This window comes from Macrosteles quadrilineatus, unplaced genomic scaffold (assembly GCF_028750875.1).
Source record: "Macrosteles quadrilineatus isolate MER2022 unplaced genomic scaffold, UCM_ALF_1.0 Scaffold_9__3_contigs__length_116548681, whole genome shotgun sequence".
Classification (NCBI taxonomy): domain Eukaryota; kingdom Metazoa; phylum Arthropoda; class Insecta; order Hemiptera; family Cicadellidae; genus Macrosteles; species Macrosteles quadrilineatus.
This window is the reverse complement of record NW_026542602.1, coordinates 58,871,699-58,997,206: the sequence shown is the minus strand read 5'-3', so window position 1 is coordinate 58,997,206 and position 125,508 is coordinate 58,871,699. Positions and strand designations below refer to the sequence as shown.

The 125,508-nt window shown below is 35.0% G+C and overlaps 3 protein-coding genes across 11 annotated transcripts; 2 read left to right on the top strand and 1 right to left on the bottom strand.

The window, feature by feature from the left end:
• Positions 1–5,902: 5,902 nt before the first annotated feature.
• LOC129003148 (casein kinase I) lies at positions 5,903–100,106 on the bottom strand. Of its 8 annotated transcripts, XM_054431396.1 has the most exons (15): positions 99,394–100,106; positions 56,793–56,833; positions 45,479–45,548; positions 42,461–42,654; positions 37,296–37,410; positions 35,829–35,948; positions 34,067–34,237; positions 33,225–33,373; positions 31,593–31,667; positions 30,005–30,085; positions 24,079–24,129; positions 20,677–20,775; positions 17,776–17,882; positions 13,215–13,314; positions 5,903–9,262 (listed from the first exon to the last, which is right to left on the bottom strand). In XM_054431396.1, the coding sequence occupies exons 1-14, from the start codon at positions 99,599–99,601 to the stop codon at positions 13,218–13,220; spliced, it is 1,578 nt and encodes a 525-aa protein (XP_054287371.1). In that variant the 5' UTR covers positions 99,602–100,106; the 3' UTR covers positions 5,903–9,262; positions 13,215–13,217. The 8 variants fall into 8 exon arrangements, with proteins under 8 accessions (XP_054287371.1, XP_054287372.1, XP_054287378.1 ...); XM_054431397.1 differs by lacking the exons at positions 13,215–13,314; positions 24,079–24,129 and having other exon boundaries at positions 5,903–9,247; positions 99,394–100,103; XM_054431403.1 differs by lacking the exons at positions 13,215–13,314; positions 31,593–31,667; positions 42,461–42,654 and adding an exon at positions 38,576–38,724 and having other exon boundaries at positions 99,394–100,100.
• Positions 100,107–100,965: 859 nt separating this feature from the next.
• LOC129003481 (centrosomal protein of 120 kDa-like) lies at positions 100,966–111,008 on the top strand. Its single transcript, XM_054431776.1, has 8 exons — positions 100,966–101,247; positions 105,790–105,937; positions 107,341–107,464; positions 108,625–108,741; positions 109,608–109,739; positions 110,235–110,488; positions 110,632–110,822; positions 110,899–111,008. Exons 1-8 carry the CDS (start codon positions 101,193–101,195, stop codon positions 111,006–111,008), a joined length of 1,131 nt encoding a protein of 376 aa, XP_054287751.1. The 5' UTR covers positions 100,966–101,192.
• On the top strand, positions 110,983–125,217 carry LOC129004419 (uncharacterized). 2 transcript variants are annotated; one of them, XM_054432999.1, is made up of 12 exons: positions 110,983–111,123; positions 111,874–112,072; positions 112,534–112,747; positions 113,341–113,548; positions 114,546–114,705; positions 115,199–115,305; positions 116,561–116,722; positions 117,740–117,838; positions 118,485–118,634; positions 119,620–119,780; positions 124,187–124,287; positions 124,852–125,217. In XM_054432999.1, exons 1-12 carry the CDS (start codon positions 111,034–111,036, stop codon positions 124,917–124,919), a joined length of 1,719 nt encoding a protein of 572 aa, XP_054288974.1. In that variant the 5' UTR covers positions 110,983–111,033; the 3' UTR covers positions 124,920–125,217. The 2 variants fall into 2 exon arrangements, with proteins under 2 accessions (XP_054288974.1, XP_054288973.1); XM_054432998.1 differs by having other exon boundaries at positions 112,531–112,747.
• Positions 125,218–125,508: the final 291 nt, after the last annotated feature.

Below are 125,508 nucleotides of genomic sequence, written 5' to 3'. Positions count from 1 at the left end.
ATCTAGTGAAATAAAAGAGCAAAATATTATAAAATGTAGCATTTTTCGTCTCATCAACCATAGTGTCAAAAACAAAGAGAGAAAATATAATTTTCATAGTAACTTTAGCCTGTTACAACTTCCAATATTTTCAATGTTCTAGCTCATTGTGAAAAAGGTTCACTCTAATGTGTTCTTAATGAATAGATGACTTGGCTACAGTTGGTCCGTATCATTTCCAGTGTATCCACGCAATAAAAACTCAACAACAATTTAGAGTTATGACGAGCACTTATTTACAACTAAATAAAGGTATTTTATGACAAAATTCCTAAGGGCCAAAAGAGTTTAGCCCTTTGGGAGGTTTTTTTACTAGGTCGGTCTGAAAAGTGCCAGGCTTTCCGTGGGGGCGAAGTGTAGTGCGCAAGAATAAAAATCAGTAAAAGTATAAATTTTCATCCCAAAAGTGCCATGGAACGATATATCGTGCCTCGATCGTACGAGAAATCAATTGAAATCATTGTTGTTTTATAATAAAAATCGAGTCAACCGATATATCCATTAAAACACACATTATCGAAAATCGCGCCGGCCCGATATATTGTTGCAATGTATTTTTCGGTAAGACTACCGACGGCGATATATCGTTGTGAAGTATTTTTCAAATGTGTTGTGCAAAACAATATCGTTGAGTGGCATTCAAAGGGTTAAGGGTAGTCAGACACATATGAATCTTTAGGCATGAAATCTAGAGATATGGTAACATTGGTAACAAGAACATAGCAGGGACAGGACATCAACTGATAGGTTAGGTTTTAGCAGTAATGAACTAGAAAAAATACTAACCTTACCAAACAGAAAGAATTTGGAGCTTCCTTAAATATAATTACTGATGGGTTGTTAGGGCTCGCCTAATCTTAGTCCCAGGTTGATACCTATCTAACAAAAGGCAAAAATTAGATAGTAAGAAAACCAAGGTGTTAGGTTCTTTTAGCACACATGGGCAAAATGCTAACTTAAAATAAATGGTATAAAGACCCTAATTCTACTTTTTCCTCACAAAAAACTTAAGTAATTATGTTATTATTTTTGTTTGTATATGATATATTCTAGGCCAGACAATCAAGTATTTGTGATTTGAATTGATATAAAACAATGCATGAACTACTTAAATATTAATCAAGCATACAGATAAATTGAATAGCTGAATTCTCCATTGCCAATGCATAAACATATGAGTATTTGTTATGTCATTTCAAAGAACTTTGAAAAGTCTAAAATCATATTTGAACTCAAAACAAAGCGTTGATAAAACCACAGTTACCAGAGAATCGCTAAATGTCTGACCGGAGCAAAATATTCTTAAGAGCAGAGTTACAAAACAAACACCGTGGTCAGTGGTGTTTGCTATTCATTGAACAAAATGTTTGCGCTGTTGGGAATTAAAGGCAAACAGAACGATTTCACCTGACCCTGACAAACAAAGCATTGAACAAATAAACGTAGCGGAATGAGAGCAGAATAAATATTTGGCTACCTAATAATAACAGCTGGAATATAAACTGGCTTGGGAGTGAAAAACAGCAACTGGTTAAACAAAGAAAATTGGTAAATACTGCTATGAAGCTATGTTTATCCTTATTATTGGGGTTTTTAATTATTCCATTATTACTGGGTGTACAATGGCTGTTTTCTGATACAGTAAAAAGTTAGCGATTGAAAAATGTTTACTGTGAATCTATAATATTGAGGTAAAATGTAAATGAGGGTTTTATTTTTATATTATTTAAAAGTTACTTTTAACTAGATTTTTATGCATAATTCAGTATATAAATTTGACTATCCTATAGTATGACATCTTGCATATCCATTTTTAATAATACAGTGTTTATGGGGCAATGAGAGCTATACACAAAACCAAAACCTATAATTTTTACCCTACAGATATAAAAAACACATCAAAACAAAAGGTAATCTTATACTATTTTGTCCTAAATAAGCCATTATATCTTGAAAACAACATCTTGAAATGTTAACGTTAACATTCTTCGAGTCGCCTTCGTAGACACTGAGCATTTCTTGAGGAATCGCTTGAACCTTTTTGGCGATTATGCTGAGTTTGAGCAGGCATCTTGTATCTTGTAGGGGTGGAAATGGAGATCTCCAAGAAATTTGAAGTGTCCAAGACTGCTTCCTGGCGGACCTCCACTGACTTTGGATCTCTCACCACATTGACTGGTTTGCAAACAGTTAAATGGCTTCCAACAAACTTTCTCTGTGTTGACCGTACTTCTAAATAAAGATGCCCAGTTCTCTATAGTCAACCGACTTGGAACAGCCCCATTTCGATCAATATTGAAATGCTTCCTAAAAAATCTCTGTGTTTTTATAAAAGAATCATTACTCCAAAAATACATTTCCACAGCAAAAGCACGGTGTTCAGGATTTCAAAATACCATGTTTACTAAAATGATTTTGTTCAATTTGGTTTATGAGCACAGCTGTTCTCTCATTGTTGCAATAGTTATCATCTGGTGGGTAAAATAAATTGTATAGTTCTCATTGCCCCACCAGCCAGTATGATATTTATTGTAACATGTTTACTTGGACATATTAAATATACCATATGTTCTAGACAGCTAGAGCAATTACTTACTCTTGATTTAGAGCTAGGTTTACACGGCAAGAAATTGCAAGATTTTTTCTGATAGACGCTACTTCTTTGATATCACGACACGAGCAATCTGTTGCAATGTTCGGCTCTTGAACTTAATCAACATTAATCTCAGCACTAAGAATGTCTCGCTCTTACCCTGTCGTCCGATCAGTCAGTAAAAGATATTTCCCGACACTGTTGTGCAAGATGGCGTATCGAGTGTGTCTTGGCAGCCTATAAAATACGAGTAATGCTTTTAAAGAAAGTAGACTGTATTTCTTTTAGGATAATCTGGCGCATCCACCACCTGTAACGGTAGGTCCCTCTACTTGAGGTACCCGCTGAATTTGGGCGACACAACTCAGAAATGAAACTCAGCACTCGCTTCTAAACCCAACTTTATTATAACCCAAAATGATACAAAGATCACTAAGATTAAAATCAAACAAAAAGGCAAAGTAATGCTTTTAAAGAAAGTGGACTGTATTTCTTTTAGGATACTAAATTTTATTATGTACAAAAATTATATTAGTTTTTACTACACAGTTCTTCCTCACTTTTACATTAATGTAAAATACAAAGAGTGTTAGTGGCAGATCTTGGCAACATATTCTGGCCCTGAATGTACCCTGCATTTCCTTTGAGGAACCACATTGTTTTCAATTTTAGACAGTTTTGTTGGTTTGTGAGCTTAAGATCATTTTTGTCAGGGTGCAGAGATAACTTTCTTGCGCTTAATCATTATTTGAGTGGGGGTGAACCCACCCTAATCCTTTTTGCAGAATGTCTTTTCGGACGGGTCGAGTCCCTGTCTTGCTGAGCACACACTACGAGGGTCATCCTTTCCCCCAGGCTCTCCTGGCTGAGACTATATTTTATTAGATCTTGTTTTGGGGTCTTCGACCTCCTCTTCCACATCTTGCAGTACTACCATGAGGCAGTTGATACTACCCTTGTTGTACCATCCTGTTCTAACATGAAGCGAGGTACCCTATCTAGAAGTCAAACCGAGCAGAAAGGATGCAGAATGAGGTAGCCTGGTATCTTGCAGGTACTGTTTGAACACCACTCAAAAAAACTATTCTTAAGGTGCCTTCCACTTCTCAGCACAGTCTACATGACACCTTGAGTTGACCTATAACAGAAATAGAGAGGAGGGGGACAGAAAGGTGGATGAAATATTATGAGATTGATAGGTGAAGACAGTTATTCCAGTGTTTGGAAGCTGAAGAATTTTGTGTTAACAGGACAGTCCCTGAGCAGATGAAGGATCAGTCTATGTCTGATGGAAATCCCACCGGGCGATAGGATCGCCGACCCTTACGATAACTGCAGTGTTAGCAAAACGGGAGTGCCGATGGAGACCAGGTCAAGTCCCTTCAAACGCACACACCCCCACTGACAGGTCTCCATCGGCACTCCCGTTTTGCTAACACTATAAAAATACTATTTAACTAACTTATCTTAAATTTAAAACTTTAATTTAAACTTACTTACTTGATACTTGATGTCTTTGTCTTTGACGCAGCTTGTGGGATTGACTGTGTCAGGGTGGGTTAACTAACATAACATAACTTAAATACTATTTTACCAAAATCCTATTTTCAATCTATTGCTCGTTCTCTGCTTCACAACCAGAAAAAACACACATCCCAATAACTACCCTGAAAAAAGAGACAAACATTTAGTTGACGTAAGCAAACTTAAACGTTACCAAAATGAAACTCACATAAAACAGGTACAGTAGACTCGCTGATTCGGCATGTTCGAGACATTGCCAGGGCCAGATTATTGAATGCCTTGTTAAAACATCCGTTCCAGATGTCTGCCGATCGATTCCACATAGATTTATTACATGTTAAAAATATTTTACTGTAGTAAAAATATACAAAAATATATTAAATATAGTAAAAATATACTAACATTATTTAAAAAACACCCTCCCTCCTTTAATCCCATACAACAGTGCAAGTGAAAGAGTTACACAATGATTAAACAATACCAATTTAATCCCGTGGAATAAATAACTAGAATGCAATGCAGGATTGTTCAAATACTGGTAAGCTAGCAACATGGGAAAAGGCTTCCAGTAATCCGACCAATCCTCACATAATAATGGTCGTTGTGTTTTGTTTACTGTCAAACAATTGTAACGTTATTCTGTGTTTTACTGTTTGGTTATGTTGCAACTGCATCACTGGCTGTTTACTCTATAGAGTGTTTTCATTTGCTATTCCCTTTCAGGGTTTCGCTTATCCTTCATTCGGTTTTAATTTGTTCACTTAATTTGTTTTTAGTTTGGCTTCGTTGTAGCCTCAGTTAATGAACTGCATTTGTTGCTTTTGATTTGTTGGAACCTGACGATTGGTTTTTATCAATTCGGTCCATGCTGGGATACCATTTGTACAAATGAAACATGAGGAAAACCTATAAATATAATAACATTTACAAAAAGACTATCATGATTGATTCTACCATCTATTGTATAAATGAACAATGAGCTAAAATCAAAACATCATGACTACACTCTCGTTTGAGAGAATATTCTAATCAAAGATTAAATACAGTATGTTGATCAAGGACACAATAGTAATGGTAGAATCTATACACAAGAGGAATATTTATATTGATGACGATTGTTTGTGAGGATAGCAGGCTTACCTGAATGGGAAAGAGTCGAAACTGGCACAGGAAACACAAAACTTTACAACTATATACACAAAACATTAGAATATTTCACTGTCACTGACAGCATTTTGAACGAAAGAAAAGAGAGTTTTACCTCTTGTACAGAGAGGATTTACAGAGAGTTTTACAGGGAAAAACACTCTCTTCCTTAGTTGAAAATGCTGTCAGTGACAGTGAAATTTTCTAATGTTTTGTGTATATAGTTGTAAAGTTTTGTGTTTCCTGTGCCAGTTTGGACTCTTTCCCATTTAGTTAAGCCTGCCATCCTCTCAAACAATCCTAAAAACCTGGCCCTTGTGCTCTATGCTACACCCTTGTATTGATAAAGAGTTTTCAAACCAACTAGAAAACCCTCACTTGAATCAATATCAACCCATTGAACTTCTAGGATTAAACCTTTTCATCCTCTGACAAATGATCAGTTTTCGTCCCTAAGCTGAAAAATACCCGAGACTTGGCTATGTTAGTTCAGATACAACTTAATTGGGATTTTGGTGCGCTGCAAGGTTACGACATAAATGTAATGAGCTGGAAAAGAATTTGCTTGAATGTTAACAGGAGAGTAAAGAAACAACCAGATACAGCAGTAAATAAATTTATTCCGCCAGAATGAACGTATGCAAGAACTTATATAAAATAGTTACAATTATGAAACACGATAGAGTACGGATCATCCGATATAAATATTTGGTTTTCTAAAAGAAAATTTACTTAAAACATAAACTGTTTGGTAAATAAAAGAAAAACCCTACAACACTTTTCAGTTCTGAGTTACGAAACAATCAGCAGATAATCGATTAACTAGCGAATAATTACAAGTTTGTTATCCGGGATCACACCCCGGGAACAGCTGATCCGTGTCAGTATATACAACTGTGTCGTCTGCACACAGCAGACAGCTGATTTGCTGGAAAAATAAATTTCAGTGAAGTTAAGCAACAAATTTTCATTCAATTTCAAGCGATATTTTGCAAATCAAGCCTCATATATTCCGAAGCTCCTAAATTCATGCATAGAAAAAAATCTTAATGCAACAGTTCAATTAAATATTTCACAAAATTGTAATTATTTATTAATACTAAGTCATTGGGATACAGGATAGTGAATAGTATTTGTATTTTACAAAATGTATCCGCATCGGACTTACATAGTAACACGAATACGTATGAAATATACAGTAAAATAAATACCACGCGGATTACAACTATGAAAACTCTGAACTGAAAACTCTTCACAGAAGTTTATTTTTGCACCAAACACGAGACGTTTTGATTCGTTAAAACCTATCACATAAAGCTTATCCTGTAGTGGATGCGGGTTAACAGGAAAATAAAAATTCTTAATTTAGGACTAAACGATAGTTACAAATATATATATAAATAACCTAACAAATAGTTTTAAATTTACATAATTTACAAATCACTACTCGATTCAAAGGCGAAATAGGGAACGCACATACAGAGATCACCTAATGGAACCAAAGTACGAACGTTGTTCCGTTAATTAAATTATATCTAATAAGTATAAGTGTATAACTGAGCCGTAAGACTTCTCATTTACCATTTCCTTTGATGACAAACGTCACTAGTCCACTGCCACCTTGTAAACGATATGTCCTGGTACAACACATGTGTAAATCCTTAACGTATAAGAAACTTTAATTACAAAAATAGTCTGTTATATACAACTACACAATCACTCTTTTACCTATTGATGAGAACTGCAAAACTAAGTCTTAAAAACAAATCTATGACAGTTCAAAAGGTGAGAGAAATGGTAAATGAGCCAATTCATCCTCGGGATGAGCCACTAAGATTGAAAAGGTTTGCAAAACAAATCTTAGGATATTAACTATAACTTATCTTTAACTCTGTAAAGAAATTTTGACAATTTGTAAATTTAAAATGCAAGAAAAATTAGTTTGAAGTATTAACTAAAATTATGTTTGTTCACCTGTCTGAAATTAACTCATCAATTTTAAAACTTGATTCAACAAATTCAGTTTTAACTGATTTCAGGAAACATACGTGAACTTTATTTAAAAAATGTCGGTAATAAATTAAATTTCACTACTAATGTTGTAGAATATACAAACGTTTTATCAAAAACATTTAAACTTTGATTTTTGAAAGCAACCAACATTGTTTTAAGTCTTACTGCTGTTTTGATCAAGTGATTGATTAGACACCAAAGAGAAAGAAATTAATTTGCCACAATTCAATGCCTTAGATCCCAAGCTATCTACCTTTAAATGAGTGAAAAACAAGTTACTTTTCTACACGAAAATGGTCCAGTGTATATTTATTTAATAATTCCAAATCAATCTAAGGGTAGAAATAAATTTACAAAACAATATATATATACAAGATAAATATATATGTACATAGAGTAGCCAATTTATCGACCAATGTTTAACAGACTATACAAAACAATGACAATTCATCCACTTTAAAATGGGCTATGACAGAAATAAAATACATAAATATCGTGACAAAAATTATCAGATAATTTGGTAAATTATTTTATTAAAATTCACGTATTATACACAAACATGTCTCAGTATTTTTAGGTAAACTAATTTATTTAATGAAAGAGGAGAACAATATTGGTAATAATTATCTTAATTAAATAAGTAGGGGGAACCAGTTAAATTTCATAATTTCAAATGTAAAAATATAACAAATACAACCAACTTTTAATTGAAACACAAAAATGTTACAAAAGAAAGCTCTCAAAAGAATTTCAAAGGTATTAAAAAATATATAGGAGAATCCATTCAACAAGTCGCCCACTTTTGCCAATTCTGGACATCAGTAAAAATAAAATCTTTTTAAGATATAAAGAGTATATTCAAAAACTAAACATATCGAAACACTATTTTTATAAATTTTCTTTGTGTCTGAATTATTTAAACCAAACATGACTTATTTTTTTCTCATATTAACTTTTAGGCTACATAGATAGACAATCACATATTTCAAAAATAATATTCCGTAAAATTAAGATTTGCAAACAAACAGACACACCTAATCAATAGCAATCAAGTTGTTGGTTGAGGTGTCAACATAATTTAATTGTGATTGCCTTAACTGGCAAAATACTTATGGACACTTGCTGTAAGAGTATTTCATTGAAAAAAATAAAAATAAAAATATGCAACATAGTAATAACCAGTATAGGTTGCTAAAACTCACAACACAAAATTTATGAACACAGATGAATTGGGCAAAAAAATGTGATATAAGTAACATCATCCAACTAAATTATGTTTAACATGAATTAGGTTCTTGTCAGGTTATGCAATAGGAGACAACCCTGAAAAATCCAGCCTGAATTTAGGGTGCAACTAATATCAAGTATGAAATAAGCTCTTTATAGTAAAATTCATTTAATTACTAAAATTTACAAAATTTTTTTTCAAACATAAAATGTAACAGAGTTTTATAAAACTACTTAGAACTACTGTAAAGCAAACGTGGACCAAATAGTACCAAAAAGTTAAAAAAAATAAATATTCAAATACATAATCCATTTTCAAAATTTCCAACCAATTTGCACAGCAAAAGTATTCATACAAGTTATTTAAATTATTGAACACAATAATTAGACAGATAAAATACTCATAAAGGCTCCGATTAGATTAATACACATTTTCTTCTTCATTTTCGCTAACAATAATTTGGTTTAACCTAGATACTTTAATGACTTGTTCAAACATGTGGCAATTTAAAACACCGATGACACTCGTTCGATGTGGACGAGGCTCATGTTACCGCAGGGTTGAGTACGCTGTCGCGCGAGTTACTCTGGCTGGTCGCGCGGAGTAGAGTGACGGCCTCGCGTTCGGGGCTGCATTGCACCACTGCGGCTAGTCACTTTCCTCGGACGCCTTTCTTTTTCTTACGCTTGAAGAAACAACAGCACCTGCAAAACCAACACCTACGCCTTTACTTCACTGAACACACCCAAGTTAACACAGATGACATTGTGAGCATTTCCCTAACAATGTGATAAACGTGCGTTCGCCATGGAACCTACAAGCCATATATGTTTATTTTATCTGTATAGATGGAGAGTAAATCATGTTTGGTTAGTAGTTCTATTCAGGGTTTCCACAATTTATCATTTTTTATTCTCTAGTATTCCCTGACCACAACATATTTATCACTGAGCAAGTTTTTCAGTTCTTTCACATAATATTTATTTTGGGTTAAAACTTGCAATGTTTGTTTAAATAATGCGTCCTCCAATATTTCCATAGCCACCTTACATCTGGTTAAAATTTTAAAAAAATTAAAGGAACAGGAACAGGATTGACTGAGAAATAGGAAGAACTATTCATAGCTACAGCTGTAATAAAATTCCTTATTCCTACGTGATAACAAAATTAATAGCATGATAGTAAAGTTAACAGATGAAAATTGAAAAAACTATAACTCGAAAACTGAAACTGCTTTTGATCATAGGTACAGAAAAACAGCGGAGCAACTTTTTATTTCAATTTGCATGCATTTCTAATCTTTTCATGATCATCACCAACTTTCCCGGATCTTATAAATCTGTGGAAACCCTGTTTTTGAAATGCAATACCATGTAAGAACAAAGTGTTTTTGTGCATCAGTTTTGTTGCTTTCCATTAATGTTATAGACCAACATCGATGCTACAATAGGGCAATCAAATGGTAGATTTTGCGAATACAAGTATTTTGGAGCAAAAATTAATATGCAGCGTCTCAAATTATTCAATATATATCAATATTTAGTCAATATCTATGATCAAATTATATCAAACTAAGGAATCTAATATGATAATGTGTTGCGTTTGGTCCAAATAACAAATTGCAGTGTCACTAAATCCTAAACTATGATTTTTACACTGCTTTGTGTCTAAACACAGTTTGTGTGCAAAGTAAAGAATTGTTATCTAATCTAAAAGATTTTGACACAATGCCACAGCAAAGAAATGTCTTTGCTATGCCGTGGCGAAAACAGCTGATTTCAACATATGGGTGTAGTTCTTTTTACTCCTGGGGCAAAAAAAGAATCAGCTGTCCATTTATCTCATTTGTACACTATGATTGCAAAATAGTTGCAGATTGCTATTATATCTTCTTTATTGCAAAGCTATCGGCTGTAATTTTACTACTTAAATTCCTACAAGATGAGTGATCCTGCAATAATACAAAGGTGAAAGAGGAAATAGTTGAATACCTCAGTAACAGCTATTACGTTTATGATAGCAGAAAAAATGTTTTGGAGAAATCTTATTAAGGGAGTCTACCCCTTCCCTTAGCCCTAAGGCAGGTACTTCCCCCCCCAGCTGTGAATTATTTTAGTTCCAAGGTGATTACTACACTGATATTGGAATAACATTTAATTCAAAACTTTTCGAGTGTTCCGCATGTTTTTATGAAGGCCAATATCAATAGCACTCTGAGTGCCTACCTAGGACAACGGATTTAAGTACAGCTGGCCTCCGATTGATACAACCTAAATCAAGTCTTTCTGATTGCAAATGGTTAACACAATTGAGATTAGACTCAGTCGGAAAACAAAACACTTGTCCTCTTAATGAAGTAATATACTATTTTGGGCCACGTGGCACTATTTGTTCTTTGGACCTGACGCAACACATCCAAATAACGCAAAATGTGGAAAGATCAATGATACGAGGTTCTACGATACTTTGTATAATAACTCTCAGGTTTTACCAATGGGTGATCTACTTCATGTAATAGTAACCCCCCACTGTTGATATTGTATACAGACACAATCCCCTGATGCAGCATGCTGCATGCTCCATGACAACTATCCTAACTCAACAGATCTCGTACAAATCCAAACAAACTTCTCCCACTCGCAGCCACTGTTAGCTTGCGTTGCTTTGCTTTAGTTATGTTTGCTATAATTTAGCACAAATTTAAAACCCTACTTGTGTTTCCAACAGTAATTAACCGTTTTAAATATTGTTCCTGAATACCATTTTCTCGGCAGATATTTTTTGTCGCAGCAGGCTTGAGGCATGTGTTACTAAGCGAGGCAAGACAATTGGCAAAATATTTTAGAGCAAGCTTAAAATTTAAGCTGCAAAAATTGTTTCCAATCGTTTCACTTGAAAATAACATTTAACGTTGGTTATTTATGTTTATTTTTAAACCTCTAAATTTGTATTGTTAATTTTGTCAACTGTCTATTCAATTATATGAGAATAACTATTTGAATTGTTATAAAAATAAATCTGTTCAAATACAATGGAACCTCAGTTAATTAAACCTTTTTATTAGAACCTTAAGAGATAACAAAAAAGTTAATAATGGACAAAATTATTTGCAATTCAAAATAATTTTATTAAAAATACCTCGTGTAATAACACACTATACAGAAATAAGATCATGACGGACAGTTTTAAGTTTTTATAACATGTATACAAAAATAAAATATTCAGACAATATGACTCCAGTAATGAAGAGGATCGTTCTTTACAACTTGGTATTCAGTTTGATAATGGACCTTTGGATTCAAAACCAATGGGCGCCTGTCAAAAAAGAAAAAAAAAGAATCACTTGACAGTACAAGTATTTTTACCTACGACCGTTTTTTAAAGTAGCCATTTCAGTCCAGTTCTTAGAATTGAAAAGTTTCACTTTAGAGCTGTTTACTTTCATATCCGCATAGTTTCATTTCATATCCGCATAGTTTTCTCATATCCACACAGGTAACGGACCAATGAGGTTCAAGTATTGAGAGAAAAGAATTAAAATTGTAATGCTTCAAACGTCAACTAATCAGCTGATCAGCTGATCAGTTGACCAATTTAATTGTTGATCCGACTTGTTCATGTTGATACTCGCGTATTCTTAATTAAGTTGGTGGAAGTCCAAAAATAAATGAAATATTTGCAGAATTGTACCTGATACAATATTATTTATGGTAAGAATGCTGCTAGCAATGTAATATTTAACGAAGTTTAACAAACACGTAATTACAGGAAATCAGCTGATTATACAACAAGTCGTTGCATCACTTTCAGTGGCAATGACAATACACGAAAACATAACCTCTCTAAAAAGTTATCAGTAGTGATTGTTAGTAATTAAATCCAGATTGATAGTAATTAAAAAACGGTCGTAGGTAAAGTAGTGTACGCAACTCGCGTTAATAGTCTTTACGACACTCGTAGAAGTTTTTAAGGCACTCGCCAAGGCTCGTGCCTTACATTTTCTACTCGTGTCGTAAAGACTCACTTAACGCAATCGTTGCGTAAACTACTATTAACCTTCTTATCTGTGTTATTCAGATGCTAAAAATAATTTAACTGCAGAGGTAATTTTTTGTGAATATTTCGTTTGGTTTAACATCTTTTTTTTTAGACTGTGGATTATTTTAAAAATCAAAATTGGTTTAAATACCTACTTCAACCACTTTTGCGTATTCCAAATGTTGCTTGTGCAACTAGTTTCAACTTGTCAAGAAGTAGTATTCATGTTTTTGTTTTAGGATGTCATGAACGCTTCATCAGAAGGTAATCCAGTCACATACAGTATACTCAATACGTAAACACACTCACACGAAACAAACTTTAAACCACGGAATCGTGGAATTATGTACCGATTATTCGTTTAAATGTCCGGGGTTTTAATATTCATGTACGTGTGTCTCTTTACGTGTTAAAATGTGTACATAGATTGACGACTTTCTGATGAAGCGATCACGACACCCTTCAATGTATGAAGACGATTCCATGACAAGTCTTAAACTAGTTGCGGCACAAGCAGCATTTGGTTCAGGTATTTAAACAAATGTCATTTATCTTAACCTTCAACCCTACTTCACTCGGACTGACACAATTGCTCTACTCTAGGCTCAGCCCATGCCAGCTGTCTCCGCTTACTACTCAGGGCAAAACACGCAGGAACAGAGACCAACAACTGCCCGTCCCTGCCACGCTGGACTCTGGTGTCTCCGTCTCACTACTCTCATTGTCATCGTCACTGATCAACAACACCAAACCAAGTGAAACAAAACAATCATTTCAATTGGTAGGAATTTGCAACCAGATTTTGATGGACTCTCGCTTATCCAAACCATCTATTGTTGATCTAGCTAAATAAATGAGTTATTGTATTTAGAGTCTAACAGTTCCTTGATAAAAAACAATGCCTTGATTTTTAGCCTTCGTTTTGTTTTAAATCCTAAAATTGATGTAGGCCTATACACCGTAAAATTTCAACAGTCTAAGTTATATATATTTTTTTGTCTATTTATAGCCATTTTCATGTCACTGAGTATTTAGGTGCCCAGACCAGTTGCATCTTAGGGCTGTAAAATTGTGTTTTTAACGCTGATGTTTGCAATTTTTGCAATTTTTGCAATGTTGCAACTTTTAAAAGAAAATTTGATAAACCTGGTTTCAGTGTAAAAAATGAGAAAACCATTGAGAATTCTTTTCCTTCAAAAGAATAAAAATTTTCCCTCGTAGCAGTTTTCTAACCACAAGTGAGATCCACCTGGAATTATTGTTTGTGAAGACAACCTACAAATTAAGTGACAAGACATTGAATAGGACCCGAAGATGACTATTTAATATAGTATGAAAACATGAGTATGAAAATTATCGCTGCAATCCAGGGAGTGTGTCTTAATTTTACTGCGAATAAACAAAGTATCGAGTATAAAATGTTCCCTCAATACTAAAAAACATCTAAAGTTTTGTAAAATTGAGGATCACAAACAACCCATCTCTATTTGAAATGTTTTGCTCCAATATTTTCAGTAGTTTTATCATATTTTACAAAATTCATGACTCATTCACGGATTAGTTCTTTGAGTGGGTACAATGTTGAAGTTGCCCTAGAACAATATTGTATATTGTGTATTACAGGTCTTTAAGTAAATTAAGTGACTTTTCAGTGACCTTTTGCAGTAAAGAATTATCTGTGACCGTTGTTATCCGTAGTAAGCTTACATCTATATATTTCCTCCCGTTGTTGCTTCTAATTTCGGATAAAAAATCTACATTCTGTATAACTGTGGCCCTCATTAAAATCTGTGACTTAGAACACCTTAAAATTAAAATTTAAGATCCCTTGATAAAACTGGATAAACAAGACGTTTGGATTAGCGCAAAATTTTTCTGTGAATGTTATTTTACAGCATTATCACAGCCACTGGACTGTTGGGATTTGAATCTGGGACGCCAGGGCAAAATTCCCTCGCTCTACCACTAGTCCAGCTGCACCCCAATAATAACACAGTTTATAAATATGTCATACAAACCGAACAAAATACTGAGATTTTGACGAACATTTATCTACTTTCAGACGTATAAACCGTAATTTATATTTTCAGCATAGCACACAATCTATTCCGATGCTACTTGTGGACATTAATTGATTTTAAAGCTAATAATATCCATAAAACGTTTGTTTTTTCTATATTTCAAACGTGCTCCAAACCAAATCCACAATAGACATACTGTACTTACCAAATTAATTACTAGCTGGCAAATACAAATTCTTTTCCCTGGTAGATAAATGTTTCTATTTGGGTTGAAAAAAGCAAAAGAGAAGGAAAAAGAAGAGAAAACCTACAAAATCACCTAAAATAGTCACTGGCAAAGATCATATACGTAATACTGTAGAACATTCTAAACTAGCAAACCTGGCTAGAACAAGATAATTGATGATAATTCATGGATTTCTAAAAACACTAAGCTATTTTTGGCCTCTGGTATAAAATAACAATAATTCAGGGGTATTTCAAAGGGAGGCTACATGGACAAAAGCCCCCCCTGGACCCTGTAAAAATAAATTTCATCAAATATTTTGTTCTAAAAATGTAACAAAGGGTGTTGTATACAGTTCTAGGCGGAAAAAACGTCTTTAGAGAGCCACCAAACGGTTTTAAAAATACTTAAATTTCTGGAGATAGACACCCGGAATACCCACGTTTTCTTCTACACCCTCCTTGACAAGGTCCTAAAACCTCCACTGCAATAATTAATAATAATAATATTACTATTATTTTAAGTAGATTTTAGACATTAAAATTTCTTATCATGAAATTCCCACATTTCAGGAAACATCAGTGATATGTCCATCTAAAGCCAAGGTTTATAAACCGTGCAATTAAATGAGCTGACAAATCATTTAATTATAAGCGTTTCAAAATCATTTCAACAGCAAACTGAGGGCTGAAATATTTTGTTTCGCCGCTTAAATTGCACAGACAATGGAACACCAAATTTCAGTGGACTAAGCCCCCGTGTTTTTCTACTGCTAGGATGTGACGTTTTGTTTTTCTACTCCAAGTATGTAATGTTTTAGTGGACTAAGCCCCCATGTTTTTCTACTGCTAGGATGTGACGTTTTGTTTTTCTACTCCAAGTATGTAATGTTTTAGTGGACCATGTTCCCATGTTTTTTACTCTGAGTATGTGACGTTTTTGTGTCTCTACGTTTTTACACTCTAAAATGTGATGTGTTAGTGGACAATGTCCCCATGTTTCTCTACTCTGGGTATGTGATGTTTTGTTTTTCTACTCCAAGTATGTAATGTTTTAGTGGACCATGTTCTCATGTATTTTACTCTGAGTATGTGACGTTTTAGTGTCTCTAAGTTTTTATACTCTAAAATGTGATGTGTTAGTGGACAATGTCACCATGTTTCTCTACTCTGGGAATGTGGTGTTTTGTTTTTCTACTCAAAGTATGTAATGTTTTAGTGGACCATGTTCCCATGTTTTTTACTCTGAGTATGTGACGTTTTAGTGTCTCTACGTTTTTATACTCTAAAATGTGATGTGTTAGTGGACAATGTCACCATGTTTCTCTACCCTGGGAATGTGGTGTTTTGTTTTTCTACTCAAAGTATGTAATGTTTTAGTGGACCATGTTCCCATGTTTTTTACTCAGAGTATGTGACGTTTTAGTGTCTCTACGTTTTTATACTCTAAAATGTGATGTGTTAGTGGACAATGTCACCATGTTTCTCTACTCTGGGAATGTGGTGTTTTGTTTTTCTACTCAAAGTATGTAATGTTTTAGTGGACCATGTTACCATGTATTTTACTCTGAGTATGTGACGTTTTAGTGTCTCTATGTTTTTATACTCTAAAATGTGATGTGTTAGTGGACAATGTCCCTATGTTTCTCTACTTTGGGTATGTGATGTTTTGTTTTTCTACTCCAAGTATGTAATGTTTTAGTGGACCATGTTACCATGTATTTTACTCTGAGTATGTGACGTTTTAGTGTCTCTACGTTTTTATACTCTAAAATGTGATGTGTTAGTGGACAATGTCCCCATGTTTCTCTACTCTGGGTATGTGTTGTTTTGTTTTTCTACTCCAAGTATGTAATGTTTTAGTGGACCATGTTACCATGTATTTTACTCTGAGTATGTGACGTTTTAGTGTATCTACGTTTTTATACTCTAAAATGTGATGTGTTAGTGGACAATGTCCCCATGTTTCTCTACTCTGGGTATGTGTTGTTTTGTTTTTCTACTCCAAGTATGTAATGTTTTAGTGGACCATGTTACCATGTATTTTACTCTGAGTATGTGACGTTTTAGTGTCTCTACGTTTTTATACTCTAAAATGTGATGTGTTAGTGGACAATGTCACCATGTTTCTCTACTCTGGGTATGTGTTGTTTTGTTTTTCTACTCGAAGTACGTAATGTTTTAGTGGACCATGTTCCCATGTTTTTTACTCTGAGTATGTGAGGTTTTAGTGTCTCTACGTTTTTTATACTCTAAAATGTGATGTGTTAGTGGACAATGTCCCCATGTTTCTCTACTCTGGGTATGTGATGTTTTGTTTTTCTACTCCAAGTATGTAATGTTTTAGTGGACCATGTTCTCATGTATTTTACTCTGAGTATGTGACGTTTTAGTGTCTCTACGTTTTTATACTCTAAAATGTGATGTGTTAGTGGACAATGTCCCCATGTTTCTCTACTCTGGGTATGTGATGTTTTGTTTTTCTACTCCAAGTATGTAATGTTTTAGTGGACCATGTTACCATGTATTTTACTCTGAGTATGTGACATTTTAGTGTCTCTACGTTTTTATACTCTAAAATGTGATGTGTTAGTGGACAATGTCCCTATGTTTCTCTACTTTGGGTATGTGGTGTTTTCTTTTACTACTCCAAGTATGTAATGTTTTAGTGGACCATGTTCCCATGTTTTTTACTCTGAGTATGTGACATTTTAGTGTCTCTACGTTTTTATACTCTGAAATGTGATGTGTTAGTGGATAATGTCCCCATGTTTCTCTAGTCTGAGTAAATGATGTTTTGTTTTTTTACTCCAAGTATGTCATGTTTTAGTGTAATGTGTCCCCAAGTTGATCTTCTCCAAGTATGTGATGTTTTAGTGGACAATGTCCCCATGTTTATCTATTCCCAGTTTGTGAGGTTTCAGTAGAGTATGTGATGGTTCACTTACTTGGTCTCATCCACTATCTCGACCTCCGCCTGTGCCGTGATAGGGGTGTTGGAGTGTCCGGCCGTAGGGTCGTCGTTGGCAAGTTCTCCATTGGTTGACGACACCACCTGGGCAATACAACGATTTTATAGACATCGCATTTTATATTCACAAGTAAAAAATAGACACATAGATTCCAATTTGGAAACCTGGTCCTAGAAGATTTTTGGATTAGATCAAAAATACTTAGAAGTGCATACATCTAGTACGCTGCAAAACTTACGACAGCTAGTCTGGCCAATACTACTACACCGAATTACACACGGTTGGTACAAAGTGAAAGATATTTTCCTGTAGATGTCTAACCCTTTATAAATTAAAATAGGCTCAAAAATAAGCACGAAAAATTAATTTGAATTTAAAAAAAATTAACCTGGGCCTAATGGGACGCTGGTGACAAAATTACAACAAAATATAAACAGAAAATCCAAACAATTTCCAATCACATGTTTTATTTACAGTGTGGGGTGAAAATAGAGAAGTCTGTACATTACATATTTTTGGTCGAGTTTTCAACCACTGGACGATTTCTATTTTACTATATTAACTATTGTACGGAGTAGTGCATTAATTTCTTTGTATATCATCTTGTTGGATTTACTATTGAGAAATTCTTCTTATTAGAAAATTCCCTAATGGAAAGTAGCTCTATTGTAACTACATGATAAAAACTCCCCAGAAGCTGAAATAAGTTTATTTCAAATTGTTATATAATTACCAATGTTTCTGTAGGTAAGATAACTGTTGTAAACATTTTTCATTTTTAATGAAGTTGGGATTAATTGTATAACCTAATCCAAATACGTGGAATCGAACTATGAGAAGTGGGTATTTAAGAATTTGTTTGTCCCAAAAACAGAACTAACACCTTACTACAGTTAAAAAATGATTATGCGAACTATATCAAAATATAAAATAGCAAATCACTCAAAACACTGCTACAAATCTTTTTCAATTTGTAAAAAACTTACTTATTACTGTTAGTTTTACTCTATTAGACATAGTTATGATCAACAACATGCGAATGCAAATGGCCTGATGATAGTTATGAAGAGACAATCGTAACAAATGCAACACAACGCATGCATTACAATTAAAACACTATAGATGCTATCATTGTAGAATGACACAAAATACAATATTTTAAAACTAATATAAATCAAAAATATTTTTAAAAATCAGTATAAGGCATTAGATTTTGAAAAACAACTTAATTCCTTCGCATAAAAGCTGCTTAAAAATAAAAACAATCAAGCTCAAAAAGTCTTTAATAAAACTTAACCCAAACTTATAACTATAATTTATATCCAGTATAGGTACATAAGTAGAAATGACTTCAGACAAATTGTGTGAGTGACTCTCTTTAATATTCATGTACATCGATGTATTCTTTCAAATAAAGTGTAGACTTTAAAATTTTAAACTTGTGTAACAACATCAATAATAAAAACATATATAAGAAAACATCAAGTGGTTTAGTAACCAGGGGAGCAGAAACATGTTTGGATTCCTAAAACTAGTTTGTCTTTGTCTAAACGAGAAGACTTAGTGTCTATCACTCAGCAAATACCAGCTATTCTGAAAGATGATAAAATCATTTTAGTTCACACACATACACGTAAGACAAGCTACATTTCATAAGTTATGAATAAAAGCCAAATTTATTTTGTCTAAGCACAACATGATTTACTGACCATATGGGACAACACAAACAAAACAAAACAATTGGCATAGCAATAAAGCCCACATAGTAACAACACACTCCGTCATGATCTCAGCACTAGTCCTGAAAAATTTGAGGGCTACTCACGCTCTTCAAGGTAAAATATTAGAAATTCAAATCATTTATGTAACAAATTAACATGAGGACAATATTTTTGTCATCTTAAACATTCAAATCTGCTCATTATCAGAGTAAAAGTGTCAACTAAAAGTAGTTTGTGGCTAGAATACCAGGGGGCAGCACCGGTAGATTCTCATTAGTAGGGCTCTACAATTTGTGAGCAGGAACGGAAACTTAGGGCCAAACTGAAAAGCTTCCGTTCGGTAGAAGATTACTGATGTGGAAAACCACTCAACATGGCCTAAATTGATTATCCGTACTATGAGGAAAACTTAAGAGAAATGGAAGAATACTTGAGAAGCCCTGGGAAAAAATAAGCTTTCTGAGAAACAAGGAATCAGTAGTCAGATTTTCTCATGCTTGCAGGAGAATTGGAAGTAGGAAGCTATGAATGAATCTAAAGAAGGATTAAAAGAACAGATGAAAGATAAATGGAAAATAGGAAGTAAAAAATTGATTCCCAATGATCTTAGTGATATGTGTGTGGTATTTCAAGAGAGATGTGTTGGTATGTCCATAGAAGAATGCCCGGTTAGGATGGAGAGAAATAAACATAAACAAGAACCAAGAAGATTATTAGGAAAGAGGCCTGAAGAATAACTGTATGGATAACCAAGTGGTCATAGTGCTAGTCTTTGAATCTGAAGGTTGCTGGTTAGATCAATTCTGACGCGTAATTTATCATTGGGCAATCAATTAATGTAGCTATCCAACAAAAGGTAAATGTTAAATAGTAACTAAAACTGCAAATAAAAGTTTAAAGGTCCACAACATTAAAAAAAAACAAAAAAAAACGCTCTAACGTAAACTAGGGTTGTAGAAGGAACTGCGGTTTCAGAAAAAAAATTATTACACCCGTGTCGCTTAAATTATTCATAGACAAACTCATTGTATACATCTACAGTGGGAGCAAGCGTTCGTCGGTTTCTACCAATCGCCAATCCATATTAAGTGATACTGCGGCCGCGCTAGAGCCTACATGTTCTGCTCCCCAGCAGGTTGTGTGCTGTGTAGTGTACCTGTACAGATCCGTGCCTATCAGCTGGAGTGAGGTTACCCAGGGTGTGAGAGGGTTGTTTGGAGACATCCGGCCAAGCAGCCACTCCCTTGCCTCCACCCTGTAACATAGACACACTCGTACCTCTCACACACCAACACACACTGCATCACAGATGGAACATTGGTATTGACTCTCATCCAGTACGCCCCAAAGCAGAACCATAGGCGACAGTGCGACATTGTCGTAGAAAGACGAGGAGGGCTGCAGAAAGCCCAGCCTGCCCCACTGTTTTTCTTATTTATTTTTTTTATTCTTATGATTTTTAGACCTATTTTTTATTATTTAGTTATGGCCACATAGCCCTTTCTTACACTTAACTTGTATAAATTCCTGTGGAAAAGGCTACATAACAAGTTAATAACATTGTTATTTTGCAGAAAATATTTCTGTAGAAAATTGATAACTTTATCTTCTACAGAAAAATTCTCCGTTCATGCATTACATCATCGAAAGCTTCATAAGTCAAATTTCAGTGCTCTGATTGTGAGGAAGAACGTATAGAATAACCGAATTACCAAAACAATTTAATGTAAAACAGTAAGCATTTTTGAATCGAAGAGTGTTTGAAAACTTATTTATTTCCGAATATTAATTAAAACTATCACACACACGGTTCATTTACACTCAACTTCCACCGTGTAACAATACAGAAAGTTTTGGGATTTTCTCAAGTCTGTTGCAGAAAGTTTAAATCATTCTGCTTTGATGTTTCAGCAAATTTCCGTCAATATAAGACACAATTAGCTTTATTTCCCTCTGTCATTCTAACAGTCCAGACTTTACAAAATTATCAGGGTATTCTCAGTAATCTATTTCAAAGGCGATACGTGGTACTTCAGCAGCAACGGTATTTGTTATCAATTTCTAAAATGATCACTGAATTGTTGAATTGAAAGCTTGTACTAGGTGCAATTAAGCTGTGTTGTAAGGTCCAAAAACAACTGGTTTTGCATACTTCCAACCACACGATGATCGTAAAAGACTGCGGAAGTTGTTCAAGATTTTCCACGATCTTGAAAAACAATGATTAAGTTTCCGTGATCGCTTGAGATGATGATGAAGTCTACACGATCAAAGCATTTTGCTGCAAGACAATGATGTTTCTGTGATGGAAAGAGATGATGATATTAACATGACCACTGGAGATGTTCAAGATTTTACCACGATCACGGCTTCCGCTTTCTTTAACAACAACTCTTATTACTGTGGTTCTGGGTTTAAAAATACTTATATCTGTATGTGATTTGGATAATCAGCAATTTGGATAGGCCTACTTGGAGTTCTGAAAATTTGAGTTCTTCTGTACTTGAAAGGCCCACACCTTTTTTTTAGGATTTCAACTATCTAATTTAAGGGTACCTTCTTCAAAATAACAACTAGATGGCCTTAGATGGTGTTCAGTAAACGAGCATTCTTGAAAATCCAGTACAGTACTGCTGAAGTCCTGTACATGCTTTTAGTCTTTGTCTTTATATATGCTTTGACATGATGGTACTTTAGACCTGATGGAACAGGCCTTTTTACGTTAGGAATACTAACAGAATTGTTCTCTTCAACCTTCTCTATGAAGAAGTCATGTTTTGTGACTTTTTATTGTGCAACTTTTTATTTTTTCCCCTTCAAGATTTCCTGTCCCCATTATATTGACTGTTGTGGCCCTATTTTGAATACCCTATAAAGAAAGGTTACGACAAAAAACTTTTATCTTAATATCCACTTCTAGGTTAGCTCTTCTAGGTAGTCTAGATAACAATTCTTATTAGATCATTTGATTGTTTTCCCTGTTTTACCTATCTAAATAAATAGTTTTGGATATCATACTGGGTGAGTTAAGCATGTTTGAATAGTACAAGAAGACTGTAATATATTTACATGAAAAAAGTTAAACAATATATCTTCACATAAGGTCCTTTTAAGTCTGAGGCAATGTGTAGAATCACTTTTATGCCAGTGCTACTAACTAACAGTTACTGAATAAGTACAAATTATTCCTTACAAATAGGTATTTGATAAATACTATATAAATATTTCATGATCACAAAAAAAAAGAAACAAAAGAGTTTATATCAGCGAATAAATCAAGCAAAATAAACTGTTTACGGCGAGAGATGAACAAAAATTACAAAACTACGCAATGAAGCAGTCCATAAAAGATTAAAATTGGACGTAAAATAATAAATGTTTATAGTCTGTATGATAGAACCTGTCTCCAGGCCCTGTCTACCAGGGGACTGACCAATGGTTTCAGGCTCGGGACCAGTCCTAGGTCTGTGATAATACTGTTTTTTTTTTTTTTACCAAACACAATTAATTGTTCAATTTCTTTACTGATGTAACTCAATAACTGATTTACCAAGAGACTATATTTATTATTCAAAAATATTTTAGAACTAAAAATTCATTTATTTTAAACTTTCCAAAATTGAATTGGTTTTGAACTATTCGTAATATTTTTTTATCACAAAGTAATAATATGCAGGTGATTATACAAAAGATAAAAAAATTACAAATATTTCCTAAAACACAAAATAAATATAAAAATAGTATTTAGATGGCAGTTAATCTTGTAAAAATCACTATAAAACCAATACAAAAGTCCTTTGATTAGTTGAAAGCTACACAAAGTAATATTAATATTATTATAAAATAAAACAAGTCCTACAAAATTTATTAACACAAAAAATTTACATCAACGACAACCAAAACCAAATTTAAATGGCAGAGTTATTACGCATGATACGGTTAGAACATCAAAACACAAAAAAGAACAAAAATACTTAAGTGAAATCTGCGACATACTTTCTGAAACTAAGGACAATAATTATAAAACTATTGTTTGAAACAAAAAATTACACACTTTTTACATTACAGTTTAACATTAAAACTTGGAACAGGACTAGATTGTAAAAAAATGTTCTTAAAAAAAATTACAAAAATGTTCCAATGCAAAACTAATTTATTAGTTGTATTAAAAATCAAATAATTCTACTTGAAAATTGTCTATAGATTTTTTAAAGGAAAATTTAAGTGTAACAGAAACTTAAAAAAATGTAAATATAAATAATCATTACAAAATGCATTGTCTACAAATAATGGGCCTGGACAAATTTAATAAGGCACAAAAACCAAAGATTTATTTTTAAAAGCTTCAACTAAAAAGAAAGGGTTGAAGAGAGAATTTGGAATTCAATATTTACAATATTTCAAGGGAATCTTTGATACATTTTCTATACAATGAAAATAAACTGAAAGGGCAATACAATATAGAATTCAAAATGGGGTGGATTTTTACAAGTAAATATTGTACCTATAAAATTTGGAAATCTACAGATAAGTTAGGGGAAAACAGGTTCAATCTGACCTCGAAAATCAGCATAGTTTCATCGTCAAAGTCAAAATCAATATCATCGTCCTAAAATAACGCAAGCATGGAAAGAAACATGAGTAAATTAACACATTTCTATTAAAAACTTTTTTGATACCCAGAATAACCATATGAATAAACCAACTAAAATGTACACCAATATTTTGACAGACTTAAAGTAAAATAAAAAAAATAACAATAAAATAAATAAATAACCATATCGGAACTAGATAGTAGAGAACGAGTATAAAACAAATGAGCAATATCTGAATTTTATATCCAAAGATAAAACGGGTAAACTAAATTCTAGAAAAAATGCTGCTTCAATCTTTGTAAAGTTTGTAAGTTTACTAAATACAATTTTAAAGCATAAGCGTAGCTAGCAGTAGGCCTATAAATAATCTAGAATACCCTTATCGTATATACGGCACTTAAGTTGTATTAAACTAGCAGCACACACTGGACTTTGATAAATGTAAAACAGTTCTTACGCAAAATACTCTCTACGGGCCTAAAATGCCATTTGTAGCTCATTCCATTCAACAGAAAAATGTAATCACATACATTCCCCTGGTGAGATAAAGAATAGTTTGTTCCATAAGATGGTTGGTGATTGAGCTATTTAATAATTGAAACACCAGACCGTTTTGTACTGTAACAATAGTCGCAGTTACTAATGGTTAATAATGAGTGATCGTGGATAATCTAAATCGCGGATAATACTTTTTGTAATCTGCGCTATAATAACGCAATATGACATTTTATTGGTACCACTTAAGTTTTTATATTAAGACTAGAATTTTAATAACTGCTGAAATGGTCCCTGCATATGCATATTATAATGGATTATGTAAAATATGCAGTATTAGAATGTGAAGCTAAGTGTACAAAAGGGTGATTAGCTCTTTGGACACACTTTGCACATGGAAAAAAAAACAATGCAGATAGAAATGAACTCATATTCAAGTTATAGAAAACAGTCATAATTATTTTCGACAAAAAAGTATCAAATTTAATAACATTTATGATATAAAAACTTGTTTCCTAGAAGCATAGCTTGCAGTTTGATAATACAGTCCAACCTCAGTATAACGAATCTGAAGGGACCGAACTGAATATTCGTTATATCAAGGATTTCGTAAAAACGAGGTTCGTTATATAGAGGTTATGTTTGCAGGAATTTCGCTAAGACGAGGTTCAGAACCAGCGTCGGTCAATATAGGTCGGGATTAGTCATCATTAAAACACAATTAAAGTAGCATAGGCTACTATACTTTACAGTACAGTGTTTACATTGTACAGAAGAACCTAAATTATCCGGCATAATAAAGTGGAGGGATCTTGAATATTGCGCAATCATGACAATGGCATTGACCTTGGTACAGGTTAAGAAACTGTAAGTTTAAAATCACAGCTTGTTCTAACCCTCCTAAAACCTAGCCAAACACTGTATTGCGTAGTCATGTCATAGTCATAAATCATGTAAAGAATAAAACAAAACAGTAGTATGTAGAAAGTTTTGTAAGCTACTGCTCGTGATAGGCCAGTAGGCTACTTACAGTACAGTACCGGTACTGATTTATCACAACAGATGACAGGAATGTCAATAATAATCATTAACTATAGCATTGGTGTTGCTAGTTGAAACAAATCGTATTGAAAACAATACAGTAAATTATTAGATAAGTCATTATAAATGTGTATAATCAATAGCCAACTTAAAGATAATAAAAACACTCGAAAAAGGAATGTTAAAATAACGATGTTGCTATTCTTTCTCTTTGGTTTTGTTTTTATATTCTTTCTTAGGTTTCTCTTTATCCAAAAATTGTACAATTCACCATAGTTACTTATCGCCCGATCACAGCTTACTAAAACATTACGTCGTCATCAGTCCTCAGTGAATGAAATCAGTTTTCAGTTGCAACATAGCGCGCGCAGCGACAGCAGACAGCGATGTGTAAAACGGAGCAGACGAATGTTAGCGCAAGCAATGACGTCACCTTTCCATTGCATTTGATAAAGAAACAGATTTTTCAAAAACAATAATGGGGTGGGGGATTTGTTATATCGAGGGAAAGACGTAGACAATTCGTTATGCAGAGGTGAAATTCGCAATGTAGAGGTTCTGACAATGATAAATTCGCTATATTGAGGTGTCTTATTTTAGCCGAAATCACGAAAAATTCGTTAAATCAAGGTCGTTGTTATGGTTTGTTCGTTATGTAGAGGTAAAATATACATTGTGTCTTATGGAGAGTTCTAGGGGATTTAAAAAAATTCGTTATATCAAGGAATTCGTTGTATCGAGGTTCGTTATATCAAGGTTAGACTGTACTCTGAAAAGTCCGACAGACTCGATAATCTAATTTTGTACTAAATTATTCATTGACCGATGTTTGTGCAGTTTTGGAATTTCATTCGTGTTACGAAGAGAATATCAGATTTTTCTGTTTCTCCATTTTGATTCCACGGACCTAATCAAGAGAGGATACGATTTCTAACATTGAAGACGACAAGAATGCTGTGGAAACTATGCTTACCATCAGCTGTGACAAATCATTGTCTGCAACTACACTGATTTGTGGGTATAAAAGGTTTTAGCTTGACTGCAATAGCGGTTTGATATACATTTAATAATAAGTTATATGGGAAAAGGTCTTGCCAGACAGTTTGAAAAAGAGAAACAAAAGACAATCACAGACTTTACGCTATTTATTCTTTTCCCCCCTTTAGTTTACCATGTTGTTGTACTAATTGTCAAAGAGTACATGATAAGGCCTTTAAATTTTACCTACATTTAGTTTTTTTGCTAGATTTATTAGTCCAAGTTTTTCAGTAATCCATCAACCCTTTTGCCCCATATGTGTCGGGTCATACACAGTCTACTGTATTGTGTTTATTAACTAGTATTTTTGATAATAACTTAAGCAATGAAGTGATAGAAAACAAAACATCAAGAATAAAGAATTTATTACAACAGTATGTACAATATGTTGACGTCATTAGGCCTTGCTAAAAAATAAACAGCCAGACGTCATCAGGCTTGTAATACTAATAGGCCTAACCCATAACCTAAACAGCTTTGGTTTGTGACAGAAAAGTAAAAGTTTCAAATAAAAAAAAAAATACTTTGTACAGAGTGGCCACAGAACTCATGAAAAAAAATTGAGCATTTTTCCCGGCAGCAAAACCTGGTTTTCACGGTTGGCAAGTTTACTATTTTACTAGGCGTCTTCAGGTCCCTGACGTTTTTGAATAGGCTCAAGCCCACAGTTGCCTAACCTGAACCACATTCATGGTTTAGGTTAGAAATGATATTGAACCAAGCTCGGGTCAAATCAACCCGTATTTTTCCGTGATTGCCAGAAGCTTTTGCAGAGATGCGCGAAAACTGAAAATTTGGTAGTGATTTAGGATGATTTTTACAATCCTGCCACGTCCGTGGGAGACGATGATTGTTGTGTCATAGAAGATGATTACAATTTTGCCGTGCAATTTTGGGAAGATGTTCTCAATTTTATTGTGACCGCAGACAATGTCACAGTCGGGTTTTCCATGCCCTAAGGGAGTTTATTGACTTTTTACGAAAGCAAATACATTATGTTGCTGCATGTTAAACTCGACAAAATTAATCCTAAATCCATACAACAAAAATTCATGTATAACTCTGAACTGATTTCCCGGAATTCCTGGTCTGTGGTCACCCTGTTTATAATAATTAATCTAAGAGTACTTTAACAGTCAAATTAAAGATAAACGTTTCATTGTCTAATGAAAAATCAAAAATATCTTCCAAGTTTTGATGATACAACAGATGTCAAAACAGATGACAGAACCGACCAACACAACCAACCTGAAAAAATAAAGTTACTAGTCTTGAAAAAACTTCACGACTGAATCAGAGCACAGTATGAAATGAAATGAGACATTATTCACTTTCACAATAAGCGCTTACCAAGTTTATTGAAATATAACTACAATACAGTGGACATAAGGTTGGTTTGGAGTTGGATTTTACAAATAAAACTAGTTTATATTATCTTGAACAGTTATGTTAGTGTACAGAAGAGTAGTTAGTTTGTGTGAACTTTTTTGTAACATAAAAAGTAACATAAAAAATATTTATGTTACTTTAATCTGTTATACATTCACAACAGAATATTGGTGACTCTTTTGTTTACTATTATCGTTATCTCCTCGGCAGGAGATTAATTAAAATTAAAATAAAATTAATTCCTTCCCCAATAACCTCAAGTAAAACCAAAGTGTGTCCAAAGAGGTGTGTTATTGTGTTGCCACTCAAATGTAATTTCTCTGTGATTAACCAAAGCTTCAACATTTGACGACATTTCAGAGCACACGTTTAGTGAACAAACACTATTCTAAAAATCACATGCCAAACCAAACATAAAAACATGCAAGAAAATTCAACACAAACAGATTTCCAATCAAGATCAAAAGAAAGTTTCTTTTCAATGTGGAAAAAATTACTCAACTTATAAACCAAACTAAATGAAACTATAACGAAGGAAAAGTGATTTTGGGTTTAACACAACAAAACAAATATTTTTGCAATCTTTTCCACTTTTTACCAAAAGATCTAAATTAACTTGGCGTTGTACAAGGTCGATTCCCGAAATGTTGAAAAACATTACTCCTACATTATAAAATGAATATAGGGTGTCAAAAAGTCATCAATAGCAGTTAATTGTTTTGAATCTCGTTTCTGAAATATTACAAGTAATTTTATATGAAACAAAATTGACGACTTCATCTAGACTTTATTTATATAGATATTTTCAGTTACGTTAGCAATTGTTATGACACTGGTTGTGTTAACGTTTTGTAACCATTGAAACATATACTATCTTATCTTAATTGAATGTCGTTAAAACACACAGACTGGCCCCCAAAGCTAGAACACATAATAACCCCAATCATGCTATTAAATCAGTTCATATCAACCCTCGAGTTTTGAAAACTATGGTTGACTTTAGATATTGCAACTTTTCTCATCATATAGATGTATTTGAAGCCAGTATCAATGTGCGTTTCATGTCCGGTCATGTTTGATTGGGCTTTCTAGTTTAAGTAGCACGGACAAGCTTAAGTTTGCAAATAGAATGATTTATTTAGTTTAAACAGTTCTAAAAGTTGGGCAAATGACAAGAAATATTTAACATTAGAACGCTCTCTGAATCAACAAGACAGAAATACATCAAACTGTCTTCAGCTGATTCCTTTGGATGATAAAAGTAAGGGTCAAAACACAGTGGCACCGAAAAGGGTGCTACGTTACCAGAGTACAACAACCGCTTATTGAAGCGATAAAATTGGAACCAACATTGTAATTTATTCCCACAATTTCACAGTGGTGTTGGGTGGAATTCTGCACCGTTAGCTAGAAGTAAGTGATCTAGGTGGCTAGGACAAAAAATTGAATTTCCAATTGTTTCAAAGCGGAGAGCTGAGATAAACTTATTTCTTAGTTTTTATTAACTTTTACTAATAGTGTATACAAAAATGGTACCAATATTAATTTTATTTAATCTTATATAAAAAAGTAATGTTTGGGTTTAACAGAATCACTACCTAAAGACACATTTAATGTACACACGAGTGAGTTGCGTAATAGAAAACATGTTAAATGTCTTCACTTTTGTAATGATATTCAATCGTTTTGTTTGCATACGCTTAAAACAAAATTTTATTCCAAATTTAACGCACTAAGGTCCTTTGTAGTCGCGCCGACTAGCGACCAACTAGTTGGAATTCTAGGTATGAACCCGAGCTTATCTGCTAGTAATCAGGGAAAACATTCATCACGGTAATTTGCTAAAGTTAATGGTGCCACAGTGTTTTTACCCTCAGAATGTTCAGGTTGTAAGGTGCAATAAACTCTTCTATGGCAGACACTAACCTTGCTTGCGGTGGGATGCCTATCTCTGTTGGGTGAGACGACGATTTCATGGCCAGTCTGCAAAGATCCAACAGGGGTTGACTGCAACACAAAGCATGGATACAGTAAAGAAAATCCGGACCACCAAGGCATGCTGCAACATTTCTTTTGAAATATATTTCACTTGAAACTGAGTTTCAGTCCTGATTCATCGATGAGTTATGTAACAGACTCCATTCTTTAACATGAAAGCCAAATGGTGAACAAAGTTTCAAACAAAGTTGAAACCTGTAATGGAGACTTGCCTTTGAATCTGAAGTCTTCTAGTTCGTATTGAGGGGTCAATGCAATAAGTTACTTATTGCCAAATGCTTACAAAAAACTACAAATTAATGCTTTCCAATAAAGGTGAGTGAGAATAACAGGGTTTCTCATTGGTCTTAGACATAACATTTATAAAATATACCACTGGAAAGAAACTTTAAAATGAAAGAGACTTGTACGAGAGAGAATGTTTACGTTTTGTAAAACAAAATGGTTTTAACAACCTTTGAACAAGTTAGTTTTAGCCTTAAAATACATCTTTGTAAATTCCCTCATATCCTCTCAAAATAACTTTGGATAACACAATTAATATGTTTAAAATTTTCATTGCCTAATTGATTTTTACATTTTTTAACTTTAGCGTGCAAAAGACCTGGTTTATGACCAAACCATCATTAAAACTTTAAAAATGCTTCTCTCATGTTGGAAAAATAACCAAACTCATTACACATTTAATCTATGTATTAAACCATGGTTTTTAAATTACAATCATAATAAATACCATTATGGAAACTACAACAAAACTCAAAACAACAAAATTAAACCCCATATTCTAAATAAGAATACTAAAAAATAGAGCAATAAAACTTAAAACAAAGTCACTGGACATTAAAATCATTTTAAAACATTATACAGTGATACACTACCTTCTCAGGTCCACTAGGAGTAAGAAAATAAATCTTTTAGGCAAGTATAAGTTAATATGCACATCAATTTAAAGGTCTTTATTAGTAAAATACAATGTTGCAAACCCAAACTTATACGCAAACAGCGTCAAAAATGACCTTTTGAAATTTTCTATTTTGGGGCACCCGCTAGAATCACTAGAAAATAAAAAATGTAAGCTTAGCTTGATATGCATGTCAAATTAAAGATCTTTATTACCGGAATACAATAACCACAAACCCGGACTGAAACAATAAACTGAGTCAAAAATGGGAGCTGTTCAAAGATTCAAAATTGCTTATCCAAGAAGTCTTTCAAAGGTTGTATTTTAGATTCGGTTGTACGTTTGAGTTAGGTGCAGATACACTTATACATATACAGCCAAAGGCAAGGAGAAACTTGCTTAATCCAAGGTTGGTTATGGAGAAAGGAGAGGGTTTCTACTGTAATGAAAATAAATCACATCCATTCAACACAAACTGTACAGTCACAATACTTACATAACACCCTTACTGTGTGTCAGGGTATAAGGGCTTCTTAGCTAATGTATTTAAAACAATAGCTAAAGTAGTCTACCAATAGTCTGCAAAAGTTACTCAATCACTTACTTACTACTTACCTTGTCAGATTTTGTTTTGCCTACATTAGACGGAGGTGCGTTGCGCATGAGGCGTAAATCGTCCATATTAGATGGCTACATGCAACATACAACAAGCTCATGCCACAACAACCCAACAACTGATAACAGGGTATCCAGCGTCCCATCAAAATAAAATTCAAGGCCATATCCAGGTTTTTCAGGTTAAAAATTCAAATTTTATGAACAAAAATTGAGCCACTCAAAATGAGCTTAACTTAGTTTCAGTCCCCAACCATGTTACCGTATCATACAATCGCAACAATATCCAAGATCATCTCCAGCACACCGATTATTTTTTGTGATCGCAGCAACATCTGAGATCATATTGCCATCGTGGCGAAATGCGTAATGACTTCCGTGATTGTGGTAACAGCCGTGATCATTTCATGGGATCGCAGAAACGTTAGTTATTTGTGATGGTGATTTTTAACTTCACAAATTGAGAAAATTCAGTAATTATTCAAGCATTAAAATTTCCTCGTTCTTTAAACAATTCACGAATAATTCACAGATTTTTTCCGGTCATCAGAAAGCTCATACAATTCCCGGTTTTCAGGTCGGCTGGACAACCACCAGATATATCATGCAAACATGCAACACATCAGCGTTGAAACAAATCACCACACCATTAATCTAGGTTAGAGATATTGTTACTTTACAATAATAGTAAGCAATAGTAGTTCAATCTTTCCATCATTTACCATCTTGTGAGTCAACAGTGTAAGTGTAAATATATTATTACAAGTGTTAGAGATATATCTTTTTGTTTTTGCAGGTAATAATAGTCAAGAACTCTCAATTTTTTGGTAATAGGTGAAATAATACTATTATTTTTGTCACATGTTACTTCCACGCCAAGTATGTTTCAGCTGGTCGCTGTTAATGGAAATACACAATCAGTTTTATTTATTATTTCATCCTCGCTCATTCTAAAAGTTGATAAAAAATATTATGGTATTCTCAATAACGTAATCCATTACACTAGATTTCATACAGATTTTTAATATCCTATACACAGATTAAATCTTGTGGAAAGGACACCTTCTTATATGGGTAAAAGATTTTTTAACAATTTGCCTGGGTACTACAAATCTATAATAGGATTAGTATCTTTTAAAGATAAAAAAATTTTGAATTTTTGTTGGAAAAGAATTATTATAGTATTGATCAGTTTCTCGAAGACAAATCAATGTGAATTGTTTGTATTGTTACCTACTATGTATTCATTTTTACCAATATAAGCTAGTTTATTTTAGTATAGTTTGACAATGTCACCTGTTTTGTCTGGCTGTGCCAGAACATTAAAAAAAAACGTTTTGTGACAATAAAGATGACTTTGACTTTGACATTACCAGGCCATAGTCTGGGTATATTTAATTTATAATATTTAATATTTTATTTCTGAATAAATTTAAAATTTTTACAACTTGTTGCTATACATTTCCTAATTTTTAAGCTTACAGTCAAAATATAAAATAGCTCAAACAACCTTAGTAAAAAAAAACTAACATGCAGTCATGAAAACAGAATTTACTATGATCGTGAGTTGTGATACATGCTTCTATCAGAGACTTGTAAGGCCCAGCCACATCATGATTCCAGTGTATTTACCATGGTTTTTCCCGTCCAATCAAACTCAGAATCGTCGACGAAGCCTCTCCGCTCGAACAGGTCCTGGAACAGCTTGCGTAGGTACTCGTAGTCTGGTGTCTCGAAAAAGTCCAGCCTTCGGACATATCTCAGGTACGTGGCCATCTCCTCTGCAAGGCAAACATATAGTGTGAGAAATAGGAAACATAAGTGTAAGGCTAAGGAAACATAACATGTAAGACAGCAGAAACATAATTCGAGACATCTGAAACATCAAAGAAGATTTTAAAGAGAAAATTGTATGAAGATTGAAGAGATATAAAATTGCTCACCTACGGTTGTTATTCAGTTCCATTTCAGACAGTTAAAAGATTTTTTTTTATTTATCACGGATTGTTGTGTGACTTGCGAAAGATTGCCAAACTGAAAAGAGGTTTCTCAAAGACTCCCATGGTAGTATTAAAAACACCGATCTGCTAGCAAAATTCCCTCAACTTTTCTCGATTTTTAAAAGAAACTGATCGAAGCGAGCAGCTGACCTGAATAAATGTGCAATGTAATTCAAACTCCCTCAAAACACCTTATTTACTATACACTTCAATGGATATAAGTTTCTAATTGCAAAATGCAATTCATACATGACAGTATTAGCGGGAGCAATGATTTTCCCTTTCATTGTAATCAACTAAGAAAAATCTTTACACAGCTAGAATTGTGTTGGGAGAAGTAAAGAATACACTTCTCACTTGGTCGCAGCTGGAGCTTCATTGACAAGCCTTGTGTCATGAAATATGTTTAGCCAATAAAAGGATTAGCTGATTGACATGAATTGAAAGTATCTAGCATAGTGACGAGTGTTGTACCTGGGTGTCCCTCACACAACACCTCTATAGGTGTTGCTCGCTTGGTGTCCCCGATCTTCTGGTACCTCTCCTTGAGAGTGTCCGCCTTGAGGCCCTGCCAGGGGAGTGATCCTCGGAGGAAGTACATGAACATGTGACCTAGAGCCTCCAGGTCATCTCTCCGACTTTGTTCTGAAACATCACTTCGTCTCAATACTTGGCCACCATGTACCTTCCATTGTAATGTATAGGTGAAATGTTACTCCAATGATGGCGAGATTCATTACGGTAAATTCTTGACTATCCTACCTTCCCTGAACGGAGAGATTAAATACAGGGTGTCCCGGAACTCTCTACCAATATTTTAGGGCATTGTTCCTGGGTAAGAAACATATCTAAATATCATATTTAAATTGTCCGGAAGTCCTTATTTACTGAGATAGCCGCCATTTTGTTTTTTTCACTTATTAATTTTTTTCTGAAAATTGGTTAAACATACGAAGTTGAAACTTTGCACAAACATTTATAACAACTAGACAAAGCTACAAAAAAATTATGACGATTTTTCAAATTCATAAAACAAAATGGCGGCTGTTTAAAATTTTGTTTCTTAAATTACTCGAAAACCCTTGATTTTACAAAAGTTTTGCAAGAATAACCTTTTTAAGGCAATTTTATTACAAATCGATTGACACCTTAATCTTTAAGATCGGACGAGTATTAACTGAGATATGGCAGTTTTAGTGATACGTGACCGCTTTCAGCATGCGCTGCAACTAATATCCGGCGGTCACGTATCACTAAAACTGCCATATCTCAGTTAATACTCGTCCGATCTTAAAGATTAAGGTGTCGATCGATTTGTAATAAAATTGCCTTAAAAAAGTTATTCCTGTAAAACTTTTGTAAAATCAACGGTTTTCGAGTAATTTAAGAAACAAAATTTTAAACAGCCGCCATTTTGTTTTATGAATTTGAAAAATCGTCATATTTTTTTTGTAGCTTTGTCTAGTTGTCATAAATGTTGTTGCAAAGTTTCAACTTCGTATGTTTAACCAATTTTCAGAAAAAAATTAATAAGTGAAAAAAACAAAATGGCGACTATCTGAGTAACTAAGGACTTCCGGACAATTTAAATATGATATTTAGATATGTTTCTTACCCAGGAACAATGCCCTAAAATATTGGTAGAGAGTTCCGGGACACCCTGTATAGTTGTCCTGTGGCTGTCCTGTGACATTACACTGAAGTAGGTGTAACAAGATAATACCTTTCGCTTTGCAAAATACATGCTTGTCTATAGATTTCTGCACTTGACAGTACTTTCACATTTTTCAAATGCTGTATAAAAATACAACACATATCTTGAATTGCAGACACCAGCATATGTACATATTACACCTAATGTATAAAATTGTCAGTGTGAGAGTGAATGTATATTGCTTTATCTTAAATTCCTTTATTGTAGTAGTGGAGATTTTAAAATGTGGTAAGGGTTAACAAACATAAATGCTTTTTTGAATTTTAAGTTTGCTGATTACAGTGCATAAAGTAACTAATATCCATTCTGAAGGATTGAAAGGTGAAATTATTGTTTTCAGTCACATTAAATCTTTCTGCTTATCCGATCTTACCGTCCCCAGTTTAGGTAAAATAACAGGACTTATCTGAGTTGGGATGGAAAACTGATTAAGGGAACTTACCAATAAACTGTGCCTTAGACGAACAACACTATGGAATTAAGTAATATTGTAGACTACAAGAGTAGAAGTTTTCCACTTACCTTTCCCTAAATGTGTGTTGATGCTCATATACCTTGCTGTGCCAGTCAGACTTTTGTGTTCCCGGTATGGTATGTGTTTATTGGTCTCTAAATCTATGTATTCTTTAGCTAATCCAAAGTCTGGAACAAACATAAGTCTTAAGTCACATATATGGTAATCACTTATTAAATGGTACTGAGACATATCAAAAAAATAACTCAAATAAATATTTTAGTAATTTTCCCAGCATTAAAAAACATTTTGAATTACGAGTTTTTCCAAGCAATTTTAATATTGTTAAGCCCTGTTTACTTAAAGCCAGCAGGCAGGCCTCTAGTGTATTTCTAGTTAACTGAGGCAGATAACCTGCTCGCCAACTGGCTTCTTATAAGCGGCTTAGGCAAGCACTCTTTTAACTACTGGTACCTGGATTTTTACCAACATAAGCTCCAGACTAAAAAATAACTAACCAATAATTAAAGAGGGAAAATTATGATCATTAAAGTTATATTTATAGACCCTCGGAAAACACAGAAATGATAAGAAGAAAAACAAAGTGTGTCTAAAATTGCACGAGTTATCTACATGACCTTAGAGATAAAGAATGACACTCAATAGTTTGTGATACCCTCAATGAAAACGTTTGAAAAACAACTCTTCATCACAACGAGCCTATTCATTTTTATAATGGCAGTCAATGGTTGAATTGGAGCAATTGGAATTTAATTGGGTCACTAATTGGATTAGAAAGATTCAACAGTCCAAATCGTACAAACTTTGTTTACAATACACCTCATTAGGTTATGTTAGCGGTTAAATTGACATTACAGAAGACGTTTTCACCTCAGAACCTGAACCTAACTATTGAAACAATAGTTAACAAAAGTTAATAACAAAATACAATTCCGTCTGAAACCAAAGAACACATTCCAGAACCACTCTACAGTATTCCGGACAACCCAGGCAGTGTTTAAAAATGTCAGTCTACAAATTAGGAATTTAATTTTAAACTAAACATTTAGGTTAAAGCCCGTGGCGGCACAGACCAATCAATACCTCGCGTTACACAAAATAACGGTAGAACTTAAACTAGTTTAGTGAAAGAAATGTCAGTTCATAGGTACATAGGGTGTTCGTAAGTAAACAGCCGGGATACTTTTAATCCTTTCATACCGTCAATCTACTGTTCTTTTTCTCTTGATCACAATTTAAATTAATAAATTGTACCAATGAGCGACAAACAGTTTCAACCCAGCAATGGTGACATGATCACATTGACGGATTAAGGTATTTTAGTATTATCACGATGACCAGACCTAACAATACCTGTAAACCCAAAGCCAAAAATACAGTTCTAAACTTGACTACTATGGTATAACTTTAAAATACACTTGTTGAGTTCTAAGTAAATGATTGGATACATTACTTGTCATTACTTGAGGCAACAAAAGCTGAAAGTCAAGTGCATTAAGCTACAATTCACTCACCTATAATATGAATTATTCTGTCCTTTTTCGTACTGGTTCGACCTATTAAAAAGTTTTCAGGTTTGACATCTCGATAAATAAGATGCCTCCCGTGGACGTATTCTATTCTGTGTAACTGTAGAAAGACAAAAAACAATTTAGTAAACTTCACGACTCCGAAAGATTAAAATTTTATACATTAAAAAATTGTTCTAGATTTCCAAAGTTAACAAATACACAGTTAAAATACATAAAAGGGAGCTTTTTAATTAGATCCTAACTGTTGGAAAGTAATAAGAGTGAAATTATCCTTGGTTTCGGTAACAAACTTAAGCCATTCTAGAAATACTTATTATGAATGTTAATGGTAGCATCGCATGATCCTAATACTTAACACCTTGCCTAAACGTGTTGCATATTCATTACTACATTCAGCAAACTGTAACGAGCTTTGAACCTTTCACTACCTTAACTTTGTAATAACATTTTTTGCAACAATTAATTTGTTGTTTATAGATGTTGTTCAGAAACATACAATTTTTTCAGTTCGTTATGTATCCCTGTCACTGAATTTTAATCCATGAGGGGTGCTAAATGAGGGGTGTCAACTTTTGAACTTAGATGTGTACACTAATCACAAAAACTTTTCAGGAACTAGAATGCAATGATTGTTATCTACAGAAAAAAAATCTAAAGGTTATTAGATCTAATTAGCTAAAGATTATTTAATCATTGTGGAAATGTGTGTATAATTTTTTGACAACTATAAGCAATGCAATTAAAATTTCAAAAAATCTACGAGTTCTGAGGTAGCCTACATGGACCGACAACTTTAAGAATTCAGTATTTACGAACATATCTTGAAATTAACACATTTTAGGATTCTTAAGTAAAAACCAATTACTAACGATAAAATTTAAAATTATGCATTCAGAAAAAAAAACTGATAAGATGTAATGTTAATGATTAACATTCGGCCAAAAGACGTTGCTGATATTAAAATAACAATACATATACGAGATATTATTCTGAGAGTTACGAACCATACACTAAAATCAAGTACAACCAAGTGTAGTTTACCTATGGTACAGCAAATGTGGCTGTGAAATCTTTTAACAATCATATCTGAAAATAGTTAATCTAACACTATAAACGATTTCACAAATGATAAAGCCAAAAAGATCGTGGTTTATCCATAGTTCTTTACCCATACAACAACCAAACCTGTACACAGCTGAACCACATTCGGAAAATGAAAAAATCACAGTACAAGGAGAAAAAAACAGTGTAAACAAACTCACAAGCTGTGTGGCAATCATGAGGACAGTCTTGAGGGAAAAACGGCGACCGCAGACGTCAAACAGATCCTCCAAGCTGGGGCCGAGCAGCTCCATGACCAGGGCGTTGTACTTGCCACACGGGCCGAAGTAGAACACATCGGGGATACCGTCTGACAACAACACCATAGAGTCAACAACATACAGCATGGGACTGGGAGAGATAGGTGGGATACTGGGACGGGAACCAGGAGAGAAATTATATGGAAAAACAATCTGGATTATCAGAAACTTAACAAATATAAATTAACCCGTACAGCAGAGGTCTTATAGGTAGTTACAGCAGAGGTAGTTGTGAAAAATGTTACTGGAAACATCATGCTTATACCATCCTTTCGATTTAAATTTCAGTACATTTCACTTTTTTATGTCCCTTTCTGCTTTTTACTAAGATGGATTAATATTTTGACATAATTTTAATGAATTTGGTAAAGTCACACTAGTAACAAAAACTAGTGTGAGAATAAATTAAAAACTAATGAAGCAGGTATGGGTTTTAGCTGGTATCACTGAAACTGTCATTTGAAATAAGTGGTGGTGCCATTTGACACACTTAATGCTGAATGGTGAACGTGGACAGAGTATAGGTCACTTTGAAAGAAATTACTACTGTCGTATGTTGTCATCGAGGAAGACAACCAAACAAGGAATAGATCAGGAGGAAAGATGAGTAGAGGTTGACAACATTAGATTCATACAATATAGACACAACTCTAATTTAATATGAGTGAAGGAGGTTGAATTATTAAGCTTTGTTAATCACTAACACCTGGTTTCTTGGTCAGGACCATATTTACTACAAACCCTGTAGGATATGTCAAGTACAAGTTTAAAAACAATTATAAATCTTCTGACATTTTACAATATTGAACCAGCGACCTGTTGATTACCGAACGAGCACTAAATCCACTTAGTAGGATGTGTAAGGTAGTGATGTCATAAGTATTATTGGGAATGGATAAAATTAAGGTAGTTCGGTTTTCGTCTGTATGTTATATTTTGCATCCCTCCCCTCACAAAGAGAATCTGCGTAGCTCTGAAAGATCTTATTACAAAAACTTCTCAATTACTAAAAGCAGTGTTCTTTTGACGAAATCAACTTTTCTCCCTCACAAAAATCTGCATCAGCCTCATCTTGGTCAACTTGTTTGTCTGGACTGATTGAGACACAAAGGACATTTCAAATATTTCTTTCACACTGAAACAACTGAACAGATTCCCATGAGATATTATCTAAGTGTGTTGAACAATAGTGTGACTTTCCTCTGCTAAACTAGACTTGGTCAAAATAAAAATATAACATCACACACAACCAAACAAGGAAAAAGCCAGGAGTAGGCGGTTAGATGTGCAAGCTGAAAACTAAAGTAATCAGTGGTAAAGCAAGATTTTTCTATGTCTATCAGTGGCTTCAATTAGTGAGATATTTTGTTGTAAACAAATTTCCTACACAAATTAAAGTAAACCTTATCTTAGTGCCAATTTCAAACCTTTTCCACACCAAAAATTTTCCCATAAAAATAAACCCAACGATTAAAGAATAGTGCAATGTAGCTAAATATACTCTACAGCAGACTGTTACACTTTTTTGTATTATGATTCAGTAACGTAAACAACATTTATGTTTCTCTTTCTATTTTCAACAAGTAGTGCATATTTACGTTGTTATAAAATAGTTGTAAGTTTGAAGACCAAACGTATCTTCATTCATGAGCAAATTTCCTGTTGTGGGAAGGATCCATCATAACCTGAATAATGTTTAAAAACCTTCATTGTAAAATACACTTCCATAACATTAGTAATTGATTTTGTTTTACCCACAGTCAAACATTAATATCCTTCCACAACATTTTTCATCTAATTATACACGATACAACTGTTTCGCATTTTATATTCCTTATCCGGATGAATACAGTGAAGAAAAAAGTATTAAACCATTGAATAGAAACTGCCTGGCTCAACAATATTACACACTTTATTAAAAAGGGGATTACTCGTTACTCAAATAATGTCTTAACAAATTATTTTAATGAAAAGACGTTCAGCTAAGTAAAAAATTGTATAGAGGGTCCAAGTAAAGAACTTTGGGGAAGAACATTCCAGATGGGAAAACGAAAAGAGGAGTGGAGATGGTTAAGAATAAACTGAGATTTCAAAATAAAAATGTTTACTAGAAAAAAACCCCAAAAATGCATCTATGACCATACAAATGTGTAAATATAGATTGTGACTACCAGGCATATAAGAAATAATAACACAAATATTATCCTTGTATGATCAATATGATGAAATTGGAAAATGATCTTGTTAATCTACGTCGGTTGTCGAGCCAACACGAACTGCAACTAATCCTTTGTTTTGCTTAACGCTTATCTCATGTAGGCTTAAATTTTACACTAAATGATCAAGTAAATTAAACTTTAAAACAATTTTTCAGCAATTGAGATTTGCTGCGATGGGAGTATTATATTACAACATTCATATAATTCATGTTTTCCCTGTGATAAGAATGTAAATATTGTTGGACAATATTGCAATTTTAATTTACTTCATTTGAATGTAATTAATTACAATTATTGTTGGTGTTTTGTAACCAAAATATTTTATTCGGCCTATGCCTGCCAATAACAATTACTCAACGTAACAAACGAGAACATCTATCCAAGAGTTTAAGAGAAGGCCAACCTGTCACAGCGAGCTGAGGTTTATTTATTTTAAGAGTGGATTACACAACTGACTCATCACCGATTGGCCGATCACAAGACCGAGTTAACGCATTCATGACCACGCCTGGACTTGCTACATATTCAACTTCACGGACCTACAACAAGCCTATTGCAAACTCAAAATGTCCATCAGATTGATCTAAACGTAACGTTTGAATAATTGAAACATGGATATAAAACAGTTTAGTATTAAGAAAACAAATTAAAGGAGATTTTTACAAAGTAAAAAAGAAAAAGAAAATCAAGAAATAAGTTTTAATTTGTTATAAAATAAACTATAAAGTGTAATAAAATAAAGAATTATGCATCACTAACTTTATGATAAAATCTAGAAATTAATTATCTGTGTTTGAATGGATATGGATCTCTCATAAATATCTCAAACTAATGTAGTACTTAATGAAATAACACCAATTTTCAACACAAATGTTCATGTAGTACACAACCACTTAAATTCTTCAAACCGATAGATTAAATAAGACAGGTTGGATTGATTTGTAAAAAATGTTTGTTATCATCAGCAATCCAATTAAATAAAAATAAAAATGTAAATAATTTACTCATTATAGTTGGCAAAACCTAATAAAACGTGGCCAGCAAATAAATTAGATGTAAGAATGGCTATTGGTGTTTATTCTTCAAAAACATCATGTACCGGCAAGCCAATTACTGGAGCTGTGCCATAATCTTGCCATAATCATTCTAATCATTTTGCCTATTCTTATTTTTATTTAAAATAACAAACAATCAGTTAGTTTCAGTCATCTGTGTTTGAATGTTTCTTGCCAAATCTCCTGTCACTCTTGTTAATGTATTTGTTTTTAAATAAATAAATTATAGTAATTAAATTCAGCTAAAAAAAACATATGCGAGTTAAAAACTAAATGAAAAAATAACTAATAAACAAAACTACAAAACATTAAAAAATTTAAAGTTGAATGGAAATCAACTAAACCAAATTTAAGTAGGCTACAGATTTAAAACACGTTTTTACCAACTACATTGAAAGTTTATTTTAATAATTCACTATAAATTATAGTTAAAAAATAATTTAAATAAATACATACAGTACTAACAAACAACGTACGGATCGTAGGAGAGAGAGAGTGGATGTAGGACTTACGAGTTGGATGGCAATCATAAGGATGGTTTTAAGGGAGAATGTTCGTTTACAGACATTAAACAGATCTTCCAGACTCGGACCAAGCAGTTCGAGGACTAGAGCGTTATATTGGTTATCACTTGTTTTTCCGTACGTGTAAACCGCTGCCATTCCTTCTGGGAAGTTGGCTGACCTGTTTCCACCAGAACGTCCAACTGTACACATAAAACTTGACTAATTTGTTGACTTTAAAACTGAGATTTAAAAACTGTCAAAAAATATTAATAACTCGATAACCAACAATAACCCTGCATACAGGATTTTTTTATAAGTTCCTTAAAACCTACATCTGTGTTAACTACGCTCCTGCGAGTGACACTGGTGATTGCACAGTTCATGTTTGCCATTTATTTTGACTTTGCGCTACTTGCAACCATCATCAAGAGTCATACACATCTGGAGACCTGATAACTAGACAGCACTGAATTGAATTCTATGTGATTGCGTAATACATTTCTTTGTATCCACAATATCTTACTAATATTATAAATGTGAAAGTTTGTGTGTTTGTTTGTTTGTTTGTTTGAAGTTCAATCACGCATCAACGACGTTTGCGGATTGTGCTGAAATTTGGCATGATGATACCTCACATTCCCGATTAACATATAGGCATATTCTTTTCTCAAGAATCCTTTCGGGCTCCGCCCCAGTGGCTCTGCAGTTCCCCATGTTAACCTTACGAGTATTCATATTTAAAAGGAATTAAAGAATTTAGTCAGCTGTTTCAATTAAAACGTTGGTTCTATGATATGCAAAAGCATTAAAAAGTTATAAGATTTACCAACAGGGTGCAGCGCTATTATTTTTTTTTGCATTTATGATAACAGCTTATTTGAACTATAAGCAGCAACAAAAAACTGAGATAAATGGTAGTTGTGTAATACTATGGTATACCGTAAATTTTAAGAAGCAAATTTTATCAAACTGTGTCCTCCCCCATTGCAAATGCAAAGCTCGAGTATGCAATAGGTAGGCGTTTTATACTTATATGCCAACCCCGTACGAAGGACGGGTGCTCTGCTAGTTTTTTTATAAAAGTTTTGGAAAAATAAAACAAGTTGATGAATTATGCACTTCAAAATTTAAATCCCCCTATTCGCACAATATCTCAAATTAAATTCAACACATTTGGGAAATACAGCAGGAAGGGGTGGGGAAGATATTTTAATTGCTCCAACAAAAAATCCTAAAACCAGAGTTTACACCTGGCCTTATACTACTGCTAAATAAGAGTTTAAAAACAAACTTTTGAACTTTAGCTGAATTACATTCTTCAACACTAAATGTCCAAATGATGGCCTTCTACAACACAGAGCTGGGATTCTTCTCAGACAGTTGGGAACAACAAATCATCAATACAGAGTACAGTCCAGTCATTTACTCTTATCTGTAAGTCATTAACAGTTGCTTATGTAACAGTCTGGCTGATGTTGGCAATATCACATTCCCATCTTCCTCATTCAATATAGATTACCATCTTTATGATCTCAAACACCAGAAGTTGGCTGACGGTATTTTGTTGTTTGACAGACCCATAAGAACTAAAAATCATTCATTCATTCATTCAATCATTCATTCATCATTCAAAAACTTTTAGTTCACCCTCTCCTCAGTAATCTGGACTTGTTAACACGTTCACTGCGGGCGTATCCGATCGGATACGGGCCGAGCGCTGTTCAGGTGCTGCCGTAACCGATCGGATACACTCGGCAATGCCTTTCGTATATCATAGTTTTTGCTCTAGCGTCAGTCGAAGTCAGACCTATTCCACGTTAGCGTGTAGTGGGTGACTTGCTTTTTGTTGTGTTGTAGGTTGGTAGTAAAATTTCCCCATAAAATTCCCGTCTGGCAAACTTAAAAATCAACTTGTTGTCCCGTCTTTCTCCCTCCAATTGGCAATACGATGGGACCGGCTACGTTCCAGGCAGTGCTGCTATCTGTGAGTGTTTAGCGAACTACGTCGACTCTTGTTACAAAACAGGACATCACCGCACGTTATTTGCTGTTCGTCATACCGAAATATGAGAGCCAATCACCCGGCAATTGGGTTTGATCGACGCTGCGGGCTGCGCCGCACTGGGGCCATTTGATGGCCCGCAGCGAACGGGTTAATCAGTAAAGACAGGAGTTAGGACTCTTATAGGAGTTAACCCAAGAATGTGCTAATGCAATGTGTCACACAGTTTTGTTGGGCAGCATGTTATTCAGTAATATAAATTTGTTACTCATATGAAAATTAATGTGGCACACTTTCAAACTGTTGTTGCAATGTGGCTGTAGGTATAACTCTTTGAATTTCAGACCACAGAATAAGGGTTTAAGCCATTGTGATTGGACAAAGGTTTGGACTAACAGTGGGGTGAAAATGATCAATCTTTGGCCTAGGTGTGCATCAGGCTGGCAAAGTAGTCTGGACTGCTTTCATATCATCGTTAAAGGTGATAATAATTGTAGACTATGTGTGTTTAAGTGTGCTGACATTTAATGATCCCAGTAGGTGAAAACTTAAGACATTCAAGTTCTACCCTCATCACTTGGTAATGATCACTTACATTCACGACAGTCCTGGAATAGCACATCCTTTGTATTAAAGTTATAAGTATTTTCATCCGGACAATTTTGAACTTTACTTCGATTAGTCCAGATTAATGAAGGTTTCTGTGTTTCAAGAAATTACAAAAATTGGGAACCCACACCTCTCACTGCTTACACCTACCCAAAAATGTTTCTTGACATAGAGAAAAGGATAATTATGGCGTGAGTCATCAACAAATTGAGTCACAATGTTTTACAGTTTTGTAAAATTAAACTCACTTTAACGTGTAGTTTACACTAACATAGAAAATTGACGATGTTGACAAAAAAATGCATTGCTTATATAAACTTAAGTCTTGATTATAAAAGACGGTTACTAACAAAAATTACAAAAATTTCAATAAGATTTACAGAAACAGAATTAAAATAGTGATTTGGCATTACCATGTGTTCCTAGTAGTTTGTAGAACCTGTACTCCAGATGTAACTGAGGGGCTTTGGACTTCATTGGTTCCTGCAACAACACAACATCGTTACCATGGTAACGTAATTACAGAAAATCACACAAACTCGAGAAATTACAAGTATACAACAAAATTGACACTCAAGAACACCAACAAACAGTAAGGTGAATTATCTTAGGTAGCTAATAAACAGTTTTAGCATATATAATTCTAATGTAGGTAAGGGGTTTTTTTTATTGGATATCCTGCCACTTTGATGTCAATTATAATAACTGGGTGTCGTCTAAAATGTTTCATTATTATCACGGTGGTTCTGTTCATAGTGCAATAGACAAGAAATTGAAAACAGCAATCTCCCATTGTTGGCACTAATTATTATGCAGTCAATTTTGTGCTATATTAATTATTTTGCTATGTTTTACACATACATTTAGCCAAATAGTTATACATTGGAATCTTTATAACACATTTTTCAAACAAATAACCTTTGGTCAAGAGATATTTGATTCAATTTTACCCTTAATCAGATGTTATAGGCCTAGCAAACCTCTAATTATAAGTTCTAAGCTTGCAAGGGTAATTTGTCTTATAATTAAACTAATACACTGTACGGATCAAAATTATATTATAACAGCCTACTTTGCTTATTATCAATCCATTTTTAGATACAATACTATCGTTAATTGCAATTGCAGTAGGATAGAGGAAATGTCTTACAAAAGAAGTTGGTTAGAATTATATCTTATGAACCCCTACAGGAACACTGTAAACCTCTGTTCATTCAGCTACATATTCCAACAGTGATTAACATTTATTTATTTGATGACTCTATGTAGTGTATTCTAAAAAGTCCCAGCTTAATAAAAAAAATTCTAATGTTCATAATACAAGGAATACAAACGTTGCTACCATAGATTTTTTTAGACTGTCTAAAACTCTTAAAAGCCACATTGTAATCTAACTAAAAATATACAACAAGCTAATAAATTTCAAATTCAAATTCAAATATATTTATTTAGGATATTACAAACATGGCCTCGCCAAGTTTACAAAACTTGTCGGCGAGGACCAATAGATTCAAAAAAAATTACAAACAAAGTTTACAGATTTTTCTCTTTTTCTTTTGTTTTGTTTTCTAGGTACAATGAATTATGAAAACTAGTTCTAAGGCGGTTCGTGGCAGGCACTTATTAATAACAAGAGTGTTTTGGCAGCTAAACTTAATTCTAAATGTGTTAAAAAGAAGTGTAACGAATAAACAATAAATAAAAGGTAGGCTAATGAAAGGAAAGCTCATATAACCAACAGCATTCACCTAGATTGCAATCTTTTGTTGTCTTTGGATTTGTGAGTTTATGTCGTGTGGTGGTGGTAGTGGAGCGAGTGAGTGTCGAGAGAAAAAAAGAGTCGCTTGACAAGCTTGAGTCTTGTTTGTTCGTTTGTTGGCTGAACATTTAGTACGAAAATCCTGAAAATACTTTTAAATCTAAATTCTACGGATAGCTTTCTATTCTCTATATGATTTTTTTTTTAATGCCTGGTATTATTTTTTAAGTAGAGTAAGCAAATTGGACAAAGTAGGGCATGCTGTTGGATTTTGTTGGTTATGGAGTTTAATCACTTCAATTATTAATTTCATTTCCAAACAAAGTCAAACTTGATTTGAAGTCTTATTTGTTCCATATGAGAGACCTGTTATCAAGGTTGTACAGTATTAACAGCAATCAATATTAGGCCCTACCCAAAAATAAATGGCGAACTAAAAAATATTTACAAAACTGTTAATGAGCTGTTCTTGCCAATTTTAAGACATAATTTAGTCAAATAATTACATTAACGCCAACAAGGTACCAAAGGAAGTGATAATTCAGTCAGTGACACCACAGTATTTGCCCAGAACCAACAACCAGTCGTAAACACTTCCAAGTGACAAATTACGCTTCATGTCTTACATAATGTTAACTGTTCAGTTGGAGCACACTGTTGTACCATTCAACACATTTTCATATAAAAAAAAATTCATCTTTACCTTAGCCTATCTCTAGCCTATTAACTTAGATTTTGAGGCCTAATTAAAATCTAGATTTTGATCTGTTTTGAAACCAAACTACTGTATCATTAATAAACATGTTAAGTCATAGTTTACTGTCTGATTGTGTCAATTAACTATACCAAACAACAAAAGTGTAGCAAGATTTAAACATTATCAGAAGTTAAATCAAATAAAGCTTCAAAGTGTGGGTTCAATTTTTAATTTAAATATTTCTAAGAAGCAAAAGATTTTAATAAAGTGTAATATACATTTTAAATATTTAAAACTCTTGGAATCTTGGCAATGCAGTCTAGGTCGCAAATATAAATCTTCTACTATTTTCCAAACATTTTATACTGAATTCTTGGTCTATTTTACTTAGATATAGAACGTTTTCCTGGTTCTATTTATTTGATTTACCTTTGGTTTATTGTTTAAAGAACAATAATTTGAATGTGAACAAAAAATAAGAGAATATAAGTTAGTTATTTACAACCATACAGTTTGGTTTGAAGCTCTAGTTTTTTTGTCATTGTAAAATAATACAATTTCTACTAGTACAAAAGGGTAATACACAGTAAAACAACATTAACTATACACATTTAACTCATTCAAAAAAAAAAAAAAAAAAATAGAAATTTTTAAAACTAGCTCAGCCTAGTAGCTGAAGATATACAGAGAATCAACCAGTATGCTTACACTATTTTCACTTTAGTGTGAGATACACCCATGTGTTTTAAATTTACCAACAGCTGGGTTAGACCTTAGAAATGAGAAAATTGACTAAAAACCGTAGGTTATAACAATCAAGGCCCTCTAAGAGGGTCAAGGTAGAGGAAGTAGAAGGAGTTAAGAGTGGTGGGCTCAAGGTCGGCCACCAGCTTCAAAATAACTCATCCTGATGTTGTAGAACAGTCCCAATCTTGTTATTATTTCAAACTAAGCCAGTTTGAATGAAAAGAATCATAGAATCTGATGATAATAACAAATCAATGTGACCAAAGTTGTGGAAAGTATATTCACTAAAATATTCTAATATTGCAGTCCTCTATGGTAATCTAATCAATATCCACCTAGAGAATATGATAAGCGTAGCTGTCCTAGTAAGACCTAGACCCAGGACCAATATTTTTCTTTGTTTTGATGTACTCAAAAAACAAAACCACCATCTGTTTAAATTGAGTAAAAGTTATCTGTAATTTTGTCTCAACCATTTTGTAGAGCATAAAAAAGAAATAGGCTAGTTTAGTATTTGAAGATCGGTTACTAACTATCATAACTATGAGATGGAAATCTATATACAGTAATAAGCTTGTAATCTTTGTTGTATACTTACACAATTAGCACTTTTAATGGTCTTTGTAAAAATAATAAAATTGTAATGGAATCGAGTGGTCTTAGCACGAACAACTTGTTTCTAGGTTTGTGTATACCCTACAATGTGACTACAGAAATTGTTCATGTTCGAATAAACAATTATAAAACCGATCCTCTAATAAAAAGTTGAGAAACATGAGTCGAGATAGGCTGAGAACGACAGCTGACTACTTATTAAGGAAAAGTTTGATAAAGTCAGAGCAGTGACAGCTGCTGAACGCTTAGTCATGCCTCTCATTCACCACTTGACCAGCGCCACACAGCCGCTCTAATTGGCTACCAAACAATGTGCTTACCATGGCAAACACACAACTTTGTCTAATCTAATCTATAAATTCACAAACACTGGATAATCTATAAATTCACCGTCAACTGTCTGTCGGTAATAGCTATGAAGCTTGGTTTTTATTAGAAAAAAAACCTAGATAGAGCCGATTTCACTGATGTTATGTTATAATTTCTCCATTTACACGTTAAATTCAAGATGCAAACTGTATGCTGTATTTTTATATGATTTTTTAGCATTAAATACAGTATTACTAATTATGTAATTTAGTGATTCCGATCCAAGCTTTTATTATTAGATGAGATGGTGTGGATTTACACAGTTTAGAATAATTTTAACAAAGCCTAGTTATTCTAGTTATTTTTTTTTATAGGCTTAAAAGTTATTTTTGCATTTTTAATATTTTATTAATGTTAACTTACACTTTTACAACTAAAATATTATCAAATCTAGGACAGATTCTGTACCCTGTTGCGACTATTGCTAAAACCACAGATCATTGCTAGGTTTGGACCAGGCCCTTAAACAATGATGGCATAGAATAGTAATCACATATAGTTATTCTTTGACCAACTGTTACAGAACATATTAGTGTATGAATCACTGTTGTTTCAGCCATGGCCTATCCCCAAGAACGCAGAGGTACACCACTGGCCAATGTACCAGGAGGTCCTCCAGCAGGTCAGAGACTGGCAAACCAGACAATCCCTCACCAACAGCCAGCAGGACCAGCACCACCACAGCCACAGGTATGAAAGGCCATCAAACAACTCAGGTCCAGCCAGGATCTTTGTCTAAATTCTAAAACTCTTTCAGTGGCAACCTGCTCTTTCCACAGGGGTGTTCGAATTATCCACTCTTATTTCCTTGCCCATGGTTCCCCTCAAGGTCTGCTTTTCCTTCTTCATTCCTGAGGGATCCCTGCAGCATATAGTTGATGTGTTTCTTGTGCCAGGATAGATGCATTCTTTCCCATCCAGCTTATCCTGCCATTCTAATAAAAATCCATTAAACCAAGGATCTGTTCAAATTTTTTTTAAGACTGATCTATATACTAGACAGTAATTGAAGTGAAGAATGCCTGCTCTAGTTTATGAAACATATAAACAAACTTGTTAGAAATGTACGTATCTGTATGCGATTACATTAACCCACAAGCATATACGATGGTGGTTGTGACCCTCCAATAAGTGGTGCAGATATACTTATCATTGTTAAAGAATAAGAATAAGACATTTGTACATTTTACTACACAAAATTTTAAAAACTTCACTTATTACCAACTCTTCTAATGACAGTTAAAGCCTTTAGACAATACTGATATGTAGTATGTTGTAGGTTCAGGTTCCCCCGGAGAAAACCTACCCATGTGGCTGTGCCTGGCCAGGAACCCACAAACCAGACTGTATGTGGAGCCTCTGGGAGCAGATGAGGGACAACTACCTGCAGTGAGTACACAACACAACTCTACACTCCATTCCACACTTACCATGCAGTACAGTGGGGTGTTGTAATGGGAGATAGTAGTACTAATAACATTATTGTCAAGTGGGTAGTGTTCAATTGTCCTCACCACCCTTGTGAAGGCTCTTAAGTACATTTCACTTATTTCTGTAACTTGATATCCTTGTATATAGATTGCAATATTGTGACCATATATCTAAGATTTCCACTTTGGTAAAGTTAAAATTAGTATAGTAGTAAGTGTCCAGGACAAACAAAATTAGACCTTTCATGGGTCCTCTCCTGCCGTTATGGCAACATTGAACTCATTTCTTGTGAACACAGTGACGTCGTGGTCATCTTCTGTGAACGTGACGATGTGAAAAGATAATTAACGGAAATGTTTGGCGATTGTATTGGTTATCATCAGAAACATTATTCACAGACTTTTTCCTGGTAATTAAAATTATTATTTTCCCAGTTGGCTTGAATTCTTGTCAAATTGTAGGCAGTACAAAGTTTGATTGGATTTGATTTTGGTGAGTCGGTGGCAGACTGACTGTAGCGTCATGGACTTCAGGCCCAAGGCGGCGATGTTGTGGGTTCGTATCCTGGTCACTGCCCCAGACATTTTATCAGTACAGTTCACCTTCGTACAGTACTGGCTCACCCCTTGATTTGATGAGTACGTTACTCGTGCTGGCCCTTAGCTTATGTGGACAGGCAGATGCAAAGTTAAAAGAGGCCGCCAACCTCATGAAAAAAGATTTTTATATATTCTATTACTATGATGTCTCTAACTGGCAACATTTTTTCAAATTGAAAAAAATACATAATTTGTTATAGTAAGTTATTAGATAACAATTTTTAGAAAAATTAAACGTTACAAAAAAATAGACAAAACTCCAAACCTCAAACTGAATTTTAAGATTTTTAAACGAAACAGTCACCACAGTTTGCATGGAATGGACAAATTGAAAATTACAGTTTTAGTAAATAAGGCAGTAACTTGTATGATTTTCTCTTGATGTATAAAGCAACTCGCTTGCTTACTTCACTGTTAGCCAGGGATGGAATAAGGCCAGATTCCAACCCACTGATTTAATTCGCTTTGAAAAGAAGCAGACATGACATAATTGACTTTATCCTTTCCTTATCCTCTCATACTCTATAGAATGTCCACATTTAAGGAATATAGTATTGTGCCAACACATTTTTGAGAGCATTTACATATTTATATTCTTTTGTCCTAATATGATGATTAAATAGTCCTGCAGACTGAGCGAATTTAGATTTGTTTAGTTGGATTTTTACGAAACTAATTTTAACAAGTCAGATTTATTCCTTATATCAGCCATTAGATTTAACGAGTGCTTAGGTTTTCTGGTCCAGGGAATGTAATTAAGTTAGTTTTTTTATTAAAATGTAAACAGCTTATAATAAAAAAATTAATTTGCAAAATTCCATCGAAACATTCATAAACGAGCAAACGTTTATTTACTCTCCATAAAAATAATGTTGAAATTTTAAACTAACAGTTTTTTGGAATTTTTTGTAATCATTGGACAACAGCGCTTCAATATACTGAATTATTTTTTATCTCTACAAAATGGTTGAGAAAAAAAATTATATCTTTTTATATTTTAGGGTCGAAAATGAAAAAAAATGTTTACACCAAAACTTTAATTTTATATCATTGTGGCATTAATCAATGTAACTTGCAAGTGGATTATGTAAGTGAAATAATAATCTTCACACAACAATTCATTGTTTTTCCAGTACAAACAATACTTACTAAAATAAGCAACAAATTGTTTTACACAGAAATTTCCAATTATCTAGGTCAAAAAATCTAAGGCTCAAAATGTAAAATACTATTAGTCTCTACAACGTCACAAGTCACAGTTAAACATCCAATGATTTTAATTTAAACATAATAACATGGCTGACAGTAGGTCTGAGAAAGATAAGATTGATCCTTTCCACGACTTCACAACTCTACAACACAATTGTCTGGGTGCTGAGTGTGGTTATTGTCATCACCTTCAAATCTGTATGTCACTGGTTACTAGCCCAGATGTCATTGTTATTAACATAAGGTAGTAACAAGACCAGGGTTTGAACCGTTCGGCTCCCTTACAAAAAACGTTGATGGAATCGTAGCACAAATAAACAAACTCTTTTATTGCTCCAGAACGAGAGAGCTGATGAGCAAATTCATGAGCCAAGCATCCACGATGCAAGGGGACGCTATGGGGCTGCAAGGGATGACAGAACAACAACAGCCGACAGGGGTGACGTTACCTTGGGGCTTCCCACAACAACAACAACAGCCACAGCCGCAGCCGCAGCCGCAGTCATACTCCGTGGAGAGCGAAGCTAGGAGACAAATGGAAGAGCAGAGGAGGATCAAGAACACCTGGGTTCAGTTCCTCACCATATTCGACATGGCGCTGGACATGGCCAACGATGTGTCCAAGGACCGCTGGGAGCAGAATCGCCGTAGAAAGGTCAGTGTCCATTATGTTCCAAGCTGTAGCCAATGTTTTATACAAAATGAACACAGTTGGATGAGCCTGTCACAGAGTGCGCTAATAAATAACTTCCTCTAAATCTTGATAAAACAAAACTTGATGTGACTTAAAGGCTACTACAGTATTAGCCTAGACGTAGTCCTTCCAGATTCGCTTGGTTGAAAAGTGGTTATATATTCCAGAAATTAGTGATTTTTATCAGCAAACTATCTGTCACTGTTATGTTAAGTAAAAAAACTGGCAACAAAGGAATGCAATGCCTAACTCTATCCATCTATAGTCTATGGCGCTTGACATTTAAAATATCGTCTGGGTTTAGAGACTTGGACTGTTACATTATATTTTCACTTTTCAGCCTTAGTTTGTTACTGTCATAATTTGTTGCTGACATAAAAGATGCTGTAAATTATATAGTAGGGGAGATCTAAATCAGTGAGTGGCAATAAATACTCTGTACTCAATGATCTGTAAGTGGCAATAAATTTTATTCTAAAACTGGCAACAGATTTAAACGTGGGAATGGAATGTCTACTTCTATGAATTCTCAATGTTAATGTGCTAGGCAGCATTTCAAATGCAAATTTTTAAGAGGACGGAGATACTATAAACAGCTCTGACATCCCTATCGGTACCACAACTAGGACCAATACGTTCTCCGAGCATTCTATTGAAAGTGTTCTCTTCTCCTTTATTTTCAAAGGGAATCCATTTCTAAATAATAACCATTGATTGATTTTTAACACCAAAAATCTGTCTTTAATTCATTATAAGGAAGAGAATTTTGAGCTTGTTGCAAAAATTTAAAATGTAATTCCCTCGAACAATATAATTCTTTTAGCATACAAAAAAGTGCCTCTAAGGACTGTACAAGCTTATTCATATCACATCTAACCTCGTACCCTCGTAACCTCTTGTTCGTAGTCTGAGTAACCTTAATTTGAAACAAAAACTTCATAAGTAATTTTATTGTACTTTTATTTTAGAATGTTCATAATATTCCTGTCTTAGAGAGATTCTTTAGCTAAAAATATGACAGTTCCACACAGAAGGCAAAAAATATTAGAAAATTATAACATAGCTAAAATGTATCCAACAATTGTTGAACATCAACAAAAGACACTTTGCAACCGAAAATAATCTGTCACACAGGAGAGGCAGCGGCTAGAACGAGAGCAGCGGCTGGAGGAGTTGCGGAAGGAACGACTAGAAAGGCAGAGAGGCTCCAAACCTGAGCCAAGGCCTGACAAAGGGAAAACAGCGGACAAAAAAGATGTAAAACCAAAAGAAAATAAAGTTGAAGAGGTAAGAAAGGACGAAAATACAAAAGAAACACCTAAAGCTCTGACGGATAAGTCAAAAACTCCAGCAGAAAACAAACCGAGCACTCCAGTAAAAGATAAACCAAAGACTTTGGAAGAAGAAAACCCAAAGCCTCCAGAAAATGAAACCCGACCAATACCAGAGGAATCGGTCAGAGTTGAGCCTAAAGATGAACCAGTCGCTCAAGATGTACCAGCTGCTCAAGATGAGCCTACACCTGACCCAACAGTCAATCCTACCGAGAATACTAAAGAAGAAGAGGCCTAAGAGAGAAAGGGGAAGTAATGAAACCATTCAGAGATATATTTAAGACCAATGTTATAAGATGGAGAAAACATTATTATTTAACATAAACACCCATTTTCACTATGATAAAAAATTGATTCTTTATTTTGTGTACTTCAGAGCTAATTTGGTATCTTTCTAAGGACTTCTCAGCTTCATTATACGACTGCCAAAGGAAGAAACAGGAATGAAGATTCCAAAAAAGCATGGGTATGTGTAATTATGACAGTCGATGAGCCATTTACCATTAGTGGAAGTTACAGACAGAATCTCTCGGATAGCGAAGTATCACCTTTGATGGCTCTCCCCTAAGGCCTCTCGCCCACTATACGATTTCGGTCGTACGACACTGTGTCGTACGATATTCTTATCATATGTGTGGTCCTCGCCCACTTTACGACACTTTGTCGGATAAATGGCCAGTTGCTCGGTAGCCCTGGAAGAGTGAGGTGTGGGTGTGTTGCGCAATATCTTAAAACAGTGGTTCTGTATCAAATAGTAAAACAATGATTCCGTTACGTGTTGTTGCAATGTGGATGCTGTGGCGTAGATTAAGCGATAGTGGCCAATGTAGGCCTACAGCATTAAAGAAACATTTATTTTTATGTGTAAATTATTTTTTAGTTAATGTATTGAAAGAAATTTTCAAATTATATTAGTCCATGCATTTTACAAGTTTTTAAATTTACCATAACTATCATAGGGTTTTGGGATAGTCTGGTAAAAAGTATGTATGTTAATTGTTTTTGGATTAGTTTTTAAATGGATTTAATTTTATCAATATAATCTACAAAAATATATATTTATATGTTTTAGTGAAACTTTTTTACACAATATAATTAATAATTAAGATTATACAATAATAATAGCCAAACTCGCATTTTTCAATAATTATTTTGGTATATTTACTCATAAGTGATGCAGTATTTAAACATAATATAAGGAAAAATATAAACAAATTGTAAAAAATAAATAGGAAGATCAAAATTACGCAAAATAATGGTTGGAAAATAAGACCAAGTGATATATCAAACATTATAATAAAAAAGTATGAATGAATTGTAAAAAATATTTATTCACGATAAAAAATACGCAAAGTGATATAACAACTATAATAATGACTAAGTATGAGTTAATTGCAAAAAGTATATATAAGACTACTGGGGAGAACGCACGACATACGATAAAAATCGTATAGTGGGCGAGCGCCCATTTGATTGTGTACGCCACTGCGAGTGAAACAGTCGTACGACAGTCGTGGATCACAGTGGCAGTGGACGACTGCTTCACGACAGTTTGTCGTAGTCGTGAGATTATCGTACAGTGGGCGAGCTCTCATAAGATCCAATGGTTCACTGTGGAAATGTTGTCGTTCCGACACAGTGTCGTACGACCGAAATCGTATAGTGGGCGAGGGGCCTAATGGAACTCAACTCCCAATTGTTCAAGTATCAGCCAAGTTACAATTAAATTACTAAACCTTTATCTCTAGGCTTAAGCCTCAGCTTTGCTACTGAGGATGCCTTATCGTAGATGGGGCAAAGCATCGGGTTACGTATATATTTTGAATAATAACGACTTGACAAGGCTCTCACTGGAAGACCGAGAATTCACTTACTAACCCTATTTAACAGGTTTAGCCTAATAGAGCAGAAATTATTTTCATTTCAGACTTTTTTTGTAATTGACGAATCAACGCAATTGTATTATATTGGGTGTTTTACAACTAAAATTATTTCTAGCGACAGGCCAAAGAAGCCACACTTATTTTAATAAGGATCAATCATAAAAGAGGATTAGTGTATGATTATTCCCAAAAATTTGTTCTATATTCATGGGATTAAAAATAGAAAACACAAAACAAAACTAAACTGTTGATCTTGAAACAAACTTGGTTTACATGCTATGTTTTTATCATAACTTTTTGGACCATAACATGAACATATAAGCCATAAACAAATACACATAGCCACTCAACATATAAACCGTAACTTTACACATGAAGATATCTACTTACCATTTTGATGGCAACATGCTCGTTGTTGTATAAATTTTTTCCTGAAACAAAAGACAGTGTGTTACTACAAACAATTTAGTGTTTGCATTGTTGATGTCAACAGTAGTTTTTCCATTGCCAGTGATGTATTGTAAATTGAGATGCATTGTGTAAAGTGCAGAGTTATCAATCATTGTTGGTAAACTGGCCTCTGTTCCCCTCATATCAACGGGTCAACAAACAAATGGCTACAACATAGCCTAAAACTGGACTCAGCTATACTAAAAACATATATATCGGCCTAAGCCACAAAAAACCTGCATGCTATGCTAATTTACAATTGATTTATTCAATTTGCATCCAAATACCAATGTTCATAAGAAGGCTTATGAAGTCGTTAAAAACATAAATTAATTAGTTATATAATATTGATTTAACTTTTATTTTAATCAAATTATGTGAAAACTTTTTATATGTTGTTTTATACACTCTATATTAATTACTTACTATGAATATTTTTTATGCAAGCAATGAGCAAAAACCAGGGAACTTGCCATGAAGACTACAGTAGTAGTAACTATACCCCTTTGTAAGTTGTTGCTGAATGAAATCTAAACTGTAAATAATAACAGTCTAATGGTAAAACATAACAACGTACTATAAAGTTGTCTCTAGCAACAAGATAATTTGTCTGTTACAGCTGCCACTTTTAGATTGGATGTTATTGACAAAACAATCCAAGACTTCCTTTTCTACAATTCAGTATTTATTTTAAATCCAAACCATTCGTCATTTTCAAAGTATAAACACTTTCGATTCTAATTCTTGGAGTGTACAGCTATGTTACGTTAAATTTTATGGACTTAAAAATAGATTTTGTGAACATGTTAAAGGATTGATCTGCAGTCACAACTATTGACTTAGATGTTGATGTTTTTACAATATGCGATGTCTTAATAATTGTGGTATAGATACAAAATCATGCCAAAAATACATTATCAAGAAGATTTAATGCATTTTGAGTGGTGTGCTTTAACTCAAATATCCACTCCACTACTCAGTGTGTACTCATCTCAGTGTAAAGATGTTCTAATTCAAGTTCCCTGGCACTTGTCTCATACCTCTGATTGACATTGGCACAGTTGTGCTTTACCTCATCATTTCATCATCTAATTACCTACTCTACTATAACAGCTCTAGAGCTAGTTAACTGCTTTAAATTGTCTTCCCACACAGAATGCCTGCAAATATTGTCTGGCCTACTTCTTTATTCACACAACAGTATACTTATGAACTTGTTCTATCCTTCACGGATACATTTTTCATTTTTTAAAGCAAAAGCACATTTTACTGGTATATATATAAACTTTGGTGCTCTTTTTATCTATTGCTGACCAATTTCTTTTATAAATTTTATAACAGTATGGATCACATATTATTTTTTTGTTTATTTTATTTAAAGCATTATTATTTCTAATTGACATTATTATTATATGTTCTAGCTCTGCAACAGTATCAAAACTACTTGATATTACAACTATTCAAATGAAAATACCGTAGGTTACTAAAATTGTAAAGAAATAGTTATTTCCCTACAGTTACCTAACAATGTACATGTTCTCTCACTGATTTGAGAAAGCAAAGTGGTCAATTCGCTCACCAGTGAGACAATGTTAACATTGTCTCACTCCAGATTTGCAACGTGAATGCACGAAATAGTGAGCGCGTAACATGCAGGCAACGTCGTATGCGCGCGAAATACGTTGGCAGCACTGGCTGTAAATCAGCTGGTCAGCTGTTGTACTGTTGTATTTGTCACTTCACATTAAATGTTATATTAAAAGTTCACTTCTGTGTAAAAATAGCTTATGTTTCTTCACAAATTTATTTGCTTTATGGTAACTGTAGGAAAAGTATAATGTGCAACTCGAGTTCAATGTACAATTGCCTCACTCGAGAGAAATACTTACTCGTAGGCATCGAAGTTGGCCGTAGGCGAGTGAGGAATGGTTTCTCGAGTGAGGCAATTGCACTTCGCACTCGAGTTGCACATTATATTTTTCCTACAGTTACCATAAAACAAATAAATTGGTAAAGAAACGTGACATATTTCTACACAGAAGTGAACTTTTAATATGACATTTAATGTGAAGTGACAAATACAACAATACAACAGCTGATTTAAGCGGCCCACACACTACACGTGCAAGCACGTCGTGCCAAAAACAGACGAAACGTGCCAGTGTATGGTGAACACCGTGCGAGCACGGCGTGCACTGGCACGGCACGGTGGAAATCAAAACGAGTTTGATTTTTGGCGTGCCGTGCCAAAGCACGCCAGTCTGACGTGCTAGTGTGTAGGCGGTCCCCGTGCCACGTGCTAGTAGTTCAACCACTTTTGACAGGATTTGACCATATTTAGTCCTTTCTTATTGGTGAATCGACGGCATTTTGTCTTTAGCACGACCATCGAGATTATAACACAATGGAACACGCGCTGTATGCAACAAGTAAGCCAAGACGCAGTTATTGATCTCTATATAATATATAATAAAGCATAAATCCTCCACCATAGTACAGTATTGTGAACCAAGTGCCCTGCCGGCGTATATCTAAACGGCAGCGAGGTGCAAGGTCTGGACCAACCTTAGGCGGCTTAGTGCTGTATAGTTTCTATTTTTAATGATTAATTTATTATGTCCTTAAAACATGCCATGTGTGTGTGTGTTCTGCATTTAATTTGTACGAACAGACGATGATATTTAAGCATGTTGCAGGCTACACTGAAGATCAAGTGTGTGGGCAACAACGTGCCATGCCAGAGCACGGCGTGCCAATAAAAAAAATGGCACGGCGTGCAATGCACGTGTAGTGTGTAGGCAGCTTTACAGCCAGTGCTGCCAACGTATTTCGCGCGCATACAACCTTGTCTGCATGTTATGCGCTCACTATTTCGTGCCTTCATGTTGCAAATCTGGAGTGAGACAAAGTAATTAGAGTGAGACAATGTTAACATTGTCTCACTGATGAGCGAATTGGCCACTTTGCTTTCTCAAATCAGTGAGAGAACATGATGTACATTGTTAGGTAACTGTAGGAAAAATTATATTTTTAACAGTTTTAAAGCAATTAACAAGAACAAGATTGATTGAATTTGACCTTTCTACCACGACTCTACACTGTACAAACCAGGCCTAATATACAAATACCTAACCAACTGTAGGACCCCTAATTCCCCTTTTCAATCTGAGGAACGCAACAGTCAGTTAGTGACCACAATACCACGGTCAGTGACAATCAATAGCTGAGTGCGAAGATTGACCACATTATGTACTGTGTTGTGTATGTGATAAACACGACAGTGTCTGATTTCACGCGTGAGCGGCTGAGGCTGACACGACAGGACGGGTCCGCGGAATTGGCTAACTCTGGAACTCGCTAACCCCATGTTAAATGTCCTATCTTAAAATTTGGTCGATGAGAGGAACTCGCTAACTTGTTCGGTTTCGGAATTGGCTAACTCCGGAACCCGCTAACCCGCTCTAGAGCCGGGTTAGTGACTTCCGTACTAGGACAGAATTCGCTAACTCGGTCCCTCGGCGGAACTCGCTAACTTCCAATCAGAAGCGTCGCGCGCCGGCCAATAGGAGCAAAGCACGAAGATTGTTGGCCAGTGTTGCCGAAAGTGTAGAACCTACGATCCTATCGGTACCATAATATCGTATCCAATGAATAATTCGCAGTAAAAGCAATGGGGTTGATGTTAAATAAAAGTATATTGAGAAGTAGGCTATGTTTATTATTATTGTTATGATTATTATTAGCGTGTAAAATGCGTTATTATATTCTAATTTAATTGTTGTTTATTCGTTTGTAAAAAGATAGTTCGTTCGGTTCTTTTGTTGATGAAATATTTATTTTCATAGGCCGTAATTTGCTCCTTTTTCAAATAAATAGCATTAAATATATGAAATGCTGTAAATAAAATTATCAAGTTCGTATTTGGTAGACCGGGTTTGTAGACGTGAATGATTTTCCTTGATAGGCTATAATATGACTATTTAAAGGTCTATTTTATGTCTGTCGTGCGGGTTATGATTTTTATTAATTCGAATAACTTATCATTTTGTTTCAATGTTCTTATATTCATTAATCTGGCACTCCCCTCATGAAGCAGAACAAGACAGTCCGTTCTGTTTACACCCACAGTTGCACAATGGGTCATAAAAAAAGAATGGACCATTTTCAATAATCACTCTAGGGTTGGCAGTATAGGCCTATCAGATACTGTACGGTAGTAGGTTTTCACCAAGAAGAACATTATTCTCAGACGTTTGAACAAATATGTGAAAAAAACTATTATAGGAAACAGTAAACATGAATACTATAGTATGAAATAGTAAACATATCAAAACAGGCAATGTAAAAAGACTACAAAACAAAAAAGTCGTACCCCCATACATTTCTTATGGACGTTTCGTAGTTTGAACATGTTTGTAGACAATTTTTCTTTATCTCCAGTTTTTACAGCTTGCAGTTTGTTCTAGCCTTAAAATATTCTGTGATAAAAGGGTTTACATTTGAGCTATTGATCATTATAATGGTATGATTTAGAAACGAGCTACCAACCCTGTCACATTAATAATGTGACACCCTGAAGGTGCGGGGTTCGCATCCCGCTGGTAGTACTAATTTTTTGGCCTTGCAAACTAACAACACGTCTCCTCAATCATTTTCTGTCACCTGCCTCTTCTAATGCACATTATTCATTAAATTACCAAGATCATATTATAAATTGTGTTTCTTTCTATAGTCTAATGCTAATGTGTTGAAATGCATTGTATATTTATTTAATTTTACTAGGGTTTTACCATTATTTACATGCATTAGGTTCTCACATTATTGTTTTTGAAACGTCACAATTTTTATTTGACAAACATAAAATGGAAGCATAACAAAGAATCGGCTGATAGCTTCAAGGTCAATGAGTAAAACTTGCGGTAGTTGTTATTTTAAACGTTACAGTTTTTATTACTGAACTAAGATGTTAATGACAAACTAATATTATTGAGCAATAATACTGTAGTTGTAACTTACTTTGACTATGCGAAAAGCAAATTAATAATCACAATAATGTACATTTATACAGTTAGGACTATTATGAGGTTTTATGATCTTTTATGGGCAAAATCCTTTCGTCAAGGGGGGGGGGTGACCCCAAACCCCACCCCTTGCCACTGCAGCAGAATATTTAAGACGGTTGTAGAGCAATTTGATCTATAATAAATGTAAACAGATGATGTTGTGATAGTTGTACTAGATGATTGAGTACTAGCGTTGACTAGATATAGTTGAACACCTGCTTACCCTTTGTCGACCGACGGGACTATTAAGTCCCAGCATTGCTTTTTCAGAACAGCTGCTGCCAATTAGGCCATTCTAGGGTTGCTATTGGTTGTAGCTGTTGCCTAGCAACAGTTTCAACATGTCCTTGTAGTTCAAACTTAGTCCACCAGGCTGCAGCACATACTGGACTCCATAGGGTACTAGCCCTTTGTCGACCGACGGGACTCTTAAGTCCCCCAAACGGGACCCTCAAGTCCCAAATAATATTTTTTTTCTGTTACAAGTAACCATGGAGATATTTAATAACTTAATTTGATCCATAAAAACATCTTCCAGCAAATATTGTCTTATTTTTCCAATTTTTCAGTGGTTGGGCAACAACGGGTTAACATAATAATAATAAATGCAAATAATTGCATTAATTAATGTTTGTTAATTTATTTAAGCAAATATTTAGTAGTTGAACATTTTTAGGGGAAAAATTAATTAATTAGGCATTTACAAATGTATCATACAGTAATAACATTACTAATTGTAATTAATGAATCTATATTAAAATAATAGTCTCCTCTCCAACTCCAGAAAAACAATTCAACTACTTGATGTCATAACGGAATCATAGTATCAAAAATATTTTAAGTATTGCGACCATTGCAACTGTCGGCTGTTATTTGACCGCTTGAAAACACATTGTGTCAATAAACAAATAGTTTAGAGGTAAGGTAAGAGGCTCACGACACGTAGATATCAGGTTCGAAACCCATTTGGAGAAGATTTGTTTTTCATCATTTGATTTCATATAAATAGATAGGCATACTTTTGTAAACAACTTGTAAAGTTGACATTTTTGCGACACTTAGAAACCCACTGTAAACCACATGAAAAGTTACTCAAAATAATAACGACGGATACTATTTAAAAAAATACACAGTTGTTGACATCTACAAAACTGAAACCCTAAACTAAAATGACCTTGACTTTACCTTTCTTAAATCTATCCTTCTTCCAACACCAAATCATATAAAACAATTAATAATAAATTAAACAAATCTTAGGATTAGGCTAAAAAAAAACTAGCTTTTTGCATGTAGGTCTAGGTTTACATTGCTTTAGTTGTCAATTGCCTAGGTTTAGCCTACAATTATTCTATTAACTGTTATGAAACGTATGTAATATTTTTACACATAAGTTTGACGAGTCAACAACGAACCTTTAATTTGAAGAATTACTTATAAAACACGGTTAAAGGCTTTATTAGACAAGGGTCAATTACATCACGATTAAATTGTGTATCCGTGTTTGAGAGCTCACTTACATTTACAATCTCTTCGTGGTTTAGTTGGTAGGTCTACTATTCTCACTAATTTTCATGTATTGCTATTTTCCTATAACACTGGCATTCATTTTAGATATAAATCATATAACACAATTTCATTGGACTTGTAACAGCAAAATACAAAACCATATAACCCCTTAGAATTTATGTGGCATTCCCAGTTTCAAGAACAAAGGATTTATTATGTTGGTTTACCTTATGATTGCCATGTTCTTGGATAAAACTTTCAATAAAACTCTACAATCATCAAGAAACAATCACAAGGTGAACCAACATTTTTACGACTGCAGTCTAGTATTAATTGTATCATGGATTGGTGTAGAACAAACAATATGAAACTAAACTTTTCTAAGTGCTCTGTAATGACCTTCGGCCGTCTACGCTGTCCTCTGCTATTCCAGTACACATTGGAAGGACAACCATTAGAAAGGGTGTTTTCCATCAAGGATTTGGGTGTTACCTTTAGTGCTGATCTATCCTTTCATGAACATGTTTATGATCTCTGCAAACGATCTCACAGGCTATTGGGATACATCTTTAGATCTACTCGTGGAATGACAAGCCCTGTTGTTTTAAAAACACTTTATTCGTCCTTTGTACGCCAACTCCTAGAGTATGCCAGCCCAGTTTGGTCCCCTTACCAAGTTGGTTTGACTGACGAGCTTGATGCTGTGCAGAGGAAATTCCTAAGGTTGGTGGGAGTACGACAGGGGCTTCGTTGGACGGAGGTTCCACTTGCTGATCTCCAGGCTGACCTCCATCTCCATGATCTTCAAGTCAGACGTGAAGTGGTAGATGTAGTATTTCTCGCCAAGCTGATCAATGGCCTGTTGGACTGCCCAATGCTTCTCACTCAGGTGGACTTCCGCACTCCATCAGTGACCCGATCTCTGGATCTGTTCGGCAGGAGGCATCATGCACGTGGTTACGACTTTCACAGCCCACTTGCAAGAATGATGAGGCTTGGGAATCGATTCTGCCACACAGTCGACTTTTTCCACGAGAATACTTCCTCTGTTCGTAGAAGAGTTCTCGAAGCCCGTCACACCATTGAACACCATTGAAAAGTCTTATTGTTGCTGTTGTTGTCAATGTCATTTGTTGTTATTGTTATATTTATTTATATTGTTTGTTATATTTATTATATTGTTTGTTATATTTATTTATATTGTTTGTTATATTTATTTATATTGTTTGTTATATTTATTTATACTATCTAGTAAGGAACTTCCATGTGTGCCTGATAGCTTTCTAGAAATTCTTCTTTGTGGTATGTCAATAGTTTATTAATTAGCCACAGTGTTGTTGTTGTTGCATCGTTTGTTATTACTACTATTTATTTGCTTGTATGTTATGTATTTGTTAGCACTCAGTATCCATTATTTTTTTTTAGTATGTAAATAGTACCTAGCCATCTTTCTTGTATTGAAATGTATAATGGTTTTGCCGTTGGAATGAAATAAAATAAAATAAAATAAAATAAACATAATAAATAACTTCTTAATGATGTTATAATTGCATTTTAATTGCTTTGAGCTACGTAGCTATTATATTCCCCCTAATGGATTTGATATTAGAAACCAATACCGAAACAATTATCTTTATTGACACTGACGTTTTGAATTACGGCAGATTACGACTATTTCGTCGTGCAAGGTTGGCAACGCTCCGTGCAGTGGGCGCGGCCGGGTTAGCGACTTCCAGAGTTAGCGAATTCCGCCGCGGGACAAAATCGAGTTAGCGGGTTCCGGAGTTAGCCAATTCCTGACTGGGACGGTTAGCCAGTTCCAGAGTTAGCCAGTTCCGACACACGACCGAGTTAGCGAGTTCCAGAGTTAGCCAATTCCTACGTCTCGACAGGACAGCTGTGCGAGGACGAGGGGAGGGGGGTAACTAGAGTTCATAGCCCCCCCCCTCCCCTCCCAACGTCAACTGTCAAACATCAAACCGCCACTGGTAGCCATCGCATCAGATCAGTAATTCATGCAGTTACCACAGTAACCGCCGACTGTACCAGTGTTCATCAAGTAGCAATCTGCGGAAGTCTTGGAGATATTTTATGTTTCGAACTTGGGTTCGAAAGGCACGGATTCGATACCCAGCGTTCCACACAATAATTAGAGGTTTGGACCTTTTCCGAAGCGTTTGTGATGCCGCCATACAAAAATACACTGTCTTGGACACTAAAAAGACACACGTTTACTTTCAGAAAATGGGCAGTTCAACAATACCTAATGTACTGCCGGGTGATGCAGGTGAGACTAAAAATTAGTTTTTAGAAAAACTATTGTCTAAATTATCTATTTTGAATAAACATAATATACAGAACACTTTATCACTGGGTCTTAAGTGAAAAGAACTATATTCAAACGGTCGAGGCGAGGCCGATGGGGGGAAATGAGAAGAGTTGAAAGGCCATTCAAACCCTTGTGAACAATATTTTTCGTCAAACTGCATAATTCTTTAAGCTGATTAACCAACTAAAGAAAATTATGTACGATCTTGAAAAAAAAAAAACATTAAATTAAATTGCTGAAAATTGCATTTCTGAATGAAAAAATGTATTCCACAACAGCCAACAGATTCTAGATCATCGGCAAACCAATTTTAAAGTTGTGCTAAAGAAGGTTCTCACAATGACTATTGAACTTAAACTTCACTTGAGTCTTTGTATCCAAACTATGACGTGATTGAGGTGATTTGTGGTAGGTAAAACAGGTAGTTGGCCGCAGAGAAGCTGCTAAAGTGACGCGACAAACGTGGCCGAGAAGCCAAATCTACAAACGACTGTTGCCTACTCAAAGCCGCACGTGCTTTACTATCAATCCCACCGTCTATGACAAGTGTACTGTACAACCGCTGTCACAGCGAATTGTGTAAACAGATTGACTCGTCAAACTTTCCCAATTGTTCTGGACTACGGTTCTTATGGTGAATCCGCGTACCTTTGACGAGATAAATCTAGTTATTTATAATGTTATAGAAAATTATCAGTCGTCAATTGGCTTCCTAGCGGCAGTAAAAAAGGACCGGCCGCACCGCTACAATACCCATCAGAACGCGGACCCAAACCTTGATTCACAAAAAAAGCTATCTAGAACTTAGCTATAGAGTAAAACACCAAATACACTTTATGCAAAGCCACAAACGAGTCCTTAAATGTGTACAATTGGTCTGCGATGAATCTATCAGGGTAGGTAGGCTCACCTACATTTGGAATATGTAGTAAACCAAAACTTCTAACACCAACACTCGTACTTAGTAAGCAAACAAGGTATTTTGGATTGAAGTATTAGAACGAAATCTACCACCTCACCGAAGGTTACACGACTGGTATTCTCAATTTGTATTAAGTGTGAATATAATTTATAGAATAATACTGATTGAAGTTCGTCTAGAGAATACTACGTGTAACATTTATTGACAGCAAATCTGACAAAGATTCAAAGTAAAATTTAACACAATATTTATAAAATAAATACAGCTTTGTAACGTGTTAAAAAATAACTATTATTTCATGGATACATTGTATGTACTGTCAAAATAATCAATTGAATGAAAGAAAAATTTGTAAGACGTATTTTTTTCCTGTAGTCAGTAAAAATTGTTCAAAAAATATATGTCTGATATATTTTTGGCGCGAACGATTGGGAGCTAACGGCTTACTACATACAGTTATCATCGAGTCAATCATTGTAATCCCGATATAACCATTGTCTATTTGACGGTGCAGCGGCGCGATGTAGGAGCTTGCTTTCATCCGTTATTTTCAACTCGCGAACATCTATATAAATAGTACCCCTGTCACAACAACCTGCAAACTCAGCAAATTTCTATTTGCCTCTTCCTTCAACACGCCAAATTGGTTCCCTATTTAAATAAGATCATATCTAATGGGTATTTAGGTTGGCTACACTAAAGTGAGTTTTAGTCAAATGTTGGTAGCTTCTTAGTAATAAATAAATAAACCAAGTTGGACCAAAATACTGTATATTCACAAGTAAACTACAGCCGTTTACTTATCCTCCATAAGAATATAGTGAGAATTTCAAATTTTGGGCTCTGAAGAAATGAAAACGAAACAAATCGGCTCAAGCAGTCTTACCATGAGAGCTACATTACCTTATTTTTTATATGGTAAATTCGCTAAAATACAGTTTTATCTGCATACTGATCGCGAAGAATAAACATGTTTTTTGGTTACTTTTTCCGTTTTATAACATAAGATAGCTGAGTCGGTAAATTTGTATCCGTGTATGTGTCTACGACCGTGTATGCGACGCCCAAAATATTAAAACTAAAGATAAAATGTGTCCATCGCCCGAAGTCACTCAATTCAAATATTTATCTTCACTGTCCGGTTTCCGAAGTGAAAATAGCGGTACACTCATTGGTATAACTGTGTATCAAAATGTTGATTAATTATCACTGTTTGTTTCGCTGAACCAATACAACAGTTGATACTACAAAGAAAATACACTGTAATCTTGTGAGTTAGTTGACCCTTACATGGAATATCTTTGCCCAGTTTTATCAACGAATTGCCAGCAATCATGGATATGGACTTTGGGTACTGAAGTATCACTTGAATGGACCACCCATAACCATTCCTTCCTCACATACAGTACTTGGGTTGAACTCTCGCATGGTTACGATTGAAAATGCATTTGAACTATTAAATTTGAATACCATGACAGTTCCAAAGGTTCACAGCTACGTTCATGTACACTAATGCAACAGCAGCACAATTTCGGTTGCTCGAGTTTCTAAATCATACTAAAACTGTAACATTATAGTATCCATAGTTAACGGGCTTATTCCATAGCCTTAACATACTCCGGATACCGATTGCAGATGTAGTGCAAGTTACCCAATCATAGACAATCTCGCATGCAATATCTTGCTCAATTAACAGCAATTCTTCAATTAAAGCGACGATGCATCGGTGCACCACTTGTTGTGTTGCCTAACAAGCATTAATAGTTTTATGTTGTAATTATTACTAATAATAAAATAAACGGTATCAGCAATCTGACACATACTTTCTCCTATTAGCTTGTCAACAATAAACAACAATAACACTCATATTAAACCAATTTCAGCAAATTTTACAACTTCCAAATTATAGATTGCATAAGTTTTTAAAGATATTGTTAAGTTAATAAAACAATGTGAAATAAATAGTGAATCATCAAACGCCCTTATAAACCAGTCATAAACGTACAGTAATTAAATAGACCTAACTAATGCGGACTTTGCTTATGAGTTTGGACTAAAGATTCAGGTAATGAAATGTCATCATAACAGGAGTCGAAGGGCTATTACAACAGATTGACTTTGTATAATCCGTCAGCCATTTCATAGCAGTTTATAACAATTCCATGTAACTAAGTTAGAAAATCCATCACTGTAAATTGCCCTGTATTGCTATCCACCCCCGAAAGCAAAGGCGTGGGCAGAGATGGTTGGACGTAGGCTTACGTGCCGTTGTCATGGTTACCGACAGCCAAAAAATAGCTCAGACTGTACACATTTTCACCATATAACTATTTTTTTATTTGGAAATTCGTAACATATTATTCAATGATTCTGTGAACGAGGTTTTATTGATCAAACAACAATAGTGAGACAGAATGCTTGGATTTAAATATTTAATTTTGTCTTGCTATTTTTTGCTGTGATTAAACACAAGGTTTGCCCGAACGATTCAGGAATACAGTTGTATTCCTTAGTTTTAAGAATGATTATATTTTTTCTATTTTAATCAGGACTTTAATGGATTGGGACGTAGAGGGGTCATTTATTATGGTTTATTGAAATGCAGAGGATAAAGAAACGTTGGCAAAAAGATCGTTATATTTATCTAAATTGTAAAATACTATGAATAGCAAAACATTTAAAGTGAAGAAAAACACATTCTACATAACCGAACATAGAAATACATAGAAATTATCTCCAGCTAATTCCACAGGGGTGATCATACTGTAATATTTTACTCTACGTTCTCGATTATTTGTCATCAATATGGATAGGCCTAATGTAAGGACCATGTCATGAAGATTTTCAAGTCCAGCCAGAGAAGCACTACAGAATACTCCGTTTAGCTTCACCTACACAAACATCCACTGTCCAAATAGGCTTAACTAAACCCGTAATCTGGCATGTAGGGGGAGGAGGGGGGGGAGAGTTTTGACTTTGAAACCACTACTTTGGTCATCCTGTCATACGGTGATTACATACTCAAAGGAAACTCCTCCACAGACTTGTATATCTGACTACGGCTACTAGAGCTCATCTCAACTGGCTGTTTGACATCTGGCGTTTATGGTACAGAGTAAAGCCAAATTGTACTAGCGTTGTTTGGGGAGGGGGGTTGGGGGGGGGGGGGGGATAAACACTATCAGTAAACTGACACATACTTTCTCCTATTAGCTTGTCAACAACAATTATACGGTGGGAGTAAAATGTTGTTTTATGGGCATAGTCAATGGCAAAACTCACCAAAGTTGAAATAACTTTTGAACCGTAATTGACAGCATTGGGGGTTGTACCATTTTGTTTAAAGTTTAATGTAACACAACATGGTATTGGTCAAAAGCGTAGAGCCTTTTTTGTGAAAATCCGGGTTTTCACTAAGTTCAGGATTTCACATTTGTAAGAGTTTCAGTGATTAAAATGGAAGAAACCTACAATGAGCAAACCTAGTTACCTTCGCCGTATATACCAGCGCCTAGTGTCATTCGTGTTTAATAACAGTTAATAAACCATCGTTGACACCAGAATCTCCACAGAGAGCGAGATATAAATAGATACTGGTGACACCGTGGCGGGCGGGGGTGAGCCACTGACCTATACTGTTGAATTGTGGCGGCTTGGTGGCTGTCGCTGGGCAGAACGAGCGTAACTGGAGGACATACGGATTAAGAAATCAAGTTTAGAACAATAACCAACTTTGTCCAAGCTAATAGCTAACCGATCTTCTCATAGTGTAAATGATGTGCTAACAATCATCATATAGATTTATGTGGTAGATCTGCGAGAAGTAAGATAAAGATTTATGTTGCCTAACCGACCTAATATTGGTATTGTAGTACAGAGGACAGTTTTACCTCAAATTTCAGGTAGGCCCAAAACAATCACGCCATCATGTTATGAAGATAAATTTGACGTTTGAGCCTCAACGGCCAAGACAAGCATGGATCATCTAGGTCGTCTAGGAACCAAACAGCTTCTTCATCCTTTGTTTAACTTTTATTACCTTTACTATTAATAGCTGAAATGTTTAATAATAAGTTATCCCTTGTTGTAAGAACTTTGTGAAACTCTTGTTCTCCAAGAACTTTCATATGAAATGAGTTCTCTAAGTTAAATACATGCACAACTTTGTCAACAAACAATTTCAACCATTGCTCATCCTTCACACTACACGTACTTTTAGCTACATACAAATAAGTGTAGATTCAATAATTACGTCATATATAATTCCTTTTCCAAACAAAACAGTCAGCTAAATCCACATAAATGGAAATTAAAAAATCACCAGTGTTGAATGGAAACATAACATATTCAATAAACAAAAATAGGTGCCATAGTTTATGAACACTATTATTCCAATAGTCCAACACAACGTCGATGATGAGTCTCATTACTCGCGGGATCCGTTCTACGGTTCTCCCATTGGTCCGTGACGTGCAGGGACATAATCATCGCGTTATCACTATCTCTACTACAGTCCCACGTGACCTGTGACGTTATCACGTGTCACACTGATAACTAATTGTCAAGTACCCACACTTCCACGGCCTACATCAAATTACGATCAACTGAACCAACCGTTGTACTCGATCGATCAATAATATCACACAAATGTAATATTCAAACAGTCGAAGGTAATGGCAAATGGAAAGTACTTACCCAATTTAAAATAATCAAAATACGAAATTTAATTTAGTACGAGTGGTAAATGTAAATTTTGTACAGACGACATAGAATTTAAATCAATGTTGTGTCTTTTGCAGATAAATCTAACATTTTTTCAAAATATTTTCAAACTACGGGATGTCAGAAAATTAACAATTAGTAGAATTTTAAGCATTACCTAACTAAACTAATAGATTAAGAAATGCACCATAAATAATTGAGGAACTAGTCATATAACCTTAATAATTATAGCTAACCTAAGAAAAGAAAATGACAGATAATAGTTGAATATTTTTCTCGATTTAATAATAAGAAACGTTTTAATTAATCAGCAAGTCTAGTCGAAATATCATTTTGTTACCTTTAAAATCGAGCGTTATAACAATTACAGGTTGTAGATAGTTTTAGGTAAGTAGGAGGATATTTTGCGAGGGTATATTGGGTACGCTGTAAACTCTTGTTGAGGGAGGTATTTAATGGCTCTAGCTGTCACAGTTTTCACATGTAAAGTTGTGTACAACAAAACCACCTCGAGTATGTGACCTATTAAGTGGACTTGTGTCTCACAAAAAAAATTGTTTTAAATTAAATAATCGGTAAAAAGCTAAACACCCTTATAGATTGAAGGGTGTTTATTCGGCGACCTGTGCAGTTGTATTTGTGAAGAACCAATACAAATACATTGCATATTTTTGAGATAAAAGGTAACAAGTTCATGACAATTACAACAAAACTAACCAAATATTTGCAACACAAAGAGACTTTACAAAATCAGAAAGGTTCGGTTAATTGACCAGCGATGTAATCCACTTAAATAAATGATGATATAACACAAAATGCTCGGTAAAAACAATAGTATAGATAGTAGACACGTTTTTAACAGTCTGTTTATTTGTTGATTTAACCTTTGTATTGTCGACAAAAGATGCGATTACATGTTCTAGCTCAGAGTGAGGTGGAGGCAACAGTTTGGTCGATACAAATCACACCTCCACACTAGGCTCGCTACTGTACGCTCCACATCTAGCTCTGTCACTGTACCAAGTGAGAGAGAGGTGTCTTGATCCAATGCTAAACGACTCATCCTAATATTAAAATTATCATTATACGTTATATCTATAGACTATTGTTTTGTATTGTATTTTTATGGCAAATCTTGGGCAAGCTTGGTTATGGGATTAACTTAACCAACCCAAAATTACAAGCGGAAAAACTAGCTGGGTCTTATCTAGTATTACACAAAATAGACAACTATTTTGGGTAAATTCACTTAGTTTTGGTTAGGTAATGGACGAGTATCCTAACTTAACTTCAACCAACCTAATATTACAAGTGAGAGAATACTAAGAATATACACGGCAACTACACACTGGTTGTATGACTCAATTATGAGTCTGTTAACGATCTGTGGATGCGGATCTAAATCTAACACCACCCAAAAATTGATTTACTAAAAGTTTTAACAGTATGATTTAGGGCAAATTTAATCATCTTTGGTTGATTCATGACTGAATTGCCTTGACAAACCTAACGTGAAATGTTTTGTCTTCAAACGTCCCATTACAATATCTCAGCATTGCTATCAAGTAGCTGAGTGTGTGTGTGTGTACAGTAGGTGTAGGACAGCAGTAATTATAGCAGATAGTTGGCAGACCGAGGCGAGATACGGTAATCGACCTTGACCGAAAGTCACCACTCGCGACCGCGACTCGCACCAGGAAACACGACTTATGACAGAGGTTGTGATTCAAATTTGATACACCAATAGGAAAATGTAAAAAAATTTACAAAATTACATGGGGGTTCGAATATTTACCCATCGAAATACAAAATTGATTTAAGGAAATTGAATTTTTTCAGTCTACAGATTTTTACATAGGAAACATAAATTTTACCCTTTTCAATCACAGAAACCTATAATATTCCAACCATTTACCCAACAGCAAACTCGCTCGATCAGCGGTCAGCGCTGTTGCTGCGGCTTAGTTAACGATTGCCACAATGACATTTCAAGTACAATTACATTGGCAGAATCAAATATAGAAACGTATCGTGTGTGATATGACGACAACGGAAGCTATAGCCTAAGCCTGTTAGCAAAGCCGTACAACTCCCCAACACTCCGCCCCGAGGATAATTCAATTTCTACCCTTCACCGCCGCACCAACACACTGCCCACTCCCGCTGTTTTTGAAGATTTTGACTACTCTTTTACACCCGCAACACTATTACGCGTCTATAGTCTGTATGAGGGAACTTGTCTCCATCTACCTGGAGACTGTCCCGGGCCTTGTATTGGCCAGTTCCCATGTAGACAGGTTCCATCATACTGACTATAGGTCTTCTCTGTTGACTTTCCACCCACAAAACATTGCCCTATCCATCAACAAACATCCAAGGTATTCTCTGTTCTCATATATGTCTTAAACATCTTAATCTTGCTTTACCTACTCTCTCTCTCTCTATGAAGCTAAATTTCCAAATACCTTTCTCATCAAATTTCTACCATATTAATGTTAATTAAAAGCGGAAGCCGTGGCCAAGGTCGCCGCACAATCGCACCGCACCGCGTGGCCAACTGATTATGACAGCTACAATACACGGTTAGTCAGACGTCCTTGGTTACGAGACTGGCTTGGTTTGTGAGGTCATTGTCGTCCAACAAAGTATCGACGTGGCCAGCCGATCGTGAAACGTACAGTGGTGGACAGTGGCCGATACATCGATGTAAGCCAACTGATTGTGGAAGGAACAGTAGACAGTGCAAGAGGTCGTTACACCGCAGACATCTACATTGGCACCATATACAACAAACTGATTGTGGAACCTACAGTAATAATTTATAAGTCTCCGTGAGTATGAATGCTTTGAGGATGACGTCGCGTAACACCAACACGGGTCAATACACTTGGATGATTTACTCTAGTTGTTCTACAAACTGTTATAACTGCAGACATTGCAACAACACTGAACAATTCTCTTAGGGAAAACATGGAAAAACAAGCCAATTGTTACACTCCCTGATTTCAAGTCTCGAATAGTAAGAGCCTACAAAACTTATTGTAAGTGTAAGTTACCGATCACAACTAGTTCTTAACTCTCATGGTGGTCACGCAACGCTCACGACTCGATACATTCAAAACTGCAACAATTAATCAGTTCTCATTATGAAGACACGTCCTCCGAGGCCGGTTTATGAGTCGATTAGTTCAGAGACCTGAGTCATCCAGTCCAGCGACACAACTGACTCTCGTCTCTTGCGACACGACGTGGCGTCTTTGTTTGGATTTAGTTTATGATGTAAACAGCTCACGACAAATGGCAAACAACACTGGTCATTGTGTTGCAAGTGCTGAGTGTAGTGCGTACAACTTGCTATTCCGGGCGTATCAATAAAATAAAGTAAAAAAAGAGAAGAGAAACAAAACTGTTTACTGTATGAAGATCTGGTGTAGACACTAGAGACGGTAGACGAAAGGCGGCGATAGTATCAAGGAAGAGGATACTTCAATCATCATAACATAACTACCACTACTACCGACATTAGCGACCCAGGCGGCTGGCTTTGTTAAGAAACATTCCACTATACCAGCAAACACACAACAACTAACGTATATAAGTAGCTTCTCTAAAAAGCACTACCGGTACTGTTCTTTACAAATTTGTATTTCCACATACAACTCCATAACAAAATCAATTAAAACGCATGAAAGTCACCGTTCTTGTTCGTCAATTATAATCAAAAACTTAATTTGTATATAAAAACTGAAATAAAATATAAAGCAGAGTCTGATATCCACGAATCCATCATATTGGAAACTTGGTAAGGTAAGACAAACACCGCCTCCGACTGCTCTGCCGGGGCAAGGAACAATCTGCACAAGTTTAATAACCATCAGATTAGTTATCAGGCCGGGGGAAATTTCGTGTTGCCGAGCTGAGGTACATTTATGGCGCCAAATACATCCGCTACACCCATCTGACCTCCTTATCAGACAACACACTTTGTACAAACTCCGTGCTTATAATTTACCCTTCGCTCATCCACTACTATCAATCAATCCACTCTTTGTCTATCCTACCATCAAATACGTTAATCCATCCGCTCTTTGTCTATCTCCTACCATCAAATACGTTAATCCATCCGCTCTTTGTCTATCTCCTACCATCAAATACGTTAATCCATACGCTCTTTGTCTATCTCCTACCATCAAATACGTTAATCCATCCGCTCTTTGTCTATCTCCTACCATCAAATACGTTAATCCATCCGCTCTTTGTCTATCTCCTACCATCAAATACGTTAATCCATCCGCTCTTTGTCTATCTCCTACTATCAAAAATACGTTAATCCATCCGCTCTTTGTCTATCTCCTACTATCAAAAATACGTTAATCCATCCGCTCTTTGTCTATCTCCTACTATCAAAAATACGTTAATCCATACGCTCTTTGTCTATCTCCTACCATCAAATACGTTAATCCATCCGCTCTTTGTCTATCTCCTACCATCAAATACGTTAATCCATCCGCTCTTTGTCTATCTCCTACCATCAAATACGTTAATCCATCCGCTCTTTGTCTATCTCCTACTATCAAAAATACGTTAATCCATCCGCTCTTTGTCTATCTCCTACTATCAAAAATACGTTAATCCATCCGCTCTTTGTCTATCTCCTACTATCAAAAATACGTTAATCCATCCGCTCTTTGTCTATCTCCTACTATAAAAAAATGTTTAATCTATCCGCTCTTTGTCTATCTCCTACTATCAAATACGTCAATCAATACTCACATTGCCTATCTCCTACTATCAAATACGCAATACACAATTTGTTTTTTTCTTCTGTACTATCAAAGACATTAATCAATACACACTTTGTTTATCTCCTGTACTATCAAAGACATTAATCAATATACACGTTTTCCAATCTCACTGTCTAATGCGTTAATCAATACGCACTTTTCTCATCTCCTACAATCTAATGAGTTAATCAATGTGCATTTTGCTTACCTCCTACTGTTAAGTAGGATGGTATATAATAATACACACTTTTTCTTATTTATACCGTAACTAATGACTATAAATTAATTTATAAATACTATACACACTTCTCGAACACTGCTATCTCAGGTGCTTGTAAATTTATGAATTTACATTTTCCAGCTATCTTGGATAATACTTAATTTATAAATACACACTCTGCTTATCCACTTCTGTATAGGTTCTTATAAATTTCTCGATAGACATTAGGGATTATTCATTTACTCCAATAACTGCTTATCGGATTAGTGACTTTGTTCAATAACCGCTGTTTAAATACACACTTCGGTTATCTTATCTGTTGCACACTGCTCAACAAACCTAGCCATACTTTGTACAGTCCAAAACCGATCTTATTAAAAACTTTTTTTTACCATCTCGAACCAGTTTACCGCGCCTTCAGAAACCTTGGTGTGGTTGTGATTTTCTTTTAAACTATTTCACCCCTCGTTATTCAAACGAATCGCTGAAACAAGAATGGATCGATACAAAGTTTAACTGAACTACTGTCTCAGTTTTATACATCTGATTTATTTTACTAGTTTACACAGTACGTGACTTTCAGTTGTAACTTGCCAGGTTTACCTTGTGATGGCGTGATTCTATGGTTCTCGACAAAATAATTTACAAATTAAAATCAAAACTAAATTACCAATTAATTCGATAAGTTGTGATTGCCATTTAGAACAAACAGACTCATTAAGGGCTTTACGTGATGTGATACAATGTTTAATGACAACACACGATATACAACATAATCCGGGGTGATTAGAAAGTGACAAATAAACCAATTTGCCGTCGTGCGTCGCGTATAAAATCCACCTGTATGGCAAGGTTTTCATTTATTTGATATTTTACATCAACAAGTTATAGTAAGTGTATTATTCCTCATTTAACTGTACACTGAATTGAGAGGAGAACGGCATGTTTATATACTCACAAACCTTTTAACTTCTACGGAATTGTATACCTCATTCCTTATGTTAAATTCTTCACTTTTCAGCGATCTTCGACTATAACAACTTTCTGTAATGTGAGTAGTTTGTAAGAGTATAATATGGAATTTTCCACAAATTTCAAAAACGACAAGTTGGTCACTATTCAAATTACAAGAGTATATTGATACATCGTACTAGTTATTTTTGTATTGACTTAACACCCAATTTATATTGCAAACTATATCACTTTCTCATGTTTGTTTCTAATGGCAATCCAAGTATTGGAAACTATTTTTATTATTGGCCCTAATAATCATTTGTTCAAAACAACTTTCGTTGGAGTATCAAACGCTCATTAGTATGCTATCTAAGGTCGGCGTTAGATAGTAAATAGAGTAGTATTTGAATAATTCCCATAAACATATCATTAAAATGCCAAAGGCGTAGATATACACACAATAAAAAAATAACTTTCAACATAAAATGACAACCCTTTAAAATTAAACTGAGACTAGGGATTTCAGTCACCATAAGACGCCTTGGATAAGAGCCTCGATGTGTTTTTTTTGCTTATTCATTACACAATGCAAGAGCACATTTAGCCAATATTATAGGCAAACATTACAATCATTGGTTTTGTGATTCCAGCAAAACAACGTTTACAAACTCACCAACTGACGAATACAGCATACAAGAACTCACCTAGAACAAAACAAACGCCATTGTAATATATTGTTATATTAATTCCTAACGAGAATTCGTTATGCTATTTCATCCTAACATAAAATCACCAAGCAAATAAAAATGTAATGATATTGAGCATACGGTTTCACTAGTGAGCTTATACAGTACAACATTGCATAATGAAACGGCGTAGTGTAGTGTATATCGACAGGCTACGATTAAGGTTTAAGATTTACGTGTTATTTTATACTCGACAGAGTTCAACCCTTGCAAAGTGCTGTGCTATTATTACGATTACGGACTACTGCAGAAAGAGATAAAAGAGAGAAAGAGGAAGTTATAAAATTAAGAGATATAGGCCTAGAAAACAAACTTAACACATTTGCATCTATAGCCTAATCCCTTGAACTTTGGGTGAATTAAATACTCCGGCGCTAACTGCAAGGGTGCGTAGGTAAAATTTCAATAAACTAGAAGGATCCTAAGTACACTACACATTCAGTATTTAAAATGTTAACTGATCACAAATTGTGTAGTACATAATAACCTCAATATTTTATATCCTGATATTAAAACATAGTTTCCACCAAGAACCAACAAAAGCAAACTTGAGTTGAACACGTGGACTGGCGATGCATAGAATCTATAATCAGTGTTTTATTTCAAAACACTCTCTAAAATGTATTCGTGGCGTTTCTTTGAATATTCAAACAATACAGACGATTTCAAAGCCTCTTAGCACGTGCTCATGTGGACTGATTGAATGAACCGAATCACAATGCATTTCGCGTTGAGAGGAAATGTTCATAGAAATATCGCTAAAAAAATACAGCTTTGTCTGAAGGCTAATACTTATTTCAGAAAATAATACGGAATTAAAATGGGGATATTTCATACAAGTTCGACGCGCCATCCATGGTTGGAAAACCCATAAACGATTAATTTAATGTCATTCGTCAACATTACCACTTACAACCCGTACATCATTACTTTTGTCAATAAGATATCAGTGGAAATCGACAAACAATTTATTTCTATCAGTTAAATGATTATGAACAGCGATCTATAGTAGGTGGTACGAGTATGGTTACAAATAACCCACCCTACCATCATTTCTCGGAATTGTTTACAAGCTATCCGGTTGTGTTGCGTTGGACGTAATGCAAGGAGAGTGTAGAATGTTTTTCACATTCAGCATCCTCTCTCTACTTGGATATAAACTTACTCTATCCAACCAAGAGAATTACATCCAGACGATTTAAACTTGACTTTACAAACATATTTGTTATATTATATCCAACAAAATCTTAATTTTTTATGTGCTAGAGTATATTAAAAACCAACGTTAGTACATTTTCAGAATTATATAACAAATGATTTAAAACTAGAAAAAAACCCGTTAGAAATGTGGTCCTTTGAAGTATCTAAAGGAAAGAGTATATATTTTATGGTCAATAAATATCTGTGAATTTGGTAGTATTTTCGGGTGGTCCGACATCCTCCCCACAGCAGGGCAGTCGTTAATCAACCGTACACATTCGTGATCCATGAGTATGAATCGTGCTCGATTTCGACCAACAGGTACGCTGGCATTATTGAAATGACGACAGTAAACGTTCCGTGCAAACCTTCACGTCCCCTAGGCTCCAACTGTCAAACAGACCGAGGGGAAAGGTCATTACCCCCGTCACCCCTCCCGCGGTACTGCAAGGGTAGTAGAGGTTACTGGTGACACAGTGGCACTGAACAGTTTTAGTGCAGAGTCTTGCTCCTGTCCGCCTGATTAGGCAGGAGACGAGCTGGACGTTCAGGGATCCCAAACAGAAACGCAATCGGTTTCTCCTTCTGCTTCAACTTCTGGAGATTCAATGAAGACCCCCCCCCCCTTTGATGATGGTGTGAAACTCATACAATGAATATAGTGAACTGCCCTTTGCGAGCTTTACCAATCAATATGTGCCAGAAACACGTAACACGCGTTCATGGAAATAGTGGCGATATACCTCAGATCAGTCATGTCAATGCTAGGATGAAGCCCAGAAAATAATACAACTTAGTAAACAATTGCCTTTTTCTAGCAATAATCAATAGGTGCGGAAACGCGGCATTTTACTGCTCTTATAACTTCTGGAACAATGGAACGTCGTATCGCAGGGCAGGATGCAAATACAGAATGTTTTACTAGACTTATTCCACCATTTCCAAGTAAATGTGGTTGGTTATCGGGTAGAATGCGTTACCAATTAAGGCCATTAAGGACCAGATAGCAACCTACAAACGCAAAAACAAAGTTGTCAATGTCTGCTGATTTCACAGACCAATTACTAATTAATGAAACCGCTACAAAAGTTTTATTTATGTGTGTTTTAGCGAATTTCCCATATGAGGAAAAGCTATTACCGTAGCTCTCATAGTAAGACCTGAGGGATACAGAGGGTTACCTCTGTTATAGTATTGAGTTATAAAACATATAAAGACATTTATTAATCTTAAAAAATACACGCTTGTGTGTAGGTGATCTTGTCATCGTAAACTTGAAATAATATTCCACGAACAAAAGTCAAAAATACAAAATTCAACAATAATAACACGCTACACTAAATTAGAGCAGCTATTGTTACTTTATGTTTATAAAAACTAAAAGTTGTAAGCCTTTGCAACATGTGGCAAACTTTTCTGGAATCATAAATTCTTTGATCAGTTTAAAATAAACCCCAAGAAACCAATTACTCTTACTATACGGAGAAAACAACGCCAGAACAGTTCTTAATTAATTGATAAATTAAATCATCAGTTACTGATGATTTAATTTATCAAGTAATTAACACTTCTGAGGTATCCGGCCTCATCTAGTGTTTGTAATAATTTGTATGAAGTGACACGTTGTGTGTTGTTGGAAGAAACAGTAGAAAAACAACGCCAATCCACGGTGAGCATACAGGTGATTGCCGAATCGATACAGGCGCCTTCAGTACAGAGTGAACGCCTACAAGCAACGCTTCCAGATATCTTGACATACTTTTAATCGTTCCGATATAGCCTACTGTATCGTATTGGAAATGCTAATTTTATTTACTTTTCAAACCTATCTAGGCCTACTTTACATAAGTGTTTATATTTGGGTTTAATAGTATTTTAATAGTACTTTGCGATGGATCCGCAATTAGAAAAGTTAGAACTGTAAACTGCGCAGCTTTTATTTCAAACCGATTATCAAGGTGCCAAAAAGAATTGACAGTATCGCACTGTAAGCGGCTCGATCAACTACGTACTATTTAAATAAAAGATGTGCCGTAGCTGGTTACAACTAGTTGGAAAGACCATTGCCCACCTCGAATAGCACGATGATATAAAATCCCATAAATTAGCAAATGTGTCCTAAAATCAATCGTTATCAGATCTCAGGATTGATTTGGGAAAATGAAATCCAACAAATAATCACTGTACTTCAATTGGAATTAAACAGAGCTTCAAGCCAAAGAACTTTGCATTTAATTACACAGTTGGGTTCAATCCAACTTTTCACTTCCCAGGTAATATAATACGATAATAGTTTGGTTTTGCTGTTTTCTTCTGATTGTTTACAGTGTCGACTGATGGTTGACTGTTAAGTTGACAGTTGTTTTGTGCGTTTATGAGTGTACGTGCCTGCTGCGAGGAAGGGTATGGGGGAGACTACGCCCGCATAACTCGCACCGCACCACACCACACTCGCCGACGCGACGACACTCACAAACATGACGCAATTCTCATTATAGAAACACACCAGTCAATATAGTTGATAAAAATTATCGTTATCACGATTGGTAACGATCGATTTCCAATGATAGCGAATATAAATTTATTTATCAACGAATACACCATTTCCAAAATGTTTTAGGCACAAGAGCAGAAAGCAATTATCTAATTGCACAGCTAAATTTATAACGAGGCCTAATTGAAATGCAATGCAGGAAAGCTGGGGTTTTGTGTAAATTTAGTAAGATTAAGGATTATTATCAGCATTATCTTAAAAAATTAAGGATTATTATCAGCCAAGTGAAATTAAAGTGACTAATTGAAAGTCCAATAAGGCTAGACCACACAGTAGTAGTCACAAATAACCGACTTTAGTTTAGTTTAGCATTATTTAATGCTCCTGAGTCGACAACCACTGGCGTTGTCCCAACAATGAGGGAAACTAGTGACGAAGTGTGAAGTGTGAGTGAGTCAGTGTTGGCGAGTGTGTGTTGACGACTCAGTGACTCACTAACCGCCGGCACCGACACTACAGCGCATGCGCACCGCGCTAACGGTGACACAAAACAAAACACTAGGCTGCATGGCGCCATACCACGACCACGTCACAACACTACAATAACCGGAGAAACTATCCTGCCTATACACAACATTGTATACATGTGACATCCAATCTAACCTACATCGACCAATCGATAATTGGAGACTCTCAGGTCCGCCTACACCGTGCTCTTTACACCCTCAGTCGATCAATCTCGTCCTTAGTTATTGAGGGGCGAACGTGACATCCAGGGTCCAACAAACCGGCAAAACTCGCCCTTTTCAAGTCCAGATATTTTATTTCAAATATGAATTTGACCAAAAATAGTGCCTCACAATAAACTTGTTATGAATTGTGTTGCAAGGTGTTAAAATTACAAACATTACTACGAGCCTTTTCGTTGACCGTCGGGCGTCGAAAGACTAGTAATGATTAATGAGCTAAACACATTTTGAAAAACTTTTTGCCAGTTTTGTTCCTCGTATTGGTAATCTTTTTTAAATATCACCTACGTCTTAAATTCTTCCCACAACCTTAATTACACAAACGAAACAAACATCGGCTGCCAATATATCAATAAACCACCAACCAAAAAACCTGACGTAATTTTATGGTAAATCCTTGACTCACAATACCAACCTGTCACAATAATCGCCATGAACAACCCTAGCAAAAACAGAACCTTCATCCAAGAATCCGTTAAGTACTTTGGAGATCGGCTTTTGCGCACCTGTCGGGCAGATGTGTGTTGTCGGGTCAACTATTTCAACACATTATCGCTGGACTGTGGACAGTAGGAACGCATCATCAGGTGTCCTTCGGTCGGATCTATTTGTGGCGCATCTCCAGCGGCTGTACCGAAACTGCCACGACGTTTTATGATCATAATCCATACCGAAACTGCCACGCCAATTAGTGAGGATTATAAGGGTGTTTTTGAGAATGCTAGAAACACTGAAACTGCCACGGCGGATTCCTCAGGAAGGGGAGGTTGGTTTGGCAACGTGCAGGGAGAAACGGGAATGAGAATATCCCTCACTCATCACAGTGACGATTTTGAAACACAACACTTTCTACTTTGCTCATAACTTAATTAAATGCTTTTCATGTCGCTACTTAAAAGAGGCCATACTAACATTGTACTTATTTAAATCAAGTATCAATAGAAAAAGTCATTTAACCTCCGATGAAGTCAAAAATAATTAAATAATATGTTCTAAAGGATTAAGATTGCAATGGAATGTAAAATGTTTCTTACTAAATGTATTATATGAATGCTCTTAACCCGTTATAGTGAATTACTGGCGTTAAATAACTCGATAAACACATATTTTATCATTAGATTTGAAGTTTTAAGTTTATAAATATACCAAGGTGTAGGTAGGCATCGTCAAAATTGCACAAGCAGAAACATAATCTAATGCAAATAATAGCACAACAGGATACGTGTCCTGAAGTATAAATAAAACACAATTGTTGGCGAATTTATTGATTTCATCCTATACTATTCATATTTTGCAAAAAAAAACTTTTTAACGTCGCCGTAGCAGTAAACCCTAGGTATTTGTTAAATCTAATGTTATTTAAATGGGGAATACATATGTCTTGTTTATGGACAATTTTAGTAAGAATCCAATCAAACAAATTGAAATTCACTTAGTGTGCAGGTTTGCTGCGGGCTGCGGTGGAGGTAATGTATTTAGAAATAAGCCGGGAATACCATGAAAACATGCTTTTCAGCAATGAGTTGGAAATACTGCGCGCACTGCGTTCCAATTGTCTTAGGAATTGGCGTCGAAGTATGAGATCCTTTGTGATGACTAGAATACACAGAATTTAGTTCGAGTCTGACCAGATTTTGTTTAGTACGAAATACAAATAAAATACAAGACTAGGCCAAGAAATATACAGATACAATTATACTTGTATACATAAGACGAATAATGTGCAGGTTTATATTAATAATACCAGATAAAACTTCATTATTGATAAGTATACATTTTAGACACGGTTGATAAAAAATAAATCTTAATTAGCCTAGGCTACTTGTAGTGATAATTCAGGGTCACCTAATTCTGCCAACCTAGAAACCGGGAATAGCCATCGATCTCTATTATTATTACAAAAGCACGTGAATTTTAACTATCAGGAAAAAGTCCATGAGTTGTAATTGAATTTAGTAAGAAACCGGGAAATAAAAATGGTCAAATATTTGCCGTAAAACCCACCCAAAAACACAGAGCTTACACGTTTTGCGTAATCGAAAAACGCCATTGCGAGGAACTACTGTAGAAATTACCACGGATATTGCCGCAATATCGATAAATCATCACACACTAAGCCGCAAATGCAAGATGATCATTAATTTTTCGTCGATCGCGAAAAATAGTTACGGGTGTTAAAATAATCGCTGGAGATGAATAAGAATGTTGCCGCAATTGTGAAATCATCACCGGTCATTATCATTGCGGTCGTAGTTTACCATCACAGTTATTTCTGCGTTTTATCGCGAGAAATTATCACGGATTTTGCCACGATCGTAACATACGATCACGGATGTTCGTTAAAGTTTCTTACGACGATTCTCCATTTTTAGGCGTTTCCGTGATCGCAAGTAATAATCTCGGTCGTTTCTATGATCACAGAAAATTGTCACGGATGTTACGCCTGGTGGGAAATCAACACGAATTTGCTTCCCATTTTCTCATGTTTAATTAGAATGGAATGAGACTCGGTGTATGTCTTTGCATATATTTATTTAGTAATATACCTCAATTATAAATTTTTTTATTCACATATACAGGGCTGGGAAAAAGTATGGACATCACCAGTTAACATTTTAATGGGTTACGCCAAGAAAACAAAACTCTGTACACGTCTCTATGGCACGCAAGTGAACTTTTTGTTGTATTCAAATTTTGTTCTTAAACCCAAAATGGGTTATTTTGGTGACCCAATCGAGTGACACCTCATATTAATAGGCCATTAGACGAAGAAAGATATATCGAAGAAAGAATATCGACAAAAGCTAGAGGTCTCTATCTAAACTCAACCCACTACAGTGGCTGAAGAATGGTTGCCATTTATATTTTTCACCCTGAGAGACCCCAAGTAAAAATATACATCAATATCCCTTGTTAACAATTTTATGAGTTGCAGCATGATAAAAACTGTACCTTTTTATATACGCGTTAAAATCGTTTCAGTTACTGCTACTCGTTGTTATATTTAATCTGTGAAGCATTTTGCTCGATATCCTCACAGAGTTTTTCTCTAGCAAAACCACTTATTAACACCACACTTTGTATAACAAACGGTAGCCGTCTACTAACAACGCCGCACCCCTTCTCTTCGTTTCAAATATCTTATCCTCCATCTAAAGACTATCAATCTGTTAATCTGGTGCCGCTCAAATCTAAAATGTTTACCTCTTGACTGTGAGGCTTTCTGTGAAGAAAGAGAGTGTGAGCTATCAGCAATTACCTTCGAAGTTAGCAAAAAGGAGAAATTACTAGTTGTTGCCGGCTATAGACCACCCTCAGGGCGCAATGAAGTTTTCTTAGAACTCTTGGGTGATTGCTTGAACAAGTTTGAGAAAACTCACACGAAAACTGTAGTATTAGGTGATTTTAACATAGACCTTTCCATTGAAAGCTTCACCAGTCACAGACTTACATCAGAAATGTCATCATATGGATTGTTTAATGTAATCTCATCCTACACAAGAGAAGCATTAGGTTCAAAAAGTCTAATTGACCACATTTTCACTGATCCCCAAACCAAAAGTGAAGTAGTAAAGTCCACATTGTCCGATCACTACGCTGTAATAGCAACCACTAAAATGAAAATGACAATTTCCAATACTGAGGCACAGTTTAAATACGATAGGACCTTTAGTATATCAAATATAAACACATTTAAGATCCTAGTTCAGAGAGAAAAATGGAATGAAGTGTTTAGTGCGCATGGAGTAGATGCGAAGTATGAAGAGTTCAGCTCCCAGCTTCAGTATTACTTTAATGTGGCATTCCCAAAGAAATGCAAAAAAATCAAAAGTAAAGGCAGGGAAAAGATTGTATTTCCAGAAGAACTCTTTAATCTAAAAAACGAATGCTTCGCTCTATACGAGAAAACCAAACACCTCTCCTCTGACCATTTCCTAAAACAGTATTACCTCAGATTAAAATATAAATACCGGGACATGATTCGAATGTATAAGAGCAAATTAATATTGGAAAATATAGAAAATTCTGAAAACAAAAGTAAAACCATCTGGAAGATTATCAATGACAATAGACGAAAGCATGGAAAAGAGTGGAAACCCATCTCTCTGGTAAATAGAGAAGGAGAGGGAGTGAGAGAGCCGGTAAAAGTCTGTGAGGCACTCAATAATCATTTTACCAGTATAGGGGATCATTTATCAAGCGAAGTTAAACATTATTTAATAAAAAACGACACACATAAAGCCCAGTCAATGTTTCTTGCCCCCGTCACAGAGAGTGAAATAAAATGTATTATAAATTCAATGAAAAATAAAACATCGGCAGGACTTGATGAAATCTCTCCTAAAATGCTAAAGACGATTGGCGAATACGTAGCTAGACCGTTATGCCACCTAATAAATCATTCGTTTATCGAGGGGACATTTCCATCAGCCCTGAAAGTGGCAAAGGTTATACCGGTTTTTAAGAAAGGAGATGAAACACTTTGCGACAGCTATCGGCCAATCAGTCTGCTTTCTACAATGTCAAAGATTTTCGAAAAAGCTGTTTTGAATAGATTATATGACTTCCTTGAAACTCATAAACTACTTGTCCCTAACCAACATGGCTTCTTAAAAAATAAATCAACTACAAGTGCCATCCTTAGCTTGGTAAACAAGATAGTGAAAGACTTGGACAACAGGCAGTATGTAGCAGGCATATTTGTTGACCTAAGCAAGGCATTCGACATGGTCAACCATGACTTACTTTTAAAAAGAATGTGTGACTTGGGAGTCAGGGGAGTGGCACTAGATTGGTTTGCTTCATATTTAGGAGGAAGGCAACAGTTGGTTTCCATATCTAATGTTGATGGAGCTGGTTATCTGAGACAAAGTGCTTCTCAAAAATCCTTGATCAAGAGAGGAGTGCCCCAAGGGTCCGTCCTGGGGCCAACACTGTTCCTTATTTTCATTAACAGCCTTCCTAAGTGTGTCAGCTCGTCAACAACTTGCCTATTTGCCGATGATACGTCCCTTATCCTTTCCAGTCCATCTATGGAATCATTGGAGCTAATGGCATTTCTAGAATCGAACAGTCTTCTGCAATGGTGCTATGAAAACCAGCTGATTTTGAACGCGGAAAAAACTCAAATGTTAAACTTCCACATGTCTAATAGGTCTTCGTCAGCAAACAGCTGTGGCCTTAATGTTCTTCTAGAAGATAAAGTAGTGACCTCGTCCCAGAGTGTAAAGTTTCTTGGTGTGATACTGGACGAAAATCTGAAATTTCATCATCATATTAAAAGTGTAACCAGTAAAGTTTCCACCGGGATTTTTGTTCTACGAACTCTGAAACAAAAGGCTGGTAATGAGGTGCTTCTGTCCGCATACTATGGCATAGTTTTCCCATATCTATCATATGCTGTATCCGTCTGGGGAAGTGAAAACCAAAGAACTTTGCTATTGTTTCGTTTCCAAAAAAAGGCCCTAAGAGTAATCTTCTCCCTTTCAAAAAAACAATCGTGTAGAGAAATCTTTAGGCAGTACAACATTCTAACATTTCCTTCTTTGTACATATTGGAGACACTATCGTTAGTTAAAAAGAATCTTGACATGTTTGATGTTGCTTCCTGTCACAGTTATTCACTCCGAAATACTCACAACATTCCCATACCCAAACACTCCACTTCATTCTTTCAACATCATTTCCAGTACAACGCTACACAGCTGTACAACAGCCTCCCTCTGGCGTTGAAGACCGAGCAGGATCACCAGACTTTTAAGAGGGCGGTGAAGAGATTGCTCTTAAATAAAGTATTTTACAGTGTCCGGGATTTTTTGGCTGGTAGTCACAACTTGTAAATAGTCTTAAACATTTTAAATACCTAAGAAGTTGTGTATTTTAGTTTTACTCCAGTTCATTTTAGTTTATTTTGACATAGCTAACACTAATTGTAATTGGTTGATTTGGCTAAATAAATGACTTATGACTTATGACTTATCAACTAATAACACACCAACACCCTTACTACTAACTCTCTGAAGGATGGCACAAAACTGTTGAGAAATACCGAATTTGAAAAGTATTACATGAGTCAAGCTAATAGGAGGGCATTCCACTGAGATTCCGCGTGACCAACCCTCTGCAGGGCATGGTGGTTGGTACAGTATTTGTAGTTCTGCAACCTAGCGTCTTGGGCGAATAAAACTTTTTTTTAATATTACAGTTTTACAGTATTATATTAGTATTTGATCACCTCTAGTGTAATTAAAAGCGTCGAACAGATCATATACAATGCAGTGTTATATAAGTGGTAAATGAACATAAAACTTGTTTCTTAGTGGTAAATAATTATTCATTAAAGTAAATATATTCTCAAGAAGAGACGGAATAAATACTTATAAAGGAAATACTCTAACAGTCGCAACACTAAAAACTTAAATTAACATAAAAATAACTCATAAAATATAAATACGAAAGGGCAAATCAATCACTTATTTTTCCAATCAACGTATTATTGTGAAAGAAATTAAAAGGTTAAGACAGAAATGGGAATTTTAAGTCTCCCGTTTCTCCCTGTCTATCTGAGGAATCCGCCGTGGCAGTTTCAGTGTTTCTAGCCCTCTCAAAAACACCCTTATAATCCTCACTAATTGCCGTGGCAGTTTCAGTATGGAGCATGATCGTAAAACGTCGTGGCAGTTTCGATGTCCCCTCTCCAGCTACAAATAGCGGCAAGTGGACGCGCGCTCGCCCGCACCGCCTATACAGGGCGGAGTAATCTGCAACGAAGGACTCTTCAAAATTGGCCTGATATTAACATTAACGTCTCATCAGTTGAGTTTAGACCATTTTTAAACAATCCGTATTTCGATCAAAGGTATTTCCAGCTCTTCGCCTTAATTTGTTTGCCAATTCGTCATCTGAGTGGATTTAGTTCCCGTCTTGTTTTAAGGTTGTCGGTTCGATTCGATTCAAGTCAGTTGTTCTAATGAGCTTTTTGATGGGTCCAAAATGGACCAAGCTTGATCATTGGGCTTGCTTTTGACTACAGAACCATGATACGATCGCCAGAAACAAAGCTCTCACCTATACTCCGTTCAAACAGCCGTGGCACCTGACGGATTAGGACACCCCATGAAAACCCTTGGGGCCTCATAATCCCTCAGGTGCCATGGCTGTTTGAACGCACTATAGCCATTATCCACGCCAAAATGTGCACCCTGGTATCGTATGCATCAAATTACACGTTTTATTATTTATTGTTTCTGATTCCAGGGGGAGGGGGGTTTGGAGCCAAAAGCAAACAACACACAACTACGATGGGGGGAAATAGCGACGAGTATCTGTCAGAAGATTGTTTTTGTTTGGTTCACAGAAGATTTGGCATCCTCTCAAAATCTGAAATGTCCTTACTTTAACAACCAATTTCACTAAAATGACTTAATACGTTTTGTACAGTATAATTTTGTCTTTATAGGTAATTACAAGATTAACAATAAATACACCTGGATGTTATTTTATTTATGCTGAATGATTGGTTAATCATATAGCTTACTAAAGATCAAACTACCATGCTTAGTCTTAAAATAAAAGCAAATAAAACAAGAAAACTCGACGATATACAGTAATACCACGGTGTTAACCAAAGTATTTCAAACAGACACGCTAATTATTGTATAAATATAACGTTTGTAAAATTTTAAATCGTAATTCTTTACTATCAAACGACGGAACGTTTTAAGATATATTCTAACGGTTAGTGCATTCAAGCCACAGATAGAAAACATCAATTAGCCTATTCAAATTTCCCCGATTACAACATAAAAAAATTCCTCGAACTGAACTGATATCCGGTTTATCTTTGGACCCAAACATTTGTTTTTGCGACACTGCAACAAAAAAGACTAGTTTGTGTTGATCATCGATGTATTGCTTAAAATAATAATGCATAAATTCTGATTCTGTTGACTCTAAATTTCTACCTATAATCTGAAGCTTTTATTCCTGATTCATTGACACGAAGATAGAGAGATACAGGAATCTATTTACTCCAATAACGAATTGCGTCCAGTCCAACTGCAGAAGAAAAGATAACAAGTTTACTGTGCGGCATTGCCACTGGCTGGGTGGAGGGGGGGAGGTGCGAAGGATGACTCAGGTTAAAAGGAGAGAGAAGATATTCCCCTCCCCTCCCCGCAACAATGCAACAGAACCAGGATAGACAGGTCCCAACGTGTTCAGAGTTCAGATCCTGATTCGATGCAATTTATAAAAATAGTTAGCAGAACCACAGAGGACATTCTCCTTATGTCCTTGGGAGTTTTTGGATTTCTTTCGTTAATACACTACAATTAGGAGGCTTTATATCAACAATACACAATTTAAGTTACTTGTTTGCTATTTGTGTGTAATCCTAAAAAGGGATTGTGGATCATTATAGCAATGCATCAAAAACCCGTCTAATGAATTAACTGATAAGGACCCGATTTTTAAGCTGGTTCCGTCCAGTTCATATATAGCCAAGGAATAGGGCGTTGTTTTGAGCGAATTTCCCATATAGGGAATAAGCTGTTACCGTAGTAGGCCTACTCATGGTAAGACCTGAACCCGGGCCCGATTTAATTTTTCATTTTGAGGTCCCTAGAGACCAAAAACACCATCCGTTCAAATTAATATACCATATTGTAATACATGTTTATTTGAACGAGTTCGCGATCCAGCATAATCGGACCATGGGAACAGGGGTTTATGGGGGGGGTTTTATGTGGTAAAAATGGGGTTTTCCCATTTTTGACCCTAAAAACAAAAAAAATTCAATTTCTTTCCAAACCGTTTTGCAGAGCTTAAAAAAAATAATTTAATATATTGAAGCACTGTTGTATAATGTCTAACAGTCACAGAGAAAATTCAAAAATAGTGTAATTTAAAATTCTCATGTTATTCTTATGGAGAAATCCTTGTATCGTAAATATGTGTAATTATACTTCATCTGACAGATTTTTTTAATTTCTTTGGATCCAATTAAGACTCTCATTTAGGCTACTAATTAAAAAATGGTGTGAATTTTAAGACTTTTATCAGGTTTACATGGTTTTTCTTCTTTTTGATTTTATTGAAACATGAATAAAATCGTTTCTTTTTTTATCATTGATTTGTTCAAAAATTTCTCCAACTAAAATTAGAAAAAACTATTTAAACTTACGCTATACAAATTAGAATCCTATGCGGTAAAAATTTCAATAAGTTTTAGTTATTGTTCATTATGGTAACGTTCATAAAATATATTTTGTTTTTGATTCAATAACGTAGGTTGTACAGTAGGCTAGTTACATTAATTAAACATCAATAAAAAACATAAACAGATCATAAATCAATTTGATGTTTAAACTTACACCTGGGAAAATATTTTAGAATATAGGTTTTCGCTATGTATCGATATTAAATATTGCAGGTTCTCTATCGGGAAACTCTACCCAACCCCCCACCCTGCTAATTATTGTAGCCCAGTTAGCCTAACTTAATGCTTTTTAAGGCCGGCCACACACAGAACCAGGCAAGGCGGGGCGCGACAGGGCATTTTGCCCCGGGGCGTCTTGTGCGACGGGAATTGCACGGGTGCTTATGGAGCTCCACACACAGGACCAGGCGAGGCAGGGCAAAATGCGAAGGTCTCCAAAATTATCTGCGCATGCGCGGTGATGTAATTTATTAACCTTACGTGATAATTTTTGTATGGATTATTTTACAACCGATACAATTTACATTTATGACTGAAACAATTTATACGACCAAAGATTACACATTTGATACGACTATACAGTGTTATTAATACAGTGGTTGAATAACTAATACTTAAATCTTGGTATTGATACTGAGGAAAGAGAGGGCCAACATACATATTATTATTAAGGGTTTCAAAAATCACTCCTCTGGAGGTATGACTTTGAATTTTGTTTTCTATTCTGCTCCCAAGTATAAAGTCAAATTAAAAAGTTGGCTAAATCGGCTCAAAGCTCAGAAATAAAAAATCCTATATGAATTTTCTGGTTTACGTGGGCTAAACCTTTTACTTGACGTGCCCTGCCTCGTTCTGTGTGTGACAGCAGCAGGACAGGGCAAGTCAGGTGTCTCGTCGTGCCCTGCCCTGCCCGGTTCTGTGTGTGGCCGGCCTAACCATTTAAGGTCAAAATTTTTCCCATTTTTTGCCTTTCGAGCAGTCGGGAAAATGGTGCCCGGTGACTTATACTCTCGCCATTTGACCGCAAAGATATTTTTCTTTATAGTATAGGTTGCCATTTTTTAGCAGTCGGGAAAATGGCGGGCGGAGACCTATACTAGCCGTTCGACCTTAAAGGGTTAATAATGAGGTTGGATTAACTTCCACAGTAAATTTGTACACTACGGACACATAGGATATTGAAGTAATGTTGACAATAATACTTAAAAGACCTGAAATGTTATTCCGAAAGGTGGAAATTTGGTTTTTTTTTAGTGGAGGAAACGATTTTTGGGAAGTCATTTAAAGGGGAAAGGGCCTAAAAAAGGCGGTGCACTCACCTAAAAACGCCGTGCAAATCTGATAAAATTTAACCTAACTAAACCTAACCTAACGAAACTTCTAACCGTTAGAAAATTCCTTTTTGTGTCAGAATAGGTATGTAAGGTAGGTACAAGGGTGTTCTTAATTTGAATTTGTGACTGCATTTAAGTATTTAGAAGGTGGGCCTAGTAGGTCGGATTAGGTACCGGTAAGGTAAAGTTTAGGTTGGACAATGAGAGTTGTTAGTTTATGTTATCTCTTAAAATCTCCAGATTTTTTTCCAATTAAAATTGGCAAAAACATTGCAAAATACTATTTCAATAATGCAAGCAACGTGATGTCCTTTTCAATTGACAGATCTACAAAAATGAATAATTGATCAGCTAGTAAATACTGTATGCATTTACGTTTAAAACGATGGTTAGAATTGAGGAGGTAAATATAACTGTAAAATAGGATATAAAAATTCCCACTAAAACTCGCCACTAAGGTAACTTACTTTACCTAGATATTCAATCAATAATTTGTAGGCTTCTGTTTTCTGTTTCTTCAGATGAATGCTCTCACGATTGGCCGGAAATATAACGTTTCCTAATTGAGTAAACTCTTCTACCCACACTTCACTACATTGCCAAGAATACCATGTTCTACCTCGTACCTTTTTATTCCGTCTCCAGTCCTTAATATAGGCAAGGGTGACTAGTGTCAGGTCAGAAATGACTCATTTTCAAACCCATGTCATGAAATTGATTGGTCCATATATCGGACAGAAGTCTTCGTTATAAGATACAAATACAGACATTTTCAACATAAAAGACATTCAATGAAGGTAGTCGGCCATATTTATGAGGGACACACTGACGCAGGTAGCACGGCGGACACAACCTTTATGTGTCGACATGTATTTGTATCTTATAACGAAGACTTCTGTCGGATTTATGGACCAATCAATTTGATGACATGGGTTTGAAAATGGGTCATTTCTGACCTGAAACTAGTCGACCCTTGACTATATTAAGGACTGGAGACGGAATAAAAAGGTACGTAGCCTATCATATCATTCGTACAACATCAGTCTTGGTGGCAATAATGTTTAAACAAATTTATAAGATTAAACGTAGTGATCATCACGACACTGAGCCGCTGTTCTGTTGTCAATCATCATTCCCCCCTATCTGAGAGCAATAGTACCTATCAAGTGAGAAATTTAGGCAGAATTAATTTTATCGAAAACTTGCAAGACACACTCAGTTTTAGGTACTTTAACAGATGAAGCTGAAGGTAGGCCTACTTTATGAAAATCAGTCGGGTAGAAGAGCCAAACCGACTCGACAAAGAAAACCCAATAATTTTAAATATAGGGTGCGGCATATTTAAGGTGTTTTTGTTTTAAACATTATTAAATTATCTTACAGATAATTGCAACGGAACCTCTCCATGTCTACCTTGTTGAACGTATGCATGGAACGGCCGCTGAGTTGCAGTGATTTTTTAAAAACGACTTTAGTGACAAAAGCACGCTGCTCAGATCACCACAGGATAGGCTAATGGCATTGTGTAAGCTTTCCAACTAGCCTACCCCTAAAGAGGCCTACCGCCCTCAGACGACCTGTCGCTGAACAGTGCACTGCAGAAAGATATGATAAGTTAACCGATGATATCGGTTTTTTGGCCACACTCTGTATAAGCCTATGAGTTTACTAATAAAAGGTTAAAAACCTGTAGGTTTCGAACCTGGGTCGCTGACTTAAACCAGGCTCACAGACAGTACTACGAGGTATTTTAAAACCTTTTATTAGTAAAATAGGCCTAACTTAAGTGATCCAGAAGCTAAAAATGTTAAAATATAAGTTTACATCCCACTGTACCAACCTAAAATTTGTATTGCATTCCAAAACTAAAAGTACCTTCCTAGCCTAAGTTTAAGATCTAAGTTATGTGGTAAAACATTAACAAACATTTTTCCACTACTAGGCCTAACTACGGTACGTGTTATCCACCCAAACTCGTCCAGCTCTATCTGTCTATAAAACTAGTTGTCAAACATAACCCTATAGGGCCTACTTGTGAAACGGACGGCCTGGACCAAAAAATTGAACCTGCAATAATCACATTTCCAGAGCTTTCTATATTTTGTCGTACCTAAACACATTATCTCAACACAGGTTAAAGACCTTAGATAAAGATTGGTAGGCTAGGCCTATTTGCATTTCGAGATAAAATAATTATGCATAGTTTTCCGCTTAAGAAAGTAACTTCAAAAGCCTAATTGACAAGGGGGTTGAATGTGAAGATGAGTGCAAACATTTGTTTAATACATACTGTGGAAACTATCTAGGCCTAATAAGTTAAGGATCCATTTCAAGAAAATCGCAAGATCGCTTTTTTTTTCAGACCACTCAAAATTTAAAAGATGCATAAAAAAACTGTTAGTTATTTCCTGTTATACAGCATAAAGAGTTCTTGGACCACAAGATTCGGAATGCTGTAAAGCCTGGTGTAGGCTATAGATAGCAACAGTTGAGATTTGTTTAAATTACTGTTGTCTAGCCATAGTTTGTAAATACCTTACTGTAAGTTATCTTAGATAGATTAATAAGAATAAGGAAAACTGACTTTAGAGTCTAAACCTACACCTTGAACCCGCACCATGATTATTAGTGTTATGTATGGCCATTATTTGTTAAAAGTTTTGTTCGTGTATCGTGTTTATCTTTTGAAGACTTCTTGACGACCTCCTAGGAGCGACAACACATCTTAAAGGCTTGACAATGACACCTTGAGTGTCGAAACCGGTTGCTATTCAGACGACCAATAGATTACGTTGGCAACAAAAAGGTATGTAGGCCTAACCTCTAGAATACATTGTTAAAAAAGGGCCTAGGTAATCCGGAAGGCAAAACCTCAAAAATGAAAATGTTATAGGCTAGCCTACTTATGTTAATTATACCATAACTTTGATAAATGCAATATTTAGGCCTATTGTCAATTTTAGCTCAATAAAATGATTTGATTTGATCACTAAAAGAAACTTTGAAATGCAAAAGAATTGACTGCCAGCTCTTCAGAAACCAAATGATAAATTGAATTAGATCATTTTAAAGTTCGATCAGTTAAGTTAGGTCACATTGGTTTAAACGAGGACGAAATTCAAGTCGCTACGAGTAATATCAAAAGCAAACTAGAACCTCTTGCTGCTAAAATAAGTTAGATACCGTAACTTTGAACATTGTAGTTAACTTATTGTTTCAGTCTTAGAAAGCAAGTTGGTAAATCTAGTTGATGTTGCTGACAGAGTCGATTGCTTGGAATCTAAATTAAGCTTTACGTCGGCTGTTGTTGATACAACTTGGAAAAAATCTGGAGTGAAATTGGAAATAGAGAATCCTGATTCTGAAAGTTAACATTCATAGTTCATGGGACCGAGGAAAAGAATACTGCCCCGAAGTACCTATTTAAGCAAAAATCAGACGTGATAACGACCTAGTCTGCATATTGATCATTTATTGTAAACCTGATAAATGTTATTGGATAATAATCTGAAAGTTTTCATTAGCCAGAGTTCTTCAGGAAAGAAACCTAAAACCTCTCAAAGAGTGCATCAAGGATCGTTCTAACATGAGAGAGTTTAATAAAACTGCTCTCGTTGAGATCGATCAAAGTCTTGAGAATGTCAGTGTTACAAGAGACAATACTAATGAGGAAAGAAAGCGCCTGTAAGAACTATGAGACATAGCCTACTAAGTTAATTGTTCCATCTAGGCTAGGCTACATTAAGTTATCATTTAATCTTAGGCTAAGCTTATCACAAATACCCCCGCCGCAGCAAATCTGCCGACTAAGCGAATTTCCATTATCTCTAAATGATTTTCAATTGAATCTATTTAGGTTTAACGAGTAACTAGGTTTGCTGCCACAAGGAAACTGAAACTAATTAAGTGTGTTTTAGTAAAATATTAATAGCTTAGTATAAAATAAATAAATTTGCCTAGTTTGATCAAAATATATCCATAAACAAACAAACTACAACATTTTCAATATTCTCCATAAGAAAAACATGGGAATTTTCTCCGTTACCAATAACCGTAAAAAAACACTTTGATATAGGCCTACTAAATTATTTGTTTTTTAAGCTCTTTAATATGGTCTAGAGATAAATTGGGAAATTTTGTGTTTGGGGGTCAAAAATGAGAAAAACCAATTTTTTCCCCATAAAACCCACCGGGAAACCCCGTTCCCATGGTCCGATCATGCTGGTTCCGCAAACTCATTCAATTTTATCTCGCCTTACACCTTTAAACCAAATTTCATCAAAATCAGACAAAACTTACTCAAGTTATCGCGTTCACGGACACATATATATATAAATCTAGGCCTATACATATATACAGAGTGTTTCATTAAAGCGTAGCGGGCTATGCAGATTCAGATTCTACATGCAAAAATAAGTCGAAAATGAAGAATAACTTTTTTTCGATTTCGGCTTAGTTTGGCCGTAATCCGCCATTTTGTTTTTTTTTTTTAATAATTAATTACTCAAAAACACTTGGAGATATTTTTATGAAACTTGGTATAAACTTTAAGTCTACAGGTATAAACATTCTCCAAAAATATCTTCGATCAGGCTCATCTAGTTTCAAAATGGCGACCATTTAATTTTTTTTTTTTTGTAATGGCCGCTTTTCAGTGAGTTTTACTTAAAAGAATTTAAATGGCCGCCATTTTGAAATTTGATGAGCCTGATCAAAGATATTTTCAGAGAATCTTTATACCTGTAGACTTAAAGTTTATACCAAGTTTCATAAAAATATCTCCAAGGGTTTTTGAGTAATTAATTATTTTCAAAAAAATACAAAATGGCGGATTACGGCCAAACTAAGCTGAAATCGAAAAAAAGTTATTCTTCATTTTCGACTTATTTTTGCATGTAGAATCTGAATCTCTATAGCCCGGTACGCTTTACTGAAACACCCTGTATAGCTACAAATTTGAACGAATGGTGTTTTTGGCCTCTGGGGACATCACAATGAAAAAGTAAATCGGTCCCGGGCCTAGGTTTTACCGTGCCACCTACAGTAAGAGCTACTTCCCTATAGGGAAATTCGCTAAAAGAGCCCTAACTTAACTTAAGTTTCCTCAGTGTAGGTAAGTTAGGTACCGGTAGGATATCATAAAAAAAATATGGTACGGTATTAAGTTAAGATACGGTACAGTACTCGTAGGCCCAGGCTATGTTAAGTATTTACTCTAGTAATATGGTACCGGTACTTAGATATTAAATTACCAGTAAGTTAAGAGGCTACGTTACGTTATCTTGCCATTTAATAAGCTATTTCTTGGATTACGCCTAAGTAATATAACTGTAATTTTCATTTTATTCAATCCGAGGCAATGCCGTTCACAATCATTGTCATTTTAAGGCATGTCATCATGGTTAAGTTATTTATTATAAAAATTGGTGGACTGGACAGTTTATAAGCTATGAATAAATAAATATTAAAGAGACCTAGATACAATTGACAGAGGATACACACAACTAGGGTAGGCTAGGTAGGTCCAGGCCTGTTCAAGCTAAACTTACTATCTGTCTTTCGTACAAATAATATGCTGACCTTCCCATCAATTTTCATTTTTGAATCTTTGACCTTCTTAAAAAAAATCAGACAATGTTTCATATTAGAGGGTCATCTCACCACAGCTACAATCTAAGGAGGAACTTTAACCTACATATTCCACTAGCCTATCTCGTAAGTTACCACTTTCCATAAAAACCAATCATTCTCCATGTGTATCCGTCTTTTTAATTCTCTGCCTAACACAATCAAGGGCAAACATGATTTAAAAAAATTTAAGCGTGGTCTGAGGGAATATTTAGTTGATAAGGAATTTTACAGAGTTTCCTCGTTTTTAAATTGTAAATAGTTTGTAGCCTACCTTTTGAAGTTCGTATCTTTATTTTGATGGGTCTGATTTTACTTGTTTAGTTTTAGTGACTTTTGTCCTGTACATTTATGTAATATTATGGCAATAAAACATTCTGATTCTGATACTAAGGGAGTGGAAACTCTAGGCCCACAGCCTAGGGTCTTCCTAACTTAAAAGATGGACTAGGCCTACGCCTAGTTTGGTATCACTACCGAAAATTAAATAGGCCCCCAGAGTTCCCAGAATTAAAATGAATATACAGTAGGCCTAGCCTTCAAACATTCTCACTGCTAGACTAGGTATTCTAATTAAGTTCTAGTTCTAGGCCTAGGCTGTTAATCAAAGCAAAGGCCTAAGCTAGCCAACTAGGCCTATTATAGAGGAAATCATCAATATTTAACTCACCTAATCTCAGTTCTCCAAAGTTTCCACATCCGATTTTCTTTCCTACTCTAAAATTAGGTCCAACCATAAGAACTCCTGCAGAGCTGGAGACACTGTGCCGACTGGAATGCATGGCGGTTCTTGTCGCTGCTAGACTAGGTCTCCTTTTAGCATTCACGTCACTCGATTCTTTTTCTTTGTTATTTTCTCTAGGATCGCGTTTCTGCATAATGCGAAAACTACTAATAAAACTGGTCAGCACTCCAAATGGCTGCTTATGGTAAAGGTAGGACCCGGGCCCATTCCACTCGATAATTTAGAAACCATATCACTTCACTGATTTCAATACAACTCACGATTAACTTGACACAACGTTTTTGCTTTCCAAAATTTCAACACTTTCACATCACAAAAACTTCACACAAAAGAACACTCCATCCTAATTTACAAATTACAAGTGAATTTTATGAACGAAACAATAAACTAACACCAACCCTCCATCATTATGTTCTTGTTCTTAACTTCAGTTCACATCAATTCTTACCACCCCTCTCATATGGTCGCGGAGGAATACAGAAATTCTACACACAAAATACTTGTAATTTTGATCAAAAACCACTACTGCTGTCCAAAAATATGCAAAATTAAATAAAGATAAAGGCTCAAAACTAGCCAAATTATTAAACTAAAGGTAAAATTGCACAGTAAATTTCACGGGACTATTTCCTTGCAGATAATATCAAGCAGCTGAGCTCACGCATGAGCTGACTTTTTACCCAGACATTAACAGTTGGCCAACCTAACGCAAAAATTAATTTGATTTTGTATGACAACTAAGTAATATTTAATATTAAACTGCATGGGTTTCTATCATATATTACAAAATTATTGCTGTATTATCACTGTTTTTTTGTTTACGCATCTTATTCCTTTTCACTTGGACCACCTCTTTTATTTGAATCTCACAGACTTTTGTCTAGGTAGTTCGTATAATATTCTACTTTGATCCTTTGAGTTGATTATTATATTAAAGTAGTTAAATACCTTTTTTATTACCTGTGTTCTTGAGTAGATTTTTATTATTTTTAAATATTATCAAGCCATTGCTAATCAATGTTTATCCAAATTTCTTGATTGAAAAATTCCTTCTATTTATTAAGACTTAGACCTACTTTTATGTTATAACCATTTTGTTAAAAAGTTACACAGATTGTCTAACTTAAGTCATTGATTAAATACCCTCCCTTGGTCTAAGCATTGACTTTATATCTACACTGTGTAGATATAAAGTCAATGAACTTAGTCTATGTTTGAGCCAAATAGAGGACAAATATACAATCGATGTATGATTCAAGCAATCCATGCTGCTTAAATATCGGTTACATTATAAATGATTGTTTTTGGAAATGTTTACACTATTTTTAATTTAACATATATCTATAGTCAATCAAATTGATTAAAATCAATGAGAAAGAAACCAGGATTCTTGTGCTTCATGGTTCCCCACAATAGCCAACTTTTTCGCTGTAGAAAAAAAACACACTGAAGTTCTGAAGTTCATCTTTTTTAATGGCTTTTTAAACGTCTAAACAAACAAAACAATCAGATTAATAATAAAATACGGTAAACACAATAATGTACCTAAAGTAAAATGTAAATAAAACGTTATTGTTGATTTTGTTGACAAGTTTTCCACCTGTGGATATTATTTTAAAATATTCATCTAAAATAAAAAGTTTATAACTTAACAAAATAAATGTTAAAAAAGCCATCACATTAACTTAAGTGCTTTGATTCTAATCATTTTATTTTAAATTATCATGAGTCTTAGAGATTTGAAAGATGAGATTTATCTCATACTTCAAATAAAAGAAGGTAAGCAGAGACTAAGCTAACTTACAGTAAAACTTTTGTGTGGTTGTACTCGCAGTTTTGCTAGCTGTAAAGTCAAGCATTTAGGCCTATGTTAATGACACTTAGGCCTAACTTTATAGTGGCTAAGGGTTGCACTTAAGTTTATGTCCTACATTTACTAACTTATTATACATTAACTACCAGCTGTTTATAAAATGAAACTGATCCAAACTAAACCTAACCTTAATCAAACTGCAGTATGTGGGTAAATGTAGGACATAAATTTGAGTGCAGCCGTGGCGAAGTTATAACACATAAAAATAGGTACTTAAGCTTGTACATTACATTTACTGAGTCTGTGGCTCAGTCGGTACTTAACGGACTACGGGCCCAAGGCAGTGATGTCGTGGGTTCGGATCCTGGTCACTGCCGAAAACATTTTATAAGTAGGCCTAGGCCTAACTTACAGATCACCTTTTACTTTACCAGCTCACTCCTTGCTGTGCTATATACGATCCAGGCTGAAGGCTGTACAGTCCTTCGAGAAAACTAAGACGTGGTTCAAAGCAAATGTTTAAGCTTTGCTTAAATGAAAGGAAAACACAACTCATGACCTAGCATTCTAGCGCAGAATCCTATTCCCAACAACCTGCCTGAAGTAAAGTTATTAGGCTTCATAACCGACCCCAAACTCGCCTGGGAAAATCATACTAAGTGGGTCATTCCATATCAAATCAACAAGGCTCTCAACCTGACCATCTTGGATTTTGATGAAATTTTGCATACTTGTAGTATTTTGAGTCCTGAATCCAAATATGTTTTTTAAAAAAATCTATCTTTTATAGTTTTTATGATATTAATATTTGAAAATGGTAAAAATTGGCGTTTTTTACCGTGCGCGCAAATATAAAATGTTGTCTAGGATGAGTTCTATTGGTCCTATCAAGTTGTACAATGGCTCATTTTAAAGAGGATTCAAATGCCTTTAATCTGATACCAAACTCAACCTACTTTGGTAAAAATTAATTTTTTTTGAAAATTTCAAAATATGTTTTTGAAAAAAAATTTAAGATAGTGTTTTTTTAAAAATTTGAAAATTACATATGTTAAAGAATGTAATCTAATAAGTACATTATAAAAATTTCAAAATGGGATGATAATGGGATCAGCAGTTATGATAAAAATACTTGACTATGGTTCACTGTTTCCAAGCGTTTTGGCGCATACAGCGTGTACGTACTAACCTAAATGTATCATTTAATAAGAGTCTATTAACTATATGATTAAAATTAAAAATATCTGCCTATATTTGAACTATGTATGTCATATTTTGCTCTAATATAAACTAAATCTAGCAAATAAACAACATTATTCAAGTTAACAGAATTTCCGTCAACCTTTGAACATGGGGGCTACTTTGAACAAACTTTCCACTTTTCATATTTTATTTTTTTTTCATATTAATTTTATCTTTAAATGATAATGTTTATTATAATTTTCTATTCCTAGATAAATACTCTACTTAAAAAAATATTTAATAGTGCATACTATGGTTCTGCAAAAAATTAAAAATACTTATTTTTCACTGAAATTTTTTAGTAAAAAAAAAAGTCGTCCAAACTTCCATGTCTACAGCAATCCCAGTAAGTTTATGATTTATGACTTAAAACCATAATTGAATAGCCCATTTATCTGGGATTAAGAAAATACCTGCTTTGATTACTTTATAAGCAGTAATAACTTTAAAAAAAGAAAGAAAAAAATACCCAATTTGCTGACCCTTACTTATAACGTCGCGACCCTTAGTTCTGGAGCAAAATTTCCCGGACATGAAAAAAAAAATACTTGGGTTTTAAGTTTTAAGTGTTATTTTTTAAAATTATTTTTCTAATGAAAACAGATGTTTTGAGCCTTAGTTATTATTAGCAGCCATAATCCAATTCCTTTATTTGACTGCTATGATATTTAAAAAATACCCTTGCAAAGTTAAAAAATAACCGGACGGACATTTTGAAAATTCTCCGTAACTTTTTTTAATTTTTGACATATCAAAATAGAAGTTATACAGAAATGTGGTATGTGATTTGTGGTATTTAAATCCACAAATCAGTTTTCACTAAAAAAATTTTAATTGTTAAAGTGAGAATACATTATTTATACTTATGAGCAGACATTTCCCCAAAACTAAATAATTAGGCTATCATGGAATATTATCTATGTATCAATAATAAGGTTACTACAGGATTTAAATAGATTGATCACAGTATATTGTGTGACAAAATTATCAATGCTTGTTTGTCTCTCTCTCTTGTCACAAGAGGAAAGACAGACAAACATGGACCTATGGGTTTTGGCTCAGGTTCCTCAGTATTATCCAGTTGTGTTGCAACGATTTACTGTAATTAATCTTTAAGTCTGCCTTTTCACTAGGCTGGAGACACTAGTCAGCCACTAGATCTGTGCAAAATCACATTGTGAAACACTTTACGTTTACACTATCAGGTCGCAGCGACCCACCTCGGCAGTAGCGACACGGTCTTGAGAAGTTGTAATTTGTTTGACAGGTACACAGGTCTAACTTATGTTTGTCAGTCTTTACTCTTGTCTCAAGACCGAGTCGCTACAGCCGAGATGGGTCGCTGCAACCTGATAGTATAAACGTAAAGTGCCTCACAATGTGATTTTGCACAGATCTAGTGGCTGACTAGAGTCTCCAGCCTAGTGAAAAGGCAGACTTAAAGATTGATTACAGTAAATCGTTGCAACACAACTAACTGGAAAAGACTGAGGAACCTGAACCAAAACCCATTGGTCCATATTTGTTCAATGGTTGACGGAAACTCTGTTAACTTGAATAATGTTGTTTACTTGCTAGATTTAGTTTATATATAGCAAAATATGACATACATAATTCAAATATAGGCAGATATTTTTAATTTTAATCATATAATTAATAGACTCTTATTTAATGATACATTTAGGTTAGTACTTACACGCTGTATGCGCCGAAATGCTTGGAAACAGTGAACCATAGTCAAGTATTTTTATCATAACTGCTGATCCCATTATCATCCCATTTTGAAATTTTTGTAATGTACTTACTAGATTACATTCTTTAACATATGTAATTTTCAAATTTTTCAAAAAACACTATCTTAAATTCTTTTTCAAAAACATATTTTGAAATTTTCAAAAAAAATTAATTTTTACCAAAGTAGGTTGAGTTTGGTATCAGATTAAAGGCATTTGAATCCTCTTTAAAATAAGCCATTGTACAACTTGATAGGACCAATAGAACTCATCCTAGACAACATTTTAGATTTGCGTGCACGGTAAAAAACGCCAATTTTTACCATTTTCAAATATTTATATCATAAAAACTATAAAAGATAGATTTTTTTAAAAAGCATATTTGGATTCAGGACTCAAAATACTACAAGTATGCAAAATTTCATCAAAATCTAAGGTGGTCAGGTTGAAAATAATTTTTTATTGGTTGATTTCATATGGAATGACCCAAGTTATGAAAGTGTGCACCAAGCTATCGAGGACATTGCATCTCTTTAGGAAGCTCAAACCTATGCTGACAAAGCAATACCTACTGATTGTCTACTTTGCTTTGTTCCACAGCCATCTCAGCTAAGCCTAGTTGTGGGTTGGAGGTTTGGGGCCATGCAGCGGGCTGTAATGATATACTTTTCTTACAAAAGAAGGCCGTCAGAGTTAAGTTCATCTGCTGACTACCACAAACATTGAAGACCTCTTTTTAGTAACCTCAACAACATCCTTACAGTTTACAGCCAGTACATTCTTATCACCCTAACTTAAACAACGTAAAGACCAACATTTCCAGTTTTGCAATGAGAGAAGACCAACATGATCACTCCTATCTAAACAATGGAGATCGAGACAATACTGGTTAAGACCGTCACTGCAATCCAGATCATAATAACTTACAGTGGAGAAGGCCTGTTAGATGATTTAAGTTAAGTATTGATGTGTCTGGAGAACTGCTGATGGACAAGAGTTTCAACAACTTTTGGAGAATTATTTCGAGAATGAATTATCTTGTTTAGCCTACTATTAAAAAGGTTTAAATACCTGCTATCAAGCAATCCATTTAATTGCAGTAGTAACTAGTTTCGACTCCTATGTGGAATCATCTTCAGGTGGTACAAGGACTTCTTCTTTCTTCACATGAAGAGCGTCATATTTAACACGTAAAAATAAATAAACATTTACACATGACACAAAACACTTTTACCGACACGAAAAATTTACTGATCAGTTGAAACGACAACAGACTACGCTAACCCGGTGGAGTTAAAGCCCAGACTCATTATCTTGTTTAGGCTACATAAAAAAAGTTCCGAACATCATAATATTTCTTTTAAAAAAGTGGTGTTTCTGGGTTTGTTATGAAAATTTTTGTAAACTCCGGTGGGAACATGTTAAAAAATAACAATGTTTAATCATGCTTTTTCTACACCTCTGTTAGGCCCCTTGATAATGTATGTATTTCTATGGCTACTTCTATGGTATTCTTGTAACGTGTTTCTCTAGGTTACAGCTTTGGATTTGCAACTTCACCTCTGGTCATAACAGCAAACCTGGCTGGAAACATTCATGAGAGTTTTATTGTCGAACCCAGCCATCAACCTAAATTTGAAAATGTCTTTGTATGGATTATGGATAAAACTAAAATGAAAAAGTAAGTTGAATAGGCTAGTTATATCCAGCTTCGTAAGCTTAAAACTCGTACATAAGAATTAGTTTATTGGAGGTGCCTCCATATGAATTTTACCTACGATATCTTAATTTAACATACATTTAACCTATAGTTTCTGAATCTAAATTATACTTGAATTTATTACTGCAAATGAATATTTTTAGGTGATATCACTGTTCAATAAACTATTTTAATTTATATTCTAAGTTATTTTGACAAAACTTGCAATGCATGTTTCTTTCCATGTTAAATGCAATAGACATTTAATTTAATTTCAAATTGGTCTATGACTTTTAATCGGCAGAAAGCTTGCCTAATGACGTCACTTCACTCCTATAACTAGAATAGGCCTAAAAAGTCCTCCCCAAGTATTTTAAAGACTTTTTGTTGCTTTCAGCACTTTGATCCTGACGGAACCGGTACAGGAGATCAATTCATAAGCCAATGAGCGCAGCGTTACAAAAATAACAGGGTATTCTGAGTAACGTGTTATCTTGATAACAGGTTACAATTTATTAACAGTGTTATTTACCCTGTTACGTTAAATAACGCCCATCTCTACTTCACTCCTATAACTAGAATAGGCCAAAACAGTCCTCCCCAAGTAAAGTTAAGGTGAAGTGAAAAGAGTTACAAAGATGATAAGAAAGAAAAAGAACATCGTTGATTAAAAAATGATCATAGATTATAGAAACCCTCAAACTGTTTCAGAGATTCAGTAGTCAATAATATTTTCCTTTAAAGGGAATTTCATCCCATCATGAGGATAAACATGGATCGGCGGACTAAGTACATGTAATATAGATCTTATTTAGGCATGTCAGGGTGGTCGTTCTAGCTTAATGTGAATTCAAGGCTATATTAAGTCTTTTGAAGAAGGTAAAGTAAAGTTTAGGTTGCAATGAACCAATTTTTTTGTTCTTGTTACCTCTAGACCGTTTTGTTCAATTAAAACTCTGAGAAAAACAATGCAAAACAATAAATTTCAAAAATGCTTGCAAACAGAGTCATGATTTAACATTAAGTAGGCCTATAATAAGGATGCTGTCTGTTTAACGTATAGGCAATGCAAATTACATTTGTGCACCCCAATTTTACTGATTACAATATTCAATGTTGTTTCAGTATTTGGGCAGAAAAACTACCAGTGCGAATAGAGTTACTGCTTACAATATTCAATGTTGTTTCAGTATTTGGGCAGAGAAACTACCAGTGCGAATAGAGTTACTGCTTACAATATTCAATGTTGTTTCAGTATTTGGGCAGAGAAACTACCAGTGCGAATAGAGTTACTGCTTACAATATTCAATGTTGTTTCAGTATTTGGGCAGAGAAACTACCAGTGCGAATAGAGTTACTGCTTACAATATTCAATGTTGTTTCAGTATTTGGGCAGAGAAACTACCAGTGCGAATAGAGTGTTTTTCAGTAAACCAATCACAGCGGAGTAGAATTGGATACATTATCCTCAATGTGAAGGATGCTCAAATAGCCCAGGATGAAGCTAAAGTTAGTGGTTTGTGAACAGAGTAGATTTACCATAATGTAGGCCTCAATACGACCTGGTGCATGTATGGTTTTCATTATTGTAAAATTTATGAAATTTATGAATGCAATCGTCATAGTTTAGTTTTAAAAATGTCTACTTGTTCATGACAAATAAAAGAGGAAATGGGAGGTTTTTGGACACAGTTCTAGACGTTTAACATGGATTTAGAAAGTCACCAAGAACTCCTTTTAGGAGGATATGGCTGTGTCTACGTCTACATAATTTTTTGAAATTCATGAATGCAATCGTCATAGTTTAAAATGTTTTAAATGTCTACTTGCTCATGACAAACAACAGGTGAAATGGGAGTTTTTGGAGAATCGGACACAGTTTTAGATGTTATAAACTTCTTTAAAAAAGTCACCAAACTGCTTTAAAAATATAAAGTTTTTGCCCGGGGGAGGACCCCCAAGCCCCCCAAACCTTGGTACAGCTGCCACTGTCGAGACGCCCCCTCCCAAAGTTTGTCCTGGCTACGGCCTTGACTGGTATTAGCATAATAACAAACCAAATTTATATAGGTTTAACATTTCTTAGACAACATTCATTAAAATTTATTATATTACATTAATAACACCTTTTTGGTTATTACAAAAGAACAAATAAGAACTGAAATCAATGACCAATCGTATAGAGGCGACTGTAATTAGGGCGGATTGCCTTAGGCAGTCTATCTGGTATTTAAACCCCATTACAATATTTTGTCACTGTGATTCACAATAAACACAACATAAATTTAAATGTATACAGAAATCTTAGTTTACTTGGTTTTTAATCGTTAATTTTTAAAATCCACAATGTATCCTTATTTGTGCAATAGTATTTTCTCATCGGTTGGGGACACAGTGGGACAACCAGTAGTGTTACGATACAATTAGGCTAACAAAACAAAATCCTGTATGGTGAAAAAAATCGAAAGTAAAGAAGGGTTTCTCAGGTTCTGCTTTGTAACACTTATAATATCGTGAAACTGTAATTATAAAATACATGGCTTATTGATTTACCGCATAGTGATTTTGGAATGGAGTTTATGTTAAAAGCTATATAGAATGTTAAATTGTGAAATCTTAAAATGAGTGTCTCCGAAGTGTGTGTGACAGTTTTGCTGTTGTTTTTTCAGATCACGGAGAAGCAGATGAGATTACTAGGGTTGTCGAGAGATGCTTCTCTATTAAAGCCAGAGCTTGTGTTCTCTTTCTACCTCACAGATGTTCCTATACAGAGTTCTCTGCTGAAGGTAAATAGGCCTGGCTCTGCTTCATTGCCGATTCTGCTGAACTTTTATATTTTAAAAATAAAGCAATGTTAGAGTAAATTCAAAATCCAATTAGAAATGGGCGTATTAATTGATTATATACTTCAACTAGATCTAAGAACTAATTCCATAAACATCTTTGTTTGCTAAAGAAGTTGTAGCTAACGTTTGAGGCATGAACTAGTAATGTAGCCTACTTTTTAAATAGGGTAACAAAAAAATTAATAAAAAAGGAATCAATCTGGTCACCCCCCACTGCAATTTGCTAGTAGAAAACTGTGTGTAGAAACAAACAGAAGTGATATATGATCTTGTAAAAATATTTGCTAGTACCCTATTGTTGGATATACTTATGTAGCATTATTATACACTACTTACATGCTTTGAAATTGTATTTGTTTTATTGTAACAAATTTCCCTACCGAAAGTATAGATACTGTTGTATTCATTAGATTGGTATTCATTTGGTGTTGGTCCACTGTATTATCTTCCATTTAAGTGTTCCCCAGATGGCAAACTATTCGGTTAAGACAAATTTAATAATGTAAAGTTAACCAAAAAGGGAACGAGTCCAACCTGGCATAAAAACAAATTCTCTACATGAGTGAATTATAAGTGTAGATCAGGTTGAGGTGCCTTGTGTAGCTTTTTTATTTCATGAACAAGGAAAGCTGGGCAAAGTGTCAAACTATCGTTGCATTTTTGATTTTTCTGAAGATGGAACCAGCAACCCTCACTCAGGCAAACACTATAACCACTCGGCTTCCTATTTGGCAGGATTGACTCTTTCCTGTAAACCTGCTATCCAAACAAGAGTAGTTAGTTTATTTTGTAATGTGCTTTTTCAGCCGCAGTTCTCGCCCAGAATGGATGGGTCGAGGCTGAAGGTGACCTCTGAGCCTGTGAAGGTTGTTCTGCCGCCCGGACGTGACAATATCACCCTCACAATCGATGTGATCAAAACACACAATCTGGAAAAGGTGAGTACATACCCTTTTGAAACATGTTAATAATACTTTAGAAATGGTTTGAACTACAGTTATTTTGCTATGTAAAATAGTCAAATACATTTAAGGATATTCTTGGTTGTTTTGGAGGGAACTAGCTATGTTAGTGTTAGTTTCTGTTTCTAGGATTCAAACACTTTGATGCCAACTAGCAAAAACAGTCACTTGTTTGATAAAGGCCAGCAAATTTCTTATATATCCAGGACACAAGAAGAAGATGCATCATAAAATGAACAGACTATTACACAAAACACAAAAAAGACTTGATACATGGACATGGGCTATGCGACCAGGCTGAAGTGAAACTCTAGACTGACAGATAAGGTGGTCTATAATGTCTACCTCTTATCATTCATTGGCCTCCTTTAGTATCCTGATAGCTATTGCAAATGTAGTTTGATTGGAAGGAAAGTTTGTCGTTCAGGAAAAAGAACAAATCAAACAAGAAATAATTTTGTTTTGTTTTAGTTACTTCCTTCCCAGTCTGAAGGAGATCTGCCCGAGATAAAATACTGCTACAATCTTCTAGACAGAGACTTTGTATCCGATGGTAGATTGCAAGTGTCACTACAAAGCTGTATGTCTAGTGTCAACAACTACTTGTGTAACTCCACAGTCAGCGTCACTGTTGACAACACAACTCTAGGTCACACAGTCATCGACATGAAGGTAAGTCACTCAATGTCAATACAGCCTGCTAGACAGAGACTTTGTATCCGATGGTAGATTGCAAGTGTCACTACAAAGCTGTATGTCTAGTGTCAACAACTACTTGTGTAACTCCACAGTCAGCGTCACTGTTGACAACACAACTCTAGGTCACACAGTCATCGACATGAAGGTAAGTCACTCAATGTCAATACAGCCTGCTAGACAGAGACTTTGTATCTGATGGTAGATTGCAAGTGTCACTACAAAGCTGTATGTCTAGTGTCAACAACTACTTGTGTAACTCCACAGTCAGCGTCACTGTTGACAACACAACTCTAGGTCACACAGTCATCGACATGAAGGTAAGTCACTCAATGTCAATACAGCCTGCTAGACAGAGACTTTGTATCCGATGGTAGATTGCAAGTGTCACTACAAAGCTGTATGTCTAGTATCAACAACTACTTGTGTAATTCCACAGTCAGCGTCACTGTTGACAACACAACTCTAGGTCACACAGTCATCGACATGAAGGTAAGTCACTCAATGTCAATACAGCCTGCTAGACAGAGACTTTGTATCCGATGGTAGATTGCAAGTGTCACTACAAAGCTGTATGTCTAGTGTCAACAACTACTTGTGTAACTCCACAGTCAGTGTCACTGTTGACAACACAACTCTAGGTCACGCAGTGATGAACATGAAGGTAAATCACACAATATCAATACAGCCTGCTTAAAGGAGCTTTTCGATTGGGGTCCGCAACCCGCAGCTTTTTTTTTTTAATTGTTTGAGTCAAGTCAAAAATGTTGACCATCAAATATCAGGCCAAAATCAGGTTGCTTTGGAAAGTATTCGATTTTGAAATATAAATTTTTATACCACAATCAATTTATAAAATATTGTCCTTATGTCAAGTGATCACAGTGAAACTGTGGACATCTCCCGTGGTTATAGAAATCATGAGATTTCTTGGGGTTGCTAAGAAATCACCGACGTTTTCTGTTAAGTTGTGAACGTCTCCTGTGATAGAGGAGAAATCGAGAATACCTCCTGTGGTAGTGGCAAAATTGTATTCCCCTGTGGTTGTGGTGAATTTGTGAACATCTGCGATCTCAGCAAAGTCGAGACCAACTTCCACAGTCGCAGACATCAATCGACTTCTGCAATAGCAGGAAAATCTTGAACATCTCCCTGAATCGTAGCGAAATCGTAAATTCTCAATTGCACAATCTTCTCTGTAGTTTTCTGTGAAAATAAAAGGTCATCAAAGCTTGAAAATCAAACCTAAAATGACGTGACTTGAGCTTAGCCTGAACCTCTAGGGAATATGATTAATCCAGACATCTTACTTTTTAACTTCCAATGTAGCCTACCTCAAAGTAACGCTGATTGAATAATAATTATTCAACTGATTTTATAAATTCTTATTATCTAATTTACCGGTATTTATCAGAGTCTGGTGTGGAACGACGGTGCTGGCAGGAAGCCGAAGTCGGCAAGCAGGAGTGCCAACTGTCGCTGTGTTGTCACCCCAACAGTTCCTGCGGCTGGAGTTGAAGCCTGGATCGAGTTTGCCATCTCTCTAGTAGTCGACACAGCTGTAGTGAAGAAGAAGTCGTCAGCTAATGCCCTCAGGGCTGTAGGTGCTGGTGGTAAGCAAAGCTGTATATTAATTTGTTAAAAGTTTGCCGTTGTTTCTGGACCCAGCTTACCTTGATTGTTGCCAAAGTAACAGCTAATCTTAGTTAGTAACAAAGCTAAACAAGGTATCCTTACCTGAGGTAAACAGAATCGATTCTGTATCCAGACGCCATTTAGGTCAATATCAGATAGTAATAAGACCAGGCTATAGACTGTTCCCACTTAAAAATTAAGATGCAGTCCATAGTAAACATTTTAGTTTTTAACTCAGTTTGTTAAATAACAATATTAAAAAATGTTTGGGTGTGTTGCTAGCCCCAGTGGTTGGAGTCATATACAACATACAAAATTCCATTCAGACAAATGAAAATTCGCTCAGTCTGCAGGATTGCTACAGGGTTTGCGAGGTTATTTCAAAATGCCTCTAGTGTAGACACCAAGAATAGTGACTAGTAATGAAATTCTCCAGGAGATGCGGACAGTACGAAGTTGCCTCTACCATTGAAGCCTCCGACTGCTCGTCTGGCCACCAAGTCTCTCCCCTCCCTACATGACAGTGTGGCAATGGCAGGGGGAGGGGGAGGGGAGACTTATCGGACACAACAACCTACTACCAGTCACACGGTCGTGGTTAATGTTACATCTATACAGCTGGACCTGCAGCCAGACACACAGCTGTGGCTTAGGTGAGGATATTTGATAACTCACCTTATGCTTCTACAGTTTTGCACTTTGGTATGACAAACCTTTCAGTATGTGTAATTTTTCTCCTATAAAACAATGGTTTATCATCCTCATTTGGAAAGTACCTCCGGTTAGTCATATGAGGAACATTTGTAGTTAACAACAATTTTACTATACATAATGTTATTTATTTTACTAAAATATACAAATCTATATATATAATTTAAACTATTATACTATCTTTTTACAATTTTGTAATTACGTTCATATAACAAGTTTTACTGTGGCAAAATCTTGACGTTAAAAATCTTATAACAGCCTGAAACTCACACACAATTGGCTGGACTCCCGTTTCACACATTCTAAGATTCTGTAAAATTGAAACGGATCACTCTTTCACCTTACCACAGCTGGTCGACTAACCTACTGGACAAATCTGAACACAGTGACCTACCGGAGGTTACTTTCTGAACGGCTTTCAAATCCACTCATCCAATGCCAATGTTATTTATTTCAATGTCCGTGCGACCCTCAACACTTCCTACACTGTGTGTATGCTTTACTAATACAACTGATTTACTTGTGGTCCGCCCAGGTTGACTCAGCCGTCAGCTATGGTGTCGCCATTCGACCCTGTACCACTACCCCAGCAGTGGTCACCCATGCAGTATCAGATGTCACTTAGAGTGCCTAGTCACTTGGTACACACCATCCTGACCTCGCAGCCCCCTAGTCTGCAGTTGGGAGCAGACGACACTGTACTCGCCTCTGCAACCATTTATCCCACTACGGACGGCTGTAATGTGAGACAACTATCATACTTTTGTTTTATGTACTACCTACTACATTCTACATGTATAGGCTCTTGCCCTGGGTGTAGAGGATGTCATCATATAGCTCAAGTGATTAGTGACTGACAAGATTTGAACCCTGGACTTCAGGGACTGAAGTCCTGGGCTCGACCGTTAGACCAGCTCAGTCCAAACTATCAACGAAACAATTCCATCATTTTTTTCTTGCTTACTTAGCTTGAAACTGGTAAATCATTTAGAAACTGTTGAAAAGCGACAGTTCATTGTTCAGAAAAGCTATTAATAATACTTTCTGGATTTTTGCTGTTCGATTAAGTAGTGGATATGGAAATATCCAATGCAGTTCAGTTGGATATGGAACTTGATTCTGTTTATCAAACAGAAACTACAGTAAAGTAATCCATTACAATTAATTAGTGCATTGTAGTTTTGATCACTGCACTAAAATGTAATAAGCTTCATTAACTTTTAAATGTAAAACGTTCTTTACTATGTGATTACTACTTGCATTATGCTACTCTTTATCATTAACTTTATGATACTAAAGTAAACATCCTATCAACATGGACCAGCTTTAGCCAATTTTTTTAAACACATAGGTAGTTAAATGAGCCACTCATAAGACAGTGTACTTCTGTCGAAACTCTATTTTAGCTCTTATTTTCTTTCAATATTTCAATAGCTTATGTGACATTAAAGATGCTATGGTTTATATGAAGTGTTTTAAGCAAACCCAACTTTGTCCATTTTCACTCTAAAACCACCATTTTATGTGTTCTCTGACAAAACATAACCATCTCCCACAGTGGGAACAGAGCACCTATCATCGCAATTTAAATGAATTAATTTTAATTAACACCATCATCACTTGCATTCTTTCTGATCAAATCCGTTGGTGATTGCACCAAAATCTTCCAAATCAGATAAGAAAACTTGGAAGAACCTGTAAGATAAAAAGTAAAGTTAGGTTGTAAATCTCTGATTCTAGACGACAGCAGAGTTGAAGAGCAGTGAAGGAATGCGAGTTGGCGAAGTGAGTGTTGTATGGGGGAACAACCAGAGTCCTTCGGCAGATATTTGCAGTCAGTCTGCTCCTATATTGACAGACACTTCATTGTCTTCACCAACATGCTCTCGGCCTAAATCTGGTCAGTCTTACAATCATGGACATTGTAGAATATGATTTCATAACACTATATTTTGTCACTAGGGTCTAAAATTACGATGAGCTCAAGTTAAACTAGTTAACTGCTGTAGCGCAAGTTAACCTAGGCTAAGCCCAGGTTTGAAAATTAGCGAGGGAAGAAAAGACACTTGTGGTTTCTATTTCTCGTGATTTCCTTTAAGTTCTTAAAGGAATTTGTCCTTTTATAGCTTAAAGTCTCCTAATATTATGCTTAGAGTCTCTGAAAGGTTGTGATTTTCACTTGTGTCATCAGGTAACACACTCTGTTGTTATATAACTCAAATGTGTAACGATTTGCAGGATTTGAACTAATGCCTGGTACACCTCCAGAGTGTCCAGCTCCTACCATTAGACCAGCTCCGCTTTGTCTTTGACTGTGTATTTGAAAGCACAGGATTATATATGTTTAAAAAGTATCGGAAGATGATAGTGTTATGGTTTGTGATTTGTTTCAGTTGACCCAGAAGTTTTATCTCCGAGGCATAGGGAAATGAAAATTTTGAGTTTTGTTGAAGAGCTGGAAGACTGGACTGATAAACAACGACTAATTGTCATGGAAGGGGTAAATAAACGACATATTATTAGAGTAGACCTTGTATAATGCGGCATTATACTGTGCCACTTTGGTAATCCGGCGTCTATTGATGGGTGTGGGGGGGACTGCGATGGAGAAACGTTATTGTGTAACAGTTTAATTCACAGTGTATTATGACTGTATCTAGGAGATTTGCGGTAATGGAAACATCATCGTTGTCTCCCGCAGTTACGGAAACGTCATCGTCATTTTGCGCGCCCGATCTTACGTGTCAGGTATTGGTATCCGAATCGATTTTTGATGATTTTTGATAACCAATGTCCAAGTGTCGGTGGTATCGAGAATCGACACATTCTCACTTATAATTATTATTTTGGTACAATAAAACATTTGTTTTGTACATTTTAAGTGTTTATTGATGACATTTCAGTAAACCGGCAGTATCACGGTTCGTTATGTGCCGGATTACTGAGTCTACTGTATTGTTATTTAACTGTGAAAAAACTGTAATTAATGTTATTAATTTTGTTGGGTTATTTTATTTGTAAAAGTTATTTATTGTATCTTACTATGTTCGTTTGTTTGTCATGTTATGTTTATATTGTTACAATGATTTTTGCGGAAAGTAAATAAAGATAGTCTTATAACACTTAAAACATATATTTACGCTTATACTGTTACTCACAAGACGGTAAATATACAAAAGATGGTATACCGTCTTTACGTCTTTCTTGGTATACCGGTTTACCGTCTTGTGAGTAACAGTATAAGCGTAAATATATGTTTTAAGTGTTATAAGACGTATCTTTATTTACTTTCCGTAAATTTAATAACACGTACAATGCTGATCAAGAAGTTATTTAATGATTTTTGCTAGTATAACTTTTATGTTACACGAGTTTCACAAATAATTTTACTAATAACCTGTAGAAAACCTATGCAATAAATTAAACAAACTTATAAACAACTGAAATTGAACATTCAGAGTTTACAAGACAGAGTTATTGAATTTTGCAGTAAATTTTCTGTTCCTGACGATCTAAAATTTAATTTTAGAAAAGTCAACGAAAATAATAAATAATAAAAAACCTGTCAAATAAAAGATCAACTGTTTGAGATAACACCCTGTGAGATTGGTAAAGGAATGCAAGGAATTCATTGCAGTACCGTTTACTATTGTTAAATCAACAGGTGAATTTCTAACTCGCTAAACCAACTAAAAACCGACCCTCCTCCAATGTTTGTACATCACTGTAGAGGATTTGAGCATTGCTGTTTTCAGCTAAAAGAAGAGGAGGCCGCTAGACTGGCCGCACTACAGGCCCAGTGGGAGACGGAGGTGGGGGGTCAAGTGAGTGAAGGCAGACAACTGCTGCAGACGTTACATAACATGCGGGATGAGCTGAAACATCAACAGGATCAACTCAGAGATAACCAGTACAAGGTACGAGGCTATCTAGGAAGTAGATCACGTTTTGGAATTGAAATTAGTAGTGTAAAGGACATAGTTTTGCTATAAAATTTGAAAGTCACTCTGTAATACTACATAACCATTACCACATTACCAAATCCTTGATTGTTGCCCATCTCTGGATAATCGCGTCAACTAAATTTTCTTTCCACATACAAAACAAATGGAAGTGACTCACCGCAAGGGCCAGATATTGTGCTGTCGATGAAGAAGCCTCCTAAAACTTGATTTGCTGTGTGGGGTTAGGCAATGTGGTGAAACTACTAAATCTTTGGGCTAAAAAAAATCCATCTTTTTCTTAATATTTTTTGTAATAACTCATATAATGTTGTGCAACATTTGCCAATCTCCTCAAAAGTCATTGTTGTGCCTCGTTCCAGGAAACCCAGAAGAAATACACCTTTCCTGTCCCAAAATACAGTTGCCATGACCTTCCTTTCAATACAGTATTTGTACAGTTTTTTGCACTCAAAATCATTTACCAATTTTAGCAATCAATTATTGCTGAACACACAATTTATGGGATTTTTAATTTAAATAGACAAGTCTGTAACTAGACACATTTAAAATATAACTACTTAATGCCGACTGAGCGGCAGAGTGTCCAGACTCCAAGATGGCCATGCTAATCCAGCCACTTGCGAAATAGCGCAAAATAGCGAGTATCGACAAAAACATTATATACTTTCTGAATAGCTCTTGTAGTATTGAACTCTTCGCCCTTCCTGCAATCTACTTATCTGAATCAATGTCTATTGTGTTAACTGATGAGATGGTCTAGGTATTGTGTTTGAAGCATTTGTAATTTATTTAAGAAACGTCAATTAAACCAACAATACCTAATGGTCAATGTCTTTACATGATTTTATTATAATATTTTTTCCTAAACATGATATTATTCAATGAGGCCATGTCAGCTCTCAAGAGTGCAAATTATTATTGAATCTTTATTATTTAAATTCCAATTATTATGGTAATTTTTGATTCCAGCTCAAAGTTTACAAGGAAGAGTTAGAAAGAGTTCACCGAAGCAAACTTCAAGAGTTTAAGGATATATCTCGTAGGATGCAGGACGAATTTAACCACAAGGTATTTGTTTTGTCTAGACTTGACAGTCTCTGAACAGTGTCTAACCATAATTTAATGTTTTACTTGTAGATAATTTTTACTAGTGCTGCATTCATTTTACCAGGTGTAGGCGGGCAGATATTGTTTTTTTCATTCTTGAATTAAATTTTTTATCAAGAGAAATTATTGAATTAGCTACATTATGACGATAAATTAATCAAATTCATCCCTGCAACTGTCAAGTTTAAGCAAAATACTCTAATATTGTGTAAGATAACTTATTTAAGTAATACCAAATTTGTTTCCATCTTAAAGCAGTATCTTTTATGAACTTCAATGTTCCCGCTCAGCGATGAAATTTTACTAAAAAGTTTTATTGTTGGACACATAACTAACTAGTAATGCATAATCCAAGAAAATTATAGTAAAGGCTGATTTTATTTAACCTCCATTGTACACGATTAAAGGATTTGTTCTAGATTGATATTTTAGCAAGTGTGTTTACTGTTTATCCAAATATCTCGTGTAAAGATTGTTAACCCATCCATGTCCTAAAGTATCTGCACAATTTCTCTTAAAAAATTTATTTTTTTACCAGACATAAATTCATGAAGACAGCAAATAAAGAGGATTGAAATTGATTCTCATTACTGTAATGCTGTTACAGTTGGCGTTGATTGCTTCTGACAAGGCTGCTCTGGAGCAAGACGTTGAACAATTGAGAGAAGAGAATACAGAGATGAAACATAAATGGAGAGAGATGGAACAAACCATGATGAAAGACAAGAGAACGATCGACACCTTGTCTCATGAACTGGTATGTATGGAGATTTGTAAAGGAGTAGAGAAGTAGAGGAATGCCTGATTAGCTGAGTGGTTTTAATGCTTGCCTTGAACTCTGAAGGTTGTCACTTTGATCCGGAGAAAAGTCAATACATTTTTGATGGTTCAAAAGTGAACCCAGCTGTCCTAGATCTTTCGGCTTTTAATAATGGGCCTGATAAAAAAATCTGATCACAGACAGTAACAAAGCTAACCTAACTATATATTTTATATCGCATACTCTTCTTTAATTTTTGTTTGGTTAGTAAATACAGGGGATTGTTCGTGAATTTTTTATAGGACAGGAAAATTTTAAATAGTTCCCATTAGCCTATGACCCAGTGTCCATTCATTAATAGTATCTAATTGGTTATTTTTTAAGTTTGTCCTGTGTAGAGGACGTGATTGTAGAAGATCACGGGTGTTGCCGTTGCAGTTGATATTTTACTACATTTCCGGTAAATCCTAACAATTTGGTATTTTGAACAAGGCCCTGTCCCAATTAGCAGAAATCCTGTGTACTATTAACAATCAAAGACACACTCAAAATACTAAACATAGGCTAGCTATTAACAGAGGCTTTAGCTGCTAAATGGGCCTATCTCAAAAATTTATGTTTTGAGATAATCACTGTTAAAGTTTAGAGGGTATGTTTGACTGTCTGCATTGGCAGTCGTCTATGCTTAAAGGGCCTGGTGACACCAGCTGGCTTTCAGAGTCATACCAACCAAACAAACTAAAATATACCATTCCAAGTGTTCAAAGATTATAGTAGAAGAATTTAGAGGTTAACTGTAAGAAAGGACCATGCCAAGTTCACCTCAATAAAGAAGCATTTTCATTTCATTAGAGGACATAGGGAAGCGAAATAGTGAATCTCATCTATAAGAGCCCATCTCCACTTAGGCCCCTTTAGCAGCTACAGCCTCATTGATGAACTCGTCAAATTTGAATTATTTGATTTGCGCTATTTTTTGCAGAATGTGTTAAAAGAACAGCTGAACATGGAGGTGGAATCAAAGCGGTTTTTCAAGGAACATTGTCGCAAGGCAGAGCAGGAAATACACAGACTGAACTGTCTGAGGCAGGAGGAGCTTGAAGAGAAACTTCTCAGCAATAAGAAGTCTTTAGAACATCTTGCGTGAGTCTCAACAGTTTGATTTGTTGATAAGAACACTGTGTAGCGCCCACTAACTTTTGCTAAGTCCGTGCAACTTTGTTGGCTATGGTTGTCTATTTTAATTTTTTTAACCAAGATGTTTATGTCTATTTTTTTATGTCTACAGCTCATGTTATGTTTTACTGTCTAATTGTATAATGTAGTGATGAATAGGTTACAAATTTAAACAAAATCTCGACCAGAAAATATCATTTTCGGCTCTTAGTGGGAAATATTCTGTGGCACAACTGGATTGATGTTCAACTTAGTTTTTTCATGACCTACAAAGTACTTACAATGATTTTACATTAACTAATTATAATATTAACAAGCTAGGGGTGGAGATGGGATTATCTTTATACAGGATGTTTTTTTGTGACACGACCCTAATTACTTGTACTGTGAAACACTATTCAACAACAAAACAAGCTTATATGATGGTATCCCTATTTTCTTTACTTTATTGCCGATCAGCTGATTTGCATTGTTGCATATCGACAATGAAGTAAGGTAACAGAGATACCAACATATAAGCTTGTTTTGTCTTTAAACAGTGTCTCACAGCCATACTTGGGAATAACGAATAGAAATTCTATCGAATAGCACTATTCATTAGTTTTTTTGGCTAACTTCTATTTTATTCGTTTGTTTTTAAATTAACTAACTAATAACTTCTATCAGTTACTTTTTACGGGACTAACTAATAACTTCTAACTAGTTAGAATTTTCAACTAACTTTCCCAATTATGCGGAAGCATCTCAAATACTAGTTATTTATTTCACGTGATCAGTGAGGGTTGCGTGCGGCCGTGAGAGGTCAGCACCCTTGTAGACAAAAAACGCGGGGGGTGGGGAAAGAGAAAGTCAAAGTCCAGTTGCTTTGGAATGCAGTGGGCCTGTGGAAGGGTAGTGACGGCCATTATCAACACCCCAAGCACTGATGGGTGGAAAGGGGAAATGTTTGTTTGGTGATTGATATATCATCTCAAGTGTCAAAACATTGTCTTTAGTTGATGTTCATTATCTGACAAGTTTTATGTCATTTGTTTATGTTGTAGTAATGTAAAATGTGACAATGTTTGATTAAAACACAAGTACCAGGGGACCGATCTTGCTCGAGGTGTTTGATTTTTTCAAGAGGTAAAAAATAGAGCTTATAAGCCTACAAATATTTTCAGTCTTACTACGATTAATTAAGTAGTAAAGTCAATTCGTTTTTGTTAGACATCCACTTATCCTCAATTTAGTCTACAAAACTTTTTAATTTGGACGATCAATCTATAAAATGCCCACAATAAGCTTCAATCGATATAAAACTCATGATACATAACATCTGATGACCGTTATTGCATTAATAAAAATAAAAATAAAATAAACCACTCAAGTAACATGAACAAAACCAGCTGGCAAATTATTAACTCTGAAGTCGGTAAGGCAAAAGCAGATAACCACATTACTAGTGTTCATATTAACAATCAATGTTGTTCAGATCCTTATGTTATATGTAATTCATTTAACAATTATTTTACTGATTTGGTTGACACAAACATTGTTCCTAATTTGGATTCACTTGTTGGGGATGTAAAGGACAGTGTAAAAGTAGTTGAGTCAGATTATATAATTCCAGGTTTTCATTGTATACCTGTTGATGAGAAAGAGATAGACGAAATAATAAGTCATCTTAAAAACTCATTTAGCACCGGCTATGATGAGGTCCCTGTGGTGATCATCAAAAAAGCAAAATTACCCCTCAGAAAACCTATAGCTCATTTAGTAAATTCTTCCTTTGTATCAGGCATTTTTCCTAATAAACTAAAAATTTCTAAATTAATTCCACTATTCAAAAAAGGAGATAGATATGAATTATCAAACTACCGTCCAATTGCTCTGCTTCCGGCCATGTCCAAAATATTTGAGAAAGCCATGTACAACCGTTTATATAGATTCCTGGAAAGTAATCACCTTTTTGAGGACTGTCAACATGGTTTTCGAAGTGGTAGATCAGTTGTGACAGCTGCTACAGAGTTTTTAGAGTCAGTTATTGATTGTTTAGATGCAAAACAAAAGGCTCTTGGCATTTTCATGGATTTAACCAAGGCATTTGACTCTATAAACCACAATCTACTTTTAAATAAATTGTCAAGCATCGGAGTAAAAAATAAATCTCTTCAATGGCTAGAATCATACATTTGTAATAGAAAACAATTTGTAGAAACTATCCAATTCAATAATCAAATGAAAATTACTCACAAGTCAAAAATTAGAACTATTAAACATGGTGTACCACAGGGATCCATCTTGGGTCCCCTTCTATTCATTTGCTATGTTACAAACCTACCAGGGCTGACTAAATCTAGCAAACTTTACCTTTATGCAGACGATGTAAATCTTACAGTTACCGCTAATTCTGAAGAGGAAATTGAAAAGACAGCTAATGCTAATCTAGATATACTTTCAAATTTTTTCCAAAACAATCAGTTACTTTTGAATCCAGATAAAACAAAGTTCATAAATTTTGAGACCCGTCAGACAAGACTTTCAATTAATCCTTCACTAGAAATTAATCAGAAACCTATTGAAGAATTAGAAAATATTAGATTCTTAGGATTTGAAATTGACAAAAATTTAACTTGGAATTCTCACGCAAACAAAGTAATAAAAAAAACTGTATCTGGTCTATTTGCATTAACTAGATTAAAAAATCTTCTTGATCAAGTAACATTAAAATCAATATACTTTTCGTACATACATTCTGTTATTTCTTTTGGAATATCTCTGTATGGCGCTACATCTATCAATAACTTAGAAACAATCCTAAAATTACAAAAACGAGCTATAAGAATTATTTTGGACCTTGACTCGAGAACTTCAAAAGAGCATTTTAGATCATTAAAAATAATGACAGTATATGGATTGTACATCTATGAAACAGTTCTATATGTTAAAAACAGATTTTCTCAATTGGCGTTAACTGGTGAACACCACCACTACAATACCAGAAACAAAACCAACATTGCTCTAAACCGCCACAGATTAGAACTTTACAGTAAAAAACCAAGTTATACCGGCTCCAAATTTTACAACAAAATTCCAAATGAAATTAAATCGGCAAAAAGCATGGTCGAATTTAAGAGGGGTCTTAAAACATTTCTCATCAACAAGGTATTGTATTCCCTTGATGAACTTTAAATTTTTTAGAAGGAGCATTCATTTGTAATTTGTATAAACTTATGTTAGATTTTAAGAACTTTGTATCCATAGAATATAACATTGTAATATAAAAACATTTAAGAGAATGACACTATTCATGTACTTTGTGCTTCAATGAATAAAGAAATATTGAATTGAATTGAATTGAATTAAGTCACTGGGATCTTGGAACGTTGCAACTATAATTACGGGATGGTGTAATAACGCATCAATTCGTGCGGTGCATCGTCGAAAAATACAAATCTCCTTGGCCTTTCCTTTAGATTTTTAGTTCAATGTCAGTGTATATTGTTTTGCAGTAAAACACTTAATGTTTTTGAAGAGTCGTAATTATCCCTTTGGTTAGTAAGACATCATACAATGCAAATGTATTATACAAGCAATTTTCAATAGCATTGAAATTGGAGGAAATCGTAGGAGCCATTTTTTAAATCATATCTTGTACAATCTTTACTCATAGTATATATTAGTAACCAAGATGTGACATTAAAAAATACTTTAAAACAACTGCCCAACGAACAACTAATTTATACTAAAACTAACTTTATTTTCTATCAGTTAGTTTTTCAACTAACTAATAACTTCTATCAGTTACTTTTTAAACTAACTAACTTATAACTTCTATCAGTTACTTTTTACGGGACTAACTTATAACTTCTAACTAGTTAGAATTTTTGACTAACTTTCCCAACTCGAGAAGGGCTGCAGAAAGCCCAGCCTTCACAACTGTTTATTTTATTCTTTTATTTATTTTTTTTCTGGCAAAATGATAGCCACATGGCCCTTTCTTACACTTAACCTGTATTTAAGTTTCTGCAGAAAATGCTAAATAACAAGTGTTTGAAGACGTCTTTATTTCCATTCATTAAAACTATAACATTCAATTTATTTACACACAACTTTGACTGCGTAAGCTCGCAGAAAATTTTTGGATTTTTCCAAGTCCATTGCAGAAAATTTAAAAACGTTCTGCTTTAGGGTGTCACAGTACCTTTAATATTTAGGTTGTGTTTAAAGGAAAATACCCTGTTTAAGGAAGATTTTATTATGAATGCTATTAAAATATAAAGTAATAAAATAAACTAAAAGTGGGTAGAAATGTTTAAATGATTAGTTAATGAAATCAAAACCGAAACTACATATTTTACAAAAATTACAGACTTAGTTTGTCATTGTAGGTTTCAACATATTATTGTTGAGAAGAATGATCTACGTCAAGACCAAGAACTACTCAACGAGATCAGGCAACAGCTGTTGAGAGATCCTGCTGCTAACTACGGTCAGTTTATTGGGAAATTGCTACTTCAGCTTCAGTGTGAAAGTTTAACTTTATCATCTGTATTCATTCGTATACTAGTATACACAATATTAATTGTGCAGTGCATTAAAAGTTTTATTCATTCTATACACTCAACTCCAAGTTTAAATAAACTAAGATATAAAAATGTTCAAAGTAATGTATGAAAAAAAAGGAAAAGCCAAGAGAGCAGTAATGTAGTATAACATTTTTGAATTGAAGTTATAGTCCTGTAGTAAATAGGAAGTATCCTTTGAGTCCTTTTTCATTTTCTTCAAAAAACAATATTTTCTTCCGTTTATTTTTTTAAGTAATATATTTCAAAATGATCCTTCCTTGAGAATATTTTAATTTTTTTTTAATAACTCTAATTTATGATTTTTAATTATACAATTTGAAAGGTTATGATAATATGTTTGGTGCTTTTCTTCAAAGTGTAAGTCTTGTTTAAACTTGAATCAGTGAACCTGAATGTTTGCTCTGATAGGTTTTATTTACACATAGCCCAAAGCTTATAAAAAATGCTCACAAAAGTGATTTTTCCAGATTCAAATGGAGGAACAGTCTGTAGTGAGCGAACAAAGGACGACAGACACATTAGAAGAGCTACATAGCAGAGAAGAATACTGGCCGAATGGTCTTGAATGGAATATGGATTTCATACCAGATGAGAAATTTACCTTCTGCCAGAAGTTTTTGAAATGCAAGAAAACATTTCACAGTGGTTTTATCTTTGGTCCGGCTTGACCAAATTCTTTCAGGGGTAAATTTAAATTTGTAATTTGGCTTGTTCAAGTTCCTACTTTATAATACTTGTCTATTATTAATCATTGTAAATTGTATAGTAATTTGCACACCGAGACATTATTCAGAATATTGTAATATATGTAAATACACGAGAAGTCAATTATTTACCATAGCACTTTATTTTCCAGTAGCCTCGATTATTTTAAGTTGTAGGGGGTGGATGTCTGTACAATTTGATTTATTTTGCTGTACCACAGTAGCCTACTTGAAAATGCGAGAAACAAGATGATCAATAAAGTCAGTCTCAAAATAATGCTTGATCTTTACTTCTTTTGATCAAACGAAAGATCACTTATACAATATTATGTTTAGCCTTTCATTGAAGTCTAATAATACAATCAATGTTTTCTCTCCTTTTCTGGCATAAATTTTGTGGTCAAGTGTGCAATACCGTAC

Excerpts from the sequence above, each read along its gene's own strand:
- LOC129003148 (XM_054431396.1), bottom strand. The coding sequence starts at position 99,601 with ATGCAGAAACGCGATCCTAGAGAAAATAACAAAGAAAAAGAATCGAGT. Across the intron at positions 42,655-45,478 it reads CAAACTACTAGGAACACATG|TTGGACGTTCTGGTGGAAAC; the intron begins GTAATGCCAAAT and ends TTATGTGTACAG. Across the intron at positions 34,238-35,828 it reads CAACACACATTTAGGGAAAG|AACAAAGTCGGAGAGATGAC; the intron begins GTAAGTGGAAAA and ends GTGATGTTTCAG.
- LOC129003481 (XM_054431776.1), top strand. The coding sequence starts at position 101,193 with ATGAGTCTTAGAGATTTGAAAGATGAGATTTATCTCATACTTCAAATA. Across the intron at positions 101,248-105,789 it reads CATACTTCAAATAAAAGAAG|GTTACAGCTTTGGATTTGCA; the intron begins GTAAGCAGAGAC and ends GTGTTTCTCTAG. Across the intron at positions 107,465-108,624 it reads TAGCCCAGGATGAAGCTAAA|ATCACGGAGAAGCAGATGAG; the intron begins GTTAGTGGTTTG and ends TTGTTTTTTCAG.
- LOC129004419 (XM_054432998.1), top strand. The coding sequence starts at position 111,034 with ATGTCTAGTGTCAACAACTACTTGTGTAACTCCACAGTCAGTGTCACT. Across the intron at positions 115,306-116,560 it reads GACTAATTGTCATGGAAGGG|CTAAAAGAAGAGGAGGCCGC; the intron begins GTAAATAAACGA and ends TGCTGTTTTCAG. Across the intron at positions 118,635-119,619 it reads ACACCTTGTCTCATGAACTG|AATGTGTTAAAAGAACAGCT; the intron begins GTATGTATGGAG and ends TATTTTTTGCAG.